This window comes from Eriocheir sinensis, chromosome 12, assembly GCF_024679095.1.
Source record: "Eriocheir sinensis breed Jianghai 21 chromosome 12, ASM2467909v1, whole genome shotgun sequence".
NCBI classification, from domain to species: domain Eukaryota; kingdom Metazoa; phylum Arthropoda; class Malacostraca; order Decapoda; family Varunidae; genus Eriocheir; species Eriocheir sinensis.
The window spans coordinates 925,231-1,069,409 of record NC_066520.1 but is presented as its reverse complement, the minus strand read 5'-3'; the positions used below and the strand labels follow the sequence as shown (position 1 = coordinate 1,069,409).

Sequence of the window (144,179 nt, the reverse complement as noted above, 5' to 3'; positions counted from 1 at the left end):
TTTGGGAGCAGTGAGTAGCGGGCTTTTTTTATTATTGTTTTCTTTTTTGTGTGTGCTCTTGAGCTGTCTCCTTTGTTGAAAAAAAAAAAAAAAAAAATATATATATATATATATATATATATATATATATATATATATATATATATATATATATATATATATATATATATATATAAGAGAGAGAGAGAGAGAGAGAGAGAGAGAGAGAGAGAGAGAGATAGAGAGAGATGGGCAAGTGCGGTGCTAAGTGCGGTAGTGCCGCAACACAAAAAAGTACCGCACTACCGCAAAATTTCTGAAAATACCGCGCTACCTCGGACCGCACTAAAAAATCCTGCGGTACTTAATTGCGGTACTTTGAAAACTATGGAAGACGACATTTGCAGTGCGGCATGCTCACAGAAATGTTTTTTTTTTTTTTTTTACAGTGAATCGGACTCAATCAGTCAATAGGTATCAGTCATCAGAATCAGTGATTCAATCATTGTGACTTTTCAGTTATTGTTCAAAATTAAATACTAAATAGACAGACTAAACTACTACACTGCGAGTCTTCTTTACCCGCGCGGTGCCGGCCATTTCAACCCTGGACCCGTCTGTGGTGCCGGCTGATTTTTCACTATTTTTATGAGCTAAAAAAATCCTAAGCAATTGTAAGATAATGGAAAAACATGCAGAAAGTGGTTTAGCAAAGTGAATGTTTTTTTAAACCCACCTTATATATATGTTGGTGTTGCCTTTCGTTGGTGCATATTAAATGACGGTACTTTCACTCGGTTTTATATAGTTTTTATTAGTTACTGAATCATCATCACACATGTCTGATAAGTTGATAACATATCCTCAATACCAAACGAGAATAACTCAGAGTAGATATGTTCGTCACTCAACCCAAGGCGGCGCGCCATGACTGCCTCTGACGATGACTGTACAAGCACTAACATGATCGCCGCTCTTGTCCCGTACAAAGTTTTCTTTGATGCATAACATACTATATCTGTTATTTAACTTCATTGTATCTTCTCTATTTTTCTCTCTCTCTCTCTCTCTCTCTCTCTTCAATGTAGCCAAGATCAATATTGTTTGATTATAATAATAATAATAATAATAATAATAATAATAATAATAATAATAATAATAATAATTTATCATTATTATTATTATAATTATTTTTTTTTTTATCATCTCCTCGATTCAAATTTCCACGCGGTTGCTTCGCTGAGGCCTGAGATGCCAGTGCTTAGAGCTTTCCCACGGTCGATGTCTCGCTATTACCAGTTGATGTGTTCTGTCTTAATTTTTGGCTGTGGTAATTTTTTGGTGGGGGAAGGGGGTGCAAACCCCTCCCCCAACCAGCCCAGATCAGGGGCTGGGCTGACCCCTTACCATAGGGCAGGGACGCAGGACCCCTGGGAGGATTAATTCCCTGGTTACCCAAAGAAAGAGGCATGAACAGAAGAGAGAAAGAAAGAAGGGACAGATCGGGGAGGTTGAGAACGCTGCATTCCTCATTCATATAGACCTGCCCCTACTCATTTAGGATGTAGAGAGTTATTAAAATGCAAATGACCTTAGACCCTGTCTTCCGAGCTCTGTTGAATCAATCAATCAATGGGGACGTACATCGAGGGGTGCGTCGTCTCAACCACCCTACGACGTCAAGTTTGAAGGACCATCCAGGCCGTCTTCCCATCCTGAATACCTCCTGGCAGGATCTATGGACTTGCTCAAGACATGAACTCTGTGGGCGTCCCCTTAGCCTCCTCCACTCAGGATTGTCTCTTACAGAGACAACCCGATAAGCAGGATAAGCTGCTAGGTAACGTGCCACGTGCCCGTATAGCCGGAGTTGGCGTTGACGGACTATGCTGGTAATATATGTCGAATCAGTCTCACGGAGTAGTTGCTGGTTTAACACAAAGTCATTCCAGCGACATCCCATAATAAGACAGGGAGCACAAGGCACTTGAAGATCCGGATCTTTGTCCTTCTACACAGGTATTGACAAGCCATATGCTCGTGCTGAGCGAGTCCATAACACCGTGGGCCTGACCAACCCGCCGTAAGACTTCCTGGCCAGACTCACCGTTGTTATGAACTACGCTACCAAGATACGTGAAACTTTCTGAACTCTCAACTTCCTCGCCACACGCATGAACAGACTGTACTGTATCATCCTGCAAGCCTCCAAACACCTGTACCTTGGTCTTGGCCCAGGAGACCTGGAGTCCCAAGGGCTTCGCCTCCTCGTGCAGTGCCTCGAGAGCCATCACCAAAACCTCCAGCGACTCCGCTAGGATTATTGCATCATCAGCAATAACAAGGTCAGTGACCCTGGTATTGCCAATGGATGCTCCACAATGACTCTGGTCTACAACTCTGCCTAATACCCAGTCCGTACAAGTGTTTAAAAGCGATGGGGCAAGGACATACCCCTGCCTCACTCCCGCATTCACGGGAAAGAAGCTGGATCAGTCCCACGCACACTTCAAAGCACTCCTGTCCCAGAATACAGGCCAGTCAGCAAACCAATAGTCCTCGCAGGAATCCCACGGAGTAGCAGGAGATCCCACAGTGTCTCGTGATGTACTGAGTTAAACTCCTTGTAAAACTTCTTGAGATCGACGTAGGCTGAAAGCATCCCCTGTTGAAACTCACGTTGGCTCTCCACCAGTACGCATGAACCCAGACTGTTCAGGTCTCTGCAGCTTCAGCAGCTGGCTGCGAATTCGTATCAGAACTAGGTGGGCAACCACCTTGCCTGGCAGGAACCCCTAGTTCTCAACCTCCTGGATCTTTCAAAATTCAGGAGGAGAGAGCTATTTATGTTCCTGGTACCAGAACGATGGGGACCATTGTATAGCTCGTAACCAACCCTGTCAGTGCCAGTAGTAGCACTGAAGTCTCCCAAGACAATGAGTGTGTCCCGGGGATGGCACTAGTCTAATACAGAGTCGAGTTTGGCGTAGAACATCTCCTTCTCTTCAGTTTCACACATCTCAGTAGCAGAGTACACTGCAACAAGACATGAAGCCCAGTGTGAGCTTGAGCCTCACTCGCATTATATGTTCATCAACTGGAGTAACGTCAATAACAAATGTCAGCAGTTGGCCGGAGATACTCATAGCTAACCCCTATAGAAACTCCGGTCCAAATCCACATCTCAAACGAGTACTATCTGAAAGACTGATGGACTCGTAGTATCAGATGCGGATGGGTACCGGGCTCTTTGGGCCGAGTACTTTGGGCAGTTGTACAGGGCAGATCCCCCAAGCGAACATCTCCCTCTGACTGGGTTGCAGATGGCGGCTGCTGATTCGCCAATAAACGAATTTCCAGCCTCTCTTGCAAAGGTGAGAGAGTCTGTGATTAAATTGAAGGGTGGAAAGGCAGCTGGGATCTGTAATATCCGCACAGAGATGCTGAAAGCTGGGGTGAAGCCATGCAGTGCTGTCTGACGTTTAGCAGGCCAGTGCCATTCCTCTTGACCGGAAAAGGGGGTTGGATGTCCCTATCTGTGAAGGGGAAGATGGCCAACATAACTTACAATTACTGTGGTATTACACTGCTTATTGTAACGAGGAACGTGTTCGCTCATCTGCTGCTGATGCCACTTCGAATTCATCTGCTAAAGTTTCAGACACCTGACCAATCGAGGTTCACCCCCGGCAAGTCAATGATTGACAGGATCTTAGCACTTTGCGTCCTTGTGGAACGCCGACATGAGTTTCACAGGGGGCTACTCGCAGCCCATGTCGATCTCAAGGAGACTTTTGACTCAATGCATCGTGAGGCACTCTGGGTCATTATGCGGATCCATGGGATTCCAGCAAGGATTATTGACCTGATGACTGGTCTTTTCTTTGAGTCTGAGAGTGCTGTGAATTGTGGGGGAGGCGCTTCCGGCTTCTTCCCTGCATGTTAATTAAAAAAATGAGGCAGGGGTGCGTCCTTGCTCCATCACTTTTCAACACTTGCACGGACTGGCTCTTTGGCAAAGTTGTTAATCAAAGTCGTTGCGGATCACCTGGTGGAGACATCAATTTCAATGATCTTGTGTTTGCTGATGATGCTATACTTCCCGCAGAATCGCTAGAAGTCCTGGTGTTGGCTCCCGAAGTGCTGCACGAGGAGGCGAAGCCTCTGGGACTGAAGGCCTCCTGGGCCAAAACCAAGATCCAGTCGTTTGGAGTCTTGCTGGATAATACATTTCAGTCTGTTCATGCATGTGGTGAGGATGTCGAAGTCACCAAAAGTTTCACATATCTTGTTAACGTAGTGCATAACAGAGGTGGGTCTTAACACGAAGTCACTCCGCGGATTGGCCTGGCCCACAGTGGTAAGGACTAGCTCAACACGAGTATACGGTGTTGGCGACTTCTATGCAGGTGGACAAATATTAGAATCTTTGTCATTTGTGCTCCCTGTTTTTCTCTATGGCTGTGAAACATGAACACTGAATAGTGACTTGGAGAGGCGAGTCGATACTTTTGGTACTAAGTGTCTCCGCAGGTCACGGGGTATCACTTTCTGGCATGATTTCATGTCGAACCAGCGACTGCTCCGTAAAACTGAATCGAGGCCTGCTACCAGCTTAGTCTGTGAACGCCAACTCCGGCCATACGGGCACGTGGGACGCCTCCCGGACGTCGATCCTACTCATAGGGCTGTTTCTGAACGAGACAAACCTAAGTGAAGGAGACCAAGGGGACGCCAACGTAACTGTGGATGGTGCAAGTCGATTGATCCTGCCAGGAGGGACTTAGGATGCATAAGGTAGCTTCGTAGGAGTTTGCTCGGGGGAATCGCCGGGAGTGGAGGCGGTGAATGAGTAAAGCAACGATGCCGTGTCTGTATACTCCCTGTTGGTCAGTTAGCACTTTGTCAAATGATTTACTATAATCAATCAATCAATCAATATATATATATATATATATATATATATATATATATATATATATATATATATATATATATATATATATATATATATATATATATATATATATATATATATATATATATATATATATATATATATATATATATATATATATATATATATATATATATATATATATATATATATATATATATATATATATATATATATATATATATATATATATATATATATATATATATATATATATATATATATATATATATATATATATATATATATATATATATATATATATATATATATATATATATATATATATATATATATATATATATATATATATATATATATATATATTGATTATAGTAAATCACTTAACAAAGTGCTAACTGACCAACAGGGAGTATACGGGACTCAATCAGTCAATCGGTATCAGTCATCAGAATAAGAGATTCAATCCTTCTGACTTTTCAGTTATTGTTCAATATTAAATACTAAATGAATAACTCAGAGTAAATGTGTTCGTCACTCACCCCAGGGCGGCGCGCCATGACGGCCTCTGACGATAACTGTACATGGCAGTGTACAACAGTACAAGCAAGCACTAACATGATCGCCGCTCAATCTCATGTCCCGTACAATTTTTTCTTTGATGCATAACATAGACCATAGTACATATTATATCTGTTTTTTAACTTCATTGTAACTTCTTTATTTTATCATTCTCTCTCTCTCTCTCTCTCTCTCTCTCTCTCTCTCTCTCTCTCTCTCTCTCTCTCTCTCTCTCTCAGCCACGTCCTTCCATCCCGCCCGTGTAAATAGACACCTCACACCGCAACAGACTCGTAACATTGAACCCTCCAGTACCTCTATTACCAAGCTTCAAGATAACCTAAGAGTCCTTAGTTTCAATGCGCGTAGCCTAAGAAACAAATTTGATGAACTGCGATGTCTTGCTCTGACAGAAAACTTTGACGTAATTGCTATAACCGAAACATTTATCGACACCACTAATATTGATTTAAGTTCCGAATACAACATAGATGGCTACAGATTCTTCAACAATGATCGTGTAAACCGTAGAGGGGGTGGTGTCGCCCTTTTTGTCAAAAGCTACTTGCAACCTACTGACAAAACACCAAGAAACAGTAACGTTGAACATTTGTGCGTGCGAGTAAACATTGCAAAAGTCAATTTAAATATATCTGTCACTTACAGGCCTCCGGGGCAATCACTTGATGGCGATCTTGAAATGTACAGCGTCTTAAGGCAGTCACTTAGTAACAGCGACTCACTGATACTAGGAGACTTTAACCTCCCCCATATCGACTGGGCGACACTGTCGGGTACAGAAGGTGAGTCCCATAGAATGATCGAATTTCTAGAGGAAAATTATCTAAGCCAAATGGTTTCTGAACCAACTCGACAAAATAACATACTTGACCTTGTTATAGCGACCCAAGATAACCTAGTCAGTAATGTCACGGTAGGAGAACACCTCGGTTCCTGCGATCATAAACTAGTGCGCGTTGACATTAGAGCTCAAACATCGGTGACTGAAAATAAAGTTAAGGTGCCTAATTTCAAAAGAGCCAACTTCGTAGAAATCCGACGAAAACTAATAGATATGCAACTATCAGATGACGGCAATGCAGAGGACGCCTGGCTAAACTTTAAAAATCACTTACTCAATCAGCAGGACACATTTGTCCCCTTGTGCGAGAAGCGAATTAACACTAATAAAACTCCACCTTGGTTTAATAGCGAAATTAAACACTCAGTCAAGGAGAGAAAATTGTCTTACAGGTTAAAGAAAGACCAAAGCACGCCCGAAAACATTAGACTTTACAATGATGCAAGGCGACGAGTAAAAAGATTAATGCATCAGGCAAAGCGTAGATATGAAGAAAATATTGCAGCCAACTGTAAAAATAATCCGAAATCCTTCTTCAGTTACATAAACAACAGAAAGGCGATCAGAAGTGGAATTGGACCTTTAACAAACAGCGACGGTGCACTAGTGACTGACAGCCAACACGTTGCAAACCTATTAAATAATTACTTTTCCTCGGTGTTTAATAATAACAGTCCTCCCACCACCACCACCAACACCAGTACTAATGTAAATCGAGCATGCATTGTCTAACTTTGAAATAAAACCCGAGGAAGTCCTTAAAGCCCTCAAATCACTTAAAACAAATAAAAGTCCTGGACCTGATAAAGTATATCCAACTCTGCTGAAAGAAACAAAGAGCGAAATACTCTCCTCCTCACAACCGTATTCAATATGTCCTTGCGACAAGGCATTGTCCCTTCAGATTGGAAAAAGGCTAACGTGACACCGATTTTTAAGAAAGGAGACAAAAAAGTACCAGGTAATTACAGGCCCATTAGTCTAGCTTCGGTTGTAGGTAAGCTACTTGAGGGCATAATTAGAGACAAAATTGTGAGTTACCTTGAAAGCCACTCATTAATTGGGGACTCACAACATGGCTTCCGAAACAAAAGATCCTGCCTATCAAATCTATTAACCTTTATAACGACCTCTTCACTGTTTATGACGTAACCAAATCACTGGACGTAGTCTATCTTGATTTCCAGAAAGCGTTTGATAAAGTCCCGCATCATAAATTACTTTACAAATTAAAGCAAATAGGTATTGACGGTCAGGTAAACCAATGGATCGCGAACTGGTTGAGCAACAGACAACAAAGAGTAGTGATTGACGGATTTAACTCAGAGTGGGCGCCTGTCACTAGTGGCGTCCCTCAGGGCTCGGTTCTTGGCCCAGTGCTCTTCATTATTTACATCAACGACGTGGATGTTGGACTCAATAACCGCATTAGTAAATTTGCAGACGACACAAAGATTGGTAACTCGGTTCTCACTGACGAAGACAGGCAAAGCCTCCAAGAGGATTTGCACAAAATTTCAACTTGGTCGGATAGATGGAGATGCCCTTTAACGTAGACAAGTGCCAGGTCCTTCAAGTTGGAACGAGGAATAAAAGTTTGATTACGAAATGCGCGGCGTTAAACTCAAAAGCGTTCAATGCGTCAAGGACTTGGGGTCAAAATCGCGTCAAACATCAAATTCTAACAGCAATGCATAGATGATGCAAATAAATCATACAGAATGTTGGGCTTCATTAGAAGAAACTTTCTATTGTAGAATATAGATGTATTACTCCCGCTCTACAACAGTTTAGTCAGAACCCACTTGGAATATGCGGTACAGTTTTGGTCTCACCACCATGCATAGGATATTGCTAAATTAGAAGGTGTTCAGCGTCGGGCAACTAAAATGATCCCTACCTTGCGCAACAAATCCTACGAAGAAAGGCTTTCTACCCTTAACATGTTCTCTCTTGAGAAACGTCGCCTCCGAGGAAAACTGATCGAATGTTTTAAAATACTTAATGGTTTCACGAATGTAGACAGATCAACATTGTTTATGATCGATGACACTTTGCGCACGAGGAACAATGGCGTAAAACTCAGATGTAGACAAGTAAATTCAGACTGCACCAAATTTTTCTTCACCAACGTTGTAGTGCGAGAATGGAATAAGCTCCCATCATCAGTGGTCCAGTGTAACACGATTGACTCCTTCAAAAATAAGCTCGACCGTCACTTCCTTCAACTTAATATCAACTAGAGTAGAAATGCAACGTTTTGGAGTCTTCTGATTAATGTAAAATCACTTAGGTTTAAGGACAGACCACCAAGTCTGGACCATGGGGTCTGTGTGGTCTGATTTTCTATGTATATCTATCTGTCTCTCTCTCTCTCTCTCTCTCTCTCTCTCTCTCTCTCTCTCTCTCTCTCTCTCTCTCTCTCTCTTCAACGTAGCCAAGATCAATATTGTTTGATTATAATAATAATAATAATAATAATAATAATAATAATAATAATAATAATAATAATAATTATAAAAATAATGATAATTTATTATTATTATAATTATTATTATTATTATTATTATTATTATTATTATTATTATTATTATTATTATCATCATCATCATCTCCTCGTTGAAATTTCCACGTGGTTTCTTCGCTGAGGAACACAAAGAAACACAAAGGAAGAACAAAAACAGCAGACCTGCTGGTCCTTACGAGGCTGTTTGTGACAAGCTACACTAACTATCTAATCAAAGGTGGAAGATGAAGGACAGCAAAGGCGAAGGCTCCTCCCCACCCCCCATCCCTCCATCCAAAGCTGGCAGGAAAGGAAAAAGAACCATGCAGCATGGAAAAACTGCATGGAAATTATGTAGGAAAGAGGAAAGAATACCATTACTGCTACCACTAACCGGACGACAAAAGCGGGCAAGGACACCAGTATTTGAAAGAACTCAACGTTATTACGACAATGAGTAATATCTTAGTTGCTGGTTGGATTTAAAATGCTTGTCTAATCTATTCTTGAAGGCCGTAACTGTTGTACTATCAACGACATCACAGGGTAGAGAGTTCCAAACATTAACAAGTCGATTGAAGAAGAAGTGTTTAGCTTGGTGCGACGAGAATCTTTTACCACTTATCTTCAAATTGTGATTTCTTCTTGTTCTATTTGAGCGATCAATTGTAGAGTAATCTTCCGCATTAATATCACTGAATCCTTTAAACATTTTAAACACTTCTATTAGATCGCCTCGCATTCTTCGTTTTGATAGGCTGAATAAATTTACTTCTTTAAGCCTTTGTTCATATGGTAAAATTTTCAACCTAGGAATCATCTTTGTTACTCTTCGTTGAACCCGTTCCAACTTTTCTATGTCTTTTCTGTAATAGGGAGACCAAAACTGTACACAGTACTCTAGACGGGGTCGAACCAACGAATTATACAGTTTTAATATTACTTTTCCGATTTATTATTAAAGACTCGTCCGATGAAGCCAACCAATTTGTTTGCAGTTTTAACTACCTCTGAACAATGCTGACCGGGCTTTAAATCGCTTGATATAGTGATTCCAAGATCCTTTACCTACTGCAGAAAGTTTTTTGCCATTCATTACGTACCGAACGCGATTGTTATTTTTTCCGATGTGCAACACTTTACATTTGTCAACGTTAAATTTCATTTGCCATTGATTGGCCCAACGTGCAAGTCGATCTAGATCCGATTGTAAAGCTTCTTCGTCGAGTGTCGCAGTTACTTTACTAGCAATTTTTGTGTCATCAGCAAATTTTGATACTTTGCAAGTGAGCCCATCATCGATATCATTAACATAAATTAAGAAGAGCGTGGGGTCAAGCACTGATCCTTGAGGTACGCCGCTTCTGACATCGAGCCAGTTAGATGTAACACCGTTTAGAACTACTCTCTGTTTCCGCTCAGACAGCCAGTCCGCAAGCCAATTGTGAATGTTACCCGAGATACCGTGCGCCAATAGTTTGCAGAGCAACCGTTGGTGGTCCCCTTATCAAATGCCTTTTGAAAATCCAGATATATGATATCTACTGATCTGCTTTCATCGAACACCTCAAAAATATAATGAAAAAAATCAAGTAAGTTAGTCAAAGACGAACGTTTACTACAGAAGCCATGTTGCGAATTATTTATTATATTATTTTCTTCGAAGAATTTCACCATATTGTCGCGAATGATAGTCTCCATTAACTTACAAACAATCGATGTCAGGCTAATTGGTCGATAGTTTCCTGGATGACACTTGTCCCCCTTTTTGAAAATTGGTGAGACATTGCAAGTTTCCAATCCGACGGAACTTTTCCAGCTGTTAAAGATTTATTGAATATGATGGAGAGCGGTTTACAAATTTGATGTTTGATTTCTTTTAAGACCCGAGGAGTAATTTTGTCTGGACCAGGAGCTTTGCTTACGCTTTTCAATTGTGCGTAAAATGTCACTTTCTACGATGAGCACGCCACTTAACATCTTTTCGGTCCTTCTAACCTCCGGCGGTTGAGGTGATAAACAGTCTTCGTCGGTAAATACGGATGCGAAAAAGTTATTTAGGATTGTAGCCATTTCATTTTCATCGTTCGTGTGGTTACCATTTTCATTAGCAAGCGGTCCGATACCACAAGTGAGTGACTTTTTATTATTTACATAGCTGAAAAATTCTTTAGGATTAGATTTACTTGTTTCCGCTATATATTCTTCAAGATTTTTCTTGCTTCGTTTTATTAATTTCTTGGTTTCGCGGCGAATTCTGTCCAACTCTAGTTTGTCAGCCTCACTCTGAGTTGATATATATCTACTGTATACGCATTTTTTAAGAGATAGGCTATTTTGAATTTCGTTATTCCACCATTTGGGTTTCTTCTCAAAAGCTGAACGTCTGTTACGATAGGGTACGCATATGCTTATGGCATTGTTCAATATTGTGGTGAAGGCCCCCCAAGATTTATCAATATCTGTTTCCGCCGAGATTTCAGTCCAGTCAGAATTATTTAGAATTGATCGAAGTCTTTCGAAATTCGCTCTCTGATAATCAGGCACCTTTTCTTTACTTTCTTTCATATTGATGCTGAATGTGATTGTTCGGTGATCGCTAGAACTAAAAATTGGACCAACATTTACTTCGTTAACTAGATCAGCTGTCGTTGAAAAGATAAGGTCAAGTATATTATTTTCCCGAATCGGTTCTTGAACGTGTTGATGCAAATCACTTTCTAGTAAATTTGTGTACAGGTCGATCCCTGTATGACAGTTCAACGGTTCACCCCATCTTTTCACTGGCAAGTTAAAGTCCGCAACAATTACTGCCTCGTAACTGCTATTTGTTTCTAATAATAATTCACTTAATGCGTGGTCGATATCAAGAGTCTGCCTTGGCGGTCTGCAGATAAGTCCAATTACTATTTTATGAGATTTATTTTTAATTTCAATGAAGACCGTGTCTACATTGGTTATAATATCTGTTTTCACGGATACTGGATGGAGAGAGTTGTGGATATAAAAGATAACGCCTCCACCCTGTCTGTTCTCTCTTTCATGACTAAAGATGGTATAACCCGGTAATCTATATTCTATATATATATATATATATATATATATATATATATATATATATATATATATATATATATATATATATATATATATATATGAAATCTCTATTTGAAGTGTCTATCCAAGATTCTGTGACTCCGATGATGTGATAATGATTTGTAGCTGCGAGGACTTCTAAGTCTTCAAATTTGTTACGAGCGTTTACATAGCAAGCTTTAATGTGATTCGAGTCGGGGGTTTTGCGGGTTGAGTGCTCCCTTACGGTGGAGCTGCTGGTGTTCTCGCCTCCGCGTTTTTTGGCTTTCGAAGAGCCACTTGGTCACAGAGCAGCCTCCCGAAACGGGCTGCTCCAACTGGGATTAAGTGGATGCCATCAGGAAAGAACAAGTCAGAATCGTAGTAAAAATTGTTCCACAAGTTAGCGAACTGGACGTTTTCTTGTGAGCAAAGGGACTGAAGTCTGTTGTTTGTGCTGAAGGCCTTACTGTAAAAGCTAGATTCGGCACCGACCCTCGGGAGGATTCCTGAGATTATGATGTTACTGGCATCCGTTTTACGTTTATACTGCTTGATCATGCGGCGGTATTTCTCAAGCAGTTCCTCAGAACGGGTTGTCTTTACGTCATTCGTCCCCGCGTGAATGACAAAGAGGGTGTTTCGGTCGACATTTCTCGTGACATCATCGCACGCTGCGGTGATGTCATCCAGTCTGGCACCTGGATAGAAGTAACGTTTTCTGCGGCCGTTTGATGAACGACCACAGAACACAACCAGCTGGCCACGCACCATGGAGTCCCCAACTAGGCGAGTCTCGAACTCATCCTCCATGGTGTCTGCCAGCACCTGGAACCTATTGAAGGTAGTGGGGGTCAGTAAATCCTTGGTTGCCTGCTTCGGTTTGGCTCCATTCCTTACAGGTTGGAACCCGACATCCTGTGAAGCAGGAAGAGAAGCGTTAAGTGGGGCAGGCTGGACGTTGTCCTGTGAGGCAGGCTGGGAGTTAGCCTGTGAAGCAGGCTGGGGGTTAGCCTGTGAGGCAGGCTGGGGGTCAGCCTGTGAGGCAGGCTGGCGGTTGTCCTGTGAGGCAGGCTGGGAGTTAGCCTGTGAGGCAGGCTGGGGGTTAGCCTGTGAGGCAGGCTGGGGGGTAGCCTGTGAGGCAGGCTGGGGGTTAGCCTGTGAGGCAGGGTGGGGGTTAGCCTGTGAGGCAGGCTGGGGGTTAGCCTGTGAGGCAGGCTGGGGGTTAGCCTGTGAGGCAGGCTGGGAGTCAACCTATGAGGCAGGTAACACGTCCTCCCGTGAAGCAGGAGGGTCGTCTGGAGAGGGCACAGTCTCGGTGGAGGGCCTCTCCACCATCAGTGGTGGAGTCACTGCCACATTACTTAAAACAAATTCCTGAAGGGCTACGAATTTCTTTTCAAGATCATTATGCTTGACTTTCCATTCAGTCACAGCCTTCTGAAGATGTAATCTTTGAACGCAGAGGCGGCAAGTTTTACTCAGCTGGAGAACTGAGCTGCAAATCGTCCGGGACAGACGTCACACTTAAGGTTCGAAGGCATTGTTAGAAATTTAAGCGAGTTAACAGTTTGGGCAAATATTAAAAGCGCTTTCGAAATAACTTAAATTGTGACCATAAATTGAATTTTATAAAAATTGTGCATGGAAATTAGATACTACTGTGTTAGATGCCTCCAACACTGGGAGTTCGCTCCCACAGGGTCTTGAAAACGCCTCAAAGACCAATCGCTTGTCCTGAGCCTCGGTCACGAGAGAGACTTTCACAACCCGGCGCTTTTCATCTATGGCATGAGACCAGGGCTTACACAGCTTTCCCACGGGAGTCGCTATTAACAGTTGCAGTTGATGTGTTTTGTCTTAATATGTTGGACAGTTTGAATAATGTTTCACTCTTCCTGTAATAACTTTCCTATATTAGTAATCTTTCGTTTTCGCTCAAACGCTGGAGAACATTCCTCCTCTTCCTCCCCTTCCCCTTCACTCACCCATATCCCTGCAGCTGCACCACCCTTCCTTCGTTCCTTCCTTCCTTCCTTCCTTCCTTCCCACCCCCCACTTCCTCCTCTCTCACATGACGCTGATCTCCTCCTCCCCCTTCCCTGTCCCCTCCCTCCCCCCTCGGAAAGTTGCATTCCCTTCCCTCCCCTTCCTACCCTACCCGTCCTCTACTCTCCGGCCTGTCCCCCACTTCCTCCTCCCTTACCTCCCTCTCTCCCTCCCCCAGTCCTCCTTTATTTTTTTTTGTATCTCAAGTTATTAGCTAGTCATTGGATAGCTAGGATAGGCACTGACGATTTTTTTATAATGACTAGTAACTACCGCTACCGCAGTACCGCACACCGCGTACCGCACACCGCGTACCCCACTGGGAAAGAAAAGAAAAAGGGACCGCACTACCGCAACCGCACTACTCCGGAAAAAGTACTGCACTACCGCAACCGCACTCCTGATTTTTCAGTACCACGCCCACCTCTGTGTGTGTGTGTGTGTGTATATATATATATATATATATATATATATATATATATATATATATATATATATATATATATATATATATATATATATATATATATATATATACAATATCCGTCTTTATCTGCAGCTTCATTTTTTTTTTTTTTTTTTTTTTTTTTTTTAATGACAGATTAGTGAGACAAAGTTTTCCCTTAATGAGCCCATGCTGGGAGCCATTGATCAGTTTATGCTTCCCTGGGTGGTCATTTATATTGTTAGCATAACAGATTCGAACACCATTTCTATTGCCAACGTGTAACTAATAGGGTGGTGAATAAATATTACTGATTTATTCACCTTCCTAAAAATCGACGCAACATTGACCTTTCTCCAGAGTGACGGTACCACCCCGTTGTAAAGAAACCTCCTAATCATGTTTGTTAGTGGGTTGGAAATGCTATCCCTATCTTCCTTTTGACCACGTGGGAAAACATCATCTGGTTCAGGCATGCTGTTAAGCTACTGTGGTGTCTTGCCATAAGATTTTGCGTTTGAGACCATAAGTTTGTGTATAAAAAACGTAAGACTTGACAGGTATGGCTCCGACGGACTCAAGCAGGGTGCACGAGGTACCTCCCCCCCCCCCCCCCACACACACACACACACACTAACCGTAACAGTAACCGTTACTCAGCACGCTCACATGAATTTAAATATGGCGCGTATGATATATTTGAAAATATTTAAAACAAACATATTAAAAAAAACATCGCAAGTGGAGAAAAAACGTAAAATTTTCAACTTACGCCGTAAGACTTGAAAATTACCGAAATTACGTAAGACTTACGCAGAAAACGTAAGACTTGAACCTTGAACACCTGATCAGCGATAGGTGTTGTCGCTGTGCTAGTGTCGTTGCTGTTGAGTGGATTACTATCCTTTGAGACAAAAGGGCCAGTACTATCCCTGGATCTCGTTGTGTAAGGTGTGGAAATAACCATCGTTTGTCACTTGCCTCTAATCTGATTTAATGATTTCCTTTTGTGTTTCTTATTTAACTTTTCATTTCCGATTCTAGCTGAGTATGTATGTTTCTGAGGTTAGTTTCTATTCTTTGCATCCTATTATACGTTACTCTTTTTAACCCGATTTTGTTTAGTTTTGATTTAGTCATCATCTTGGGTATATGCATATGCAGATCTCGCTAGCCTAGCAGGAATAAATTGATTTTCAGCCAATCTATTCCCTCTGATGAAGAAACTGTTCATGGCTTCAACTTCGTCATAAGGAGCAAGTCCTCTGACCCCTGACCTAACTGGTGACCTGACACTCCCAACTCAGTTTCTCCCTCCACGATGCTGACTTCTCATCAAAGGCTGCCAACCCCTCTGGGCTCGAACTAGCTTGACCTCTCCATAAATTTCACCCAGTTAATATTTGTCAAATGTTATCTTAGTCTTGATAATTGCCAATCAGAAAGCTTAGATTAAATCCTATTTTCTTATATCATGGTCATTGTTACCCAATTCCCTTTTGTGGTATTATTATTACATATCACCGAGTCTAAAATATTGTTATATTACCTCGCTTTAGCTTATTCACCATTTGTTTCACAAAGTTATCTTACACTATCTCAATGAAACGTTTTTATTGTAGGTCGCCCACACCCATGTCTGTCTTTCTTCCTTGTACAATCCTATGGCACAAGAACCTGTAAGAATATGCTTCCCATTTTATTACTGCCTAGCCTATTTCTTTTCAGCCTAATAATTTTCATAGTTAAAGTCTGAAACAATGAACCAACCATTCTTCATATGACTTTGACAAACAATGATGGCATCAAAACACCACAAAAATATTTTTTCTACTGTTATGTATTCCTACTTGTCAAATTTCCCCCCGTTTGTTAACACATGTATTGGCCATTTTTTCACCTTTTCGTTATTGTTTCTGTTGTGACTACATTTGCCATAGAAAGTGTAGTGTGTTACATTCATAGTATATGTTGTCCCCAGATGCGAAAGAGTTTTTCACGTGCTGTGTTGGTGATCCGGGATCCTTACCTAGCCATCCAGGCGGAATTTAATCGGCAGAGTGGCGGCCACATTGGCCACGCCCAGCCAGACAAGTACATGCGGGATGGAGGACGTTGTGAGTAAGACCGAATCAGCACAGTGCACTCAATTTTTTTTTTTAATTTTAAAATGTTTGGAAATATGAATTTCATATTTTAACGGCTATGTTACTATTCAGATTTTTGTTTTAGTATTGCAGGTGCTCATGAATATGGGATTTTAATCATTAGTGCTAGAATACAAAGTCATCATGGTGGAAGGTTTTTGGGTGATTTGCAAGAATTTGGTGGAGGCTTCTGTGGTTTATAAGTGAGGATATCTTTCTGTCTGCTCTAAGCAGACACGAGACGGAGGATTTGTGCTCTTGTTCTCGCGCATTTAAGTCAGGGCGGTGTGCAGGCTGGCTGTTTTGGTGTATACTGTGGTTGGCTATTTCATCATTAAATGTATCTCAACCTACGATGGCGTTTTAATTACCTCAGCAAGCGACCAACAAGTGGTAACAGCTGTGGCTCTCATTATTCTCCGAAGAGATTGTTCCTTGCCATCAACTAGCAATCCCTGCTAAATCTTCGCCACCTAATAGACATGCTGCCTGCACCACGCCATTAGCCACTTCTTGACCCGTCGCCGAATACTATCTCACTCCTACAGCCACTCCAATAAATACACTGCACTATGCTTCCTTCTACTTTCTTTGCGACCAACACCCAAGCCAGCTCAAGGGCAGCACCTATGCGGCCTCAGCTCAGTGCCACCGACGCTACCACGGCCTTTCCTCCCGTGATATCGCCTTGCTTCTTTTCAGTTTCTCCTGCTGCTTTGGCTCCATTGCAAGCCACCTGCTTTTGATCACCAGCCTGTCCGCTCAATCTCGAATGGCCAATAGTGATAAGAATATCGTCATAAGCTGATCAACAACATTACACATCAATATATCCAGTAAAGTCAACAACAGCATACAACAATATATTCACCATGCACACCAGCCACCCAGAAACATTGGCATTATGGGCAAATATCGGCAAAGCATGGACTTACTGCAAAAAAGCTTTTATGTGCGGTGGTATGGTGGTACACTGGGCCACAAAGGGAAAAGCTACATCGGACCGATGCAGTATACATGTGATTTGTCTCTGTCAAGGTTTGAGTTCCTGGCTGCTGATGCTGTTTCAGTGTTGACATATTTACACTGAAGCGATGAATAGTGATCGGTTCATGATTATTACATATTGTGGATTGCAGATGTTTGTTTAATTATGATTTTTACTGGGAACACAGTAAGAATAAGGAAAACTTATAAAACTGAGGCTACGATGGCCTAGTGGGTAGAAAACTGGTCACGTTCGATGTCACCCCCAAGGTTGATGGGATTGTTTGTGCTCCTCGATAATCCTAACAAGCACTGGACTTTTTAACAATAACAATTGCCATGAGGGATTGCCCCAGCATACACAAAAACAGACAAGAAAACAGCATAATTAAAATATTCGTATATATTAAACTGCATTGCGTCGATGCTGATTCAATAGTAGGAAAGGGAGAATCGAAAAAACAACAACAGGTGGATATACGCGTCACTACAACCCATCCACATAAAACTTAAGCCCCGTTCACACTGTGCCGACTCTGGGCCACGACAACCCACGACTCTAGGCTACACGAGGTCTTGGATGTTGATGTGAAAGGGTCGGGCATATCTTGAAAGAGGTCTTGAGACGGTTGCCGAATGCTGCGCCGACGTTGTGACGGGAGTCTGGAGTCATGAGGGTTAGGGCAAAAAAGTATTCCATGCGAAACTTTCACGACAAGAGTCGGCAAGAGTCTGGACCAACCGTCACCTCCGGTTGAGGTCTGAGGGAGGTCGGGGGCAGTCGTCAAGACTGCCGTCAACAGTCTTGGCTGTCTTGAGACAGTCGTGACGACTGTCGGGACCATTTTTCAAACGTTTACTGTTTCCTGTCGGCACAGTCGTCTGTGCCGACTACTTAAGAATGATGAGGGACTGTCGTGACGACAGTCTTCGCCTAAAGCCCGAGTCACACATTCACGACAATGACTCCCGGCGCTCTCCCGACTCAGACCACGCCTCCCACCGTCGGGCCGCACACCGACAGTTTTGGACATTTTCAAAACAATCGGGGCCCTCCCCGATATCTGTCACCCGTCGCGAATAAGCTACGGTCGTCGGATGTCCATCTCAACGACGTCGTAACAACGTCGTTTCGACATCGGCTATGATCGGCACTCAAGGGGATGGACTTACGATGGTCGTTACGTAAGTCTGGCAGCGCGACATTCCAAAACTGTCAGAGTGTGTTCTGATGTCGGGAGGGCGCCGGGAGTCATTGTCGTGAATGTGTGACTGGGGCTTAATGAAGGACGTTCGTGACGACTGTCGGCTCAGAAATATTGGCTAACACTGCCGCCATCAAGAAATTTATATTTTTATTTTGCAATCACAAGCACAATAACAACTTCTGGGCATGGTTACGTTTCGCTGGCACACACTTGGAAGCCGCACAGTACCTACGCACGCACTCCTTTTGCCTCGATCTCTCGTGTGTTGAAAGACACAACTAGGGTTGCCACCCTGAGGTCAGAAAAATGTGGAATGCAACATCTCACTCTCCAATACGGACTGGATCCATATTTAAAGGAACGGGTGGCAACCCTAAAATTTCTCGAGCATGCAATGAGTGACAGCCGCAGCACTCTGCTGGTGGAGGAAAAGGGAGGGGGGAGGGACGTTACGTCGCGTATTTTACACGTATTTTAGGATGAACCTTTGACAAATTTTATGGGCGGGTTTTGTGATTAACCGAAAAATGCGCTCACTACAATTTTATGATACTGAATTTTATCTGCTTGACCATTCAGATAACAAAATACCGTACAGAACAAATGACGTTCAGTATTGGTTCAAAACGGAACGGTACATTTCATTCTCGAATACAGAGCGATTCCGTATTTTAAGGAACGGCAAGGCTGCCGCCAAGACAGTCGCCAAGACAGTCGTGAAGACGGTCAGGAAGACCGTCGGCCAACTCCTTGGCAACTGTCGGCCAGCTAGTCGGCCAACCAGTTGACATACAAACTGGAAGACTGTCGTCAAGACCGTCTGCGACTCTCGGCCAATCGGTCGGCAGATTCGTGGTTGTCGTAGACATGGCGCCATTTCAAAAATTGACTGTTGAGACTCGTCTTGAGACTAGTTGGCAGCATGTCGCAGACATGCTGCCAACTAGTTGGCCAAATGTCCCAGACAGTCTACTTTGATCTGCTCCGAGGGGGCGCCGGGTAGTCTGTTATTTAATGAGTAGGCTAGTAGAAACTATCGTCGAGGCAGTCAGTGGGATGACTCGGTGTCAGATTATCGTACTCAGAGCCTCGTATTTACCGGTTTCTGAGCCATAGCTATTGCCAAAAAACACCAATATAATTAACCATTTTAACGGTAACTATATATGAAGACAGTTATTGGGGTCGAGGAGGCAGTTTTTGGGTCGGAAATCAGCATAAATAGGAGGCTGAGTACGACAATCTGGCAACGCTGGGTTTGAGAGGGAGGATGACTCATCGCCGTGGCGGGGCGTGAGGCTGGCTCGTGATTGGCTGGCTCACCTCAAGAAGCGACTGTGATTCACTGGCGACTCTGATGACGTCACGTTTCAGCTCCCCGAGTCGTCCACCAATCAGATGCGGCCTGCAGGGCTGCGATGTCCTTTGTGAATTACCATCGCTACGTCATCGTAAGGGCCATGTAAGCTACTTCAACGTAACCTTCGAGAATATCGCGCCCGGAGTCGGCACATTGTGAACGGGGCTTTAGAGGAGACGTGGCGGTTGAGTGATTAGCACGGGGAAGTGGTAAATCTGGCTCCACGGATCGAATTCTGCCATACCAGCTGACAATTTTCAGTCGTCGCCGAGAGGCTGAAGACACATCACATGCTGCATAGATGACAACCAATCAACCGAACTTCAGTGATTAATTTTGTGTCGAGGGATTTAATATCGGAATTTAATTTGGACTAACTTCTTTAGTGAGTCCAGCCAGGTACGGGCTTGGTTATGATTGCCTATCATTGGCCTGATAAGAAAACAATATTGGGCCGATACTACAAACTGATGGCTAAAATAAATCTGACCTATACCAACAATCAGATTTAAAGATGCAGCCTTATAAAATAAAAAAATCTAATCATGGCCAGCGTTGATCTGCATATCAATTTTTGCTGGGCCAATTTGAACAAAACTAGTTGAGTACACCGCCCTCATCCCTCGCGACTGCGCAAAGCAGACTGAAAGGTATCCTCATTAGTGAAGGCATGGAGGTTTGCTAGACTGAATAGGTGATCTGTATAACATTATTGATAATTATATGTAATAATGATGGCACTACTACTACCACTAGTACTACTACTACTGCTATTACTACTGCTACTACTGCTATTACTACTACTTCTACTACTACTACTACTACTACTACTACACATAATAATAATAATAATAATGATACTACTACTACTAATAATAATAATAATAATAATAATAATAATAATAATAATAATAATAATAATAATAATAATAAATAAAATAATAATAATTATACTACTACTAATACTACTACTACTACTACTACTACTACTACTACTACTACTATTATTATAATACTACTGCTACAAACACTACTACTACCTCTATTATTACTACTACTACTACTACTACTAATAATAATAATAATAATAATAATAATAATAATAATAATAATAATAATAACAACAACAACAACAACAATAAGGGAGGTATCAGGAAACACTGGTGTAATGAGGTGAGTTTATCCCTGACTAGTTTTGATGAGTTTTTTTTCAGGGGAACTGAGGAAGCTCCGCTGTCAACACGCCTTTTAGCCCAGTCACAGGGGCAACTCAGCTCGATGAAAGGAGGAAACGGGTGTGGAGGTCGTCATATAGGGTCATTCAACTGGACGCGTACGCCTTAGTTCTCATTCTGTTTATATCTGCTACGCATACCTACGTTACAGTCTCGGCCAGCACCAGATTTCCAATCCTTTTGTTTATGTTTTAGTTCGTGGCCATATACAATGCTTCCCTGGCGTTCCTTTCTTTCATGCTGAGGGACCTGTGAGTGCCTCCGTGATTAGCAGGCCTAGCGACGAATCCGCCGGCTCGGGTTGGAACCACGGCCCAGGCAATCGGCACACAGCCTACCTATAGAGTCCCTTGATAGAGAGATTTGGACGCCATTATTGGCCCTGTTTTCGCCGCGCTTTTCAAAAGCTAGCACACGCTCTCATATGTATTTCTGTTTCACAGCCATACGGGTCTTCCAATGAAACTGAGCACACTTGTGTCAGACCTGCACACCTTCCTCTAACAGCCAGCAGGGAGCCAGTAGCCAACGAGCTCTGGGAAAGTAAATAAGAGACAGTTTGTGTCTACATCAACAGGTATCGCCAGCCCACCATTACGCCCTTATATTTTACCATAAATTGGTCACCAGCCGTTGTAATGTGCCGTAAGAAGGTGACAGGAGATTATTATTAGCCTTACGATCGGGACTAAAGAAAGGTAGGAAAGACGAAAAGGTGAAACTGTTAGAGATATTTTTGGCTAAGTTCAAAAAGTCTCTGGAGGAATAAGATAAACCAAGGTTTTGACACTTTCAGTTGATGAAAGAGTTTTTTGGTAAGTTAGAGAAATAGATTTGGTGTGATTTCAAGAAGTGTAACGAGCATTATTTTTATTATTATTGTTATTTTTTTAGGTGTTGCCTATAACGTCGGTAGGTTTTCTTTAGGGTTCTCTTGGGCGACCCCAATCCGTTAGTGGCGGAGGCGAACTTTATTTATAGTGGCTGCCGGGATGTATGGCTATTGCTGGGCCCATGCCCCCAGGTGCTCCACCTGAACGAATTCGCTGAAGTTAGGTTTGACTGAAGATGTGGTCAGCATGCAGGTAATCTTTTGCCACCCAGCAATGATTGAAATTTGTTAGCGTGTGTCGGTGGACTGAAACCTAGGTCCTTGGGCTCACCGCGCCCGCATGCTGACCACTCAGGCACCGCTTCATCAGAAGTACGAAGACTATTAGGTAGCTTTTCTGAGCTGCCTATCTCTTTTTCGTAGCACAAGAACAAGCGTAATTGAACTAGGGCTTTTTAGTTTTAGTTCACCCGACTCTGAAGTGTGAATTATCGCGCAACGGCAACCTGCAGCTAGAGTCCCTTGATAGAGAGAGTCCCGACAACCTTAGATTTGGACGCCATTATTGGCCCTATTTCCGCCGCGCTTTTCAAACGCTAGCACACGCTCTCTTTTGTATTTCTGTTTCACAGCCATACGGGTCGTCCAATGAAACTGAGCACACTTGTGTCAGACCTGCACACCTTCCTCTAACAGCCAGCAGAGAGCCAGTAGCCAACGAGCTCTGGGAAAGTAAATAAGAGACAGTTTGTGTCTACATCAACAGGTATCGCCAGCCCACCATTACGCCCTTATACTTTACCATAATTTGGTCACCAGCCGTTATAATGTGCCGTAAGAAGGTGACAGGAGATTATTATTAGCCTTACGATCAGCCACTGTCTCAGTTTAGGCACTCAGTAACCCACGTAGCCTGTGATATAGGCGCGTCACGGCGGGCTGCTGACGATCATGAAGGGCTGCAGCGCTCAGAGAGTACGGAGAGACTTCACACAAGTCTGGGTGCTTCTCTTTGAGTGTTGTTGCCGTGATGGATGGATTTAACAATACTTATCGCTGTAAAACATGATCGGCAGCAGTTGGGGAAGTCTTTCTATTACCTACATATCCCTTCATCGCCTGACCCTTGCCTGCAGGGAGGGACGCTGCCTCCTGAACGTCATGAGCCTTGATATACTTGTCATGGGCCACGTGGCTGACACACTACCCAAGCTCCATCAATGCAAAGACACTTTGCTTCCTTTCCATTACCTGCTTGCAGTAAACTTTAGCATATGGAGAGAAAATTAGTGTAAACTAATTATCTGGGGGTGGAGGGGCCCTGATTCCATTACTCGCCGTGCTGCTCTCTTTATTGTGTTAACACACACACACACACACACACACACACACACACACACACACACACACACTATTGCTGCAATAAATGTTCTGTGCGATTCCAAGGTATTGTGAAGATAAGTCATCAATGATTATATATAGTTCAATAATATTTAGTTTAATTTAAATAATTAATGTTGATTAAAAAAATAATACAGTAAAATACTAAGGCCATGTAAACATGTTTTATTTTGCTTGAGGGTCAAAACAGCTAGGTTTAGAGAATACTGTAGGAAAATGCACATGTCTTCAACACATTATAATGACATCGGCGTTTTACGAAAGCGCGGATTGACATATCAAAAGCGCGGCAAACGTTGCTGATATATTGCTATCAAAAGCGCGGCAGAATATTAAGTGAAAAGCGCGTTTTATCACTCACCTCCAAGTCCGATTGTTCATACGTTCATTAACGATCGCTCACCTCTTCCGTTAGCCAGATGATATCATCTGTTGCCCCCTGCTTACCACGGGGAGGTGAAAGTAGGATTTTTAAGCAGGATTTTTTTTTTTTTTTAAGTATGTAAGTATATTCTTCTTGCACCTCATTGGTACCCATGAAAATGAAGACTGTGCAACCTTATATATTAGGCTATTAAATAAGGATGCACTCATAACCCAACCTAGAGGAGTTTCTAGCTGAAGAGCCGGCCTTCACATGAGCAAATAGTAATCTAACCTATCACCGCTGAAAGAGTGATATTTCCCCGCACATTAAAATCTCTCTAGAGTTTTACCAAGACAGGTACGGCTCACCAAAAGTTAGCTTCTGTTCATCTAAACTCTTGTAACACGTCCAGTCTATTAGACTGTGGCCTTGATGAGACTGTGAAATATCCATCGTGAGTCTGTAATAACAGCAAGAGCCCTGTGGGAGAGATCACACCCAATAATTTTGGCCATAAGGGCCACAGCTTCCCTCATCAGCTTCGATGTCCTGACCTGATGTGAACGATTGTTTCAATCCTTGTAGCTGTGCCTCTCTCATAATGATTTCCATAGACAGTACAAAGGGAGGGCGGTTATGACAGCAAGACACACACAATGGCAGTGTGTGTGTCTTGCTGTCATAACCGATGGTTTCCTCCCAAGACGACTGACTGTTAGCACGCCTCTGTCTTCTCAGCTGCCTTGTGGTTAAATTATACACTTTGTATCCCCTCTGTGGCATGTTGCTACAGCTGAAGGCTAGGCAGCAAGGCATTGTTACATTAAAAAGCAGCCGAATCCGCTTCCAAAATAGGTAAAATTATGTTTTTATTACCTCAGTTCAAAGTCAGCGCGGTGCTCGAAGGGCCAACAATGGCGCCCAGCAGCCTTATACACAGAGCCGGGGCTTAAAGCCCCGTTCACACTGTGCCGACTCTGGGCCACGACTACCCACGACTCTAGGGTACACGAGGTCTTGGGTGTTGATGTGAAAGGGTCGGGCATGTCTTGAAAGAGGTCTTGAGACTGTTGCCGAATGCTGCGCCGACGTCGTGACGGGAGTCTGGAGTCGTGAAGGTTAGCACGACATGCTGGCAACTAGTTGGCCGAATGTCCCAGACTGACGGCAAGACACCAAGACCCCAATAAAACCTCCCCCCCCCCCCCTTCTTGGAGCGTGGGAACCAACTTGTCAAATGGAAAAGTCGCTGGGTTGTCGTGGCCCAGAGTCGGAACAGTGTGAACGGGGCTTAAGCCTACCCAGCTATTCATCCCCCTTTTGGTTTCGTCGATAAATGGCTATCCGGAGAAACTTGTGATCATTCGGGTGTCTCCCTTTCACTTTGTTTTTACCCAAATAATAAATTAAGGGCCAATGAGAAGATGAGCATCATAGCCATGCGCAACTATAATGTATGTGCCCCCAACTCTACATTAACCCTGTGACTGGGCTCAAACAGCACGGAAGCTTCCTCCCCCCCAACGAAGAAGCATCGGCGAATACAGACTCACCCCTATACCCGGGTCTTCTTTCATCTCCACCAACTTGTCGATATTTCTCAACAATAATGTTAATAATATTATTGTCCATTATTAACAAACTATATTGCAATGTTAATGATTAGTAGTAGTTATTATTATTATTGTTATATTATTATTGTTATTATCGTTGTTATTATTATTATTATTATTATTATTATTATTATTATTATTATTATTATTATTATTAACATTATTATTATTATTATTATTATTATTATTATCATTATTATTATTATTATTATTATTATTATTATTATTATTATTATTATTAACATTATTATTATCATGGCGCTACTATAAAAACTTGCCTGCACCTCAACGGACTGGGGACCGGCATTACGCCCTTCCAAGAAAGCCAACCGGAGCCATAGGCGAAAACGTAAAAATAATAATAATAATAATAATAATAATAAAATAAAATAAAATATATTATAAAATACAGAGAGTATATAAAAAAATATATATATATATATATATATATATATATATATATATATATATATATATATATATATATATATATATATATATATATATATATCATCATTATTATTATTATGCCATTGATATTATCATCATAATTATTGCCAATCTATTCATAACATATATATGTGTATGTTATTATAGATATGGATATGAAGGTTGGGTTAAGATTCGTTTTAGGTCCGTGCCAGTATCTCATAATCTACTTTATGAAACATCATTATCTCTTCATATATCTTTTCTACAAACCTTCAACAGTCATGGAAATGCTGTGAAAATCCAATTCAAGGATTTTTTTTTCACTCTTGAAAATAGGGGATAATGTTTACGAAAGCGCGTCGCCTCCTCTGGCGGCGGCCGCGGCGACGCTGCAGTCGTTGTTGCGAGAAATACCTCGTCGCTGAAATAAGTCACACATACATGTGTGTGTGTGGGGGGGGGTTCCAGGGAGGGGCGTAGCCCCCCTTGGTTAGAAGGGGGTGTCGAGGGGGGCGTAGCCCCCCGTTAGTAGGTCGTAAAGTTCGGTTGGAGTAGTTTAAATATGCTCCCCGACCCTAAACCCTCTGCGAGCTATTTTACGGCTGCGGCGGCTGCAGCATCGAAGCGGCCGTCGCCAGAGGAGGCGACGCGCTTCCCCTATTTTCAAGAGTATAAAGGCCTTGAATTGGATTTTCAAAGCGTTTCCATTACTGTTGAAGGTTTGTAGAAAAGATATATGAAGAGATAATGATGTTTCATAAAGTAGATTATGAGATACTGACACGGACCTAAAACGAATCTTTACCGAAGGTTGTACTAGAAGTAACAGTTGGTATATTTTGTTATCATTATTATTATGATCATTTTTTATTATAGTTATTACTATAATTATCTTCATAATTAGTATCATTATTATTATAATTATTATTATTACTATTATTGTTATTACTCCTACTATTTTGTGGTTATGAAAAATAATAAGAACAGCAATAAGCATCAAGACACCTGCCACACCTGACGCAAGCAGCTCTCGGCGAGGTATATACGAAGATGAAGGTGTTCCGAGACCCATCTTCTCTCCCTAACCACAACGCAGGTTTCTGAGGTTACTGACAATAAATTATCTTCATTTTTTTTTTTTTTACAACAAAGGAGGTAGCTCAAGGGCACACAAAAAAAGAAAACAATAATAAAAAAAAAAAAAGCCCGCTACTCGCTGCTCCTAAAAAAAAAAAAAAAAAAAGAGGTGGCCGAAAGGAAGATCAAATACGGGAGGAGAGGTGTCCTGATACCCTCCTCTTGAAAGAGTTCAAGTCGTAGGCAGGAGGAAATACAGATGAAGGAAGATTGTTCCAGAGTTTACCAGCGTGAGGGATGAAAGAGTGAAGATGCTGGTTAACTCTTGCATAAGGGGTTTGGACAGTATAGGGATGAGCATGAGTAGAAAGTCGAGTGCAGCGGGGCCGCGGGAGGGGTAAGGCATGCAGTTAGCAAGTTCAGAAGAGAAGTCAGCGTGGAAATATCGATAGAAGATAGAAAAAGAGGCAACATTGCGGCGGAATTTAAGAGGTAGAAGACTATCAGTATGAGGAGGAGAGCTGATGAGACGAAGAGCCTTAGCCTCCACTCTGTCCAGAAGAGCTGTGGTGGAGCCCCCACATGAGATGCATACTTCATACGAGGGCGGACAAGGCCCTGTATGGACAGCAACTGTGCAGGGGAGAAGAACTGGCGGAGACGGTACAGAACGCCCAGCCTCGAGGAAGCTGATTTAGTAAGAGATGAGATATGAAGTTTCCAGTTGAGATTTTGAGTTAAGGATAGACCGAGGATGTTTAGTGTTGAGGAAGGTGATAGCTGGGTGTTGTCAAAGAATAGGGGATAGTTGTTTGGAAGATTGTGTCGAGTGGATAGGTGGAGAAACTGTGTTTTTGAAGCGTTGAAGGACACCAGGTTCTTCTTGCCCCAATCGGAAATAATAGTAAGGTCTGAGGCTAAGCGTTCTGCAACCTCCAGCCTTGAGTCGTTAAGTTCCTGAAGGGTGGGTCTTCTACATAGCTGGGCACGATAACAGAAAACCTTATTCCCGATAACCGATAACTGATAATGAAAAACCTTAACGGCGATAACCGATATTCGTTAACTAGAGACACAAATATAGGCGATAACCGATAACCGATACCCGATATAAATCCACAATTCTGATACTAGCTAGCGATAAGTCCAATAGGCGAAAACGATACTATATTGATATTTCAGATAGAACAACATTGATGAATTCAAATTTTCATAATCTGTATTTTAGGAAACTTACAAAACCTTAAAACCACACGTTGACACGTACATATGGACGTTAATACTAGAAATGCTTGAACCGGTGTTGTGTTATTTGGCGTCCCCACCGTCAAAAATTGTTTACAAACACTGGTCTCTCGTGAACGGTGCATGCTCAGACCAGCAAGCGTAGACCTGTACAGTCTCACAAAGCTTTTAAACCACAATTAAGAGTTGCTGGAAGGCTGAATCAAACATATAGTACAACTATCACCATCCTCGCTGTTTCTAGAACGACACTCTGTACGAGTTGTATTTATATGTACAGAGTGTACGTCGTTCTAGAAACAGCAAGGATGGTGGTACTGTATGTTTGATTCAGCTTTCCAGCAACTCTTAATGTGTTAAAAAAAACATTGTGAGACTGTACAGGTCTACACTTAATGGTCTGAGCATGCGCAGTTCACGAGAGACCAGTGTTTGTAAACAAAAGGGCCAGCTTTTGACGATGGGACACCAAATAACACAACACCGGGAGCCTTCAATACCATGACATGCTCACCAACGAATATGGAATATCAAATTTGAGGCAGTGAATAATCCTTTTTGGGGCAAAGTTAAATGATTTTTCTCTATGATATATTGATTTTTGAGTAGCATAAAAAAAATAACCTTGTGTATTAATTTTCATGACCTAAGTATGAAATCTCATCACCGAAGATATTTCATACCCCGAAGTTTTTTCATACAACACCGGGCCACGCATGCGCAGTAGGGAGACAACATTTTTTTTCTGAGAGGCGGAAAAAAAGTAGCGATTATCGCTAGTTTGGTTACAAAAGTAACGAAGATACCGATATATATTTAAATAAGTAGCGGATGGTCGATAATCCGATTTTGTTATCAGCGATAAAGTATCGCGATAACTTATCGCGATAACGCCCAGCTATGGTCTTCTATTAAAAGAAGTTGAGTAATGCAGAGTGGAATCATCGGCGTAGGAATGGATAGGACAGTTCGTTTTCGAAAGAAGATCATCAATGAACAACAGAAAAAGAGTGGGAGATAGGACAGAACCCTGTGGGACACCACTGTTAATAGATTTAGGGGAAGAACAGTGACCGTCTACCACGGCAGAAATAGAACGGTCAGAAAGGAAACTGGAGATAAAGGTACAGAGAGAAGGATAGAAACCGTAGGAAGGTAGTTTAGAAAGCAAAGATTTGTGCCAGACCCTATCAAAAGCTTTTGATATGTCCAGCGCAATAGCAAAAGTTTCACCGAAACGGCTAAGAGATGATGACCAAGAGTCAGTTAAGAAGGCTAGGAGATCACCAGTAGAACGCCCCTTGCGGAACCCATACTGGCGATCAGATAGAAGGTCAGAAGTGGAAAGGTGCTTTTGAATCTTCCGGTTAAGGATTGATTCAAAAGCTTTAGATGAACAAGAAAGTAAAGCTATAGGACGGTAGTTTGAGGGATTGGAGCGGTCACCCTTCTTAGGTACAGGCTGTATGAAGGCATACTTCCAGCAAGAAGGAAAGGTAGATGTTGACAGGCAGAGGCGAAAGAGTTTGACCAGGCAGGGTGAGAGCACGGAGCCACAGTTTTTAAGGACAATAGGAGGCACTCCATCAGGTCCATAAGCCTTCTGAGGATTGAGGCCAGAGAGGGCATAGAAAACATCATTTTGAAGAATCTTTATAACAGGCATAAAGTAGTAAGAGGGGATGAGTGGAGGAATATGCCCAGAATCGTCCAGAGTGGAGTTTTTAGAAAAGTTTGAGAGAAGAGTTCAGCCTTAGAGATAGATGAGACGGCAGTATTGCCGTCAGGACTGAGAGTGGAGGGAAAGATGAAGAAGTGAAGTTGGAGGAGATGTTTTGGCTAGATGCCAGAAGTCACGGGAAGAGTTAGAGAAAGCAAGGTTTTGACATTTTCTATTAATGAAAGAATTTTTGGTTAGTCGGAGAATAGATTTGGCACGATTTCGGGCAGAAATGTAAAGTTCATAATTAGCATTAGTTTGAAGGCTCTGGTACCTTTTGTGAGCTACCTCTCTATCATTGACAGCACGAGAACAAGCGTGATTAAACCAAGGCTTTTAGCGTGAGGAGTAGAAAGAACGAGGAATGTATGCCTCCATTCCAGAGACAATCACCTCTGTGATGCGCTGAGCACACACAGAGGGGTCTCTATCCTGGAAGCAATAATCATTCCACGGGAAATCGAAAAAGTACATCCTCAGGTCGTCCCACCGAGCTGAAGCAAAATGCCAAACATCGCCTCTTCGGTGGGTCCAGAGGGTGTACAGGAGCGATAGGGCAGGATGCAGAAATAAGATTGTGATCGGAGGAGCCCAACGGAGAGAACAGTTTGACAGAATAAGCAGAAGGGTTTGAGGTAAGGAAGAGGTCTAGAATGTTGGGCCGATCTCCAAGACGGTCGGGAATACGTGTAGGGTGCTGGACCAACTGCTCTAGGTCGTTGAGGATAGCAAAGTTGTAGGCTTGTTCACCAGGATGGTCAGTGAAAGAGGATGAAAGCCAAGGCTGGTGGTGAACATTGAAATCTCCTAGGATGGAGATTTCAGCGAAGGGAGAGTGGGTCAAGATGTGCTCCACTTTAGAATTCAAATAGTCAAAGAATTTTACATAGTTGGTAGAGTTAGGTGAGAGATAAACAGCACAAATGTATTTAGTAATAGAATGACAATGAAGTCTTAGCCAGATGGTGGAAAATTCAGAAGAGTCAAGGTCGTGGGCACGAGAGCAAGTGATGTCGTTGCGCACGTAGGCGCAACATCCAGCTTTGGATTGAAATTTAGGATAGAGATAGTAGGAGGGAACAGAGTAGAGATTGCTGTCAGTAGTCTCAGAAACCTGTGTTTCGGTAAGGAAGAGAAGGTGAGGTTTAGAGGAGGAGAGATGATGTTCCACAGATTGAAAATTAGAGCGAAGACCGCGAATGTTGCAGAAATTGAGAAGAAAGAGGTTCGAGGAGTTATCAAGACACCTCTCGGGTCGGCAGCCAGAAGGGGAGTCCTCCCTGGGGGAATTTGTGGTCCCCCCCCCAGGCGGGGACTCCGAGGCTTGGTGTATGTGCGCCATTTTGAAATTTTAATTTTGGGAAAAGGTGTATATGTTGTGTGAATGTAGTGTGGTGTGGATAAAGAGAGGATCTGTCTTTAGAGAGCATGCCTAGCTACTCTCCGGTGTTGGTGAGACAATAGGGAAACGGTTAGTGACGACATGGGAAGGGTCTTTGGAGGGCTTCAGCTCCCTTCTCACCTCCCATATATACCTCACCGGGAGTGGCTTGCGCCCGTTCGGTAGGTGTCTTCCTACCTACTCCTGCTAATATACCGTAAATTTGAGTCCAAAACCGGATGCTGCGTCTGTATATACAATATTAATATTGTTATCGTCCCAACGACCTTAACTACTCATTATTTTTCACCGTCTGACCAAGACATGTCATTATATTAATAAATAAGTCAGTGCTGTTCATCTTTCACCTAATCTGACCAACCATGTAAACTTCTTTGACTATTTAAACTTCAATGTTAGGCACATCTTGACTCACTCTTCCTTCGCTGAAATTTTCATCTTCGATTTCAATGTTCACCACCAGCTTTGGCTTTTATCGTCTTTAATTAACTGACCAGCCTGGTGAACAATCGGTTAACTTGGCTCTCCTAAGCATCCTACACGCATTTCTGACCGCCCTGGAGACATTCCCAAAACTAATATCAATGTCTTCATCACACGCATGAAGAGATTCTACTTTTTCATTCAATAGACTCCAAACTCTTGGACCTTGATACCAAAGGCGTTGCCTCCTCTTGCACAGTGCCTTGAGAGCCATCGCCAGAAGCTCAAGTGATAGGACAAGGATTACTGCATAATCGACCAATAACAAAGTCGGCGAACATGATATTGGCAAAAGATGCTCCACATAACTTTGGTTCATAACTCTGCCTAATACCAAGTACATAATAATTATACAAGTGTTGAAAAGTGATGAGATAAAGACGCAGCCCGTATTCATAGGAAAGAAGGTCGATACCCCTCAACACACACTTCACAGCGCTCCCAGTCCCAGAGTACAGGTCAGTCAATAGAACAACAACACTTGCAGAATTATTGCAAGATAACTCATAATGCCTCAAAATGCACTGATTCAAGCGACTTCTTGAGATCGACGTGGGCTTCAAGCCTGCAAGCATCCCACCCCCACACAAACACTCAAAACACGTCGGCGGTCCATTAGTAGGATGATCGCTGGAACACGGTCATTTGTAATTGATTTAGAAGGCGTGAACCCAGGTGTCTGTAACTTCAACATCTGCAGAATGCGAATCCGCTGAGCAATAAATTGGCAAGTAAATTTTCTGGCACGCAGACCAATGTAATACCGTGGTAGTTGTTGCAGTCCTGACGGTCCCCATTCCCTTTAAAGATAGCAACGACCAGCTTCTTCCAGACTGTGCTTTCTAAACTACCCTCCTGCGGTTCCTATACCTCTTTCTGTTCTTTTATCAGTTGACCCTGCCCCAGCTTGAGTTGACCCTGCCCCAGCCTCAGTTGACCCTGCCCCAGCCTCGGGGGTACACGTGTGTCACCTTGCTCCTCAGTGTTTCGACGCTTTGGCTCCTTATCTGCTACCCAGCGGTTCCTGAGGCTGTTCTGTTGCTGTAGTGTGCTGCAGTGACTGAACAACAACTACTACTACCCAACACTCTGCTCTGCTAAGTGTTATTTCTGATTCATTACATTCCATCACCCTCACCCTAACACACCTGCTTTCCCTCGCTGTACTAACCCCATACATCTCACAACTTCACAGTGGTGCACGCAGGCTCCTTCTAAACGTTCTACACGTATTTTTTTCCTACTAATTTTCCAGGAAGTGTTTATATTAGGTGCTGTTTCAGGCTGTAATTTTCCTTGCTAAACGGAAATTTCCAGGCCACCAGACGACACCCCGCTCGTCGGCCGTATTCCCCTGGGACCCTTTGTTTCACCCGGGACCCTCTGTTTCACTACGCTCCGCGGAAGCGCAGCCAATATGCCCTCAAATTTGAAACGTTATTCTAACTGTGGCCTTCGCCAAGCTCCGCAGTATTTTAGGACAAGTAGCGGGACAAGTATGACTTGCCGTTTTTGCGTCAAGGCAGAGCAAGATGAAAGAAAAATCAAGCACCTGAAATCCACGATCCACTCTTTAACACGGGACATGAAATATTTGGCGGAGCGAGTCACAGCGTGTCGCAGTTGTTCTACTCGCGGGGGTACCTCACCCCCCTTCCTTCCACCCCTGCTTCTCCCCATACAGCAGCCTCCCTTCTCCCGCCTGCCTCCCCCTCCTCGATAGTGCCTTCTCCCTTCACTTCCCCCTCCTCCTGCATCTCCCTCTTCCCCTCCACTCCTCCAGCCGCTTCTCTCCTCTCCTCCCCTCTCCCCTCTCCTCACCCGCCATCTCCCCTCTCCACACCCACCATACTTCCCTTCCCTTCTGCCGCCGCTGACTCTCATTCATCACCCCCCTCTCCCCTTTCCTCCACCTCTTCCCTCCCTTCCGTCTCTTCCTGCTCTTCCTCGCATTCTCTCTCCTTGTCCTCCACCACATCACCTCCCCCCTCCTCTGCTACCGCTACCTCCCCCGCCTCCTCCTCCTCCCCCGCCTCCCTCCCTCTCCCCTCCTCCTCCCCCGCCTCCCCCACCACCTCCGCCACCACCTCAGCCACCTCCTCCTCCCCCCTCCCCCTTCGACGTCATCCCCTTCCTCTCTCTCTTTCTCCCACTCATCGTCCTCCTCCTCCTCCTCCTTCTCCTCCTCCTCCTCCTCCTCCTCCCCTGTTGCCGCCCCTCCCTCTCCTCCTGAAGCGGCTTCCCTTCCGTCTACTGACAAAAGTTAATAAGAGGAAAGTACTGGTGGTTGGGGACCCTCAAGTCAGGTTCATTGACAGGTACTTTTGTTCAAGGGATAAGAAAAATAGGTTTCGAGTGTGCTTTCCCGGGGCAGGCATCCAGCACGTATCTGACAGAATGGAGGAAATTTTAGCGGGGGAGGGGACACAGCCAATCGTCTTCTGCAGTTTCGGTGGTAATGACATCAGTAAGGTGGGTAGCGAAGAGATATTTCGGCGCTTCAGGGAATCGTTCGCTAAAGTGAGGGACTTCGGGGGAGGGGCGCTTGTGGTGTTCTGCCGAGGTGGGAGAGGGATGGCTTTCCAGAGCCTTAGCAGTAAACAGCAGGCTGGCGGCCCACTGTAAGCGAAATGGTTGTCTTTTCCTAGATAATGGGACCTCTTCTACGATAAAGGCACCTTGTATGCCAAGGATGGCGTGCACCTGTCACTCCAGGGGGTGGAGGTTCTCGCAGACTCCCTCGAGCGATCACTTAGAACCCTACAGGATTTTTTAGAGTAGGTGAAGGGGGAGGGCCTGTCATCAGTGGCTATGCATCGCAGGCTGGGACTAGGGGGCTCAGGAAAAATCGAAAGGATATAAGAAAGGATGGGCTAACGGCTTATTACACCAACAGTAGGAGTCTCAAAAACAAGATAGATCTACTGAGGGGGAAAGCATGTGTCGAGAAATTCGACATTATAGCTATCACGGAAACATGGGTGGATACTGCAAACAAAAACTTCATGTCTGAGTATGAAATAGATGGTTATCAGATGTTTCACAAAGATAGAAAGGGAAGAAGGGGAGGGGGGGGTGGCACTTTATGTTAAAGACACACTTAAATGTTCCGCTAACAACTCTATTCAAACAAATGGCGACTCAGAATCAGTTTGGGTGGACGTCCACAAAGGGAAAGACAAACTAATTCTAGGGGTTCTTTACAGGCCACCCAACCTTAGCAGGCAGGACACTGATATATTACTGCAAGAGGTAGGCAGGGCGAGCAGGAGCAAAAATGTCTGCATAATGGGTGATTTTAACTATAGGAATATAGATTGGGAAGGCGTGGTGGGTGATCTAGAGTCTGAGGATTTTCTGAAAGTAATACAAGATAATTTTCTCAAACAGACAGTAACTGAGCCCACCAGGGGTAACAACATTCTGGACTTGGTCTTAACTAACACCGAGAATATGATCAGCGAGCTAGATGTTGGGGGAGAATTAGGTGGCAGTGATCACAAGGAAATTAGGTTTAAATTAGACTGGGCGGTGACCCATGAACTCAACCCTGTGTTGGTGCCTGACTTTAGAAGAGCTGATTATGAGGGGCTCAGAAGACACCTTGAGGAGGTAAATTGGGAAACCTTAGGGCTGGATGAGGGCCAGATCTCAGGGCTGGAACCGGAAAGACAGGGGAACCATGTAGAAATGACCTACAATAATTTAGTTGGAGAAATTGCAGAGGGTCAGAGACAGCATATCCCTTACCAAGCACGTAGGAAGGAAAATAACGACCCCAAATGGATGACCCGCAGACTCAAGCATGAAATAGGCTTGAAGAGAGGAATTTATAGGAAAATAAAGAACGGAGAGATCCACCTCAGGGGTAGGTATGTTGAGCTAGCCAGGTCGGTGAAGAAGAACACCCGCCTAGCAAAAAGAAATTATGAGATTAGGGTAGCCAACGAGGCCAAGAGCGATCCCAAGGGCTTCTTCAAATTGTACAGGACGAAAACAAGGGACAGAATTGGACCGTTGAAAACAAACACGGGCGAGCTCGTTGAGAATGGAGAAGATGTGAGTCAAATGATGAATAACTATTTCCTCTCAGTTTTCACGCAGGAAAATCTAACAACCATTCCGGAGAGAGTTCAGATATATGAGGGTGACGAGAACGACAAGTTGAGGGATGTGATCATCACTAGGCAAGTAGTCCAGGATGAGATTGGTAGGTTGAAGAAAAACAAATCGTGGGGCCCAGACGAAGTATTCCCAAGGGTTCTGAAGGAGTGCAAGGAAGTCCTTAGTGGCCCTCTTGCCGATATCTTTAAGATGTCGGTAAATTCTGGGTATGTGCCCAATCAATGGAAAGTAGCTAATGTGACGCCGATTTTCAAAAAGGGAGACAAGTCAGCCACCTCAAACTATCGCCCAATTAGCTTAACATCAGTTGTAGGAAAAATGCTGGAGTCAATTATAGCCCGGAGCATTCGGGACCATCTAGAAAAGCATAATTTTATTCATGATTCACAGCATGGGTTCACAAAGGGTAGGTCTTGCCTTACTAACCTGTTGTCCTTCTACACTAAAGTAATTGAGGCGGTTGACAGAGATGAAAACTATGACATATTATATCTAGATTTCAGTAAAGCGTTCGACAAAGTCCCTCATCACCGGCTATTACTAAAATTACAGGCTCACGGCGTAGATGGGAAAGTTTTGAACTGGATCAGGGCGTGGCTTAGTGGTAGGAAGCAGAGTGCAAATCAATGGTAGGAAATCTGAATGGGGCAGTGTTACGAGTGGAGTCCCACAGGGGTCGGTGCTAGGTCCTCTGCTTTTTATTATTTACATCAATGACTTGGACACAGTAATTAGTAGTGATGTCAGTAACTTTGCAGATGATACCAAGATCGGTAGAGTAATCCAATCAGACAGCGACTCTACCGTTCTCCAGGATGAGCTTGACAGACTATATGATTGGGCGGGGAAGTGGCAGATGGAATTCAATGTCGGGAAGTGTGGCATTTTGAGTAGGTAGGAATAACCCCTTACACAATTACTCCTTAAATGACACTCCTCTAAGCAGATCTGGGCGTGAGAGAGACTTAGGAGTCCTAGTGAGCGCTGACCTCCGTCCTAGGGCTCAATGCATTCAGGCTAAAAATCGGGCAAACAAAGTACTAGGTTTCATCTCAAGGAGCGTGAGCAATAGGAGCGCTGAAGTCATCCTCAAACTTTACTTAGCACTAGTTAGACCTCATCTCGATTTTGCAGTTCAGTTCTGGTCCCCCTATTATAGAATGGATATCAAGATGTTAGAATCTGTACAGAGGAGGATGACAAAGATGATTCAGGGGGTGAGAAACTTGCCTTATGAAGACAGGCTGAAGCAGTTAAATCTACACTCTCTAGAAATGCGAAGGTTGCGAGGAGACTTGATCGAAGTCTATAAATGGATGAAGGGATTTAATAAAGGGGATGTCAATAAAATTTTGAGAGTGAAAGAGCCAGGTAGGACGCGTGGCAATGGTTTTAAGTTAGACAAATTCAGATTCAACAAAGACATAGGCAAGAATTGGTTCACCAATAGAGTGGTGGACGAATGGAACAGGCTTGGGAGCCATGTTGTGGGTGCCAATACCATAGATACATTCAAGAAGAGGTTAGATAAAGCCATGGATGGTGAGGTAAGGTGGGGTTGAGTGTACAGGAGCTGCCCTGTATAGGCCAACCGGCCTCTTGCAGACTCCTTACGTTCTTATGTTCTTATGTTCTTATGTTTCCTTTTAGGTCGTTCTATTTCTGCTGTGGTTGAGGGCCACTGTTCTTCCCTCAAACCTATCAGCAGTGGTGTTCCGCAGGGCTCCTATCTCTTACTCTCTTTCTATTGTTCATGAATGATCTTCTTTCCATAAAAAACTGTTATATCCACTCTTACGCCGATGGCTCTACTCTGCATTATTCAACTTTTTTTTAAAAGAAGACCCTGTCAACAGGAATTACAGAACCCAAGTTGGACGTTACAAAAAGCTTGCTATCCTTTCTGACTGGGGTAGGGGGAACATGGTGTCCTTCAGTGCCTCAAAAACTCAACTCTTCCACCTGTCAATTCGAAGTAATATTCCTAACACCTATCCCCTGTTCTTCGGCAACACTCAGGTTTCCCCTTCTCCTACACTAAACATTCTCGATCTATCCATAGCATGACCAGACAATGTATATCCTATATTACTTAAAGAAAAAGAGAGCGAAATACTCTCCTCTCTCACCACTGTATTCAATATGTCCTTGCGGACCATCTGAACCATAGGGTCTGTGTGGTCTGAATACCTATGTAATTTTATGTGAATCAAAAGCTTAGTTGGAAGCTTTGTATCTCCTCTCTCGCTAAATCAGCTTCTTCCAGGTTGGGCGTTCTGTATCGTCTTCACCAGTTCTTTTCCCCCTCCCAGATGCTGTTCATGTACAAGGGCTTTGTCTGCCCTCATAATTTATAGCGTATGCATCTCATGTGTGAGGGTGGGGGGGGGGGGAGCCACACACACAGTCCTCTTGGAAAGAGGGGAGTCAAATAATTTTCGTCTCATCAGCTCCCCTACTTTTACTGACAGTCTTTCATCTTTTCAGTTCCGCCGCCATGTTGATTTTATTTTTATGTTTTATTGATATTTTCATGCTGACTGCCCTTCTGAACCTGCTAATTGAGTGCCTACCCCCCTCCCGCGGCCCCGATGCACCCAATTTTCTACTCTTGCTCATCCCTCTACTTTCCAAATCCCTTATGCTGGGATCACACATCCGTGATTTCGCTCTGCGACGGTTGGCGATTTTGAAAATTTCCGAAATCGGCAAATACACTCGACATCGTAGCAACGTCCTTGTGATTAGTCGCAATAGTCGCGCGATAAAGTTCGCGCGACTTGCGGGTGCCGGCCCGTCGCGCGAAATGTTAAAAAAAGTTCGCACAAAGTCTGCGATATTGGCCAAATCGCACGATCATTCGCACGGTTAAGCGAGAGACCATCGCAGTATGCGCTCGTATACCCTCGTCAAACGCAAGGGGTCGCAGTGTTTGCGCGCGTATAAATTATGCGAGCGACTTTGTACATCGTGCGTATGGCAGCGACGCAGCTTCGGAAAGCGAGATGGCAGCGAGCGAGCGGGAGGGTGTAAAATACCGTTGCGAGCGACCACTCGCTCGCACTCACACTGTCCTGCACACGCCGCTACCCTGCCCGTCTGCAAAATAATAGCCTAGTGTTCATGAATTTATAATAATAGCATATTATTCCCAACTGCTAAATAATAGCCTAGTATTCATGAATACAAAATAATAGAATAGTATTCCTAAATGCAAAATAATTGCCTGGTTTAACAAAATGAAAAATTATAAGCTAGTGTACACAGTAAAATTATTAGCTAGAGTACACAGTAAAATTATAGTGTATTTCTCTTGACTACGTCATTAGCTTGTTAGCAAGTTACTACAGATTGTAAAACTCTTTCCACTTACAATTTATTACAGAAGTTGTAGATACGGTATAACATGCAGAAAACCTTACACCATACGAATAAAATCCAATATTCCTCAAAACAACTTACTTTGCTCCCAGGAGATCACGACCCCCAGGTTAAGAACTGCTGAATTAGAAGCAAGAAACAATAAAGCAATATCAGCGACAGCAAAGGAGGGCAGCACTGGGTGGTCGTTACTAACCGACTATCAAAGTTGAGTCGACACAAGTAACTGGCGTTGCCAGATGGAGATTATTTTACCATATTGGAAACCTATAAGGTTGATCAACCGAAATAATAACCTTAGCGTTAGAGCGTCGGGCTATGCAGGGTGCCAAGATTATTTTTTTGTTAGTCAGTTAGTTAGTGTGTGTGTGTGTGTGTGTGTGTGTGTGTGTGTGCCAGTGGTGGGCGCGGTACCAAAAGTTTGGGGTTGCGTTACGCGGTACTGCGGTACCTCAGCATGCCCAGTGCGTTCCGCGGTACTCCGATTCTTTTCCCGCCCCCCCTGGTGCGTCCCGCGGTACGGCGGTATTGCGGTACCTGATTTCTAAAGCAGCACTTAAAAAGAGAAAAAAAATAGCTCTGCGACACCAATTACCAAAAACACTACAACATTATGATTATAATCATAAATTTGTTTTTATTTACTAGGTAATACACATGTAGTGTACATGAGATTAGGTGGAAACTATCCAGTAGGAAAGATGTGCCCGGAATAAGTAACATAATAATGTTGTAGATAACAGTAATATATACAGGTAATTATTTAATAGATTATTTCAAAGGAGCACGATTTTTACCGACCTGCCAGTAGTGAAGTTGAGCCCGGACGTAGAGTTAGAACGTATCTTCATTATCATATCCCTTCCGCTGGTAACTCCGGAATAGTCTTCCTCCGTCTGTATTTCCTCCTGCCTATGACTTAAACTCTTTCAAGAGGAAAGTGCCGAGGCACCTCTCCACCCGAAATTGACCTCTCTTCTGGCCTCCCTGTTTTTGTTTTTTGCCCTTGAGGGAGGGTTGTAAAATGGGCCAATCCCATGTTAAAATGTGTATGCTGTAGTTGTTTCTCCTTCCTTATTTTATGACCAATTTCTTTCATTCAAAAATCATTTTAATCAGGAAGGATAGGAGAATAAAGGCTACTATGTTATGTTTGTATGAAATAGTAGAATTGTTTTTTATCGATCGATGAAAAAAAAATTCAGCATATAAATATTTATCAAAATCAATTTCAAATGAAATGTACTAGAGCAGGAATTCTTCATTTTGCATAGTTTTATAAAGCTGACGTAGAAAAATTAGTGTAATAAGAAGTGTAAAGGAGGAGAAAAAAAATAACATCTCGAGAAATCAAGCGATGAAAGTTGTCTTGTCGGTGTACTTCACGTATTACACCTAGAGACTTGAATTTTACAGGTTACATTCTACATGATATGGAAAATAAGTAAACACAGTTTCCCTTACTCATTATTACTGGTTCATGTAGTTTTTTTATTAAGCATATTTCAGAGTAAAACCAGTGTTTCATTGCGCCAGATCAATGGCATTCTATATGAAAAAGGCATTTGTTATGTAGTTATTTATTTTTTTCGTATTTACAAAGAAATTATCGAATGTCATATGTCCACGTATAAAAATTAAATAAAATATTGGATTGTGCTGATTAGCTCCGTTTTCTTTACAGTTAGTGAGAGAGAACGTGGAAGTTTCATGGGAGACACAGAAAAAATATATAATACTAACAATACAGTTCGTTGAGGAAATAAATATATTTCAGCGCAAAATGTCGCGGAGGGGCGTCATCTTGCATAATAAATACACCAACTTAAAAAATGTTTCCTTACCTTTTCACTTATAGATATAAAAAAAGAGGAAAAATCACAGAAATATATACAAAAAAATAAATAAATAAAATAAGGTCGACCAATTACAACTCCACCTCAATTGAGCTGCCTCACTTCCTGAAAAAAAAAGCTTCATATCTCAAATTCTGATGGCCGAAGCCAGCGCTCTCACGCAAACACTGGAACGAGGAAAACCACATTTTTTCAAGTAGACACCACCCACACGGTGGAATCTTTCTACCAGGTAGTGTATTATAGACCTAGATAATTAGAGCTTCCTATTGAGCTCAAAATTAGATCAAAATTCTTATGACGTTCCAGAATGTCACCCGGTCTTTGTGCCTTTCTAAGGGTTAAGTATAAGAATAACATCTGAATCAATGTAGGCTACTTACTTACTTGCCGTTATAATCATGATCATCATGTAATCATCATCACTCACGTGCCGTGGCTTTGATATTAAACGACAAGCGTATAATAGTCATTCAACTACAGTTTTTAACATCAGATCTATTATTTCAGGACTTTCTAGGATTTTTTTAGAGAATAATGCGGGGGTGTAAATATTCTGATCTTACTTAAATAAATTAATACTGAGATCCCAGTAGTTTAGACCATCCAACTCCGACATCACATGGAGGTATACTGCTTGAGATGCAAGTTGAGGATTGTACCAAAAGTTGCCAGTTACGCCTCCTTCCAAGACAATTTAGCTAGCAGACCATAAAGGCTCCATCAAGAAACCCTGCTGGCGCCATAGACGAAACGTGAAAAAAATGAAAAAGTTTCTCACCATTCGGATCGAATCACTTTGTAGAACCACGGTTTCGAATGCTGACGCCCATCCCGTTTTTTTTTTTTTTTTTTTCACCTTTCCTTGTCATAACACCGAAAGAGTCATCCATGTTCTGATAAACATCTCTATCTCCTTTTACAACTCTGAATCAGGGAGTGATCTGGAGCAAAGTATGCATCTCACGTGTGGGGGGGCTCCACTCACACATCTCTCTTGGACAAAGTATAGTCTAAGGCTCTTCGTCTCATCAGCTCTCCTCCTCTTACTGACAGTCTTCTACCTCTTTTCCGCCGCCATTCTGCCTCTCTTTCTATCTTCTATCGATATTTTCACGCTGACTGCTCTTCCGAACTTACTAACTGCATGCCTCCCCCCCTCCCGCGGCCTCGCCGCACACGACTTTCTACTCAAGCTCATTTCTTTACTGTCCAAATCCCTTACGCACGAGTTAACCAGCATTTTCACTCTTTCATCCCTCACGCTGGTAAACTCTGGAACAATCTTCCTTCATCTGTATTTCCTCCTGCCTACGACTTGAACTCTTTCAAGAGGAGGGTATCAGGACATTTCTCCTCCCGAAATTGACCTCTCTTTCGGCCACTCCTCTTGACTCTTTTGTAGGAGCAGTGAGTAGCGGGCTTTTTTTTTTCCATTATTGTTTCCTCTTTTTTTTATGCCCTTGAACTGTTTCCTCTACTGTAAAAAAATAAAAAAGGAAGGTTCCAAAGAGGAAACGTTACACTACGATGCTTATTATCTCTCAATCCTTTCATTCCCTTCGCTTACATGATCATTGTTGGAGTTACAATCAACATTTTCTGTCAAAAGCTTCCATTTAAACTCCTTGTTCATATACTCGTAAATGTAAGGCATAAGTGACAGTGAACAGTGCCTACCTAGCTCAGATGAGAATAGCATTTTCATTCCACGCTCGTCTGCTTCACGTCCTGTTGATGGCTATTGGTTTACAAATATGACTCGACATTAAGGAACTGATTATAGCATAAGTATGAGAACACTGATCTAGGTACGTAATCATAACCGAGACATTTCCTGGAATCACACAATATAAGATTTGCTATAGCGCAAGTACAACAAACGTCCCCAACTTTTCCCTTTACCTCACATTGTGTGATGACAGGAAGTGTCTCAGTTATGACTTTTTTTTTTTTTTTTTACAGCGAGAGAGAGCTTAAGGCAGTGATTCCCAACCTTTTTTTCAGGCGACCCCAATCACGCACCTCTAGACATGACCGCGACCCCACTAGTTTAGGTGTATATGTGTTATTATAATATAATAACACCATGTTTGATATTTTGAAGTCTTGGCGACCCCACTTGGGGTTGCGACCCCAGAGTTGGGAAAAGGGGGCTTAAGGGCACGAAACAAAAAAAAGCAACAAAAAAGCACGCCAGGCGCTGCTCCAACATAAGCAACTAAAAGAAGAGGCCAAAAGAAGAGGTGTCTTGGCACTCCTCTCTTGAAGTCATAGACAGGAAGAAATACAGACAAAGGAAGGCTGTTCCAGAACTTACCAGCGGAAGGAATAAAAAAAAATAAGGTGTTGATTAACTCTTGCATAAGGGATTTGGACAGTATAGGGGTGAGTAAAAGTAAAAAGTCGAGTGCAGCAGGACCGCTGGAGGTGGGGAGGCATGGAGTTAGCAAGTTCAGAAGAGCAGTCAGCATGAAAATGTCGGTAGAAGACAGAGAGAGATGCAAGATGGCGGCGGAATATAAGAGGAAGGAGACTGTCAGTAAGAGGAGTGGAGCTGATGAGACGAAGAACATTAGACTCCACTCTGTCCAAAAGGGCTGTGTGTGTGGAGCCCCCAACATGTGAGATGTATACTCCATACGAGGGTGGACAAGCCCCTGTATGTAGACAGCATCTGTGAGGGGGAGAAGACCTGGCGGAGACGATACAGAACGCCCTACCTCGAGGAAGCTGATTTAGTAAGAGAGGAGATGTGAAGTATCCACTTAAGATTTTGAGTTAAGGATAGACCGAGGATTTTTTGTGTCGGAGAAGGTGACAACTGAGTGTTGTCGAAGAGTAGGGAATAGGTGTTTGCAAAAGATTGTGTCGAGTTGATAGGTGGAGAAATTGAGTTTTTGAGCTAGGCATTGAGGATACCATGTTCCTCCTACCCCAGTCAGAAATGATAGCAAGGTCTGAGGGTAAGCGTTCTGCAGCCTCCAATCTGGAATCTTGTAATACCCGCTGGGAAGGTCTTCTGTTGAAAGAAGTTGAATAATGAAGAGTAGAGTCATCAGCGTACGAGTGGATGATGAATATCAAGAAGAGAGTGGGTGATAGGACAGAGCCCTGTGGGACACCACTTTTGATAGGTTTTAGGGGAAGAACAGTGACCGTCTACCACAGCAGAGATAGAACGGCCGGAAAGGAAACTGGAAATAAAAGTACAGAGAGAGGGATAGAATCCGTAGGAGGGTAATTTAGAAAGCAAAGAGTTGTGCCAGACTATCGAAAGCTTTCGATATGTCTAGCGCAACTGAGAAAGTTTCACCGAAACGGCAAAGAGAGGATGACCAAGAGTCAATTAAGAGAGCAAGACGATCGCCAGTCGAACACTCCTTGTGGAACCCGTTATGGCGATCATATAGAAGGTCAGAAGTGGATAGATGTTTATGAATCTTCCGGTTAAGGATAAATTCAAAAGCTGTAAAGACAGGAAAGTAAAGCTATAAGGCGGTAGTTAGAGGGACTGGAACGGTCACTCTTCTTAGACACACGCTGTATGTAGGCGTATTTCCAGCAGGAAGGAAACATGGAAACATGGAAACATGGAAATGCAGGCAACAGAAAACCTATTGGCTCAATACGTGGTTGCCCGCTTTGGTGATTTAATCTGCTCGACAGCCACTTGGGGCCTGGGGAGCAGATGAAAGCACCTCGACATTGAGGAGCAGATGAAAAGCACCTCGATATTGAGGAACAGATACAAGAACATAGAAATACAGGGAGACTGGGAGAGGACGAGTGACCTACACAGGGCAGCCCCAGAATCCCCCCTAATACTCACGGTGGGTGAGGTGGTTTCAGGGGCACAGGTGGAGGCTTGATCCTCGTTTTACCGGGGGTACTAGGCACGGCACCAGTAACCTGTCACCTTACTGCACCCACACCTCACTCCACCTGTCATGCGGACATTAACTGTTGCTGTACTCTATTGTTGACTCACGCTACTTGCAATCTAGGTTGTGGGGGAGAATTATATGAATATAGGTTGAGGTCTTGCTGCAATCTGTCTGAAAACATATACCTCAATATTCATTTCACTCCTGACGCAGCGAAGTGACGGCCGATTCTATATTTGAAGGAGTTGATGGTGTTCGCATTTACTACTTCTGAAGGAAGATTGTTCCAGTGACGAATGACTCGGTTTGAAAAGAAACTCCTTCCGATGTCTGTGTTACATCGACTCGACTGAATGGGTAAGCCGTTATTTCTAGTTCTTGAGTTGGTTTGCAGTTCAAAGAATTTGGAGTAATCGACGTTATTGAAGTTTTTCAGATACTTGAAGACTTGAATCATATTCCCTCGCAGGCGCCTGTTCTCCAATGTAAAGAGACTGAGTCGCTTGAGTCGTTCCTCGTACGGTTGAGCCCTTAAGGTTGGAATCATCTTTGTGGCGCGTCGTTGAATCCTTTCCAATAAATCAATGTCCTTTCTGTAATTAGGAGACCAGAACTGTACTGCATACTCGAGGTGCGGTCTAACCATGGAAAGGTAGATGTTGAAAGGTAGAAACGAAAGAGTTTGACCAGGCAGGGTGTCAGAATAGCACAGTTTTAAGGACAATAGGACGCACTCCGTCAGGCCGAAAAGCCTTCTGAATATTGAAGCCAGAGAGAGCATAGAAAGCATCATTCTTAATTAAGGGATCTTAATAACAGGCATAGTTGAGTCAGAAGGGGGATGAGTAGAAGGAATATGCTCTGAATAGTCCAGAGTTTTTTAGATAATGTGTCCTCATTAGTATGTTATAATTAGTTCATTATTGTTGACTGATATTTGTAAACTAACTGCCATTCATCCACAATTTTGCCCAATTCCTACAACATATAGCTACATCTATATAACACTACACATATTTCCCATATCACTAATTATTCTTTTTCCATACTTTCAACATATCTGCTCCCTTTTTTCCGTAACTGTCCTTAGGGTTACTTTAAGAATCCGACCTCCCTCCCTTGTTCTCGAGAGCCTGAGTTCATGAGGTTTATTTAGTACGATCCACCCAATTACTTATTAGACAGGTAAAGTTGCTAAAATGTACAGCCTCTGGGTCGGTTATCCATCTAGTTTACAAATATCCACTCAAAAGTGTCTGATTATAATTATCATTATGGCCTCTCATGTGGCGAGGAATAAACTGCGCTAATATTTTTTCATCTCTTGTTGTGTTCCCAACGCATTTCACCCTGTCGCTCCCCCCCTTCCCCTCTAATGACTAAGGTGTTTCAGTGCTCGGCCTGAATTTGTCTTTACTTAACTTAATTAGTCGTTGTATTTCATAAATCATAAATTACGCTTACTAAAATAACCTTGAACGTCAATTATTAATCTTCCCACTCTCCCCAATACTCAATATAGGCTAAATAGCTTGTTATAACCCGTTGTAAATTTAATCCCTCGTGTCATTACCGCGTTTTTAACGTGTTTCTGCGGGAACGCGAACTCCGGGCTGCTCTAATGCCATTCCCGTCTCATCCGCTCAGCAGATCCCCAACACCATTAAATTTTCGTGTCTCTGTCCACCACCACTACATCCCCCCCCCCCCCCCCCCCACACACACACACACACACGCGCGCGCGCGTACACATCAGCCCCCCAACCCACCCCACCCCCTAACTTCTCAGAGTTAAAAATGTGATCACTCTTGCTTCCCCAGAACTTCCAACTGTGCCCTGCCTTGGTCTTAAAAGTATTTGTTTTTGTAAGCTTTTGCAGTCGTATTCGTACCAATCGTAAATCCTTTAACATAAATTGTTTCTTTTCAAGTAAACTTAAAGTTTTGTATTGAATTAATTTTACTTATTTCAATCTCCTTCTTCCCTAGGGGTGAAATGTAAAGTATTGGCCAGATGACGTGTGGAAAGCACGCCCCTCCTCCTCAGACCGTGGGGAGGGCAGCCTGGCAGTAGTTATTGCACTCCGCATTCGTTCTTGAGGGCCGTCCCTTTTTTCTTCATTTAACACAAAGAGTGAGGAACAAAAAATCAATCATTGCAATTAATCGACATGATCCTCGTCAATTTTATTTTCCTCTCGCCCACGCTTATCGTTAATTTAATTAATTTAGATCTATTTGAGTCAGATTCCTTTTCATTTCTTTCCAAGCCATTGAGCTGCCTTCCTTGCTGTAAGCTTTAACTCTTTCCACCTTTGCCCTTGTGTGTGTGTGTGTGTGTGTGTGTGTGTGTGTGTGTGTGTGTGTGTGTAATTCACCTCTTGGACTGCTGCGGGTCACTCTCGAGACAGCCAGCCGTTCCCCTACGGAAGGAGCTCAGAGCCTGGTGACCGATCTTTGGGGAGGACTAAGACCACTCACACACAACACACCGCGACAACGAGGTCACAACTCCTCGCCTTACGTCGCGTACCTACTCACTGCTAGGTGAACAGGGGCTACATGTGAAAGAAGATAAACCCAACTTATCTTCACCCGGCCGGGGAATCGAACCCCGGTCCTTCTGTTTGTGAGGCAAACGCTCTACCCACTGAGCTACCGTGTGTGTGTGTGTGTGTGTGTGTGTGTGTGTGTGTGTGTAGCAGGTGGGAGTGCACGAGGGCAATTGCCCCACAGACGACGAAAACAAGTAAATTTCGAATAAAATTATCCTCAAGTTCGAGCAAAAACAGAAGTAATAGTGACACTGAAAAAGATGGGTGATGAAAATGCTATTCTCATCTGAGTAGGTAGGCACTGTTCACTGTCACTCATGTCTTACATTTAGCATATTGGACAACACGATTACAAATTTCCTCAGACTGTCTGCGATCTCAACATACAGGGAAAACCCAGGCAAACACATGCTGAAACGGACGCAATCCATTCCTGGTGATATATATATATATATATATATATATATATATATATATATATATATATATATATATATATATATATATATATATATATATATATATATATGAGAAGCGAAGGGTCTGCAGACGTATCAAAGACCCTTCTATGTCTCAAATGTCTCATTTAGCACCAGAAAGTAGTTCAACATGCTCTCTAAGGACGTATTCTTACTTTCCACACCAAACAATATACAAACAACACACATCATTCCTTGAAAATTTCTCAAAACTTTTCATGGCACAATAATATAAAATCAGACTGAGTCCCTATCTGTGAAGAAGACCAGAGTTGTCTCCAGATCGGCCCCCACTTCTGGTGGCAACCCTGAGAGGTGACTCTTTCAACTTATTCTTCATTAATCTTTGTAAGATTTAAGGTCTTCACTCGAATTTCTCTTGTGTGGAACACAATCTCTCCTCTAAACTTGACCTAATCTTCTTAACCGAAACACATGTTTCGGAGGCTCCTGTCAGTGATCTTTGTGCCAACTTTGGCTTTCATCCTCTTTCACTGACTAGCTTGTTGAACAAGCCTACAATTTTGCTTTCCTCAATGATCTAGAGCAGTTGGTTCAGTATCCTACACGTACCTACCGCTTCGGAGACACTTCCAACACTTTAAATGTCTTCCTTACTTCTATTCCTTCAGTTCATTCTGCAAACTATACTCTCCGACTGCTCCAATCACAAAATTATTGTATCCCTTTTTTTTTTTTTTACAACAAAGGAGGCAGCTCAAGGGCACACAAAAAAAGAAAACAATAATAAAAAAAAAAGCCCGCTACTCGCTGCTCCTAATAAAGAAACAAAAGAGGTGGCCGAAACAAGATCAAATACGGGAGGAGAGATGTCCTGATACCCTCCTCTTGAAAGAGTTCAAGTCGTAGGCAGGAGGAAATACAGATGAAGGAAGATTGTTCCAGAGTTTACCAGCGTGAGGGATGAAAGAGTGAAGATGCTGGTTAACTCTTGCATAAGGGGTTTGGACAGTATAGGGATAAGCATGAGTAGAAAGTCGAGTGCAGCGGGGCCGCGGGAAGGGGGGAGGCATGCAGTTAGCAAGTTCAGAAGAGCAGTCAGCGTGGAAATATCGATAGAAGATAGAAAGAGAGGCAACATTGCGGCGGAATTTAAGAGGTAGAAGACTATCAGTATGAGGAGGAGAGCTGATGAGACGAAGAGCCTTAGCCTCCACTTTGTCCAGAAGAGCTGTGTGAGTGGAGCCCCCCCACACATGAGATGCATACTCCATACGAGGGCGGACAAGGCCCCTGTATATGGACAGCAACTGTGCAGGGGAGAAGAACTGGCGGAGACGGTACAGAACGCCCAGCCTCGAGGAAGCTGATTTAGTAAGAGATGAGATATGAAGTTTCCAGTTGAGATTTTGAGTTAAGGATAGACCGAGGATGTTTAGTGTTGAGGAAGGTGATAGCTGGGTGTTGTCAAAGAATAGGGGATAGTTGTTTGGAAGATTGTGTCTGTTAGTCACTGTTAATAGATTTAGGGGAAGAACAGTGACCGTCTACCACGGCAGAAATAGAACGGTCAGAAAGGAAACTGGAGATAAAGGTACAGAGAGAAGGATAGAAACCGTAGGAGGGTAGTTTGGAAAGCAAAGATTTGTGCCAGACCCTATCAAAAGCTTTTGATATGTCCAGCGCAATAGCAAAAGTTTCACCGAAACGGCTAAGAGAGGATGACCAAGAGGCAGTTAGGAAGGCTAGGAGATCACCAGTAGAACGCCCCTTGCGGAACCCATACTGCGATCAGATAGAAGGTCAGAAGTGGAAAGGTGCTTTTGAATCTTCTGGTTAAGGATTGATTTAAAAGCTTTAGATAGACAAGAAAGTAAAGCTATAGGACGGTAATTTGAGGGATTGGAGCGGTCACCCTTCTTAGGCACAGGCTGTATGAAGGCATACTTCCAGCAAGAAGGAAAGGTAGATGTTGACAGGCAGAGGCGAAAGAGTTTGACCAGGCAGGGTGACAGCACGGAGGCACAGTTTTTAAGGACAATAGGAGGCACTCCATCAGGTCCATAAGCCTTCTGAGGATTGAGGCCAGAGAGGGCATAGAAAACATCATTTTGAAGAATCTTTATAACAGGCATAAAGGAGTCAGAGGGGGGATGAGTAGGAGGAATATGCCCAGAATCGTCCAGAGTGGAGTTTTTAGAAAAAGTTTGAGAGATTTCAGCCTTAGAGATAGATGAGACGGCAGTATTGCCGTCAGGACTGAGGAGTGGAGGGAAAGATGAAGAAGTGAAGTTGGAGTTGATGTTTTTGGCTAGATGCCAGAAGTCACGGGAAGAGTTTTTTGGCATTTTCTATTAATGAAAGAATTTTTGGTTAGTCGGAGAATAGATTTGGCACGATTTCGGGCAGAAATGTAAAGTTCATAATTAGCATTAGTTTGAAGGCTCTGGTACCTTTTGTGAGCTACCTCTCTATCATTGACAGCACGAGAACAAGCGTGATTAAACCAAGGCTTTTTAGCGTGAGAAGTAGAGAAAGAACGAGGAATGTATGCCTCCATTCCAGAGACAATCACCTCTGTGATGCGCTGAGCACACACAGAGGGGTCTCTATCCTGGAAGCAATAATCATTCCACGGGAAATCGGAAAAGTACATCCTCAGGTCGTCCCACCGAGCTGAAGCAAAATGCCAGAAGCATCGCCTCTTCGGTGGGTCCAGAGGGTGTACAGGAGCGATAGGACAGGATGCAGAAATAAGATTGTGATCGGAGAGCCCAACGGAGAGAACAGTTTGACAGAATAAGCAGAAGGGTTTGAGGTAAGGAGGAGGTCTAGAATGTTGGGCCGGTCTCCAAGACGGTCAGGAATACGTGTAGGGAGCTGGACCAACTGCTCTAGGTCGTTGAGGATAGCAAAGTTGTAGGCTTGTTCACCAGGATGGTCAGTGAAAGAGGATGAAAGCCATAGCTGGTGGTGAACATTGAAATCTCCTAGGATGGAGATTTCAGCGAAGGGAGAGTGGGTCAAGATGTGCTCCACTTTAGAATTCAAATAGTCAAAGAATTTTACATAGTTGGTAGAGTTAGGTGAGAGATAAACAGCACAGATATATTTAGTAATAGAATGACAATGAAGTCTAAGCCTGATGGTGGAAAATTCAGAAGAGTCAAGGTCGTGGGCACGAGAGCAAGTGATGTCGTTGCGCACGTAGGCCCAACATCCAGCTTTGGATTGAAATTTAGGATAGAGATAGTAAGAGGAAAAGAGTAGAGATTGCTGTCAGTAGCCTCAGAAACCTGTGTTTCGGTAAGGAAGAGAAGGTGAGGTTTAGAGGAGGAGAGATGATGTTCCACAGAATGAAAATTAGAGCGAAGACCGCGAATGTTGCAGAAATTGAGAAGAAAGAGGTTCGAGGAGTTATCAAGACACCTCTCGGGTCGGCAGCCAGAAGGGGAGTCCTCCCTGGGGTAATTTGTGGTCCCCCCCCAGGCGGGGACTCCGAGGCTTGGTGTAGGTGCGCCATTTTGAAATTTTAATTTTGGGAAAAGGTGTATATGTTGTGGCTTCAGCTCCCTTCTCACCTCCCATATATACCTCACCGGGAGTGGCTTGCGCCCGTTCGGTAGGTGTCTTCCTACCTACTCCAGCCTTGTACGGCATCTAATTCCACAAAAGTAGTGGTGTTTCTGGCATTATGGTTGATTTTGGTAGGATGACCTGAGGTTGTACTTTTTCGATTCCTTAAGGAATGATTACTGCTTCCAGGTCAGAGACCCTTTGTGTGTGCAAAGTGCATAACGTAAGTGACTGTCTCTGGGATGGAGGCACACATTCCATGCACGTTTGCTACTCTTCAAGCTAAAAAAAAAAAAAAAAAAAAAAACTGGCTCAATCACTCTTGTACTCATTCTATTAAGGATAGAGAGGTAACCCACAAAAGTTACATAAATCTTCGAATTACTGCTAATCATGATCTCAACATTTCTGTCCGGAATCTTGCTTAGATTTGCACTTCGACAGACCGAAAACTTTTTCAGCAAATGAAAATGATAAAATATTGCTAACACTAATTCTTCCAGAGACTTCTGGCATCTAGCAAAAAATATCTCCAATAATTTTACTTTTTCATCTTTTCCACCTCTACTTAGTCCTGTTAGCAGGCTATCTTTCCCATCTGTCTCTAAGGCTGAACTCTTCGCTTAAACTTTGTTTCGTAAAATTCCACTCTGGACGATTCAGGGCATATTCCTCTTGCTTATCTTCCCTCCGATTTTATTATACCTGGTATTAAAATAAGAAAAAAGCATTTTCTTTTCCCTTTTTTGCCTAAATCCTCAAAAAGCTTACGAAGACAATGGAGAATCTCCAATTGTCCTTAAAATCTGTGCTTTCGTGCTGACACTGCCTGGTCAAAGTTTTTCATCTCTGCATTTCAACATTTTTCTTCCTGTCTAAGAAGGGTGAAATGCTCTATCCCTATAAAATACAGTCCTATAGTTTTGCTTTCTTGTCTATTGCAGCTTTTTAACTAGTACTTAACAAGAAAATTCTTAAGAAACCTGGGAAAGGTAAACAGTGACAACCCAGATGTTTCACTGGCCCTGTGTCCTTGGATATTGGGTTCTCTTCCACCAAAAAAAGGCTCAAAAAGACACCGGGACGGAGATCAGCACCGCCGCCACGCTTACCTACACCTTATTTTCTAAACTTCACCCTCATGTATATACTTTTAACCTCCTTTCTAGTCACCAGTACGAATTCTGGTCGGGGTGTTCTGTTGATGATATTGTAGCCTACCTAAATGACTCATGGTCATGTTCTCTTAGTTATTTCGATGTAACAATTGCTTCTTCTTTTTTTTTTTTTTTTACGTTAGGTCTTGAGAATACTTTGACATTCCTGGGGGATGGGGGGAGAGCATCCCCACCACACCAATCACACCCACCCTCTTTTCCGGGGAATCGCCAGGGTGGTGCATACGAGACACGAGCTCGTCGAGCCCTGGAGCATCCTGAGCCACTCAGAGGATCATCGACTACCTCACCTGTCAGAGGAACTCAGGAGGCTGGGAGTGGACACAGTGGGGCTCTCCAAGACGAGAAGACCTAGCAATGGAGAGATCAGTAATGGGGGTTATACCTACTACTGGTCAGGCCAGAGCGATGTTGCTTATCTAGGGAGTATCTGTAGCCATTTCCAGCCGACTGCAGTCCTCTGTTGTTGAAGTTACTCCGATTGATTTTTTATTTATTGATTGATTTTTTTTTTTTTTTTTTTTTGTGCTGCCTATAGTGCCAGTAACCTGTCTTGGGGGCTTCTTGGGCGACCCCAGCCCATTAGTGGCACAGGCGAATCTTATTTATAGTGGCTGCCGTTATGTATGACTCTTGCTTTGCTCATGCTGCCCCCGGTGCTCTTCTTGGACGAAGTTACTGGAGTTAGGTGAGGGCATAGCTGGGCATGATAACAGAAAACCTTATTCCCGATACCCGATAACTGATAATGGAAAACCTTATCGGTGATAACCGATATTCGTTAACTGGAGACATTAAATCCACAATTCCGATACTAGCTAGCGATAAGTCCGACAGGCGAAAACGATACCATATTGATATTTCAAATGGAAAAATATAGATGAATTCAAATTTTCATTATCTGTATTTTAGAAAACTTACAAAACCTGAAAACCACACGTTGACACATACATATGGACGGTAACACTAGAAACGCCGGAACCGGTGTTGTGTTATTTGGTGTCCCAACCGTCAAAAGATGGCGCTTTTGTTTACAAACACTGGTCTCTCGTGAACTGGCCCATTACTACTTACTCAGTTATTCTTACTTATCACCATTAACACTTTCACAGTCACTTCAGTAAAGAAGCACTGAAGCACTGGGAACCGGAACACTGGCACTCACTCCGTCACTCGAGACGCAGCTGAAAGGCCACGCGCCACGCCGCCACGTGATAACAAAAGCCGCTGGTCTCTGTTTGCACTCTTTACAACGGGATCACAAATTTCAGACAGTGAATAATCATTTTAGCAAAGTTAATTGATTTTCTCTTTGATATAGTGATTTTTAATCTAACATAAATAAATAATCAAGTGTGTTAATGTTGATGATCTAAGAAATCTCTTCACCGAAGCGGCCACACGTGCAGAATGGAGAAGTTTTTTTTCTGAAATGCGTAAAAAAGTAACGATTATCGCTTGTTTGGTTACAAAAGTAACGAAGATACAGATGGATGCGATAACCCGATTTTGTTATCAGCGATAAAGTATCGCGATAACTTATCGCGATACTTTATCGTTAATAACAAAATCGGTTTATCGGCCATCCGCTACTTATTTAAATATGTATCGGTATCTTCGTTACTTTTGTAACCAAACTAGCGATAATCGCTACTTTTTTCCGCCTCTCAGAAAAAAAACGTTGTCTCCTCCCTACTGTGCATGCGTGGCCCGGGCGCCCGGTGCTGTATGAAAAAAACTTCGGGGTATGAAATATCTTCGGTGAAGAGATTTCATACTAAGATCATCAACATTAAAACACTAGGTTATTTTTTGTGTGAGCCTCAAAAATCAATATATCAAAGAGAAAAATCATTTAACTTTGCCCCAAAAATGATTAGTCACTGCCTCAAATTTGATATTCCATATTCGATTGTGAGCATACCATGGCATTGAAGGCACCCGGTGTTGTGTTATTTGGTGTCCCATCGTCAAAAGCTGGCGCTTTTGTTTACAAACACTGGTCACTCGTGAACTGTGCATGTTCAGACCATTAAGCGTAGCCCTGTACAGTCTCACAAAGCTTTTTAACACATTAAGAGTAGCTGCTGGAAGGCTGAATCCGACATACAGTACCACCATCCTCGCTGTTTCTAGAACGACACTCTGTAAATATAAATACAACTCGTACAGAGTGTCGTTCTAGAAACAGCGGGGATGGTGGTAGTGGTACTATACGTATGTCTGATTCAGCCTTCCAGCAACTCTTAATTACGGTTAAAAAGCTTTGTGAGACTGTACAGGTCTACGCTTGCTGGTCTGAGCATGCACAGTTCACGAGAGACCAGTGTTTGTAAACAAAAGCGCCAGCTTTTGATGGTGGGGACGCCAAATAACACAACACCAGTTCAGGCGTTTTTAGTATTACCGTCCATAGGTACGTGTCAACGTGTGGTTTTCAGGTTTTGTAAGTTTTCTAAAATACAGATAATGAAAATTTGAATTCATCTATGTTTTTTATTTGAAATATCAATATATAGTATCGTTTTCGCCTAGCGGACTTATCGATAGCTAGTATCGGAAGTGTGGATTTATATCGGGTATCGGTTATCGGTTATCGCCTATATTTGTGTCTCCAGTTAACGAATATCGGTTATCACCGATAAGGTTTTAAATTATCAGTTATCGGTTATCGGGAGTAAGGTTTTCTGTTATCGTGCCCAGCTATGCTGAATAGAGACTTGGAGATCCGTGTCGATATCTTTGGTACCAACTGCCTTCGCAGGATAATGGGATATTCGTGGCAAACCAGAGACTACTTCGTGAAGCAGAATCTAAGGGTGTTACTACCTTAATCCATGAATGCCAACCCCGGCTTTATGGGCACGTGGCACGCTTCTCGGATGTTTATCATGCTCAAAGGGTTGCTTCTCCACGAGACAAAGGAGAGTGGAGACGACGAAGGGGACGCCCACGTAATTCATGGATGGGGCAAGTCAGTTATTCCTCAAGGGGCTTATAATGGAAAGTGCAGCTGCGTGGAGGCCTCCTTGGGTTGACCGTCTTTGGTCGGAGTCGGCGGGTGAGTTAACCCACGCGCCTCCTGGCGAATGTTCTTCTTTAGTAGTTAAGCACCGGTAGACTTTCTTGATGTGGCCTATTTTTTTTTCTACGTCGCGGCCTATTGCACCGTTAGGCTTTTTCCCCGGTGGGGCCTAATGGTCGGCCCAGCCCGTTCTGGTGCAGGCGAGTGTTCATAGTGGCGCCATCTTATTTTTTGGCTCATGCTGCCCTCCCCCCGGAGCTTATCTTTGAGCCTCTCTTTGGAGAGGTAATCTAGAGTCCGGGTTGATCGATGGTCTTCAGGACAGCATGTGGGTAGTCTTAGGGTACTCGGCGGTGACTGAAAAATCCCAGCTGTGCGGCGGCCAGAATTCGAACCCGTGTCCCTACTGGAGCTCCTGGACGCGGCGCAGGCACGCTAACCACTCAGCCACCGCTTCCCCGCTAATGGTTGGCCCCAGTCCGTAATGGCACAAAAAAGCTCTTTATAGTGGCGCTTTCTTGCATGGCTCATGCTGCTCCCCGATCTCATATTTGATACCTTCAGAGCTTATCTAGAGTCCAGTTTAATAGACGGTCTTCTGGACAGCAGGCCATTTGGTGATGACTGCTGACTTCTTTATGACCAACCACAGACTTGTTGCAAAACTGAGGATACGTATCAGTTCCAAGAAAATATGAGGATGAAACCCTCCAGGGTTCCATCTTGAAAAACAGAGGGACCGGGCGTGTGCAGAGGAGTTATGCATGAACTCGCTCGAGTATATGGCGTGTTCCATATCTATGCAGGCGCACAAATATTCGAATTTTCAAGTCGCTTGTGCTCTCTTTCTTACTGTATGGCTGTGAGATACTGACACTGACACTTGGAGAGACGTGTCGATGCCTCTTGTACCAAGTGCTTTCGCAGGATCATGGGGTATTGCTGAATGATTTTGTGCTGAAATAGCGACTATTTAATTAATGAACCTGAGTTGAGGATCATTACTCGCATAGTTATATAGGCACGTGTCACACTTCCCGGATGTCGATCGTCCTTATAGGGTTATTTCTGTACGAGTCAGCCGTGAGTGGAAGAGACCAAGGCGACACTCACGCAACTCATGGTTGGGGCAAATTGATCGATCCTTAGAGGGACTTTGAATGGGAGGAGGCTTGCTCGGGAGAACCGTCGGTGGTGAGGCGCGCGAGCGACTGAAGCGATGCACCCCCTGGCATAATTATGATTGCCGTTAGTTACTCAGGTAGACAGTCACTGTTTTACCTCTAAACTTATTAACAGTGGTGTTCTGCATGGCTCTGTTTATCTTCCACTCCTTTTCTTTTTAAATGATCTTTCCAAACCAAACTTTTCTAACCACTTATGCCAGTAACTCTACTCTGCATTTCTCAACATCTTTTTACATAAGATCCTCCAAACAGGTACTATTACAGGACTCAACTCTGAAGGCTATAAAACACCTCTGACCTTGTTGTAACTTCTAAATGGGGCAGAAGAACCCTCGTGTATTGCAATGCCTCAAAAACTTAATTTCTCCACCTCATAACTCGACACAACCTTCCAAACATCTATTCATTGTTTCTCGACAACACTCAGCCGTCCCCTCCAACAGTAAACATTCTTGGTCTATCCTAAACTCAAAATCTCATCTGGAAATTTCATAATCTTATCTCTTACTAAATCAGCTTTCTCAAGGTTGGGCTTTCTTTATCATCTCCACCAGTTATTTCCTTCTCCATATACTATTCATATACAAGCACCTTGCCTGCCTTTGAATGGCGTTATGCATCTTATGTGTGTGTGGGGTGGGTGGGGGTGGGGGTCAACACATTCACCCCTTTAAGACAGAGTAGAGTAATAGGCTAATCCGTCTCATCACCTCTCCTCTGACAGCCTTCTACCTTTTATATTCCTCCAGAATGTCGCCTCTCTTTCTCTCTTTTTTCTCCATTTTAACGTTAACTGCTCTCCTGAACCTGCGAACACATCTCCACCCCTCTAGTAGTCACGGTACACGCGTCTTTCTACTTCAGCTTCAAATTTCCATTGAAAGAGTTAATCAGCATCTTCGCTCTTTCATCCCTTGTCGCTGGAAAACAGACTTTCTTCATAAGTATTTCCTCCTGCCTATGATTTAAACGCCTTTAAGAGGGAAGTATCAAAGCATTTTTTCAATCGATTTTGAATGTTATATTTGGATGTTCTTTCACTTTTATGTTTGGAGGAATGGCCATATAGCGGGCAATCTTTTTGTATCTTTGTTTTTCCCTTGATCTGCCTTCTTTGTTGTAAAAAAAAAGAAAGTTTGTAAACATCTATGAAGTTTTAACCTTCTATCTGATCACCAGTATGTATTCTGCAAAAGTGAGTCCTACTGGTAGTCGTTTTGCCTTCCTGATTCCTTAGCCGATGTTATCGATATTATTATAAGCCCGTATTGCGCGGATAGGCTACTTTTTCCGGCATCTTTTGGAATTTTCATACTATATGATGCCGATACGAGTATCTCTTGGTAGTAAATGGGGAGTCGCGCATGACCGTACTCCTGCCGCCAAACCAATCAGCTCACAGCAGCTCAAGGTTACGCGACTCTCCCAGCCAATCAGCGGGCACAGCGGGCCTCACTCCCTCCCCCACAACTGCAAGACAAGGTTTACTCTCCCTCAAATATTCTCTCTCTACATTCAAATTGTTCTCTTGTACTCCTTTTTTGCTCTTATTTTTTTTTTTTAATTCATTTGGTTCATGGCGGAGAGACTTTCGAGCGATAATGAAGGTGTTGCCTCACCCTCTGCAAGAATAGTGTTCGCAGGAAGGCTGGAAAGGAGAGGATGTGGAAGAAAAAGTTGGCTAAAGAGAAGCGTAATCTGTGGAAGAATACGTGTCTGCATATCATATATGGAAAACCATGGCAAAAAATGCGTGAAACGGCAATGATCACCCAAATTATATGCTTGTTTTCTTCTGCATGCCGCTTGCCTCGCTTCCGCTCGGATTTGACTCGCGGCAAAGATGAGCAATACTCACCCAACTTCAGTCACAGTTTTTCGTTTTCTTGTGCGTGTTGCTTGCCTCACTTCAACAAGGAGCACCACAATTTATTCCTTCTGAAAGGGTTAAAAATCATCACATTTGTCAAAATTTTGTTAGATATCAGGGAGTGTGGACACATTTCCTCCCTTTGCTACGCATGCTCTGTTGCGGGTTTAATGACGAAGAAAAAAGATAACCCATGTATGGGTGCTCAACACCAACACCAAAAAACCAGTTTCGGGCCTTGAGTCATTTGTTTCACGATATCCTAAATAATCAGGACAATATGTACAGTTTCTTCAAAATAACGACTGAAATGTTGATCAAACTGATTGACGTAACAGGAATGCCTAGGAAGAAAATATACAGTAAGCTAAAAAAAGAATAGTCAAAATTATAAATGATTGCTTTGTTTCGGTATATTAGGTGGAGTAAACATGTGTTCGCAGTGTCCGGCTTTGGAACATGTACGGATAGCAATGTGCAATTTTCAACTCTCCACTATAGCGCGGTCCAGGGTAGACCAACCGGTCTGTTGCAGCATCTCGTTCTCAGAGAATTCCTGCTTCATCATTCCAACTTTGTTTCTTTTAAGGAATGTCCCTCTCTCAATTCTTTCCAAATTTTGCATTTCAATGAATATATATTCAGTATTATTATTTTACAGCACCAAACTAAAAAGAATTGAAGTAACACCTTGATCTAGCAAAAAAATGTATTTAGTATAATTTATTTGGTACATATCTTGTGTTAAATCAACATCGTATCGTATTATAATGCAATTAGATACCAATATTTTCGTCGTCATTAATGACTTTTCTTGCAGAGGAAGCCAGAAATGACAATATGACTTTTCAGCAGATTTTCTGGTTTCAAACAGATTGGTGGGGTCCCCAGTCCCATATTCCTGCAACGTAATAATATTTTCCTTTCAGTCGCTTCCTTTGACAAAGGAAAATACACTAGAATCCCCATGTCTCAGCCAATTACACATTGTAATTTACTTTTCAGATTGGGAGAAGTTTGTGACCACCAAGTCGCTGGCCTGGATGAACACTACACTAGACTGGCTGAAGTTTGAAGGTCCACTGCATTTAGTTTTCTACGAAGACCTTCTGGATAATTTGCCTGAAGAGATGCGGAGAATTTTAGAATTTCTGGATTTGGATGTCAGTGAAAGTAATTTCGGCTGTATGATGAGACATCTGGATGGAATATACAAACGGAGAAAAAGACCCTTGAACTTCGATCCATTCACACCAAAACTGCGTGCCCTTGTGGACCGTTGCAAACATCTTGTTGAGCGTGCAGTGAGGGAGGTGCTGGCTGGAGGGGATGTCAACCTAGTTTTAAACAACATGAATTCTTCAAATTTTAGCACTGGGAATCATAATCCTATTGTCAGATGATGGATTCCAGACATGTTTAAAGGAGTAGTTCAAAAGAAATTCCCTAAACTTTGAAAGGTAGTGTACTGGTGCATTGATAACTGCAACTAATAAACACAAAAAGCAAATAGAGAAATAAATAGAAAATTAGATAAAACAAACACCAATTCCTAATCACTAATAATTAAATCATCCTTTTCACTATTGCCTCTAGTAAGAATGCACATACACGAATACAGCAGGCTATTTTATGTGTTAATGTCCTACTGCAGGTCAAGCATTTATTATTATATTCTGTATAGAAATTTGGGTGCTGAAAAGAAGAAAATCACCACAGCTCTCAAACTAGAGTCCGCCCAAACCAACCCACACATTTCTAACAATCATGAAAGCTAGAGAGTTCGCTGTGCTTCAAGAAGTAATAGTCTCAAAACTCATGTAATTAATATACAATTTATTAGAAATGCACTGCAAGGTATTGGTATACTTTTAAATAATGAATTAGATAGGACCATATAAAGTAGATAAACCATATTAACAACTATCCTTTATAAAGCATTGGTTGTCTTTCATTTATGAACTCTACTAAGTACCTACATGCGAGGTCATAATTATTGATAATTTTATAAAAGAGCTATTTTGCTCTTTCTGTACATCAATTCTTTTGATAAATAAAATTAGCACTGAATCAATCGAGATAGCATCAAGTGAATAAGCCACCATAGAAAATCAAGGTTTTAGATGAAGATGACATATTTAATACACAATAGCAGATTGTATCATAAAAAATAATTGCCAAGTGCCATCACTCGAATACATGATTCATAGGGAAAAAAAAAAGCACATTTCAGGTTGTTAGACGAAGGAAACCCAGGTAATATTGCTGAATGGAAAGCAAGTGTCCACATATAGAACAAACAAGAAGAATAGTGAAAAAGAGACGCTACGTTTGTAAAGGCAGCGCTCACTGCATAATAAATGTTCTTTACGACCAATCATTGACTTGTTTTTGTTACACTCAAGATTAATGTCAGGATAAGAAGAAACTCAAGATGAATAACCAAACTGTTTCAGCTTGAGAAACTGCATCACAACTGGCCAAACCTGTGGGTGGTGAATACATATGAAAATTGAGCCGGTGTTCCTGTTCAGTTTCTTTATCTGAAAGGTACGAAAAAATAAAATCGGTAAAAACCTGTTTCCGTGAAGTACTTCTCTAGTTGTGACTTGAAACTGTCTACACTTCTTGAACAAATTATTGAGGGAAGGAGTCTTTTCCATAGGAAATTGAGGGAATCTGTAAATTTTTGTATAAATGGTCTCAATCCTCAGAAGGCTTTTGGGCCTCATGGAGTGCCTCCTATTGTACTTAAAAAAACTGTGCTTCCGTGCTGACACCCTGCCTAGTCAAACTCTTTCGCCTCTGCCTTTCAAAACCTATCTTCCCTTCCTGCTGCAAGTTCGCCTACATACAGACTGTGCCTAAGAAGGGTGACCGCTCCAATCCTTCAAACTACCGTCCAATAGTTTTACTTTCCTGTCTGTCTTGAATTTATCCTTAACCAGAAGATTCATAAGCATCTATCCACTTCTGACCTTCTAACTGATCGCCAGTATGTGTTCCGCAAGGGGCGTTCTAATAGTGATCTTCTTGCTTTCTTAACTGACTTATGGTCATCCTCTCTTAGCCGTTTCGGTGAAACTTTATCCGTTGCTCTAGACATATCGAAAGCTTTCAATAGAATCTGGTACAACTCTTTCCTTTCTAAATTACCCTCCTACGGAATCTATCCCTCTCTCTGTATCTTTATCTCCAGTTGCCTTTCCGGCCATTCTATCTCTGCTGTGGTAGACGGTCACTGTTCTTCCCCTAATCATATCAACAGTGGTGTCCCACAGGGCTTTGTCCTATCTCCCATTCTCTTCCTATTATTCATCTATGATCTTCTTTCCACAACAAACTGTCATATCCACTCGTACCCCGATGACTCCACTGTGCATTATTCAGCTTCTTTCAACAGAAGACCCTCCCCACAGGAATTACATTACTCCAGACTGGAGGCTGCAGAACGCTTAACTTCAGACCTTGCTATCATTTCTGATTGGGGCAGGTGGAACCTGGTGTCCTTCAACGCCTCAAAACTCAATTTCTCCACCTATCAACTCGACACAATCTTCCAAACTCCTATCCCCTATTCTTCGATTACACTCAGCTGTCACCTTCTTCTACACTAAACATCCTTAGTCTATCCTTAACACTACCACCACCATCATCACCACCACCACCACCATCACCACCTACCACTTACGTCCACTTTGAAGTTGCGGGCTGGGGCACGGGCGGATTCTGAGAAGGGCCGTAAGTTAAGGCCCGCGCGCTGCCTTAACTTCACTAAGGCGCCGTTGGCTACGGCCGCGCTACGGCGCCGTATCTCTGCATTCTTTTCCCATACTCAAAACTTTTTAAGGCCGCCGTAACGGGGCCTTAGGGCGCGCGCCGCTCCAAGGCGGCCGCGTCTCAGTGGCCAATCAGGGGCAAGTTCTAGTCGGCAAATAGGAAGCGTCGACCAATCGCGGGATATAAACACTAATCAGCTGTTGTGCGAACGTGACCCGCCGCACCCAACCTCAGTCTCTCTCACGAGTCACGGGTCACGGACGATAATGGAACCTCTCTCCTCACCCCCTACCAAGAAAAGGAGGCCGAACTTTTCGGAAGAGGAGCTCTTAATGCTGTTAGCAGAGGTCTCCAAAAGGAAGGCACTGTTACTTGGGCCCCTTACAAACAGTGTGACGTTAAGATCAAAGGACCGAGCGTGGGAGACCGTTGCAGTAGCAGTAGGTGGCGTGGGGAGGGTTAAGAGAGAGAAGGGTGAGGTGAGAAAGAAGTTCAAGGACTTCAGGTCTGAGGTGAAGAAGAAGGCAGCCAAGATCAACAAGGAGAGGAAAAAACAGGTAAGACACCTAATTGTGATATCTTTACAGCAGTAGCAATGGTTTTATTTACAAAGCATGGCAAACTAACATGTGTAGGCTCGATGCATTACTCTGCTGTAATTAGCATGCTTAAACTGTTAAGGGAACATGCATTTTGTGGGGTGGAGTGGAGAGTGGGGGTACTTGGATGGGCAGAGGAAAAATGGAGGGCACCATATTTACCTTACTGCTATTTGTTAATTGGTATTATTATCACAGAGGTCAGAATGATTTTGGAGTAGAAACTACTTTTTTCTGATAGATTTCAATGTGCTTATTATAAATTGGCATTTTTTCCATTGCCAAAAAAAAATCCCCCCCCCCAATGCTTTAGGTTACCTAGTTAAAGTGGGGTGCATATGCAGTGGCTGTGCGTGGCTGTGGCGCTCATGTCTGTCCCATTAGCCCTTTGAGCCTGTGGTGGGTAAGAACTCGCTACCCCGGGACACAGGGCTGGAATGGCATCCGGGATTTCCAGTTTATCTTCCCCCGGTTTCCCCAGCTACCCATTTATCAACCAACCCGATAGGGATGGATGAACAGGTGGGTGGGTCAGCCTGCAAATTTGTAGCCAGGCGTGCTGACCACTGCACCACAGAGGGTTAGGTTAGGTTATTTTAGTTTTGGTTAGGTTAGGGGAGTCGGGATCATTTTCTTCATCGAAAAAATAAAAATAAACTTTGCCTTCTCCCGTAATTAAGGTTGTTAGGTTAGGTTTGGTTAGATAGGGAGTGGGGGCAAAGATATAAAACATTGTGATGGAAAAAATGTCAAATTTATAATAAGCACATTAAAATTTATCAGGAAAAAATATTCAACCCCAAAATCCTATTCTGACCACTGCGATAAATTTACCTCCCCTCCCCCTACCCCCCCCTCCCCTTTATTGCTTACAGTATCTCACCCCATACTAGTCACTTCTGCTCTTCCTCCCATACTCTAATTTACCTCTTCAAAATTATTCTTCAACACCTCCCTTATCTCTTCATTTTAACTATATTTCACAAAAGCTAACTGATATATGAGTAAATATTTACCTAGAAAAGAGAAAGCTTAATTTATTGTTTACCGTTGATGAGTTTTCAGGCCCCGGCAATATTAGCTTGAACTCTTTAATTTACCTGCCACTGATAGTCTGTATTGGAGGAGTTGTTTAAAGTGCAATGGCACATGTGATAAATTCTTCCAATGTTTAATAAAGCTATTTCATCCTTGAAGGTGGTGGCTCACTGGATGTTAATGACCAGTTGAAAGCCAGCGAAGAGGCGATGTGGTCTCTCCTTGAGCTTGAGGCCATCGATGGACTCGCTAATATTGAGGATAGCGAAGAATTGTCATCAATGGGTAAGTGTGAACAAACTATACAGATATTTTACTTTCTTCCTTCAGTTAAAAAAGGCATACACAATAAACCCTATCAGTGGCTTTTCTCAGCTACTTCCCCTATTTGGGGATTAATTGAATTGCAACACCAATTTGTTGTGCCAGACAACTAAGGTCATATGGTACTATGGTCAAGGGGAATTAATATGATCAGTTAATTAGGGTGGTTTGGTGGGGGATAGGCATCGGCTGAGGGTGTGAATGCTAAAGTAGGTGGAGGGTGTTTGTCTTTTGTAATCGTGCAACAAAGGTCTCCCAGCATCTGTTTTTTATGGTAGGGGTTAAACCAGGGGGATACTGATGATTTGACTGTTTGAAGTTTATTGGTGGTAAGGCTTGTCTAGAAGGACTGCCACTTATTCAATAAAAAGGAATTAGTCTGTAGCTTGGACATGAGAGTAACGGGTACGGATGGGGACAGTGTAGCTGCACATGCCAGAGAGTCGGCTTGTTCATTGCCAGGGATGCCGACATGGCTTGGTACCCAGCAGAAGTAGACTGATTTCTATCAGGTTGCTAGGCGGAAAAGCCAGTCTAGGATTTCGCGAACTATGGAGTGTGTGCAAGTGGTTGATTGTAGGAGGAAAAGGGAGTTCGTTATATCGAGCTCGCACTGAGTGTGTGTCTGCGTGTATATATATATATATATATATATATATATACATATATATATATATATATATATATATATATATATATATATATATATATATATATATATATATTGTATATTTTTTTTGTACATTTTTTCTTATTTTTTGTTTTTTTTTGTTACAGCTTCAGCAACCATTGAGAATGAAGAGCCAGCACCTCCCAGAACAACTAGTGTGGCAGCATGTAAACCTCCGACGCCTCATCCCCTCGCAGGAACCTCCCCCAAGAGGGTGGCCATGGCTGAGTTGTATCTAGTATCTAGGGATGCAAACATATTCCTGGAGCCTGCTACTGGTCCTTCAGCCATCCGAGAAGTGACAGTTACATCTGTGTCCCAAGACACAAACCATGTTCCTAATGAACATGATTACCACAGGGAGGAGCCGAACTCTTCAAACAGCACTCCGAGACGAGGCCAGTCCGGTAGCCGTGGATCAACCCGTGGCCATGAGGAGACAGCAAGCCTCCAAAGAGTTATTAATGTTCAAAATAATACACAAGAGATGCTAGATAGACACCTTACAAGAATAGGTGACAACCTTACCAGAATAGGTGACCTACTAGAAAAAATAGTTCAAGGCTTGACAGGCTAGAAACTGCTATCCTGGGGCACAGATATTACCTTTATTACCTTTCTTATTAAAGTCAGTAGCTATTTTAGATCCTAAAAGTGCAATATATAGTCACACAATGCTGTGATAAGGCAGTGACAGCGTGGATGCAGGACTTATCTCCGTCCCACTGCACCACAGAGGCGCTGCTCTACTGTGATAAGAGTAAATATATTTATGATACAAATAAATGTGATATATATAAAAGCTTCTAGTTCAAATGCTATAGTTGAAAGTTTATTTTTTTGTTACTCTACGGGTAATTATTTTGAGGGAAGAGAGAAATAAATATTTAAAAAAATCTGTATATTTAGCATTAAAATGTAAGTAACAAAATATCAAAAGTGTTCAGGATCTGTTATTAAATGAGATCATATTTATGTCACCTGCTATGTAACATAAAAGTACAAATAGAATTACCTCTTCAAATGAGATATTTATTTCAACTACTATATGCACCATAATATCACTTAGTCACTGAACTGTCTACATTTAGGTGAAAAAGCCCTCAACTATTTCCCTCCTCACATCTTGCCCTGTGGGGTTGTGATCACCATGTATGATGTCATTGTCATTATTCATACCATCATCATTCCCAACTGGTGCGATCATTGGAATTCTTCTTCTTATGCACCTATTGTGGAGCCACATGCACGTAGCAGCTATTTTAGCACACTTCTTGGGGTCGTACTGCAGCGATCCACCTGAACGGTGAAGGCAGCGAAAGCGAGACTTCAGGACACCAAAGGTTTGTTCAATGATGACCCTTGTAGTTTTGTGGCTCCTGTTGTACTGCCGCTCACCTTCAGTCATGGGGTCATGGAAGGGTGTCAGCAGGTATGGTTCAAGAGGATATCCACAGTCTCCTAACAGATGAAAATCTCTGAAGGTCCCAGCCTCAAATCTGTCTCTTAAAGGGCAATTTCTCCAAATGAAGGCATCATTTGTGGCACCAGGATACTTGACACTGAAGCTGGTAATCAGCATCTCAGCATTGCAAATGACTTGCACATTCAGAGAATGGAAACTCTTTCTATTTACATAAATATGTTCATTTTCAATAGGTGCCTTAATAGGTATGTGCGTGCAATCTATGGCACCAATTACTCTGGGGAAACCACCTATAAAACTAAATGCGGCTGCTGTTCTGTTCACATCATAGATATTGGTTGGCATTTTAATTTCCATTTTAGCCTTCTCATATAGGATGTTGGTCACACTAGAAATTATTCGACTCACACTTGGTTGAGTGAGTCCTGTGGTATCAGCGATAACATTTTGAAAAGTGCCACTTGCAAGAAAATGCAGAGTTACAAGCACCTGCGTGTGAGTGGGTATAGCATGAGCCCGTTTTGTTGCCCGTGATAACAGTGGAGACAGCTCGTCGCAGAGTCTGAGAATCTCATGCCGAGGCATCCTATAGTGCCTCAGAAGGTGCTCGTCGCTCACTTGAAGAGGGTCAAGTGGATCTCTGTATCTCCTCTCACGCCTCAGATTTCGTTCAAAGAGATGTGCTGCCAGAAGTTCCATGGCTGTGGGGTAGACACATAATCAGTCACCGGTCAGCGCACCACTGGAAAGGTGAAATAAAACCACCTGATAATGGATAACATAAACACGTGCATTTCTTTCGACAGGAGTAACAATTACAGATATATTTTATTAAACGACTAATTAGGGGGGGGTTGAGGGGCGCGCAGCCCTCCGATAGGTTGGGGGATCGAGGTGTGGCAAAGCCCCCCCTGACAGGTTGCTGTCACTCATATGGCTTTCCCCCCCCCCCCCAAAAAAAAAAAATTTCCCCCCCAAACTTGTAGGCTTTAGGAAGGGAAATATGAGGAAAATGGTGTGGTGCGCATAAACTGCATATTTACCCAATCTTCAATTGTGATGGTGTCCATAAAGTATTAGTGCATAGGAACATGGCAACATACCTATCTACTAGTTCCTTACAACTCCACAAAAAAAATGGCATTATTGCAAGAGGCAGTGGGAAGCCCCCTTACAAGTTTTCACCAAACTTCCTAGTTACTGTATTACTAAACATCTTACTGGTAGTTCATTCACTTCTTACAACTGTATAACTAGTATAACTACGTAAAACATCGTTTATATGCATTTCATACCTGTATGAAGGCTGTATGTTCCACTTGTAGCAGCGAAGGCGTGCAGGGAGAGGCGGCCGTAACTCACTTAGGGCTGCCCACACCCGCCTTAACCTGCGGCGCCGTAACTCTCCTCAAAATGGCCGCGCCAGTGTTTTGAGTATACCAGCGGAAACGCTACGGCCGGACTTACGGCGCCTTAAGCAGATACGGCGCCGTAACTTCGTTTCAGAATCCGCCCTGGGCTCCCAAAGATGGCGGCCGAGGTACTTCCGGTTGCCGCACCCGAGTGTCTGGCTCGCGCGCTCTAGGGTATACTCTGTGGCCGAACTCACTCTCACCACGACTTACCAACACCTATAGCTGTAGATATAGGACACTGGGGAGAAAGAAACAGTGGAACACCTAATTGTAGAATGTAGCAACTACGAGAGGCAGAGAGGGGAGTTAGTACCAGAAGAAGTGATGTTGATGAGCCGATGAAAAGCGATACAGGTCAAAAGAAGAAGGTTTGTTTTGGTTTGGAATGCCAAGTCATATAACTCTATCTCCAAGGTATAAATACATAATGAGCAAGTAAAGTCCGTGTTCGTGATTTATTAATTGCTTTAGTGTATCAAGTGCCTAAAATTGATAGTACAGAAGTTTCTGTAGACCAAAAAACAACGAACAACAGGTCGTAGATTCAGGGAGGATCAAAGGACAGTGGGTCAACCGGCGCGCAGAAAATGACGTCAGCATGTGGAGCGAGGAGAGATGAAAAAGAAAAAGAAAGTATTCACGTATGGTGTGCTAACACCTACCAGTGCACACACACCCTGTGTCAGGCTTGGAGCGGCTGTGTCAGGAGGGGCTGGGGGTCAGATGGCGGCGTGAGAGGAGGGACGTGGCTGGCTGTCCATGTTTTTCGTGGATATTTCTTGTTATAAGCACCCTCCAGTGCTGTGACGACCTCAATCGAAGCTAGGCGACTCAAAGTCTCTGCAGATAAACTTCTGAAACCCTTGCCACTCCTTCCTCGTAACCTGCGGGCGGGGACACATACTGCTGGTGACTGTGTGTCCTTGGACTGCCCATGAGACTGTTCATGCCGCTTCCCTTATGTGTGTGTGTATCACCTTTGGCCTCTACCTGTGACCTGGACCACCTGCTGTACCCCTGCTGACCTGGCTTTTCCTACCTCGTCGCCATGGCTCGGGGTCAGCTGGCTCCTGGACGCGGTGCTGGTACAGGTGGGAGCCCCACTCGTAAGCACAACACCCAGCGTGATTCTAATGTCAGTGTGAATAGTTCAATTAATAGCAACCTTAGTTCTTGTACTGATGGCCACTGCGGAACGTGTGGAGGTGTGACTAATGATGATTCTATTGGCTGTGATAGATGCCCTTTGTGGTTTCATGACTCAACAATCTGTATGGGCCTACCCCAGACTGCTATCCAGGCACTTAAGGATGTTGGTGGTGAAGGGATACTGTTTGTCTGTACAGGTTGTAGGGTAAATAGTGATAGTACCCCTAGGGGCTCTGCTGGTGGAAATGGTGACCACGGTGCCATGATGCAACTACACGAGACAGTCAGAGCTCTGTGCGCCTCTGTAAGATCTCTTACTGAGCAAGTCACCAACATGACCAGTGTTCAGGGTACCACTACACAGGCTGCTGCTGGCGCCAGGACTTCCCCTAACCAGCAGTGCAAATTCCTACAGAGACTAACCTCAACTCAGTTTCTGTTAGCCTTATGATCAGGAAGGAGACCACTGAGATGGAGGAGAGGAGAAAAAGGAAGGACTCCTTCATTGTTCGGGGCATCAAGGCCACCAACGACACTGAGACCTTGGCAAAGACAGATCAGACTGCTGCTTTAGCTGTGGGTTCCGTTGTCCCATTGTCTGATATATACTGCATCAATCGTGAGCGAGGTATTTATAGAGTTAAATGTGTAAATCTGGACAAAAGACAGGAATTGCTTCAGAAAGCCAGTTCGCTGAGGACCAACGAACAGTGTCAGCATATCTATTTCAACAGAGATTTAACATATATGCAAAGGCAAGAGCTGTATGCTAGGCGCCAGCGTTCTGTGGACACTGTGGGTGTTGCCAGCAGCCAGCTGGGGGCTGGGGCTGGCTCTGCTGACTCTGCCTCTCGTGACGCTGGTGGCGGTGCCCAGCATGGCCAGCCGTCCGATGGTGCTGTGTCCCGATCTGTCCCTTTACCACAGTAAATTTATCTCAGATCAATGTAAATAGTATTAGTAATAAGTTAACTTTAGTTTCATACTTTCTGTCTCAAAATAAGATTGATATCTTAGCTGTTACTGAAACGTGGCTTCTTCCTTCTGTTTCTGATTCTTTCGTTGCCATTCCCAACTATAACATAATGCGTAAAGACACATCAGAAACCACTGCCAAACATGGTACCTGCCTTTATATACGCAACACTTGCATATTTAGCGCTGGACCTACCAGTCAGAAACTTAGTAGGAGTTCACCTGCCTTCCTATGGTGTATATATTCTAGCAGCTTATCGCCTTCCCTCAAACTCCCAACTACATGATGTTGAACTTAAATCATTCCTGGAGGACTTTGCTACTGGTAAGGAATTAATCCTTGTGGGAGATTTCAATCTACCAGGTATTACCTGGTGTGGTGACGTGCCCACTGTCTCTACTGCCCATGACACCTCCTTCCTTGACTGCTTTATGTCTCTTGGTCTTCATCAGTGGGTGACAGAGCCTACTAACACAAGAGCGGACAACACTCTTGACTTGGTATTTACCACGGAACATGACAGGGTCGCTCAGGTACAACTCCATCCTCCCTTGTCCAACTGTGATCACCTCCCTATATCCTTTATCTATAACTTTCATGGTCTCACTCCAGCTCAGACTCCTAAGACAATTATACTATGGCACATGGGTAATTATCGAGCCATGAATAATGCACTCTTGGAATTCGACTTTGACTACGAGTTCTCAAACATGTCTGTGGAAGCTGCTTACAATAGACTTCTTGAAATACTGCAAGCAATGTTTTTACTGTGTGTTCCTAGCAGAGTGGCCCGTGACCGCCCTATAGTCCCTTGAAAATCTAAACCACCGGCTGAACTGGTCAGGAGGCGTCACATTGCATGGGTTCATTATAAAGCAATGCGACAGTCATGGGGTAGGAACTCAGATGTCGCCCAGATAGCCTTGTCCTCCTTTCTAGATGTTAACTATGAGTATAGAAGCTACTCCTATCAGTCACAGAAAGCCTATGAATCCCACCTGATCTCTAACCTAAAGACTAAGCCTAAGTTGTTTCATGCTTACATCCGTAACAAGAAAGTGGGACGACCCACTATAAGACCCCTTAAACAACCCTCTGGTGAAATTTGTTCTTCTGCCCCAGAAATGGCAGATTTGTTTACTAAGGCTTTCTCTTCTGTATATTCTACCAGTACCCCTGACAATCCAGTAGAGCACCAGCACTTTGAAGGTAACTTGGTTATAAATCTGTCTGATGTCGCCAATACTCTGCGTGATCTAAATCCTTCCAGCAGTATGGGGCCTGATGGTATCCACCCTTGTTTGCTCAAACACTACTTCTCATCCCTTTCATACCCGCTTCTCTGGCTCTTCCATCAGTCAGTCCAAACTGGTGAACTCCCATCAGTCTGGAAGTCTTCCCAAGTAGTCCCCATCTTTAAGAAAGGTGTGCGTTCTTCCCCTCTTAATTACAGACCAATAAGTCTCACTTCAGTATCCTGCAAGTGTCTCGAGTGTATTATTGTGAACAATCTGACATCTTTTCTCGTGAATAATAACTTATTAGATTCTAATCAGTTTGGCTTCCGTAAGGCTCACTCAGTTGATGATCAGCTCATTCTGACATATGATGACGACACCTGCTGGCTTGATCAGGGGCATATGGTCGACCTTATACTATTTGACTTTAGTAAAGCGTTTGACCTTGTTAATCATAACATTATGATCAGTAAGCTCTCCCACATCGGTATAGGGGATCCCTTACTCTCTTGGACACACGGATTTCTGAACGGTAGAGTGATGAGGGTTGTGGTTGGGGGTTCTGAGAGTGATTCTACGCATGTAACTAGTGGAGTTCCCCAAGGGTCTGTCTTTGGACCAACCCTTTTTCTCATTTATATTAACTTTGTGGTTCACGGTCTGACCTGTACATACAACATTTTTGCTGATGATCTGAAAATATACCAAAAGATAAATAAGACTACGCCTTCTCTTACATTGTTAGATACTGCTTCTGTGCAGAGACATGTAAACCTACTGGTGTCACGTGCGGAATCGTGGGGGCTCAGGCTCAACTCGGACAAGACCCGTGTTCTTAGGTTCTGCCGAGGATCTGCTCCAAATCTTGGCCCATACTCTGACTATTATATTAGAGGAAATCCTTTACAGTTTATGAAGTCTGCATCAGATTTAGGGGTTCAAGTGGATACTTCGTTGAAGTTTCATCTCCACATACGCTCTCTTGCAAATAAAGCTGCAGGAATTTCGTCGAATTTACTTAAGAGCACAGTTAACCGTGAGCCTGAGTTTATGAAATCTCTTCTCACCTCTCATATCCGTCCTGTGCTGGAATTTTGCTCAGTTGTATGGCACACAGGGTATGTAGGTGATACTGACATGCTTGAGAGAGTCCAACGACGATGGACCAAGGAGATTGTTGGACTTTCGCATCTTGACTATGCCTCCCGACTGGATGCCTTGGGTCTCTGTGCATGACAGACTGCTTAGAGCTGACATAGTCAAGGTCTGGAAGATTCTCAATGGCCTCTCTCCTGTGCAACCCTCTGAGTTATTTTCCCTCCAGACATCATCTAGAACCCGTGGAAATTCACACAGAATATTTCTACCCCACAGCAACACAGAAATACGTAGGCGATACTTCTCAGTCCGAGTGATTGCTTTGTGGAATAGCCTGCCAGACACAGTTATCCTGTCAACATCCTTAACTGCATTTAAGAGAAAACTAGCAGAGTACCTTGGTCAAAGATTATACGAATATTAACATTTTAACGTATGACGTGTACCCATAAAGTACATTATTGTCAACAGCTACATCTCCCAAAAAACATTGCACTGATTTGAATAGGCTGTGCGCGGTATTATTTGTAAATTCAACATGTTGAGCGTCATCGAGAGGAGTAGTATTGTCTGGCTTAGGTAAGCGTACAGAGGTGTGCAACACCAATTTCCCCAAATCAATAAAACTGCCAAGTGTTCCAGGAATGAGAAATTATATATATCTATCGGATAATTTCATATTGAATCCAAGGTTAGTGGGTAAAACATCAGCATCATAACGGGAGGCAATCGTTGTTTCCAATAATCTCATTTTCTTGGGGCAGGGAAACAATTCACTGACACCGGCGGCATATTGCCCCAGGGGAGAACGCGGGTTCCCGACACCAACCGCGCTGGTGATGCTCGCCATACTTCTCTTAGTTCAACAATGATTACAACTCGGTAAAGATGTCCTTTTTATAACACCTTTTCCTCCCGACTCGCTTGACTTTCTTTTTCCCGCTTCCTCTAGTCAATTTCATTGCAGCTTCCTTTAAGGAATTAATTCCATGCTTTTTTATAGAGCTTTTCAAGTTGCTTCCCCGTGAATATCATCTAGAACATTGTTTCCAGATGTTCGAGCTGAAGGCACAATGACATTTTTCACTAGGAAAGGGAAAGCTCTTTTAGCGAGTCCTGCTAAAACCGAGAATAAACCCCCGCCTCTGTGATTGCTTGATTCATAAGAAAGTGTGACTATATCATCAATACCACTCCCTCGGGATGATATCTGTTTGCCATTCGAAAACGGTATGATATTCTGCTACGGAAGGAGGGATGAATGTAACCCGCATGGTGGCGGCGAGGAGACTGTCTTTTCAAATGGACAACATTCCTATTAATACGGCAAAATGTGTAGTGCGGCGACGGCCTGATGAACGAGCCTCCCATAACCCACTTAGCCAGTGGGGTACCTCTTTGGCCGACTCGGTAAGGAGTGGCTCTCCCGTCACGCTGGTCGCGGGCTCAATCCCAGGCAGCCGGGGAATACCCTCACTCTTGATTAATTTCTCGTGTTATTTCGATACACGCAGAGGCCGTGTTGAGAAATAGGAAGGATGGAAAGTAAGCTCGTCGGGGCATTACAAATGTACTCAAAGATTCAACGCGATCGGATATGAAGTAAATATGTAACAGGGTATCCTTCTTCGAAATGCATAGGACGACCTTTTTGATCTGTGAGTTTAATAGAAATCGAATCAATTACTTTGGATTTAAGGGACTTATATTATATAGTTGGATGCACGCCTTTTGTTAGACCTCCGGAGAGCGAAAAGGCATCAAGAATATTTACATTTTTCCCTGCATACCTAGAGGGATTGACAAGGTCAGTGTAAATGAGAACACACTGTACGTCCCCATTTCTCAACAGAGGGGCATGACCATGTCGCGGAACAAGAACGTTTTTTTTTCTTTTGTTCTTCATGTGTACCCAAGGAAGAAAACACAGCATAACCTAAGTTGGGGACAAAACCGAGAACCTGGGCCAGTCGCGTATCAAAGGAAACCTTAATAAATACAACTAGTGGATGATAACCATTGTAGCAGAACAAAGTTAAATGATCATTTGTTGAGCTAAATGCAAGAACCTCTCTAGGATACGCTAGTAAATGGTAGTTGTATCCATCGACATTCTCCTTTATCAATGTCGTTATTATACCGTTAACACACATCAGCAAATACCCAGTGTCATTATACAAGATATTAGCATTAATAGCCTCTGACAGTGTGCGTCTTTCAATAGCTTCTGAATCTGGCGTTGGTCTTATACCACATTCAAGATGTATACTACACTCTGGTTCACCCGGTTTAACAATATAATACCGACGGGGAAGAAACACGTTCAGTAGACCGACTTCATATTTCACGTCCTTGTCTAATGTTAGAGTTTGTATATTATTAGTAAAGCTAGTGCTGGAATTGGGGTAAATTTCCCCATCCGCAATGCTGGTAACATATATATGATGTGACTCCATTTAGAGCAAGCAAGACACTAGCAAAATATTATAATTATTTCATTATATAGAGGTAGACATAACGAGATGCCAATTACATATTGAAGGTAAATCATACTAAACATCATTACATTGTTATTTATTGACATATTTTACATTTAGTGATGGACATAATTATTGGGAAATTATCTGGAGCTATAGTTATTTAGGATCCACGTCGACTACAGCACCGTCCCGTTTTCTTTTCCATTCGTCAGCCACAGCGTCGTCCTCTGTATCCACCAGTTTTCTCTTCCTGTTTCGCTCGGGAGACATAGATAGAGTTAATTTTGTTTCAGGCTCATCGCAGGTCCATCACCTGTCCAGGATGACGCACGATATATTATGCAGTTGGAGTTCAGCCGCAGCCTCTTGGAGATGTGGTTGGTAGTCAGCTTTCCACAACACGTAAAGAATTCTAGCGCTTGCAATATTGTAGGGGAAGACGACACTAGTAATGTTGCTTTTAATCACCCATTCTACCAGTTTTGTGATGGACTCTTTAAACCAGCGGAGACGGTTATCATAACTGTCTTCCTTTACACCACGAATGAAATTTTGAACTCTTGACGTTTGAAGATATCCTTGGTTTATAAGGTTATTTTCCAGTTCGCGGCCAGGAGCATATTGGGTTAGGATACACGCCACATAAGGAAGATTTTCACTCGGAGGATAGCGAATATGCAGACTACCGGGAATACCACGATCTTCCCAGCGACACCCGTTCAGTTGATAGATCGGGCTTCTTTCGCGGTAGAGATTACTGTGCGGGTATAATCCATGTAGGCGTCCAGTAAACCCCCTCTTTTCGTAGCAGGAACTGCAGTTGAGGGAAGAAACGATGATGGTCTTGTTGTTGCGGTAGATGTCATCGCCAGGAGAACCGTCTTTGTAGTTGAACACGTAGGCGTCCGACATGGTGTCCTCTGGTATACTGGTGAGTGATGAATAGTACCGCTTCAGCTGATGGCGAGGGACGAGTAGCGAACCATTGTTGTTGTTGTGTGGGATTTACCCCCTAAAAAGGGGGAACGGGCCTTTGTCAATTGACGGCCCGTCGCTGGCGTGCGGCGGGTGTGGGGAAGCCTCCGCCGCCGCCACAGCCACGGGTAGAAGCCGGCGAGCAGCGACGGAGGCACGGGCCCTCCGAGCAGGCGCTCAGGAGCAGCCCGTAGCTGAGCCGAGCGAGCAACTCAGCAGTCTATAGGTGGCCCAGAGGCCGGGAGAGTTGCTCGCTCGACGAGTGCTGGCGGTCCACTGTCCCGGGAAGTTTTCTAGGTTTTACCCCCTAAAAAGGGGGAACGGGCCTTTGTCCGTGGACGGCCCGTCGCAGAGGGGAACCCGCCGCGGGCGTGCGGCGGGTGGGGGAACCCTTCCGTCGCCGCCACAGCCACGGGTATAAGCCGGCGGGCAGCGACGGAGGAACGGGCCCTCCGAGCTCTGGCTCAGGAGCAGCCCGCTCGTGTGGGCGAGCAATGCAAGCTCGTTGCGGGACGCCTCCGCCGCCGCCACAGCCACGGGTAACAGCCGGCGAGCAGCGACGGAGGCACGGGCTCTCTGGGCAGGCGCCCAGCAGACACCCGTAGCGGTGCACGGGCGAGCAGCCGACCGGTCGACTTGACTGCCGCGGTGGGGCCCTAAGCGAGGATAACCAGGCGGGTCAACCACGCCGCCGCAGAAGGACCCCCCAGCTGCTCGCCCGAGGAGTGCTGGCGTTCCACTGTCCCGGGAAGGACGCTCCCAGGATTATATACTCGCCGGCGGCGAGAGCGGAGTTTCGTAAGAGCGGGAAAAGGGGGAGCCAAGTAGCTGATTATGATCTATTAAGGTTTAATTTAAAAGGAAGGGAAAATTAGGATAGTTTACATATGGGTCATGGTTTCCTAACTTGCAAGGTGACGAAATTTACCTTTGAAGCAGCGAAAAAATCTATGTAAGGTGGATGACCTTATCAGATAGGACATTTACAAGCAAGGTGGCTGGCAACTGCTTCGGATGCGTGCGCGGGTAGGGGGGAGAGGAGGAAGGGGAGGGACGGTAGACGCAGAATTCTGGCGGGACAATCTTGGCGTGGGGTATTGCATCATATTGTGTAATTGTAGTCTGGGGAGGGGGATTTGTTGTGTTATACATTATAGAGCCAACCCAAGCCTTCCGATACTTAGTGTTATAGGTTGTGATTAATGATAGTTTCCTATAATTACTTACATACCTATGATGGCCTTATAATGACTTATAATCACTTATAACTACTTATGATCACTTATAACTACTTGTAATCACTTATAATCATTTATAGTTACTTATAATCACTTATAATGACTAAACCTATGTTTTTTTTTCTTTATATTTCTAAGTTTTTCCTCCTCCCTACACATCCCGGCATTACACGAGACCTTCCCCCGGTGAATAGATTTTTTCGCGGCTCTCCGGCACCTTGCCTCCTCCATACAGGTTCCAACAAACAAACGAACGAAACCAAGGAACGGTGTGTGAGAGGGAAGAACCTACTACCTAGAGGGCTTCCCTTCCCCGACTGCGCTGACATATCCCTCTGAACCACCCTCATGGTACCTGTCGGTCCACTTGCACCTACGTACCCCTGGAGGTCGTTTCTCTGACTGAACTGGGCAAAGTATGGGAATGGACATGAATATCCCAGCCAACCTCACACCGGGGCCACAAGTTGGGGAACAGACTAGTCCGCCCGTAGCATTCTCGCTGTCGAGCTATCCCCTGGAAATAGACGCACAATCATCCTACCTGTCTTTCGATCACAAACATTCACCCAGACACGCAACCTTGCACTGCTCACCCATTCCTCAGCCACTGAGGAGCGCCCGACAGGTCCTGAAATACTGACTTTGACCCCGAATGGTGTTGGCTGTCAAGTTAGACTTTCTCACCAAACTCCCGAATTAAAATACCCTGTCCACTTCCATACTAATCCCTGACCGCTCTGATAAGACACCTGAAAGAAAACTATATGGGGGGAAGTAACCCGGACTCAATTCTCCCGGCTCACACACGCAGGTCCTTTACCCACGCTTAAACCCATACATCCTAAGGCATTCAGCATTAACACTCCTCTATTAACCTCCGGGGGGGTCTGCGCACTCGCCGTGTCCGGGCCCGGAAATTCGGGGCACTAAATGATGTTAAAAGAAAATTCAACTAATGGGGAATCTGGGGATAAATCAAAGGGGACTCACCCTGGGGGTAAAGTTGCTGCCACCACCCAGAGATCTACCGATGAACTATGTCACCGGTAGCTCACTGGGAACCTTAAAATATGTGTATACAACAAAAGACTAAGGACTTAACTAGGGGTTAAAGTGACCCAGAGCGAGACTCTGACCCCTTGGGCAGGGGGTAACGTTGGGGACCGGGGAAAACTCGAGGCGGTAAAAGGTTACCTTAACTACACAGCCGGCCGGACGGAACTCACGACGGGGAGAAGAGAAAAATAAAGAACCTATAAACAAGGCTTGGCACATTTATTCATGTTGTACTTGGTTTAGGAGGTATACATAGTCATGCCTGATGACACGATTCACAGTTAATAACGAAATAAAGGCACGATTTCCCGAACTGACAGAAGTGGGCGAATGGACACTCGACAGAATCTAGTTTCTCCTCTCACAATGATAGTCAGAACATGGTTGGGATTTCTCTACGAAAACCTTACCCTCGCGCGGGTGTACATCTATAGCAAACCAGGTACATATGACATAGGAATACCTCAGGGAGGGGAAAGGCGGGGCCCGAGGGCGGGAGACGGCTGGAAGTCGACTCCCTTCTCCAGCCCGTCCGCGCTTCCCGCCCGCGCCGCGTCCCTGGACCTGAGACAGGCACTCAAGCGGTGGCCTGACTGGCCACAGTCCTTACAGCGCGGCTGGAGGGCGTCGGGGCTCAGCCGGTCGAGGGAACGCGTCCTTCGCTCCCCCAGGCACCGACTGCACCTATGCCCCCTCTTGCCACAGCCCCCGCACGAGCCACGGAGACCCTCCGGGCTCGCCTTCATCGACGCTGCCTTCATCTTCACCTTCGCCATCCGGCCCCGGAGGTCATGGCAGGGCGGGGCGGCCGCCGCTAGGCCGCTGGTCATCGTCAAGGCCCCGAACTCCAAGGCCCTCGTCAGCGCGTCGTCGGTCCACGGCAGGGGGTGAGAGTCCTCGCCAGTCTCATCCCTCAGCACCCGGCAGTCCGCACAGAAGCGCTGCGTGCCGTCCTTCTTCATATCCAGGACGACTGCTGAGGGCCACGGACTGTCTGTCCGCTCCATCACCCCCTGCGCCGCCAGCTCGTTGACGGCGCGCTGCAGTTCCTCCCGCCTGACCGGCACGACACGTCGGGGCGGGCTCCTGGTGGGCACACTATTTCCCGTGTTGATGCCATGCTTCACCAACCCCGTGCGGCCCAGATCCAAGTCACCCCTGCTGAACACGTCCGCGTACTGGGCCAGGGTGTGGCGTAATTTCTCCGTCTGCGCCTCCGTCAGGTTAGCGGCGCTCCGGTGCGCCAAATCCTCCAGGAAGTCGGGCAGCGGCCTCACAGCGGCCGACTCCGCGCTCCCCGACGTCTCCTCTGATCGTTCCACCTCCTCACAGGTGCCCAGCTTGGCACCAGCGGGTTCCGAGCCTCGTCGTAGGAGTTAGCCACCAGCGCCGTGACTAACTCCTCCCCCGCTCCTTCGAGACTCCGTCCGGCTGCCACACTATCAGGCAGCTGCAGGCCCTCCGTGGACTCCACTGCGCCTTCCGCTGGCATCGCGTCCGACCGGCAACACAGGACCTTCCTGGCCTCCGTCCCCAGGGCAAGGTGCAGTCGCTCCGCCGCGACTACCTCTGCACAGCCGACCTTCGGAAGCAAAGGCGCCTGTCCGCGCAGCCTCTCCAGCTCCCGTCCAAGGTCGGCACAGGCCTCGCCCTGCGTCAGGTAGTCGAGGCCCAGTACGCACGGCTCGTCTCGATCGACGACGTCCGTCGGCCGGCGCTCCACAGCGATGCCTACGCCGATACGAGCCTCCACTGGGCCCTCAGACTGCACGCAGTGCCCCGTGACGCCACACAGCCTCTGTGGCGCGTCCTGGAGTCGTGTAGCGGCCGGCATGTCAGGCCGCCCCAAGGTCCTCTCGGCGCTCCCCACCAAGCGGCCGGGCCCGTCCACTGAGCCCCGTAGCGCTGTTGTCAGCTGCAGCGCCTTCTCATCCTCGCCCCAGCCCTGGGCAGCAGCTGGCATCTTGAACTGGGCCTCCCATGCCAACTTCCCGTCGTGCCCCGCTGGCTTAAGCCTCCCTGAGCGCCGGGAGGCTGGGGGGCTGCAGAGGGGAGCGGGCGGACCACGTGGGCTCAGAGGTGGCAACGTGGTGCGGGGAGGAACAAGAAGCGTCACGTGTGCTGGAGGCGGGTGCACGGGTGGCGGACTGGCGGGGCTCCGCGTGGGGCCCCTGGCAAGGGCCCCTGAAGCCTGGTGGCATCGTGGCGGAGCCGGTGGAGGCTGCAGGAGGCTGGGGAGCCGTCGAAGCCGCTCCCTTGGGTCCAGCTGGTGCTGGAGTCGGACCCATTAACCCTGCCTCGTTGCCTCTCTCACCGCCTCCCTCTTCGCCATGCCGGCCGGCTTGCAGCTGAGGCTCTCGCTGCTGCCATGGGAGAGAGAGCGGACTACGTGACCTGCGAGCCGGCTGGCATGGAGAGGGAGGGGGTGAGGGAGGCACCGAGGCGGGGGCTCCCCGACCTCCTGCGGCAGCTGCTGGCTCTGACACAACGCTGCGAGGCCCCAGGGGTTCTTGCCAGGGGCCCCACGAGGACCCCAGCAAGTCCGTCACCCTGGTGCTTGCCGCCAGCACACGTGACGCTTCTTGTTCCTCCCCGCGTGACGTTGCCAACTCTCGCCGCTGCCTCTCCGCCTCCACCTCCTCCCTCAGGCCCTGGACCTCGCCTTTCAGAGTCTGCACCTCTCCCAGCAGTTCACTCTTAACGCTGTCGCAGGCCTTCTCGATGTACTGCTGGGTTTCCACCTTCAGGGACGAGAGACTGCTCTGGAGGACCTCGGCAAGATGGCGTGCCCTCTCGTCTGCCCTCTTTTCCATCTCGGCCAGGCAGCATGGCAGCGAACAAATCCATCTGGCCCGGCTTCACCTCACCCGGGTCAGCCTCGGCTTTGCCCGTCTCCTCACCTCACCCTCACGGCGACCATTGGGGGACGCCATGACACTCGGCGCGCTTCACTGTTCACTTATCCCCACTCCTTTTGACACCAAGTGTTACGCCACCCCCCCTACCACACACCATACACGGGCAGGCAGGTGGCGTGATCCTCAGAACAGCCACACGGGCACCATGTCACTCACAGCGGCCCACACAGAACACCGAGGGGAGGAGGGAACGAGGCAGGGCACAAAGGATACACGTTCAACACTAAGTTCTAGTTTAATGACAGGTTCCTCAATATATATATGTATATATATATATATATATATATATATATATATATATATATATATATATATATATATATATATATATATATATATATATATATATATATATATATATATATATATATATATATATATATATATATATATATATATATATATATATATAGTCTTTTTATATACATGTACTTTAAGGTTCCCAGTGAGTTACCGGTGACACATAGTTCATCGGTAGATCTCAGGGTGGTGGCAGCAACTCTACCCCCAGGGTGAGTCCCCCTTGATTTATCCCCAGATTCCCCATTAGTTGAATTTTCTTTTAACATCAATTAATGTGCCCCGAATTTCCGGGCACGACACAAGAATTAGTGCATTGCCACCAATGGCCTGGAAAAATGACAAGCAGGAGCAGCAGAAAAGTCGACGGTACAGGAGAAAACAAAAGCCTGAAAGAGAAAATTGGTATCAGAGAGACTGGGGGAGTAATTTAAGCTAAGCTGCTGTTCAAGGCAAGGAACTCTAGAAGTAAAGGGGAGAAGTAGAGACGGACAGGACCAAAACTGCAGCTTGTGTTTAGGGGAAAAGGAAACAATAATAGAGCACCTTGATAGTGACCTGTGACAAGTATGAAGAGGAGAGGCAAAGGCTATTGACATCTGTGGTGGAAATTATTGGGGAAGAGGAGTGGCATATAATAGATTGGAGGAGGAAGATGGAGAAATATAAGTACCGTACGTGTTAGGACTATATATATGGCAGTAAGGAGAAAACAGTGAAATTAATACCTCACACAAAAATTTTCTTGACATGTTGCTGGGAAAAAAAATCTGAGCAGTGAAAGTGGAGTGAAAAGTGTAATAGTGGAAAATAGCAAAGCACACAGGCAAGTAAATCAGGGAAAGAATAGGACAGAAAACCTAAGATCAGGATGAAGTGCTTAAGAAAGTGATGTAATACCGAAAAGAAAAGTGTATATAAGTGAAAAAGAAGAAAAGAGGAACGAATGGAGGAGGACTTAAGGCGGCTTTACACCTGGCAATTCTTAGTCGGCAATTCAGCCGCGACGATCTAGCGGCTAGACCAGCTGGGTGCTCTCGGGAGCAAGTACGTTCTCACGTGGGAGAAGCCGCCGGGATTATCAAGACGTAAACTGCTAGTAAATGCAAGGGCATGAATTCATCCCAGACACCCAAAAAGGCTACTACCATATCTTAAAACCACAATGATCGAGTTTGGTCCATATAGCCTAATTTTGTAGAAATACTTTAAGTAAACGAGTTTTATCAGTATTGATTGATTGTTCATTGTTGCATTTAACAACAAAGGAGAAGGGAGGAACATGCCATCGCAACCCCCAGGCATTGCATAGTGTGATTATATAATACACGAAAATAATCGTTCATTACCTCCTTCGATCGATTGATATCTCGCAAAGAGATAAACATTTATCGTAATATATATGTTGCTGCCACTCTCTCAAAAGTTGTTTTGCGTAGACTCAGCTTCTCATACAGCTTATCTTGTGGGTCCCACAAGTATCTATGCTGCCTCACTTCTTCTAGCAATGCCACCTCGGCCTCCTGGCTCCAAATCTTGTTGTCTGTATCTGTCATTTCTTGTTTTATTGACGCCGACATGTTGTACTCAGCCGCCAGTCGGCAATACAAGACGGACGCGTTCAGCTGCAGAAAACTTGCCGCGAGAAGGGCTTCCAGACCCAGACCCAGACCAAAAATGCAGCCGAGCACGTATTGCCGACTAGGAATTGTAAAGCCGCCTTTAGAAGCGATACACAGCGTCACAGGTCAAAAGAAGAAGAAGAAGGCAAGCCTGTGGTCAGCTGCTGATATTGGGACGTCTAGCTCCCGCCAGGCGCCAGCTCCAAAATGTCGTGTCGGCCGCGGAAACAGTACACCCTCGTCCTCATCAGGGAAACAAACAAACTCCTGCTCGGATACAAGAAAAGAGGTTTCGGTGAAGGAAGATGGAATGGATTTGGTGGAAAAGTAGAGGCCGGAGAAACTATCACAGAAGGCGCTGTAAGGTGAGGTTTAGATATAAAACCCAAAAGGTTCCTATTGATTGATAGTTTATTGTTGCTGGTAAACAACAAGGGAGAAGGGAGGAACATGCCATCCCAACCCCCAGGCATGGCAGAATGTGGTTACCGTTTACCGTTGATGAGGTTTCAGGCCCCGGTCCGCCGCCGTAGCAGCGCTCCACAGGGCCGCTAACATTATAACAGTAATATTAGCACCTAAAGTTGTCCTCAATCCTCATATTTGTCAAGTCGTAGGATTTAGTGAATAAGTGAGTCCAGCGCTTTCTTGAAGATTGCCAGACTGTCACTGTTCTTACATCCCCGGGTAACTCATTATAGAGCCGCGGGGCACTCTTCTCAAATGCTCTGAAACCCAGGTCCAGGTTGACCCTGGGCTCATAAAGTCTATACCGTTCTGTACTGTGTCTCACTGACATGGTGGTGTCCAAATAAAAATCTTGTAGTATATTTCTCAAATATCCAGGTTTACCAAGTCGCGTTGCTTGATAAGACACATATTTTGTAGACTATTCGTGCCTTAATGGGTAGCCAATGCAAGTCTATAAGTGCAGGTGTTATTCTCTCACGGGGGGCGGGGGCAGACCCTTAATTAGCCTCGCAGCTCTGTTCATAACAAGTTGTAGTTTCTTCAGCAGATATTTAGGAAGGCCATAATAAAGTGAGTTACAATAATCCAGCTTATTAGTTACATGATTATATATAAGCATCTTCATAGTCTTATCATCCAGGTATTTCTTGACAAATGCAATATTTCTCAGATGGTAGCCTGCCGTTCTCACCACCTGATTGATCTGTTCTTTGAATGGTAGAATGCAGTCAAGTATCACACCTAGATCTTTGACTGACTTTTTTACGGTCATAGTGTTATCTTTTATCCGAAGAGTGGAAATATCTAGCCTCCTGAGATCCTTGTTCTTCCCCACAATCAAGCATTCAGTTTTATCTTCATTCAGCTTCAGTTGCTTAGAATTCATCCACTTCCCAACATCATCCATAATTCTGCTCAGCTTATCTTCAATGTTTTCCACACCACTCAGCGACAAATAGAACTGTGTATCATCAGCATACAGTTTAAAGTCAACTTCATGCCTTAGCAAATGTGAAAGACTGATAGTATAAACTATTACCTATACAATTAATAATACATGTGTAGGTAGCACCATGAAACTAAAAAGATACAATGGTAGGAATGAATGCACAACAAGGGAGGGGGGCGGTACCTGCCGGGCTCCCCCTAGACAACAAGAAAACAAAATGTGGGGACGGAGAAATACATTGCCCAAGCACTAGATGGGAATGCATACAGAGCTAGAGTAAATAGGCCTTAAAGTAGAATACTGCAAAAATCACAGCCTTGTATATATAGCATGGCAGTATTTCAGGCTGCCACACACTGCAGCACCACCTTGGTGCAAACTGAGGGTGTTCTTTGAGGATAGCAGGGATGACATCATGGTTCAGGAGCCAACAAATTGTTTGGGACAGGTCAGGGCAGTCCCGTGGTTTAAACTTAGCAATGAAAGGGCATTCCATGACATAGTGTTGCAGTGTGTGGCCCCTCGGCCTGGCACATAGCGTGCAGCAGACACCAGGGGAGTTACTAACCTCCCAGTAGTACCTATAGCCTTGCCGAAGGCGCATTGCTACCACATCCTGAGGGGCACTGTGTCGCCCATAGGGGTAAACACAGTGCTGGGAGACACTAACAGAGTGGAGGCTGCTGGTGCTGCCAGTGTCACAGCAATGTCTGAGTTGGGTAGGAATGCTATCATGGTAATAATGCCTACATAAGAACGTAGGGAAACTGCAAGAGGCCGAGTGGCCTACACAGGGCAGCTCCAGAATCCCCCCCACTACTCACGATGGGTGAGGTGTAGTTTCAGGGGTTACAGGTAGAGGCTTGATCCTTGTATACCTTCAGTACAGGCGTACGCTCCAGTACCCTGTCTCCTTACTGCACCCACACCTCACTGCCACCTGTCATCCTCGTCCATGTAGCTGTCCAGTCTACTCTTAAAACAAGCTATCGTCCCTGCACTAACTATGTGATTGCTGAGTCTATTACATTTCCCCACCACCCTATTACTAAACCAATGCTTGCCTATATCTCTCCTAAATCTATACTTTTCTAATTTAAATCCATTACTGCATGTTCTCTCCTGCTGGCTAATTCTCAGTACTTTACTTATATCGCCTTTGTTGTAACCCTTGACCCATTTGAATACTTCTATCAAATCTCCCTGCACTCTTTGTCTTTGTAGTGAATGTAAGTTTAGATGTTTTGATATGGGAGGTTCCTCAGCCCCTGAATCATCTTGGTCATCCTCCTCTGAACTGATTCTAGCAAGTTGATGTCCATTCTGTAGTGTGGGCACCAAAACTGGACAGCATAATCTAATTGTGGCCTAACTAACACTAAATAGAGTCTGAGGATGACCTCTGCACTCCTGTTGGTTACCGTCCTGTTAATAAAGCCTAATACCATGTTAGCCCTATTCCTCGCACTAATACATTGCTTCCTTTGTTTTAGGCCAGAGTTCACTAACACTCCCAAATCCCTTTCACACTCTGATCTGCCTATCGCTGCAGAGTATAAGCTATACCCGTGTAATGGGTTGCGTGTTCCTACACTAAGTATGCTACACTTGGTGATGTTAAAATTCATCTGCCTTTTCTCTGACTAAGCTGACAGTTTGTTGAGATCCTCCTGCAGTGCTCTAGCATCCTCCCTTGTCCTAATAGTGCATCCTATTTTGGTGTCATCTGCAAATTTACTTATTTCACTAGTTATCCCATTGTCTATGTCATTGATGTAGATAATGAATAAAAGCAGGCCTAAAACTGAACCTTGAGGAACCTCACTGGTAACATTACCCCATTCAGATTTTTTACCGCTAATGGTAACCCTTTGTTTCCTGTCGCTAGTCCACGCCTTAATCCAATCAAATACCTTCCCTCTTATCCTATGAGCCCTGACTTTATTAAACAGTCTCTGGTGAGGTACCTTATCGAAGGCCTTACTAAAATCAAAATAAACTACATCATGGCTCTCATCATTGTCAGCTGCCCCGTATACTCAATTGTAAAAGGATAAAAGATTAGTGAGGCACGACTTTCCTTTGATAAACCCATGCTGTGAGTTGTGAATTAAATTATGTCTGTCAATATGGTCCCTAATACTATCAGCTATTATTGACTCAAGCATTTTACCTATAACTGATGTCAAACTTATCGGCCTATAGTTTTCCATAGAAGATTTGTAACCCTTCTTAAATACTGGAATAATGTGTGCCTGTCTCCATGAAACAGGCACCACCCCTGTGTCTAGTGACTTCCTAAATACTTCTGTTAACTGCCCACTGATTTCAGTTTCACATTCCTTTATTACCCTGGGAAAAAGTTCATCTGGCCCTGGCGCCTTAGTGACTTTAAGTCTATCTATCTGTCTAATCACGAGCTCCCTACTTATGTTGATGTCGGTTAATCCTTCTACCTCTTCACTGTAGATCTGTTCTCCCTGAGGTATATCATCTAATCTTTCTTTGGTAAATACAGTTAAGAAAGATCTATTTAACGCCTCTCTCATTTCCTCATCTCTATCAATCAGTGATTCTCCTGACTTAAGCAGCCCTATCTTATCCCTAATCTTGGTCTTATAAAGCTGAAAGAAGCCCTTTGGATTGGTCTTTGCTTCCCTGGCAATTCTGATCTCATAATTACGTTTTGCCATACGCGTGTTCTTCTTTACTGTTCTAGCTAAATAGTTGTAACTATCCCTTAGGTGAGTTTCCCCCCTTTTGATTCTAACATATAGTCCTTTTTTCCTTCCTATTTCAGTTTTTAGCCTGTCTGTCATCCATCGCAGGTAATTACCTATTGACCTGACTTCCCTGTGAGGTATAAACTGTTTCTGCCCTAGTTTAATCTCCCTGACCAGACTATTGTATTCACCCTCCAAGTTACTGACCTGATTAGTGACCTCACCAGAGATTAATGCCCCTCCCTACTCTGGGTCCTGACCTACTTCTGACCTTACTCCCCTAAGCCTTTGCAGCTGCTTTCTTAACCCCTCATAGTCTGCCTTCCTGAAGTCAGGTATTAATGTGTTGTTACTGCTGACTCTGTCCTCCCATTTAATATTAAATCTAATTTCCTTATGGTCACTGCTACCTAATGAATCCCCAACCTCAATGTTGCTTATTATATCCTCTCTATTAGTTAACAACAAATCCAAAATATTTTCTTCCCTCATTGGTGTTCTAATTAACTGGTTAAGGAAACTATCCTGTATCACATCGAACAAATCCTGTACCTCTTGGTCTCCGGATAAAATATCCCACTCTATGTTCCTATAATTGAAATCCCCAATTACACACACATTTCTATATCTTGACGCCCTACTAATTTCCTGTAAAAGGGGTTGGCTACTATCCCTGTTAAGGTTGGGCGGTCTGTAAAGTACTCCTATGACAAGCTTCTCCTTCCTACCTATTGTTTCTACCCAGAGGGATTCTGTATTGCTATCTACCTTGATTGATTTGTTAATGACACACTTAAGATTGTCCCTGACGAAGAGTGTGACCCCACCCCCCTTCCTGCCTATCCGATCTTGGTGGAATAACTTGTACACTTAAGATTGTCCCTGACGAAGAGTGCGACCCCACCCCCCTTCCTGCCTATTCGATCTTGGTGGAATAAGTTGTACCCTTCAGTCTCTAATTCTGGGAGAAAGTGTCTGTCTGCAGTGTTTATCCATGACTCTGTGATCACTGTCATATCAAATCTCTCTACGCACGCCTTTCCCCTCAATAAATCTATCTTATTCCTAATACTTCTACTGTTTGTATAGTACACATTTAGACCTACCCCTTGCTTTACCCTGCAGCTGCTATTATTATTACTACATTTAGTGCTCCCACTTGGTATTGCCAGCTTAGGCCCCTTCTTACTTACCCTAAAAAACCCTGCAGGGCCCCCAATCCATGTTCAAGGGCATCAGACAAGATCTGTACCCCCTCCTGTGAAAGGTGAACCCTGTCCCTCTGGTATAGGTGGTTCCTGCCAAAGAAACGGTCCCAGGCGTCGACAAATGTCCATCCATTGGCTTTGCAATAATTTGCCAACCTGCAGTTTAATGCAATAGCCCTGGACAGCCAAATGCTACCAACCTGCCACCTTGCCAGAACCCCACACACCACAGGAACCCCGCCCTTGGACGTAACTCCACAAAGAGCCTCCCTGTAGCGACGCAGAAGCTGCTCGCTACCTAACCTGCCTATGTCGTTCCCTCCCACGCTCAGACAGACGATTGGTTTGACTCCCTCGCCTGACATGCATGACTCTACCCTATCGCTGACATCCCTAATCCCCGCCCCTGGAAAACACACCCTGGTCCTTCGCTTCCTATCTTTAGCACAGAAGGTCCTATCTAAAAACCTGACCTGGCTATCCCCAACAACCCAATTGTTACCTCTGGGCAGGGATTTGTCAACTGCCCTTCTCTCCTTCACCTCCTGCTCCTCCCTCGGCTCAGAGACAGCCTGGAAGGAGTTACGGCACTCCACAGCCACAGGATTGGTCCTCTTCAGCCATACGCAGTTGCCATGGCTCTGGACTACCTGCCAGCCCCCATCTTGTGGCGGTGTACTATGCACATCACCTGTCTGAGGACCTGATGAACGAAGAACTCAATTTTCCTTCCTCATGGCCTCCACAGTCCTCTCCAACTCTTCTATTCTCTCCAAGAGAGAATTCACCAACTCAACTGTACCCCCACCGGCCCCGCCTCCTCCCTTCACTGCACCACTGTCACTCATGCCACCAGACATGGTCAACCCAAGAGAGAGCTAGCCAGAGCACGTCCTATCACCTTGAAGACCTGAGGTGAACCTAATTCTCTTCTTAACATAGCTAAGCGTATAGTCAGTGCCAGGGTCCACTGTGGCATCCTGAAGGGCTTTAAACCCAGACCCGGCTTGGCTCCCTGCAACGTGCCTTGCAGGGGTTACATGGACATCTGCTGCACCAGCCTGATCCCCCGCCACATAGTGGCGGAGGGTCCTCAAGATAGACAATTCTTACCTCTCCAAGTGTAACCTTCTCATTCTGATCTGCTCCCATATATGACCATATATACGGTAGATTTAAGAATTACCACCACTCCAGCCCCCCTATCACCTCAAAGCAAACCTGGGAACCAGTGGGAAACTTATTTTTGGGGGGAAAGGCAAAATCACTGAAAAATGGGCTTCCAAAATTTCCCTAAAATAGGGAAAATTCCCTAGTCCTGAAAGTATGAAAAGTCCCTAACATATACCGTACTCTTGTAATCAATTACAATATAAACTAGCAGCTGCTGCACCCAGTCTGTTGACGAGTGTTGGGCATGTCATTGGATGGTCAGCGTAGGGGAACCCTCCACCCCCCCACCGCCGCTGCCCCAATCCATCCCGTGCTGCATAATTTTTGACTGCCTACACCGCATGTTGAATATATTCAAACTACCTTGATCAAACTTTACATAACCTAATCTCGGTTAATCTAGGTAACTACTGCTTCTGATACACCGAAAAAATAGCATGCAGAGTTCATAGGATTTTTCATGTGCTTCACATTTGTTAAGGTTTTAGTGCAGTGCAGCAACTTGCCTGATGGGCGAGCATCCCATAACTCCCTCTGCAAGGGGGGTACCTCTTAACCCTAGATTACTATCGTTGTTGGACTAACGTGGTTACTATCGATGTCCGGAATTCCGGACAAACTTTGCGGGCTTGAAAACCCATATAGGAATGGTACAAAGTTTAATAACAAAATTTTTACTCAAACTAGAATACATTCTTAATTCTATGACCTATAAACTTAACATATTACCCAAAAGTAACATTACGAGAAAAAAAAAATGCGTGAAACTTTCAAAAAACGCTACATTTCCCTAATGAAGGCACCTCTGCCAGGCACTGTGTTGGCTGATTGTGTTGAGTTGTGCCACACGTGGAGTTCACTTGTCCCTCGAAATGTTCCAGCCTCGGAAGCCCTTATGCCATTTCGGTTGCTTGGAATTTGAGTGAGGGCCACGGCAGCCGACTGCGAACGTTCTTCTTGTCTACATCTATAAATTTTGGCTATATGATTGTTCTGATAGTGAGGATAATTTGTAACTTACTGAATACTAAAATGTGCTGAGAGAGAGAGACAGGATAGAAATCCTCCCAAAAACCAACCCAACCGCCACCATGAGATTTTCCCCCTCGGAAAAGAAATTCAATCTAGGAACTCTGCGCTCGTTTGGCCAGATCATGAACCGCGTCATAGATGGTTTTACCCGCGTGATCTGAAAATACGGTTCTGAAACCATACCGCGTCATAGGGTAAAACCATCTATGACTTGGTTCGTGGTCTGGCCAAACGAGCGCAGAGTTCCTAGGTTGGATTTTTTTTCCGAGAGGGAAAATCTCATGGTGGCGGTTGGGTTCGTTTTTGGGAGGATTTTATCCCGTCTCTCTCTCTCTCTCTCTCTCTCTCTCTCTCTCTCTCCGCACATTTTTGTATTCAGTAAGTTACAAATTATCCTCACTATCAGAACAATCATATAGCCAAAATTTATAGATGTAGACAAGAAGAACGTTCGCAGTCGGCTGCCGTGGCCCTCACTCAAATTCCAAGCAACCGAAATGGCATAAGGGCTTCCGAGGCTGGAACATTTCGAGGGACAAGTGAACTCCATGTGTGGCACAACTCAACACAATCAGCCAACACAGTGCCTGGCAGAGGTGCCTTCATTAGGGAAATGTAGCATTTTTTGAAAGTTTCACACTTTTTTTCTTTCTCTATGTTACTTTTGGGTAATATGTTAAGTTTATAGGTCATAGAATTAAGAATGTATTCTAGTTTAAGTAAAAATTTTGTTATTAAACTTTGTACCATTCCTATGTGGGTTTTCAAGGGTAGTAATCCCGGCGTCCACAAGAAGTCCCGGATGGAGAGACCCATGGGCCACTGGCAAGGTGGTGACGCGACGGTGAGACAGTGTTGTGACGTCAGAGATGGAAGGGCCCCAGGTGCCACAAGCAGGGTGGAGAAGCAGCAGCGAGGTGGGGCCGTGACGTGGACAGAGGAGAGCGATGACGGGGGCAGCAGACTGGCGGGCTCGGGTCAGCAGCAACCCATATGGCAGTGAGAGCTGAATGGGAGGCCGGGTACAGGTGTTGGCACCCGGCTAAGTCCCAGTGTAGTCTGCTCACACCTCCACGCCAGTCCTCCTCATTGTGTTCCTTTGAATCCTTGGAGGAGATGGAGCAGGATTCGAAGCACGTTCCCTCAACCCTTGGAGAGGTGGAGGAGGGGTCGAGGTACTGCTTCCTGAGGTGAAGACTAAACCCCGACCAGAAAAACCCAAACCCAATAGAACGACTCAGGTCAGGTCATGTCCTGACTTATCACACACACACACACACACACACACACACACTCACACACACAGAAGGGGAATGAAAATGGTGTGGGGAGGGAGGGGCAGAAAGGAGAGTCAGATCAGGGCTTTGTTCAGAATATGACCAGACTCAGGTCAAGGCATGACCTGACTCTGCCTTCTGCCCCTCCCTCCCCCACCCTTCTCATTTCCCTTTCTGTGTGTGTGTATGTGTCATGATATGACCTGACTCTCTTCTGCTCCTCCCCCCCACACCCTTCTAATTTCCCCTTATGTGTGTGATGCACACCCGGAAAAGTTGCCGGTTGCCCAAGCTGCCGCCAACGCGGTGGGAAGAAAAAGGCCCAGTGTGACACCAGCTTATGGACAACCGACAACTCGCCCCTGGATGGGCGTACGGGCATTGCCAGTAGCCACAACGGTTAGAGGAAAACGGCCAGTGTGACACTGCTTTAAGGCAGTGAGGCCGCTGATTGGGTTAGTGCCGGCGATGACGTCATCGGACTCCCAGCGAATCACAAGCGTGTTTTCAGAGCTCAACCAATCGTAAGGCTTCATCTGTGGCTTTAGAACGACCCGTTCTCTCTTCCTGTTTTCTTCCCTTTTCCAAGATATGTATTTTGCGATAACAAGGGAGTAAAGGAGGAAAAAAAGTGAGCTTCGGGGGGCAGCATGAGCCAATTATAATGGAGCCACCATAAACAGTTGCCTGCGCCATGATGGGCTCGGGGCCGACCATCAGGCCCAGATGGATAGTCTACTGGCGCCATAGCCCACATGTAAAAAAAATAAATAAATAAATAAAAATCTCCACGGGTCGGAACAAATAAGCTCTTTTTCAGTGTTTTCAATACCTCGAGTTTCACGATTCTCGAGTTTAGCGCTATACCTTCGGAACGAAGCGAGCGCGAAACTTGAGAAGGTACCGTATATATATATATATATATATATATATATATATATATATATATATATATATATATATATATATATATATATATATATATATATATACATACAGTACCCTCTCGAGTTTCACGCTTTCTTCATTCCAAAGGCATGGCGCTAAACTCGAGGATCGCAAAACTCGAGGTACTGAAATCCATGTAAAAGCGCTTATTGGTTCCAACCCATGGAAAATAATGACTTTGTCCGACTATACTCCCTTAATTGTCATCTCAATTTTTTCGACTTTACTCCCTTGCTATCTCAAAATATGTACCTTGTTAATAGACAGAAAATGGGAAGTAAGAATAGATCGTTTTGAAGCCCCAGTTGAAGGCAGCTGCCTCACAACTGGCTGGCAGTTCTGAATACACGCTTGTGATCCACGTGGTGTCGTCTGCTAAAGTAAGGGCGGACGCTTGCGGTCACCGGCCGTCGGACAGTTGGACAAACCTATATTTTTCTGGTAGTTTTCTGTGTGTTATGAAATAATCTGCTAACTCTTTCTGTTAAAAATCATGAAATCACTAATATCATGATTGACTTTTCAATGCCTATTGAATGTAAACCGCTGCTGCTGCCGCAAAATAGCTCGAAGAGAGGCTCAACTTGGTTACCTACCTGAAATGAATCACACTTATTCTATGTACCAGGCTTGTGCATTTAGCAAGTGTACACCGTGATACATAAAACATACATAAATTGCGATTAAAAGTGAAGAAAGTGAAGAAAATAGTGAGGCCTGAGAGGCTGTGGTGCCCTTCCAGCTGAATGAAAATGTTCCCATTCTCTTGTCTCCATGGCAGCGCTGGTGACAACATTGGCAGCGGGAAGCAGATTTGATCTGGAGATGCCTTCGTGTACACAAGAGGAAAAGTTTTTTTGAAGGTTGTGACATTTTTGCGATTTCACTCGTCTGGACCAATAATTTTTTGATCGCATATTTGTGCAAATACTGGTGAAAGGATTAAGGTGCAGAAGGACAAAGATCTGGCTCATCAAATCGCTTGTGGTCCCTGTCTTACTCTATGGCTGTAAGTCATGGACACTAATTAGTGACGAAGAGGTGGATTGATGCCTTTGCTAATGAGTGTCTATGCAGAATCATGAGATATTGCTAGAATGACTTTGTGTCAAACCAGCAATTACTCCATGAGACTAGATCGAGCCTTGTTACCTGCATAGTGTGTGAACACCAACTCCGGCTGTATGGGCATGTGGCATGCTACCCAGAAGGTGACCCTGCTCATCAGGTTGTTTCTGTGAGACAATCTCAAGTGAAGGAGGCCTAAGGGACACCCACAGAGTTCATGGTGCCGGCATGGAGACTTCCTTGCCCAGAAAGATTCCCGGGTTTGGCGTTGTACGGTGGCGAGGTGATGCAACCCCCCACCCGGAAATTTAAAGTTCTATGAGAGTTTGTTGAACATTTCCTGGGGGCGCGCAAACCTATGGTCGTGAACCTGAAATGAGCTCTGAAAATAACAATTTTTGTAAACAAAAAATCGCTCATGGAATGTTTTACGAACGTTCGTGAATGCTTCCAACAAACCTGAAACACACCTTTCCGAATGCTTCAAATGAACCTGAAACATACCTTTCCGAATGCTTCAAACAAACCTGAAACCATATATATACTGGGTATTGAGAGCAAATGATCACAGAACGCTGTAGTATATGGCGGGGATCAGGTGGCAGGACAGGGTGTCCAATGTGGATGTAACTAACAGAAGTGAAGTAGATCAAGGATCTGGAAGCTGTGAGCTAGATGGATGAGCAGTCTCCTTTAACACTCTTTCGCAGCCTGTGTTCACCTAACAGTACAACAGTGACCTGGTATCAGTGAGCCGTTATGGACAAATGCCGCCTTGTATGCACGCATCTATGCAATATTCCGTACATCTATGTTGAATGATACTTGTATTTAAACATATAATTTATTAATCATGATACATTTATGAAAATAATCCTTTCATTGTACAGTAATAAATACCTAAATAAAATGGGCAAAAAACAATGTTATATTTTTGTTTCTTTATTTTACATGTAAAGGAGACAGGCCAAGGACAAACACATGAGGGGAGGAATATCTCACTAGGGGCTGCTCCAATAAAAAAATACAAAATTTTTCCAAGTGCAATTAAAAAATTAAATAGTGTGTGTGTGTGTGTGTGTGTGAGAGAGAGAGAGAGAGAGAGAGAGAGAGAGAGAGAGAGAGAGAGCAACCTATTTCCTCTATAAGGAAGGAAGAAAGAACAGAGACAGCGGGATGGATGTGAGGGGGAGGCAGGGAGGGAGGGGAGGCCGCAGCTCCCGTGTCCCAGAGCAGAGGTGGTGGTGAGACAATGCACTCACTAGCTAGCCACTTGGCAACTCGAGAAGAGGAACTCCTCATATACACATAAATTATTCTTTATCATTATTTTTGTTATTTTCTGTTAGAATTGATTGTTACTGTCAAGTACAAATGAGCGCAAGACACACTTACGTTGTTACACAATAATAACATTGAAAGTCAAATAGGATACCATATCATATCCAACCTACATCATAAAAACAATCGTACAATATCTGGAAAGAAATAACTCATGTATCTGAGTCATCAGATATTTCTAGTAGATCCTGTAGAGACTGATTTTTCACTGCTACTGCCGGCCTCTCTTCCCTCTGAATGATCAATTGCCAGTTGTGCTCTTCCATTCTCAACATTGGTATGTAACTGTAGGTTCTGGCGCCCACCTACCCCAAACTTTTGTCTGTGTTGTTTAGCTGATGCTCTGGTGCTGGTGTTTTTCAAGTAGATTGACAGAGCAGTTGTTGCTTTTTTTGGATCTATTGATAGGGTCTTACAAGCAGTTAGAAGAATAATGTCCATGACTTGAGGAATCTTACTGCTCATGGACATCTTTTCCCCGATCTTCCTGTGGCACAAATGTATTGCCAAAGCCAATCACCAGCAAGTCTCTGCATGGACACTTGAATTATGTCTAATGCAGAGATCTTGCTGCCATGTTTTGGCTTTGGTGCCAACTCCATCAGGATCTTCAGCAAGGTGGCACGGTTCTTCTCCTCATCTTGGTGTTCCTCTGAGAACTGCTGTTCCCACTCAAGTAGCTGTTGATAGAGCAAATATTTATGATTATTTTTTAAATATTGTCTCCTGTATTTATAATTAAATTACAAGCAAAACTGAGGATATGCCTTGAAGGAACTCTAGGTGCTGCTATCATCCTTAAACAATCTGATGGTTAAGGTAGAGTTTGAATGTGGCAGTGTTGTATTTTACTTAAACAAATGCTCTTCTGGGGGTAATTCTTGGCAACTACAGTACAGCGCAATTCCTGCAAGTTCAATCTGCTCATCCATTTAATTATCTATAATAGAGAGCAGCTAAATCTTGCAACACATTAGGAGTAAGAACACACCAGAAAGTTATATAAAATACACTAACATAAGTCATGCAAACACAAACAACACAAACATGTACATGCATATGAAAGAGGTGATCCACGGACATACAGTACATGAATAACGTCTTTCACCCACCCTGCACATAATAACATCCTACTCCAGAAATTAGCGGGAAGTACTCTATTTTTCCACTGCTGTCATTGCAGAGGCCACTTATTCCATAGGAAGCCAAGTTTTCAAAATAAAATTATTATCATTTTTAATATACCATGCACATTTTCTCCTTATTGGAGGGTAGACAAGACAAGGCATCACACACACACACACACACACACACACACATAAATACAAGGTTAACCATTATACATGATGGTTGCATTTTACATATCATGTGTCACCAATTCACACACAGAAAGCATGTGCTGAAAGAGCATATTATGTACGTACTAATGGAAGAAAACAAACATACTATACACAGCTGTAGCTGAAATCAAAGCACCCATGCACAGGGAATGAATGAGGTGATGTGAGGGAAATAAATATTTGTAGCATTGGACAGTTATTTCTTGGATCATCAAAGTGAGAAATTTTTCATATAATAAAGTAGTGAGATATGTAATACATATATCCCTTACCATAAAGTATTGAGATTCACTATTGTTTATGCAAATAAGGTGAAAATAATTCAGATGAAGATGCCTGGATAGAATGGAATCATTGTCTGATGAGGGAAAAAATCTATCTAATTCAAGAAGACCTGTAAAAGGGGTAATGTTTACTCAAGAAGTCTAGTTTGACTGTCCAGAGGAGTTTTTGTCAGGTCATCTATTAGCAGGGGTAGAATATAGCATTGAAAATTGTAATAATGTTGTGGAAGGTGAGGACAGTCACCAAAATGTGCAAAAAAGCACGAATTACTAATACTTCTGAAAACTATGTGATATGATGGTAATAAGAAACTTGAGGAACCATTTCATGATTCCTGAATGTAAATGTGACCATATCTCATTTTCATTTATTCATCCTCTGCACCTAGAATTGGCTTAGTGCAAGTTCGCCATGTATAGTAATGTGAGCAAAGCATCTTTCTCTAAATAAATTACGTCAACCCTCAATTTAACAATTTAATGAATTTCATTTTAATGGATACCATGCAGCTGTCTTTTTGGGCTTGGATATTATATATATATATATATATATATATATATATATATATACACATATATACATATACATATATATATATATATATATATATATATATATATATATATATATATATATATATATATATATATATATATATATATATATAAACATATATACATATATACTTACTCGGTTTACTACCACATAACCATTTCAGAATACTGCTCCCAAAGAAAAAGAACCAAAGAAAAGCTACAGATGCCTCTAGTGGCTGTACAAGATGCAGAGGGACCTTTTAGGATATTTCATCCTATGGAAGGGTTTTCACTTGCATTAAATTGAGGGTCGACTGTATGTACTAAAGCAGTTACTCGTACACTACTGCCACCAGTAGCATTTTCAAATGAGACAATGCATTACTTATCCAATTTCTTGCTGCGTACAAGATGACATTCAGCATTCTGCCAGGATAAAATTAGAATGTTATGTCCTTGCATACATAATGGAAAAAAATCCAACTTGTATTAATTATTGTGCAAAAAGTTATTACAGAATAATCAAGAAAAGCTTAAGTAACCTTATCTATTAGGGGGAGATCCCCACCTGTAATTTATTCTTCACAACTAGGCAACTAATGACCATATAACATTGGATCCTGTCCCAGCAATTGTTCAAACCCATGCACCTGAAAGACACACTAGAGAAATAAATGTGACCCAACTACGTCTAGAACGAAAAACAAATGTGACCCCACTACATCTAGAACTTATAAAGGACATTATGCAGACTCACTTACTTCTTCCAGTGAATTAGCTCTAAAGCCAAATGACCGAAGAATCTCAAAGGAGATTTCCACAGTGGTTTCCACAGTCAAGTTTGCACCACATTTTGGGTTCATGTCTATCCAGTTCTTGATAAGGCGAACATCCTCCTTGAGTTTTCGGACATCCTCCTTGATTTCTCGGACATCCTCCTCGATTTTTTGAAGTAGTAGTAGCATTGTCTCTTGAATATCCTGCAGCAATAAAAATATTCCTAGTATACTATTTGATATTAGCAGGAAAAAATGTATAAAGGAAAAAATATTGTACCAGGCCTTGGGCTGCATCCCCCCAGCATGGAATAGGAAAAGGTTTAGAACTTTGTTTTAGGGATCAATAGCAGGATGTTAATTGAAGTTTGGTATTCATCCATTCTCCCCTGTCCTTGCTGTCCAGTGCAAGAAGTGTTGCCACATTCAGGTAATCTCCAGCACTACCTGATAAGAGACTTCTGCTACAGATAGGACTTACTATAGTACAAAAAATATTAATAAATACAGTATTTTTCTCACCTTTTTTTTCCCACTAACTTGGTCCTCCTTCCTCTTGTCTCCTTGGGTCTCCTTGTGAGCTGATTGGAACACCTGTACTTTGTCAAAGAGCTTCACTGCTTCACTGCTGGCTACCTGGGAGTAACAGGACCTGGAATCAGTTTAATGAAATAAATTACAAAGAAAGGAAAGTAAAAGAACATAAGCTTGGAATTACCATGCAATGCTCTTAATTCCAAGTGTAAACAGATTTATTTTGAAGCAGTTGTACAAAGAATATAAGGTAGTGCTATGATCGCTACAAATACCATTTTCCATGTTAATGAATATAAATTAATAAATGAAAATATATAAATTGAAATAAGTACTGTGCACACATTACTGTATGATGCATACCAGGTCTGCTGTATGAAGTACTGGGCCTGGGGTTATGTCCTGTCTGGGACATTGAAGTGGGAGTCCGGGGTACATTTGGAGTAGGGGATCTGCTGGTCATGTCAGTGATGTCACTCACTGCTCTGGGGCTGGGCCTACTATATTTTTCATTTATTTTCAATGTTTTTTCTTTCACTGCTAAAGCAGCCTTTTTTCAAGAATGTCTAATTGCTCTTGTTCAGTATCAGTACAAGTAGAACTGGTACTGAATGTACCAAGTTTCTCAGTGATGTATGCATCACCTTCTCTGTGGCTCTTGAAAAAGACTTTAAATACTCCTTCTAATAAATCCCAGTTGTCGACGTCTGGATCTGAACATAATTAATTGCTCTCCTAACACTTGATTCTTCATCTGATCCCATTTTAGGCCAAAAACATTTAGTTTTTATTCTTGTTCCACCTGTTTTAATATATAAGTTTTTAACTGCCCTGACCCAGCTCGCAGGAACTGTTAGCAGGCTATGGTCTGCTGCGAAGTCGAACACTGCCCACTGTTTCTGTGCACAACATACAGACTAAGTATTACCTAATATAGCCTATTCAGTACACTTATTATATATGCACTACGTCAATCAATCATGCCAATGTTATTTTTAGCGTTATGACAGCAGATTAATATCTTAACAATTTTTAAGTGAATTTGGGTTGTCATTTTTTTTTTAATTCAAGAGTGAATTACAAATGTACTTGTACAGTACACTGGCATAATACTGTACAGCATAGTATATGCACACTGCCTGTCCACTAGAACTTCATACATGCACATATTAAACATTCTGCACAACTACAACACATCCATGAAGAAAATAATTCCACTGCTACTTACTTGGGCTTTTTCTGACTGCCTTAAAGAAGCACGATTATTAGTGGAAGACTTTGAGGAACAAATCTTCTTTGGTTGAGGAGGTTCAATCTCCGAACCAGAAGATTCTCGTCCAGACATTTTATAGCTACCGAAAAACAATGCTATTAATAATTATTAAAAAAAAAAAAATGTAACATAGCTATTTATAATACCAGACCACTACTGTTTAAATAAATTACATGTTTAGTAAATGTTTGAAAGTTGTCTCATATTGCATAAAAAGGTTAAGTAAGAGTATTGAGATTAAACTTACATGTCTCTTTTCTCATGTAAAATCAACATAAAAGTAATCCCACGCAATATATAAATGAGGTTTTAAAGCTTTCAGATTTCAATAACTTATGTAGAGTATATGAAAAGTCCTCACTTTCTTATTTCTATGCCTTGCTCTATACAGTATATAGAAGTACGTAGCCTTCCTAAATTACTATACAATTCTTTTTCTGTCTTTCCTGCTTACACATTACATGAGTTTATGACAATAGTTCTGTTAAATGTCCAAATAAGTATTTAATAGTATAAATTTTCATTTTAGTTAGAACTGTAATGCACAGTACAGATACTATAAAAAAAAATAGTATCTGTACTGTACACTTAGAATAAACAGTTGTCTTAGTCATGAAGTAATGCCATAAATATGGAAATGTTTTGATATTCTGGCAAATTCATGTTTTCTAACTTATCAATGTCTATCTTCATTCCTCTCCTGCACTTCATGATGTAAGCTGCATTCACTGTGATACACCGGTACTCTTCTCTTCGTACCTGGTAACAACCAATCTTTCTAGAGTCAAAAGGTTTTTCATAAAATGGGTCAGATACAACATACTCCATGCATCTCACTGTTTCATCAGTGACAGCAGTTACTTGTAAGCATTTGTCTTTTTCAGTATCAACATGTATGTTGTTCGGGGATTTAGTACTGATGCTGTGAGTAATGTCTTTCAATTTCATTGCACTTTCAGCTGCTAGCATTCTCTGAACACCTTTGACCAAAGAGATAATCGGCCGATGGCTAGACATCACCATTTTTTTCAGTCGCCCTAGGTAACTTTCAAATGCATAAGCACTGACATTATCAATGCTACCATGCCTTTCAGCCACTAAAGGAAAGTGAAGATGACTGTGAACATTATACACCAAAAAACAATTTCCATATATTTCCTGACAATTAACAATAAATCTCTTCATTAGCAACTGGCAATACTCAGAGTAGGGTTGCGCAGTCCTTTCATCCACAAGCAACGCACATACACTGTTATATGTGACAAGATTTTGATAGATTTCATCTGTGGCCATCAGATTCTTGAACACAATCTTTGCTGTGTATAGTTGTAACTGGCGTATTTCAGTTGCCTTAAAGTAAGCAAAGTCTTTGAATGACCGTGGCTTACGGCTGAAGCAGTTGGGAATGAAATCCCTCAACTGTATCATCCTTTTGTTGAGTGTCTACATTTCTACTAGACATACGACATTTGGACTGACCAGTTCCTGCTGACTTTGGGCCGAAAACACTCCACTTCAATAACTTCTTCATGCACCCTCACCCCTGGTGCATAAAATCAGGGGGAAAGGAGCTGATCATGTCTATATTCAGTCTCAGGAATGGGCTGTCCTTTCCATCTGCCTTGTGGTGGCTTGGTTGTGATTTAGCTCTAAAACTAGCATCAGTCCTAAGCGGTAGCTTCCAAGTGCGAGGCCAAGTCATTCGGTATCCGTCATGGAACCCTATACTCTCACACTGGTCACACCCAAATGTTGAAGAGAACTGTCTGATATGCTTTACATGAGCCCGAGCTGGGGGATCGCATATGATGGCTGTTATAGCTAATAATAACTTCTGGTTATGAAACTCAAACCCATTTTCCATCAAGTGCCTGGCTTCTTTGATGAAATCCTCCAAATATTCCAAGTCACAAGGCTTCCCTGATCCAGCAGTCAAAACAATTGGAAATGCCTTCCTTGGTCTTAAATTAGCAATCTTAACTAGTATAGGCCAAGAATTCATGCGGTTACTTTTGAATAAGGGTAAGCCATCAGTGTTAACTGTGATGGACAAGATATTCAGTTTCTTAACATCATTTTCAGGATAAAGCTCTAAGTAAAATTTCAACTGGGCCTCTAACCCAAAATAGTAGTAATCATGCCCTGACTTGCTTTTGAGGTCTTGAGTTACAGGAGGGTAAGTGACTTTACAAAGTGATTTATATGATTTAGGGAGGATGCCAAACAGGTTCCTGTGTTTGTGTAGAGCAGTAAGAACAGCATCCACCTGCACTGTTGTCATGCATGTTTTGACGGCTGCAAATCTTAAATCATCCAAGATGGTACCAGGAGCCTCAGCCTCAGCATGTAAATTATGATGACCTAACACCTCCGCATCACCTTCACTCACTTCTGAACTATACCCATCACAACAGTTAGTCTGGGTTACTGCCTCCTCATCTGAAAGGTTGACACACTTGTCATCTGAAAAATTAGCACAGGTGTACCCTGGATTACACTCTGTAGTATCAGTGGTATTAGGTACCTGTAAAGGATCACTTCTTAAAAATGTAAGCTTTTCCAACCCACTATTACACAAAACTCTTCTAGCAAGACCCTGTGCTCGTGTTTCTTCTCGTTCCCTTTTCTTTTTTGCTCGCCTGTCTGACACTTTCTTTCTGACATAAAGTTGCCTCAATCTATGTTTCCTTATTCTTTCCTTAATGTAATAATTATTCATGAAATCCTTATCACCACAACTTCCACTCATTGTCAAAGTATCATACAAGGCATACAAAATAAGTGGGGTATTGTCATACTATGTATAGAGTAGATTATGAGTCACAAAATGGCAAATTTTACATTAAACCAGTAGGTACGGGTATATAGTGGGGATAACTTTAGTTACTTGATGGGCTGATTTTGATACCTCGATCCAAACTTTAGTACCAGGAATAACGGTACGTGGAAATATGAAGAATGAAGGCATTAGCCACATTTCTTCACTTTATGGATGGCGGGTTCTGAGGAAGTCCAGTGGAGTGGAAAATGTATAGGTTGTTATGTTTTGCCAGGTTGGTAGATTTGGTTTTGGTATGGTTTTCTTGCTTCAGAGCCCTCCTTTCATAAAGTGAAATAATCCCTGAAAGAGATAAACTAATGCCATACAGATTGCATAACTTACTGGTACCAGTAATAATCTAAATTAGAATAGGTGAGTTGTGGTTAGTTTGGTAAATGTTTGCAAGTCTGCAAAATCCCCCAGGTTTGTGCCATACGAAATCGCTGCACTGTTTTTCTTATATTTACGGCCAATGGTCACATTTACCTACATAATATCTTGAAATTTAGGTCAAGATTTACCCTGGTAACGTCCTCCTATTTTCGGAGAAAAACAATTTGAAAAATCCTGAAATGTGGCCTGTTTCATATTGTTATAGTAGGATATCAATGTATTATTATTATTTAATATCACCACGAATTAGGCATACAATTGTCAATGGAAAAACCCACGACAGATAGATCACGCCACCTTATAGGAATGTCGTCCGTCAGTGTTTACCGTCTTTCTTTGGAACCAGAAACAAGGGTGAATTCCACGGGGAATTCGATTCTTTGATGACACCTTGTTCTAACATTTCAGAGATAAGTTGTTGCACCACCTCCCTCTGACTGTGGGGGAGCTTGTACGCATTGATATATACAGGATTTGTATTGGGTTTTAACTTAATGTGGTGTTCAGCACACTGCGTAACTCCAAGCGGCTCGCCTGGTAGAGCAAGCGCCCCCCGATAATGTTCCAGAAGCTGGACTAAGGTTGGCTTAATTTCGGAATAGTGTGCAACTTTTAGGAATGCCTCTAAATTAGCTGTGTCTTGTTCGGGAGAAGCCTGACACGCCGAGGTTATGCCTGAGACTTGGGCTGAAGGGTATTCAGCTGGCTCTGGGGCGACATTTCTCCCATACACTCGCCACTCCTTCATGAGAGTCCGACTGTCGTTGTGTGTCAGTCGGACTCTCGTGAAGGAGTGGCGAGTTACAGGTTGGAAAATAATTGTTACAATTGGTCACGTATGTCAAGGTGACCTCCACGCTTTCATCGGAGTGAAGTATACAAAACTGAGACGGTAAACACTGACGGACGACATTCCTATAAGGTGGCGTGATCTATCTGTCGTGGGTTTTTCCATTGACAATTGTATGCCTAATTCGTGGTGATATTAAATAATAATAATACATTGATATCCTACTATAACACTATTAACCCTTAGAGTACGGGTAGCGATATATTTCTCTGGATGTTGTGCACGGGGAAAATTTAGACATTTAAAAAGAGGTGGAAATGGTGTCTTTCTTCTTTGCAATAATTGTATATTCATGTAGTATATATGGTGGCGTAATAAAACTTCTCTCCTAATAATAATAAAAAGTTATTACAACCAAAAATATTGCGCATTTTCTCATGGCCGTGACACGTCACGTGGAAGCACCCCACCCTCTCTCTCTCTCTCTCTCTCTCTCTCTCTCTCTCTCTCTCTCTCTCTCTCTCTCTCTCTCTCTCTCTCTCTCTCTCTCTCTCTCTCTCTCTCTCTCTCTCTCTCTCTCTCTCTCTCTACCTATATGCCCCTCCCTCCTCTGTCAATGTCACTACCATAACAGTCATCAGAGTCACTGTCACTTTGATTCGCTCGCGGTCTACTTCCGCCCAGAGCAGAGGAACTGCTTGACGCATCACGAGACATGCCAGATGTATTCCGAACAAAAGTGTAAAATGATCTGTGGCCTTCGGTAGGCTGCGCGCTGAGACGAATGAGTGTGTGTACGGGTGCCAGATGCCTCCACCATTCTTCTGAGTCAAGAACTGGCGGTATATTTGAAACGTAGGGAGCGTAGAGCGTGATGATTATATATATGATCCCCGTACGGGTGGGGCGTGTGGCAGTGCACTTATATAAACGATCGCCGTAATGTAAGGGTTAAAGATAGTTTGGTAATTTTTTACAAGTGCACAGGGATGTCATTTTTGGTGAAACTAATTAATTCTGATAGTTTTCATGTGTTTTGAACAAATCTGACCTTTATTTCTGCCGCAAATCAGTATATTTGAGGATATACCTGACCCCCCTTCAACCCACAATAATGGAGGAGATGGGGGGGTAAATCTTAAGAATAGCGGCTCCTAGCGGGTGCGCATTTAGGGCACGGTGTGGTGGTAATTATAGCATTTCTACGACGGGGTTATGACAAGCGGACAGGCGTGTTTATGTCACAAGGGGTGTATTTTTCCACGCGGGCCCTTCCCTTTCTTCACCCCATAGCTCGCAGTCTCATCACCCATCGACTTAGAAGAAAACGCGAGGCCAGCATGGAAAAATACATCCCTTGTGACATAAACACGCCTGTCCGCTTGTCAAAACTCCATCGTACGTGCTAGAAATGTTGTCATTACCACCACACCATGCCCTAAATGCGCACCCGCCTGGAACCACTATTCTTAAGATTTATCGGTGGGGGAACCCACACAATGTATTGATTTGCGACTGAAATCATGAACCTAGATTAACTTAATGTAACCTAACCTAACCACAAAAGATTAGGCACGCGCCGTGACGGGTCTCACGTATTGCCAGACTGACACAAGTAATTTTTTGGAAATTTTTCAATGTAAATTTTCACATTAATAATAATTTGCGGAAGGTGTTTATGGGGTTTACAATTTCGCAATGGTGAGACCTAGACATTTGTAATAGTAAAATAATGATTCCAAATCCCTGTGCACCTGTAAAATAATATGCAACATGTCTAATACACCACGCTTGAGCTGATCTGCCAACAATAAATTCGTCTATGTAAATGCATTAATACATTCATTCCATTTTGCTGATGTTTTCCAATATTAATTTGATTATGAAAATGCATTTAGTTTTTTTTTTTTCCAGAATCTGTGTTTTATGGCAACCGATCTAGGTTTTATCTTTAGTGAATGACAACACTCACTGCGACGGGTCTCATGTATCGCCAGTCAAGAGTAATTTTTCGGAAAATTTTCAAAAATCATTTGTCGCATTAATATTCATTTGCGGAAGGTGTTTCTGGGGTTCAAAATGTTTCCAAAGGTGAGATCTAGGTTACTGTAATCATAAAATAGAGATTCCCAATCCTTGTGCACTAGTAAAAAAGTTAATAAGTAGAATATTTCACTTGCATAACACCCTGTTCACGCACCAACTGTTTGCGCCTCCCCGCTGCCACAGATCAAATAAATTTGAAACCAAGGTAATTAAACTAAACCTAACCTAGCCTACCTAACGGGGGGGTGCGCCCCCTCGACCACACCTAAGGGGGGGGGGGGGGCTTTGCTTGCGAAAAATCTGAAATAAGCCTGTAGCTAATTAACGAAGGATTTGACCAAAAAATTATTATCACCACTGAAATCAGCACATTAATCTGAGATCATAGGAGTGTTCTTAATCAATTTCTCTATATAGAACACTGCTCAGGGTAAATCTTGACCGAAATTTACACCGAGGCCCCCATTCTCTCTAAGTTACACAGTAAAACCTTTATAACTCGGCATGATAGGGGCTCCCAGCTTTGCCGGGTTATTCAATATTCCAAGTTATACAAATCCGTCATTCCCCTTCCCCCCTATTGCATATAGTCAATTTTTTTAAAACACTACAGTACACAGCAGCAGTAAAAGCTTAAATTAATACATACAAATGAAAGGGATGCTGTAGTCATGTAGTCCAAGCAGACAACACGTGGGTGTTTGAGGAACGACCAGGGAGAGTGAGAGTACATGTCTTTAATACAGGTAACTCGATTTACGCGAGTATTACTTCCTTGAAGAGGTCGCGTAAATCAAAAACAATGTAAATCAAACAAGAGGTAGGTTGCTGTCGAAAAATAAATATCGTATCTTTCGGCATATAGCGCGCACCTTGTTCACATATATAGTGCCTAAAAGTTTAGCCCTGCGCGTTATACGCTGAATGTACAAATTTTTTATAATTTTTTTTTTTTTCTTTGGGGTGTTTTTAAGGGTCTGTTTTTCGTCTTATCCAACAACAACGGCAAACTTACCTTTATTATTGTTTATATTCCTTCATAGTCCATAGCTGTCTTATAATATGTTACCATAGAATACAGGGCGATCAAATAACTACTATACAAAAATTCAATCGGTGGAGGATCGCCCATGCCCTGCTGTTATCCCGTTTTTCTGTCGGGCGCCATTTGTATGATCTTGATGTCACAGGTGGGTTAAGATTGTATGACTAAGGAGCAGTACAAGCTACATAAAAAATCATATTGGAAAAAAATATCCAAGTGTTCATTATTAATTATTAATATTAGTGAGAATAATGGGGTAAATATGATATCAGAAACTGTACATCATGAGTCTTGTACGAGGAGTTATTTCGTGCAGTATCAGCCTGGCCGCCATTTGCATTGTTTACAAACCACACAACCACACCCATACAACAAACAGCTGCATGGCGCGTGTCACCAGAACCGTGTGAATTGTGTCTTGCTAAGTTGTCTGTCATAACCCACAAGTGATTGTGGGAATAATATGCTTATTCACTTCATTCAATGGAGAGAGAGAGAGAGAGAGAGAGAGAGAGAATATCCATATCACCGAGATATCCACTCAAGCACTCAGTTTCAGCCTCACTCGTGTGAGGAAGAAATGAGGGACACCATGAGCGGCTGGCTAGTATTGGTACCGGTACCGTACCGTATAGCTGGTACCGTTAGTACCGGTACTGGTACCAGTACCTGCCCACCCCTATTGTTGAGTAGCGTGGCAGTGCGGGTACTGTACTTTTGTTCAAGTGCTGCGCTGGAAGAACTGAGGTCAGCTGTGTGGCCGTGGCGGCGTGTGAGTCCAGTTGCATGAGACATCTGGTGGCCACTCCATAAAGTATCGCGTATAAGTGAAAAAAACATGTAAATTAAACATTTAATTGGATTTTGGACCCCGCGCTATTTCAAAAACGCGTAAACCAAACTCGCGTAAATCGAGAGTTACCTGTACGAGAATAGCACCGGGAAGCCTTGATGAGTGTAAACCACGAGATATGGAGATAATTCGGCAGCATACCGAGATAAATCAGAGAGTGAGATCAGGTGGATACACTTTCTAAGAAAATGTGGGTGAGGCATGTGGTTAAAACTCGGCAATATGCCGAAATGCATGATTTATTCCTTTTTTTTTTCGTTATTTGTTTGAATTGAGAATTTAATTCTTTAATGATTATTTTGATGCATTGCCTAGTTATATCAAATTCCGAGTTATACAGTGCCGAGTTATAAAGGTTTCACAGTATATAGACCAGTGGTACCTACATATCTATATGTACACTAGCGTATTTAACATACAATATACCAAGGCTGGGTTAATAAAATGTTCAAACCGACTCATGGCCACCCTTGCACTATAGTTTTCAAGATAACCATGAGAGCACCAGTATAATTTCATAGTTTAGAAGACCACAATGAACATATAGTTCATGCATTTAACCCTTTCATTGCTAAACGCTTGCAGCGGGCGTTAGGCATATTTGCTGGTGGCACTAAACGCTCGTTGCGAGCTCCAGCCACACTCAAATCTCCCGCGTATAAGAGTATTCCAACACTAATTCTCACAACATAAGATTGTCAATTGAGTGGGTTCTTCACTAAATTTGGTGGAAAATCATGTCAGCCCAGCGCGGAAAATCTACGGACAAGCAACTGGTGGATTTTTTTTTTTTTTTTTTTTTTTTTTTACAACAAAGGAGGCAGCTCAAGGGCACACAAAAAAAACAATAAAAAAAGCCCGCTAATCGCTGCTCCCATAAAAGAATCAGAAGAGGCGGCCAAAAGCAAGGTCAAACTCGGGAGGAGAGGTGTCCTGATACCCTCCTCTTGAAAGAGTTAAAGTCGTAGGCAGGAAGAAATACAGATGAAGGAAGATTGTTCCAGAGTTTACCAGCGTGAGGGATGAAAGAGTGAAGATGCTGGTTAACTCTTGCCTAAGGGGTTTGGACAGCATAGGGATGAGCATGAGTAGAAAGTCGTGTGCAGCGGGGCCGCGGGAGGGGGGGAGGCATGCAGTTAACAAGTTCAGAAGAGCAGTCAGCGTGGAAATATCGATAGAAGATAGAAAGAGAGGCAACATCGCGGCGAAATTTAAGAGGTAGAAGATTATCAGTAGGAGGAGGAGAGCTGATGAGACGAAGAGCTAATGTTAATTGTTGACCAATATAGCGACATTTTTGCATAACTTCACCTATCACATGATGATATTTTGACCAAATAGTTGTAAATTTTGCAGTTGGCAATACTGCCCTGCCAGCACCCCATCATCAAGAGATCTACAGTAGTTGCCTTACGGCTGACCGTCGCGCATGTATAAATGTACGTCTTCACAGGCAACACCCCCTGAACGTGCCTGTACTTTCGCAGGAGAGGCTTACATTACTGAATCGTATAGATCAGTGTTTCTTAAAGTGTGGTCCGCGGACCCCCAGGGGTCCGTGGAATGTTCCAAGGGGTCCGCAGGATAATTTTTAATATCGATTTCAGTCAAATTTTCGGCCAAAACGTCATAAATTCCTATTTTTGTAGCACCAAATCCTGATGGCTTTTTACAGTGGCTAAGTCACATTGGGATGGAAGTAATTTAATATAATAAAATTATAATAATAAAGGGTCCGCTACATGAGTAATTTTAATAAAAGGGGTCCGCTGCACAAAAAAGTTTAAGAAACACTGGCATAGATCTTGGCCTCCTCTTTCCAATGGTAGTTTTGTTTTTTAGCTGTGATGAATAGTTTTTGAGATACAGAGGCTAAAAGAGCGAGCACTAGCATCACTTGCTGGTGGTGCTAAAAGCTCGCTGCAAGCATCAGTCGCACTCACAGCAAAAAGCACCCCCTGAACATGCCTGTATGTTCGCAGGAGAGGTTTACATAACTGAATCTTATATATCTTGGCCTCCTCTTTCCAATGGTGTTTTCGTTTTGTAGCTGTGATGAATATTTTTAGAGATACAATGGTTAAAAGAGATCCCCTACCCCCACCGGGGTGCTCAAGCGCGCCTGAGGGGATAGTCTCGTTGGGAGCGCTTAACAAGGAAAGGGTTAATGCTACAGATCAAATAACTTACCTTTGATGGCTAAAATGAAGTATCTGCCAGTGACCAGCCTGCAGTCCACCGTGTATCTGGCTCTGCCCTCTGATATCTAACCAACCATGTACACGAGCCGGGGACCAATACAAAATATTCCAATGCACTTTATTATTCTGTAATATGGTAATAATACAATCATACAGGCATATTTATTAAAGAGTGTGGCTATGCATTCCACTTGTAACCTAAACATACATCCACAAACATTTTTTACATAATATGACTTGAGATACTACTTTCTTGTGCGGATGTATATATGCGTACTGTGATCCTTAAGCCCGCCAAGTTTGAAGTGGGATTTTCCAACGATTGCATACTTTACCCACATTATGATGGCATTTTTCATAAGTTTCCTAATATTATATATTAAATAATGTGTGTATTGTAATTATATATGCTTATTTTGGTTATTTGGACGCAAACGTTCAAAGAACATGAAACGAACTGTTCTCTGCTATACACAAGACACAAACTCAAAAAACAACTATTGCGCACCCTAAACAAACAGCTCATTTAGGGTTTGCGAGAGTTTGCTTTTGGGTGGGCCCCCACCCCCCCACCCCCCGGTGTACGCCCCCATTAATTAATCATTTAATAAGCATTATGATGATTCTGTATTTTTTTCTGCAACACTTACTTATTCACACCCTTGTTTTGCTTTCTGAAGTTATGTTTTTGAGGAGTTATTTTGCAATGAGTAACACCTTTGTTACTTTCAGAGAACTGAAGGAGGAATCTGGAATAAATGTGACAGAAGAGAGCGTGCACAAAGTGGCTGATCTGGAGTTTACCTTTGATGGACAAGACATTCTCATGCATGTTCACGTCTTTCTCGTCCAGTCTTTTACTGGAACTCCTGTGGAGACTGAAGGTACGGTGGTATCATTGTTTTGACGTTATTAGATCAGGGAGATCAACTCACTGGGTTCATTAATTATGTAATTACTTACTCTTAAACAACATGATTGTTTTCATAGTGTTCTTGAAACAACATTAAAAGCAGCTGTTATTTTTTTGTTTGTTTGCAAAGTTTTGCACAGTGGCAGTATCATAACCAATAAGGTTGATAAGGTTGTAGACGTCACTGTGCAGGGCTAAGTCAGTGGATCATTGGGAACTAGCAGCATCTCGCTGGACTACCACAGACACAGCCAAGCCCTGCCCCGCCTTCACCAGGTGACCTCGTTAGTACACCACATTATTTATTTTAGTATTGTTTTAGTGTGTTTTAATTTTGTTTTGGGGGGCCTGTAGCGCCGGTTGGCTTTCTTCAGGGGCCAGGTGTTCAGCCCAAGCCCGTCGTGGCGCAGGCAATTTTTATAGTGGCGCCAGTTATGCTTGGCTCATGCTACCCCTCGGAACTCATTCTTGATTCACTTGGACAGTTTCTTCTAGGGTCCGGGCTGGTGGGTGGTCTTCGGGACAGCATGTCGGTAGTCGTAGGCCACTCGGCGGTGACTGAAAAATCCCAGGTGGTAGCGTGGGGATTCGAACCAACGTTGTCCATGGCGTGGTGAATGTTAGTCCATACGCTAACCACGCAGTCACTGCCTACCCATACCAAAAGTACCCATTTGATACCTTTGGTACTTTGTTTTTACCAGACTTTTTTTTCATCTTTTTCATCCTTTTATCTTCTTATCTTTTCGTGTAGAATGCTGTTAGTTCCGGACAGTCTGGTGCCCTGTGTCCCTCTGGGAATCCAGTGGCCCCCCTGGGGGTGCACGTAAAGTGGCTATGGGCAGAGGGGGGTCTCCATCTGTCCCAGGGGAAGAAGAGGAGGAGCTCCTCAGGGTGGCTTGTGTGAATGTGATGAGATAATAAACGAATTCCAGAAAGGAAAGGTTGATGTTTTAGATGTGAGACACACTGGAAAGGGTGTAGTGTGTGGGGGTGATAGCAGGGAGAGGCTGTGGGAGGTGTGGAGGGGGGAGTAGCATGGCAGGGGTGGAAGGGAGAAGGGACAGACAGGGATGTGTGTTATTGGCCTCCCCTGGAGTGAGGGCAGGAGTGGATGGGCGTGGGTGGTGTGGTGCGAGGATAGTGTGAATGACAGGGAAGATAGGGATTGTGAAGTATGCACGGGTGTGTGTATATATGCCAAGTAATATGAGGAGATTCTTGGAGGATTTAGGACAGTGTTTGACCCCTAAAGGACGGGTGACGCACTGGAACATCATGAACACGGTGGGTTTGGTGTCCAGCGATGTACTGGTATGTCATAGAGATTTTGGTGTGATTTTGAGCTCTTGGGCAATCTCTGATTGTCTAGGGCCCGTATGCTTGTCTCCTAACATCATCCTAGAAGGAAAATTTAGCAATTCCAAGGTACCTCCAGACCTCCCTTGAACCTTTCTCTTGGGACATAATTAGGGATTATATTGGCATTTATGCATAACGAAGTGCAAGTATATTCTCCTTGACCCGAATATGAGGAAAAAATTAAAGATTCAAAAACGTTTATAAGACTTTAGTGTTGACGTGAAAAAAAAAGGGTGATATTATCCTGCAGGGTGTCACTTTTATTGACAACGTAAAGTATGTTCTATAAAGTGAAACGTATGAGTGAGAATTATGTTATCAGAATAAGAAATACATTTTGTTTATTCATCAGTGGAAGTAGAAGAACTGTGAAATATTCAATTGCTCAAGCTATACGCTTTTCACATGGAGGAAGCGGCAACAGCACGTGTTCCAACAATCGTCAGCTGAACCGTGGTCAGGTTGTCGTACTCTGCCTCTTATGTTTGCCGATTTCAACCCAAAACTGCTTTCATCACCGAAATAACTGCCTTCATATATGGTTATCGTTTAATTGGTTAATTACTGGTGATTCTTGGCAACAGTTATGGGCCAGAAACCGTAAAAACGCTCCTCATGAGTGCGATAATCCGCAGCGGTGACCATGGATCATAACCTCGTTAATTGATTGTTTTTCATCCGTATTTTACATGAGGTAAGTACTACATCGATAATCATCTGTGCTGGGCAGAAAGGTTTATATATATATATATATATATATATATATATATATATATATATATATATATATATATATATATATATATATATATATATATATATATACCCTTCAGTGGAGGATCTATATATAGACGTTTCGAAATTGGGACTTTTTGTCGGCACATCTATATATAGACGTTTGCTCTCATTTGCCCACACTAGATTGTAGCATGGTCTATATATAGACAATTCCTTACTATTAACAAAATTAACAAAATAAATTGTTATTTGGCATCTCAAACCCCCTGACACTTACCGACATTGCCTCTCTAGGACAGTCACCGCTTGTGCTTTGTCGGTGGCGGATGTGCTATGCACATCAGCTAACACTGGGAATTTATGCATTTTTTTCCTATTCTATTTTATTATTAGTCTATCATGTCAAGGAGAAGGAGACCTCTTAAGCTGGAAGAAATTACTTCTTTAGTAGCTGAGGATATAGATGCTGATTTTTTGGATGATTTTGATGATTCTGACTCATCTACTGTCAGTGATTACACTGATACAGAATCTAAACCTTCTTATAAATATATCAATATACATATAACCAATCAAACTTAAATAACATCTATATATAGATTCAAATGTTTGTTCAGTTTTGCGGCAGAGTATATATATAAACGTCAATCTGGAATGCCTACTTGCGGGGAATCTTTATATACATGTATGGATGAAAGTCGACAGCGTCTATACAGAGACAATTTTTGGGGGGGTAGTACAGACATCTGCCCTGCCACCGGGAAGGGTGTGTGTGTATATATATATATATATATATATATATATATATATATATATATATATATATATATATATATATATATATATATATATATATATATATATATATATATATATATATATATATATATATATATATATATATATATATATATATATATATATATATATATATATATATATATATATATATATATATATATATATATATATATATATATATATATATATATATATATATATATATATATATATATATATATATATATATATATATATATATATATATATATATATATATATATATATATAATCTTTTTTTTTACAGCACAAAGAGCAACTCAAGGGCAACAAAAAAGATGTAAAAAAAACAAATGCCCGGTAACTGTTGCTCTCATATAGCGATAAGTAGGAGTGGCCAAAAGAGAGCCCGATTTCGGGTGGAGAGGTGTCTTGATACACTCTTCTTGAAAGAGGTCAAGTCATAGGCATGAGGAAATACAGATGAAGGAAGACTGTTCCAGAATTTACCAGTGAAGGGGAAGAAAGAGTGTTCAGGAGCGATAGGACAGGATACAGAAATAAGGTTGTGATCGGAGGAGCCCAACGGAGAGAACAGTTTGACAGAGTAAGCAGAAGGGTTTGCGGTAAGGAAGAGGTCTAGTATGTTGGGCCTGTCTCCAAGACGGTCGGGAATACGTGTAGGGTGCTGAACCAACTGCTCTAGATCGCTGAGGAGAGCAAAGTTGTAGACTTGTTCACCAGGCTGGTCAGTGAAAGAGGATGAAAGCCAAAGCTGGTGGTGAACATTGAAATCTCCCAAAATGGAGATTTCAGCGAAGGGAGAGTGGATTAAGATGTGCTCCACTTTAGAGTTCAAGTAGTCAAAAAAATTTACATAGTTAGTAGAGTTAGGTGAGAGACAAACAACTCAGATGTATTTAGTAATATAATGACAATGAAGTCTTAGCCAGATGGTGGAAAATTCAGAAGAATCAAGGTCGTGGGCACGAGAGCAAGAGATGTCGTTGCATACGTAGACGCAACATCCAGCTTTGGATTGAAATTTAGGATAGAGATAGTAGGAGGGAACAGAGTAGAGATTGCTGTCAGTAGCCTCGGAAACCTGTGTGAGGAAGAGAAGGTGAGGTTTAGAGGAGGAGAGATGGTGTTCACAGAATGAAAATTAGAGCGAAGACCACGAGCGTTGAAGAAATTGATAAGGAGGACGTTCAAGGAGTTATCAAGACAACTCTCAAGTTAGCAGCCAGAAGGGGAGTCCTCCTGGGGAATTTGTGTTCCCCCCCAGGTGGGGACTCTGAGGCTATGTTAAAGAAGGCTATTTTGAATTTTGGGAAAAGGTGTGTATGTTGTGTGAATGTAGTGTGCTGTGGAAAGAGAGTGGATCTGTCTTTAGAGAGCATGCTGAACTACTCTGGTGTTGATGAGACAATAGGGAAACAGAAAGTGAGGACATGGGAAGGGTCTTTGGAGGGCTTGAGCACCCTCCTTGCCTCCAATATATACCTCACTGGGAGTGGCTTGCGCCCGTTTCAGTAGGTGTCTTCCTAACTACTCCTACTATATAAGAAAGTTACTCATATTTCTTGTGCACAGGATGTTTACGACATATGTCATGGGTGAGCTTTTTAAGTTGCCAACCCACTAGTATATTTCGCAAGCTTTTAGCCTATTATTAAGGATTTTAGGCACAAACACTTACATACAGGGTGCAAAAACCTATTCCTAGGCAGCTACTGTTCTTGTTATATTTTGTACGTACAAGCAGCTAGGGCCATATACGATTATGCAGACAGCATTGAAGTCAACGAATGTGACATCATGTAGCCCAGTTATTTTAAGAATTATGGAATGATCAGGCTGCTTTGCTGAAAATAACATAGTCTGACAAAAATACATGGCTTGTATTTTGATTAACAACATTAACCAAAAGCTCTTGATTGCAGTGTTACCAGATCAGAGTGTTTCACAGGAGGTTTCGATCTGGCATCTCTGTTAGGAAGGAAAACATCGCTAGATGGAAATCTTGCTGTAGATCTATAGTATGTACAGTCGCGCTACGAAGTGTTGACACAGTTTTCATAATCTTTCGGACATGGAGCGTAGGCTGGCGACATCTGGCATCCAGTGATGCCAACCTCTACAGACTCTTAGCCCTACACAGACACTGAAATTACCCTACGACTCAGGATGAACAACTATACTAGCTGGCTTGGTAGCTTTTATTTATATAATGGTATGTGGTAGATGACTTTTATACATTTTTGAATGCACACATTGATACATTAGCCTATATAGATCGTAGTGTTTAGGTTTAATTGTTTTTTTTCAACAATTTTCTTCCTTTGCTGCCATACTTGATTTTGTTACAAGAATAGCATACCCTCCGAGTGACGACTGACTCGTATTATTAATAGACCTGTCCTGTTCCTGTACTCCATGCAGTAACTCCATCTGTTTTCTTTCACTTCGGATCTTTCAACATTTACGGCCTGCTGCCAGTGACTGCCAATTTCACGAGAAACTTTTCTATTAATTAAGACGGCTGAATTTATTATTTATCGTTGAAGCAGTTTTTCTTTAGACATTGTAAATGATAGAAATTTTTTAAAGTGAGTCCCTTTTTTAGCATAATTTCATTTTTTTTTTTTTTTTTTTTTTTTTTTTTTTTTTTTTAAATCTGTTGCTGCAAATGACTATCACGCATTTTAAATTTCAGAATTACCCTAAGTTTTGCTTAGATTCTGTAAAATTACCCTACCGCCATGCTGACCAGGATTTGAGGCTAAATTACCCTACAGTTGGCATCACTGCTGGCAACTACCCTCAGGGAAACATTCTCTACTGACTTTTATAAAACTACTTAATTTTAAAGTCTAGTTTTGCACACACCTAATAAATATCAGTGATTCCCTTAAATGCATTGAAAACTTAACAGTGTACTCTATGTGAATGTGGTGAAGAGAAACGTATTGGAATGATAGGCTGTGTAGCCACATTCATTTGCAGAATCGCCAGGGTGGAGTAGGAGTCACTTCACATTCATTTACAGAATCGCCGGGGCGGAGTAGGAGTCACTTCACATTCATTTACAGAATCGCCAGGGCAGAGTAGGAGTCACTTCACATTCATTTACAGAATCGCCGGGGCGGAGTGGGAGTCACTTCACATTCATTTACAGAATCGCCGGGGCGGAGTAGGAGTCACTTCACATTCATTTACAGAATCGCCAGGGCTGAGTTGGAGTCACTTCACATTCATTTACAGAATCGCCGGGCGGAGGGAATCACTTCACATTCATTTACAGAATCTTGGGCGGAGGGGAGTCACTTTACCTTCATTTACAGAATCGCCGGGGCGGAGTAGGAGTCACTTCACATTCATTTACAGAATCGCTGGGGCGGAGTAGGAGTCACTTCACATTCATTTACAGAATCGCCGGGGCGGAGTGGGAGTCACTTCATATTCATTTACAGAATTGTCGGGGCGGAGAGGGAGTCACTTCACACTCATTTACAGAATCGCCGGGGCGGAGTGGGAGTCACTTCATATTCATTTACATAATCGCCATGGAGGGAGTCACTTCATATTCATTTACAGAATCGCCGGGGCGGAGTGGGAGTCACTTCACATTCATTTACAGAATCGCCGGGGCGGAGTAGGAGTCACTTCATATTCATTTACAGAATCGCCGGGGCGGAGTGGGAGTCACTTCACACTCATTTACAGAATCGCCGGGGCGGAGTGGGAGTCACTTCATATTCATTTACAAAATCGCCGGGGCGGAGTGGGAGTCACTTCATATTCATTTACAGAATCGCCGGGGCGGAGTAGGAGTCACTTCACATTCATTTACAGAATCTTGGTGAGTAGGAGTCACTTCATATTCATTTACAGAATCGCCGGGGCGGAGTTGGAGTCACTTCACATTCATTTACAGAATCGCATGGAGTAGGAGTCACTTCACATTCATTTACAGAATCGCCGGGGAGTAGAGTCACTTCACATTCATTTACAGAATCGTGGAGTCGGAGTCACTTCATATTCATTTACAGAATCGCCGGGGCGGAGTCGGAGTCACTTCAAATTCATTTACAGAATCGCCGGGGCGGAGTAGGAGTCACTTCACATTCATTTACAGAATCGCCGGGGCGGAGTGGGAGTCACTTCATATTCATTTACAGAATCGCTTGGTGAGTAGGAGTCACTTCACATTCATTTACAGAATCGTGGCGGAGTAGGAGTCACTTCACATTCATTTACAGAATCGCCTGGGCGGAGTAGGAGTCACTTCAAATTCATTTACAGAATCGGTAGTGGAGTAGGAGTCACTTCACATTCATTTACAGAATCGCCAGGGTGGAGTAGAGTCACTTCACATTCATTTACAGATTTACAGAACGCCAGATCGCGATTTGGTCCTTGACCCTTCTTCAGTGGCAGGCGGGGAGCGGTGTCCGTCTTGAGGTCTCAGTGAGAATGACTTCACCACGTCCGCGCTGGCCTTTTATACAGGCTAGGTGGGCGCTGATTGGCTGAGCGCCTCAGCGGCGGATTTTCTTTTCATGCTCGGAAGTGCTTGTAAGTCTAGGTGCTGGATGTTCAAGCTTGGCTCCATTTCCTTGATGTACAGAGCTTCGAGGATGGGAAGGCGTCTCATATCGGTGCAGGTCGTGATGATTTCAGTGTTCTTTTCTAGTATTTCTCTTGTGAGGGTCTTGTTGTGTTCTTTTCTCATGTGGGACTTCGGTGCTCCTGATGCTAGGTGGTAGGTAGGGCGTCTACTTAGCTTCACTGTCGTCATGCCAATATAGGATGTGTTAAGGGCTGCACAGTTCCCTTGGTTGCAGGAGAACCTATATACAACATGTGACTGTTGAGCTTTGTCTTGTTCCTTGTCAGGGCTGTTCCGCAACAGGATATGGCTTGTTTTCTTCCTCTTGTTGTAGATTATGAGGTTTATTCTTTTTTCTTTGTTTGTTGGGGTCACATTTTTCTTGATGATTTGTTTCATAATCCTTTCCTCTTCTTTGTAGCAGGTGGAGAAGTGTGCCTTGTAGTAGAGGTTGATGTCTTCGTTCTTGGTAGTGGCTTCTTTTGTGGTGTACCATCAGTTTATTATGCGGTTTGCTTGTTTGTCTATATCCGCTGTAGTAAATCCATTGCTGAGAAGTACTTTAGTTGATCTTTGTATCTCGTCGTCGACATGCTTCCAGGTGCTGCAGTGGGAGATTGCTCTTCGTATGTAGGCAGCGATGGTCGAATCCTTGTAGCGCTGGGGGCATTCATTTTTGCCGTTGAGACAGTTGCCTGAATTTGTAGGCTTGATGTAGACTTGCGTGGTGAATCTGTCTTCGTTCTGCTTCACTAAGACGTCTAGGAAGGGCATCTCTCCGTCGCTGCTTCTTTCTACGGTGAATCTAAGTCCGGAGGTATCCTGTAGGCAGCTACGTAGTTGTTCAATTTCCTCTTTGTTTCTTGTTAGGATGAAGATGTCGTCTATATAGCGGCAGTATATGGTTGGATTCGTAACTTTTTTGAAGACTTCCTCTACACAGCCCATGAAAAAATTAGCGAGAAGGACTCCAAGGGGGGAGCCCATGGCGACGCCATCCACTTGTTGGTATTTCTGGCCGCGGGGGCAGGTAAAGGGGGCTTCTATAGTGCAGCAATGAAGGAGGTCGCGCAGGTTGTCTTCTGGGATGTCGAGAGCTGGGGTGCTGTCGTTATGGTAGACGCGTTCAATGATGTAGTTGATGGTGCGGTCTATGGGAACATTGGTGAATAGCGATTCGACGTCTAGTGATGCGATGGTACCTTGCACATTGTTGGTCTTGAGGATGTCAAGGAAATCAGTCGCCGAGCTCACCACATGAGAAAAGAACACAACAAGACCCTCACAAGAGAAATACTAGAAAAGAACACTGAAATCATCACGACCTGCACCGATATGAGATGCCTTCCCATCCTCGAAGCTCTGTACATCAAGGAAATGGAGCCAAGCTTGAACATCCAGCACCTAGACTTACAAGCACTTCCGAGCATGAAAAGAAAATCTGCCGCTGAGGCGCTCAGCCAATCAGCGCCCGCCTACCCTGTATAAAAGGCCAGCGCGGATGTGGTGAAGTCATTCTCACTCGAGACCTCAAGACGGACACAGCTCCACTCCTGCCACTGAAGAAGGGTCAAGGACCAATGATCTGGCGACAACGATGACACCATATGGAGATGTCATCTCAGTCTTATCAAAAGAGAACAAGACACTCTTAAGAAACAAAGAGAACTTACTCAAGAAGATATATAACGCTGAGTTAGCTATCACCTTCAACCAAACATGTATAAGAGAAAACCTCCTGCCCATATATACCCTATATATATATATATATATATATATATATATATATATATATATATATATATATATATATATATATATATATATATATATATATATATATATATATATATATATATATATATATATATATATATATATATATATATATATATATATATATATATATATATATATATATATATATATATATATTTTTTATTTAGTTAGTTTTTTTTTTTTTACATGTGGCCTATTACGCCAGTAGGCTAATTCATATGGGTTTGATGGTTGGCCCGAGCCCGTCATGGCGCAGGTAATTGTTTATAGTGGCGCCATTATTACTGGCTCATGCAGCCCCCCGGAGCTCATTCTTGATTTCACTGGCGCTGTACAGTTTCTTCTGGAGCCAGGTTTGATGGGTGGTCTTCAGGACAGCATGTGGGTAGTCTCAGGCCTATGCATTAACTGTATTAATTGTGCTTGTAAAGCATATATATATATATATATATATATATATATATATATATATATATATATATATATATAAATATCTATATATATATATATATATATATATATATATATATATATATATATATATATATATATATATATATATATATATATATATATATATATATATATATATATATATATATATATATATATATATATATATATATATATATATATATATATATATATATATATATATATATATATATATATATATATATATATATATATATATATATATATACACATAGCTCTCGATTTACGCGAGTGTTGCGTTCTTGAAGAGATCGCGTAATTCAAAAACAATGTAAATCAAACAAGAGGCAGGTTTCTGTCGAAAAATAAATACCGTAATTTTCGGCGTGTAGCGAGCATTTTTTCACATAAAAAAATGCCTGAAAGTTTAGCCATTTGCGTTATACGCTGAATGTACAAATTTTTAATGACTTTTTTCTTCTTTGGGATGTTTTTAAGGGTCTGTTTTTCGTCTTATCCAATAACAACAGCAAACTTACCTTTATTATTGTTTAAAATCCTTCATAGTCCGTAGCTGTCCTATAATATGTTACCATAGAATACAGGGCGATCTAATAACTACTATACAAAGACTAAATCGGTGGAAGATCGTCCATGCCTTGCTGTTATCCCGTTTTTCCGTCGGGCTCCATTTGTAGGATCTTGATCTTGATGTCACAGGTGGCTTAAGATTGTATGACTAAGGAGCAGTACAAGCTACATAAAAAATCATATTAGAAAAAAATGTCCATTTGTTCATTATTAAGTATTAATATTAGTGAGAATAATGGGGTGAATATGATATCAGAAACTGTACATCATGAATCTTGTACGAGGAGTTATTTCACGCAATCCCAGCCCTGCCGCCATTTGCATTGTTTACAAACCACATAACCACACCCACGCAACAAACAGCTGCATGCCGCGTGTCACCAGAACCGAGATATCCACTCGGGCACTCATTCTCAGCCTCTCTCGTGTGAGGAAGAAATGAGGGACACCATGAGGGGCTGGCTAGTATTGGTACCAATACCGAGCAGCCTGGTACCAGTACCGTACCGTATTGCTGGTACCGTTAGTACCGGTACTGGTACCGGTACCTGCCCACCCTTATTGTTGAGTAGCGTAGCAGCGTAGGTACTGTATTGTTGTTCAAGTGGCGCGTGGGAAGAACTGAGCCCAGCTGTGTGGCCGTGTGAGTCCAGTTGCGTGAGACATCTGGTGGCCACTCCATAAAATATCGCGTATAAGTGAAAAAAAACGCTTAAATTAAACATTTATTTGGATTTTGGACCCCGCGTTATTTAAAAACGCGTAAACCAAACTCGCGTAAATCGAGTTACCTATATATATATATATATATATATATATATATATATATATATATATATATATATATATATATATATATATATATATATATATATATATATATATATATATATATATATATATATATATATATATATATATATATATATATATATATATATATATATATATATATATATATATATATCGTGCAGTTCCTCAATGGAAACTAATTTACAGTGAGTCATCCCTTTGCTAAAAGCCTAAAATGTTAATAAAATTCTCATATGTTTAATATTACAATGTTTGAAGTCTTATAAAATTAATATCATATAACACTAAAATAATGATATTGTTACGCCACCCCCCACCACACACCATCCACGGGCAGGCAGGCGTGATCCCCAGAACAACCACACGGGCACCAGTCACTGACAATGGCCCACACAGAACACCGAGGGGAGGAGGGAACGAGGCAGGGCACAAAGGATACACGTTCAACACTAATTTCTAGTTTAATGACAGGTTCCTCACACGGTACAGCAACTCTCAAGGGCACAGAACAGTTAATCGGGCACACAGAGGCACGACAGACTCGCACACAGCTCATGAACGGGGCATTCAGCTGAACCCCCGCCAGCCCAGACACGCATCTTGCTCACACTCGCTTCGCTCACGACTCCCTGCCCAGGCTTCCCTCTTTCTCTCTCATCCCAACACATAGAGTTGCACCATGCTGAGCTAACACTGCATCATGCTACAATTTCATCACATTACACATACAATCATACACATACAGCACATTCGTAACAATATATTACCCTGAATACCTGAAATTCCATGATCCACATTCAAAGTTTAAAATATAATGACCAATACTGAAAAAAAAAAATAACCATTGGGTTTATTTAAAAACAAACAAACAAAAAAAACATGGTTTAAACCAATCCACCCTGCACATAACTGATCCAAGGTACTTAAACTCATTGACCTCCTGCATTTCTTCACCATTCAAAATTATTTTGCATTGTTTTTCACATTCAATTCCCACTCTATATGGGCATACAAAATCTACAATCTCACCTCTACTTCACTCACAAACCATCACTTTACTTTTGTTGACATTTACTTTCAGCTTTCTCCTTTTATAGACACTATCAAAAACACTGACCAAATTTTGTGTCACTTTCATTTTCTGCAATGAGCACTGTGTCATTAGCAAATAGGATTGAATTCAGCACCCACTTCCTTCCCTCAGCATACATTTTTACTCCAACTTCCCCAACTTTGCCCTTCATTTCTTTCATAACACCATCCATATAGATAATGAACAACTATGGTGACATGACACACCCCTGCCTCAAGCCCATTTTTATCTCAAAATGTTCACTTGTTTCTCCAGTAATTTTGACACATGCAGATGCATCCTCATAGAAAGACTTTATTGCACTAAGCAGTTTTCCTCCCACACCAAATATTTTTAAAACATCCCACAATGCAATCCAATCGACGCTGTCATAAGCTTTTTCCAAATCCATGAAGGCAGCGTATAGTTTCTTTCCTTTTGCTATTATTTTTTCTACTACCATCCTGAAGACAAATATCTGATCCACACATCCCCTTCCCTTCCTGAAGCCTCCTTGTTCTTCACTGATTTTCTTTATTATGACTTTTCCATGTACCTTTCCGGGTATACTCAGGAGACTTATACTTCTACAGCTCCCACATTCCCCTCTCCTGCCTTTCCCCTTGTAAATTGGGACAATGATGGCTTTCGTCCAGTCTGCTGCCCCCCCCTCCCATGCTACTTCATATATCTTGACCATCCATTTCACGACTTCATCTCCTCCACACTTCAACATTTCTGCTGTGATTCCATCAATTCCTGCTGCCTTTCCATTTTTTAATCTTTTTATTGCCTGATTTACTTCTTCATATGTTATACTTCTTTCTTTATATACTCCTCCTCTACCTCCACTCAAAACTGCTGCTGTTACAGCTGCTGGACGTCCATCCTCAAAATTCATTAAGTTTTTGAAATAATCTCTCCATCTCTCCTTCACAGCTTCCCCGTCTTTCAACATCTTTCCATTCTCATTCATAACTTCATTTATTTTACTTGGGGAGATATTTTCTGCATTTCTTTCGTTTTTTACTTCTTTCCAATATGATTTTCTGTTCCCTTTATATTTTTCACTTAGTCTTTTTCCAAAGTCTTCATCAACTCTCTTCTTACTTTCTTTTATTGCTTGTTTTAATTTAATTTTTCATTCTCTATATTTCTTTTTCCTTCCCTTTTTACTTGCTCAGCCACATTTCTTTCTTGAGTTTTCTTAAAAAGTTCCCTTTTCTCTTTTACTATCCTCCTTATCTCTTCTGTCCACCATGAATTTCCTTTACTTTTTCCATCCCTCACCACTTTCATCCCTAACACTTTTTTGTTGTAGTTAACTTTACTGTAGCGCTGGGGTAATACGGGACAAATTTCTGAAATCGCTTTAAACTTCTTAAGCGGCTAAGGTTCATCGATTTTTCCAAATCTAAAATATAGGTAGTAAATTTCAACCTTTTTATTATATATATGTCTACCCTCCAAAAGTGAAAATGATTCTTTTGAACACTCAAATTATTATTTTTTTTTTTTATACCATATTTTCAAAGTTGGTCCTGCTAAGGTCTGTGGAGAAAAAACTATTCAGCCGATCATTACATATTATACAGTATTGAATGTAGAATTTATCTGACAACATCCCATTGTAAGAATAAAAATATTGCTTCATAGAAAACAAAATGGTGGCCATGTCTGCAACCCGGGGTAATTCAGGACAACACCTCGGGGTAACACGAGACAGTTGGCAAAAGTTACCAAACAATGTACTATAGTAAATTTATATGTTTTGTGTTGATTATAATGTGCAAATAAGTGTCATGTCACCAAAATAATTGACTGAATGATGGAAACAAGATAACCAAAGATCCTAAAGACATGACTGAGCTACTAAACAAAAGGTTTCAACAAGTTTTTACAAAAGAATCACAATTTAATGAACCACAATATGACAAGATAAATATTCAAATGGATGAAGTAATCGTAACTAAAGAAGAGATATACAAAATAATGGAGGAGCTGGAAGAAAGGAAAGCAATAGGACCGGATGGAGTTTCAGGTTTTATTTTGAAAGAATGCAGACATCAGCTGGATGGACCGGTATATGATATCATAAAATGATCAGCATCAACTGGTAAAGTACCAAAGGAATGGCGTAGAGCTGAGGTGGTCCCTATATATAAAAGTGGAAACAAGGAGGAACCTCTGATCTATAGACCAGTATAGTTTGTAAAATACGTGAAAAAGTGATAAAGAAACAATGGATAAAATTTCTGGAAGAACACAATATAATTACAGATTAACAGTATGGCTTTAGACAAGGACGTTCATGTGCAACAAACTTATTGAGCTTCTACTTGAGAGTGGCTGACATAACACAGGAGAGGGATGGATGGGTAGACTGTGTATTTGGACTTGAAAAAGGCTTTTGACAAAGTTCCACATACAAGACTACTATGGAAGCCGGAAAATAGAGGACTGAAAGGGAAAATGATAAACTGGATGGAAAGTTACTTAAAGGGAAGAGAAATGAGAACAGTGGTAAAAAACATGAAATTGGAATGGAGAAATGTAGATAGTGGGGTGCCTCAAGGATCAGTACTGACACCAATACTTTTCCTAGTATATATCAATGTAAACAATTTATTGTTATTCATCATCAACAACATGTGAGTACCATTAAATTATTCTGTAGCATGTTTTTATTTATTTATTTATTTTTTTGTAAGTGTCCCGAATAGCCCCAGATGTCGGGGCAACTCAGGACAACTCTTATTTTTTTTTTTTTTTTTTGTTTTTTTTTTTAAAAAATACTGGGTAGCCACTGAATTTTTTTCATGCACACCAAGAGATAGCCCTTACAAAGACCTACAAAATGAGCCTAAACATGATCCCAAAATGCTCGAAGGTAAGAAGTTATTAACAAAAAAATCACAAAATCGTCCCGAATACCCCTGCGCTACGGTACTTCTTTAAATGTTCCAAAACCTTTTTCAATATCTGTACTATCTTTTACACTTTCCCATTTGTCCCTTAAGGAGGGCCCCAGGGGGGGTCCCTCCTGGGTGAATGTGTAGGGGAGACTCAACAGAGCATAAAGTCTGCTTTTTGTTTCAGACTTTAATTTTTGGTTAATTGCTTTGAAAAAAATACCATAGAAACTTTGTGTATATCTACATTTCTCCTTTTGAAAATTTTAGATTTTTTGTTTTGGCTTCGAAAAAAAAAAATTACAAATAATTTTCTCCACTTTTTCTCCCGTTTTCTTTTTACATTTTTTAAAATGTACAGAATGAGCAAAATTGACATTTAGTTGTAGTTTATATCGATACCTTACAAAAGACTGTCAGACGTTTTGTCGATTTTGTGAATTTTTTTGAAGTGTGAATTTTTTTTTTTTCCATTTCATGTGTCTTGCCATTTGTATTCAGTTGCTTGGCATGAAATCTTCACATATGATTGTTTATACCTTGTTCACTTACTGGAGAAGAATAAGGCATCTGGTCCCCCTTTATAATAAAAAGTATTATCACTCAAAGGTGGTGGTGGCGGTGAGGTTGGTGTGAAGACAGAGTCGTGACTCTTGCTTCTAGCGTTGCTTTTTTGCATGTTTCCTGGGTCTCTATTTTGTTCCAGAAGCCTTCTTCATGTTAATAAATCTGCTCATGGTTGCTTTGCGCTTGTACGTCATTGTAAAGATGTTTTTAGGGTTGTAGCGCAGCGAAAAATTTCAACGTCCTTCCCTGTCAACGTCAGGGTGAGAACTGAGCGAGCAGCAGAGCGCGCATTTCACATTCGCCAGCTGTCACGAGTGGATACAGGTATGACGGATGACAAAAATAAGAAGGGAAAAATACTCTATCTAATGTGAATATTACGTGCGTACAAGCCCGGAGAAATACCACGTGTGCTGGCGCGCTATGATGTAACAGCGCGGGGCATAAAAATCTCTTAAAGGGACCATTTTTCAATATTCTACAAAATTATGCTTCATTACCTGGTAGTACATGGCATCCCCGACGTACTGAGCGAGAAAAACTAATTTAGTCAGTTTAAAAAATATTCGTCAAAAAATACCCCCCTGGCATTTCTCGTTATACTCATCTTTCCTTTAACTCTTCTATTTCCAATATTTCTTTTTTTTTTTCACCTTTCTTTTCAAACACCCACTTTTCCTTCAGCCTTAATTTTGCCAGCATTGCAAGATGGTCAGAGCCATCGAAAATTCCTCTTACTACCTTCGCATCACAAATATCCTTTCTACGTCTTCCATCTCCTGCCACATAATCAATCAATCCTTTTTGCTCTTAATCTTCTCCCCTCCTCCATGTGTATCGGTGGATATTCTTGTGCTGAAAGGTGTTCGCTAGGAACATTCCCCTCTCAGCACAGACATCCACCAGGCACTTTCCATTTTCATTCTTCCCAGGTATCCCCCATTTTCTCACCACATCCATCACACATTCATCACCCACTTTAGCATTCATATCTCCCATCATAATAAGTTTCCTTTCTTTCTCAAAACTCTTCAAACATGCATTCACTTCCTCCCAAAAAGCTTCCCTTTCTCTCAGTCCTTTTTTACTATTCACATTTACTGGTGCATAAATACACACCCATGCATACTTTACTAAACCTACTTTTCCTTTCACCCACACAATTCTTGATCCCTTCCAACCATCATCAGTCACACCATTCTACACTCTTTCAGAAATCACAATAGCACATCCTTCCTTTCTCCTGCTTCTATACTTGTCATCTATCCCCGTCCATACAACCAACCCAGGCACACTCTCCCACATACCCTCTCTACCATCACTCTTACCGGTTCCTCGAATATGCGCCTCACTCACTCCCAACACCATTCACAAAGTTTTCAATCATCACTCTCCTCTTTTCCTCATCTAAAACCATTCACATTTATAGACACAAGTCTCAAGCATTCCCTACTCTCCTGCCGCCCTCTGGCCATCGCTCCTGCCTCTAAAACTCGATAAAAGTATTAGAGGCCATCAATGGATGGCCAGTCCAATGTAGTATTATGGAGACTTGCTCCTCGTCTGGGCTAAAAGGATTAAAACAAACTGCTTTTTTTTTTTTTTTTTTTTTTTACAACAAAGGAGACAGTTCAAGGGCACAAAAAAAAGGAAACAATAATAAAAAAAAAAGCCCGCTACTTGCTGCTCTTAAAAAAGAATCAAAAGAGGTGGCCGAAAGAGAGGTCAATTTCGGGAGGAGAGGTGTCCTGATACCCTTCTCTTGAAAGAATTCAAGTCGTAGGCAGTAGGAAATACAGATGAAGGAAGATTGTTCCAGAGTTTACCAGCATGAGGGATGAAAGAGTGAAGATGCTGGTTAACTCTTTCATAAGGGGTTTGGACAGTATAGGGATGAGCATGAGTAGAAAGTCGTGTGCAGTGGGGCCGCGGGAGGGGGGGAGGCATGCAGTTAGCAAGTTCAGAAGAGCAGTCAGCGTGGAAATATCGATAGAAGATAGAAAGAGAGGCAACATTGCGATGGAATTTAAGAGGTAGAAGACTCAGTAGGAGGAGAGCTGATGAAACAAAGAGCCTTAGACTCCACTCTGTCCAGAAGAGCTGTGTGAGTGGAGCCCCCCCCACACGTGAGATGCATACTCCATATAAGGGAGGACAAGGCCCCTGAATATGGATAGCAACTGCGCGGGGGAGAAGAACTAGCAGAGACGATACAGAACGCCCAACCTCGAGAAAGCTGATTTAGCGAGAGAGGAGATGTGAAGTTTCCAATTGAGATTTTGAGTTAAGGATAGACCGAGGATGTTTAGTGTTGAAGATGGTGATAGCTGAGTGTTGTCAAAGAATAGGGGATAGGTGTTTGGAAGATTGTGTCGAGTTGATAGGTGGAGAAACTGAGTTTTTGAGGCATTGAAGGACACAAGGTTCCTTCCACTTTGAGCAGGCAAGGAGGGAGTGTCTGGATAGAGAAAGATGGAAACTGTTCTGCCGTGGCCATCCCCTGGTGGGAGCTCCTAGGAGCAGGCATCGATGAAATGATGATGATGATTGGATGAACCAATACTATTTCTCATTTTGTCACTCATCAAGGACAACAAGTGGTAATTTAGTCACAGTTACAGGATCTACAGTTCATTAGGAGTATTTCATTAGCTACTTAGCATCACGGCATGGAACAGAATTTCTTAAAACACTTTTCTCTACAAAATATTGACAAATGGCATTGTTTCACTTTCTTGTTTCTAATAATGACGATGTTTTCATACCAAGAAGTTTACTAATTGTATAGTGATGCTTTAAAATGGTCTGTGGTGCAGCAGTAACAACTGTAACCTTGTTAAGTCTATATCCACCCCCACCTGGCAGGGTTACCCATAGGAGCTCAGGAAATGGTCATCGCCACAAGCCTACAGAGGTTTGGCCAACAAGACAGTGGCTGTACCCAGCCTGCGCTCATGCTTATGGGACCCCGATTCTTGCAAAGAATTGGGGGACTTCTTGAAAATCAGACAAGCCAGAACAAGAAATGCAAGAATTTTGCAAGATTTGGGGTTAATTCTGGCTTGGTTTAATGTAATTCTTGACCAGCAGGTGACGGCTTTTGTCTCAGTCTGCTTTGTAAACTCGTAGAAATAGCATCCGTGCGCTTGTGTCGTGTTTTCAGCACTGCAGTGTGAGTTCTTTGTGCTTTAACAATATCCCTCAGAATGATGGTTAAAAGGGATGGTGCTGCAAAGAAGAAAACATGAACGGTGGATACTCTGCTCGCAACAGGAACAGGGGGCGAGCCTCGGCAGCTTGTATGCCCTCCTGGACGTGACTGACTCCTGTTCACCCTCCATCTCAGACGATACGTCGAGTTAGCTTCACATTAGTGGTCAAAGGTAGTTCCGGTGCCCCAAGAATAGGGAAACTGCGGCTAAACCCCGGGGTGAAGCCTAACCCTCGAGTGTAGCTAGTGGTTGCGGGAGTCTCCGTAACAACCGTAACAGATTGATTTGTCTTTCATAAAATTTATCATCACTATTTGTAGTAAAATAACTTTAATTCTTTAAAAAATAACATATATAATGATTTTTATACAGTAAACCCTTTGGTATCTGGGTTAATAGAGCCACGGGGGCACCCGGATGTGGTGTAGGTTAAGTCTATGGACCTGAAAACCCAACTTTGGATCATGGCCTGCCATAAAGGCAACGACAGAGTACTGCATAGGTGCTTCTGTCCATACTTATCCTATAGTATGCTCCATGGCTTTGTAGCAGTCAGTCTGCACCAGGGAGTGAAATGCGCGTGATTGACGTGCTCTGGGCACTGAGAAAAGGGTTCGAGCAGCGTCGTCATGGTTAGCACTCACGGCAATCTCTCCCTGGCTTATCACAGTCCTGCTGCACCTTGGGGCGATCTGTTACTTGGGATTCAGCAATTAGGCATGCCATCCTCAGCCGCTAACCCATTGCTGGGGTGCCTAGCCCCATGTTCACAGGCAGCAGCTAATGTTCCCCTGCCTGGCCAATCACAGCAGCGGGACCTGGACCCAACCCAGAAAAGCCCAGGTATTTGTGGCAACTTAGTCACCCAAGTCTGCACCATAGTGTTTACCATGTAGGCTTTCTAGCAGACCCAGCACTGCCACAAGAAACTTTTTACGGGTCCTGTTTTACAAAACTGGAAGGCCGACGCTCTGTGCTGTTCTTAGGTGCACGCCTGCAGCTTTAATTATCACTGTGTAGCTGTGTTAGCAACCTCATGGCTACGAGCACCGTGGACTTTACCACCCAGGTCAACCAGAAGGCATACCAGAGCAATACCCGAAGCGGTCCGGGCTGGCAACGAGCATCAAGTGCTCTAAGCAGGCTTCTATACGGATGCCTGGGCAGGCACCCCAGGTCGCTACCCTTTCAAGCCCGGCAATGAGCCTGAAGGCCCACAGACGCCGGGCAAGTACGCCAGGCCGCCCCACTCTGAGTGTGAGTGGGGGGGATAACCAAGGAGTCAATGACAACCTGGCGCATCTTCTTGCGCGGTGATCTGTTGCTGTTTAGTTACACTGTGTTGCCCTTGCGAGCCAGGGGGGCGGCGGGTACCCCCTACACAGTGCATCCAGCAGGACCACGGGGAGGCCAGCCACAAGAAGTAACCACGATTTACGGCCAACCTGCACCTCAAGATCGGGCTGGCCCATGGGACTCCCGAACCCCTGTGGGCCCCTTTACTCGCCTTACCGTAAGCATGGTGAAATCCTTCTTCCACATGTCGGACCGAGGGTGGTACTTATCCACATTTCTTATTCCGGCCTCACTCCCGCAGGAGTGCTAGCAGACCCGCACGCCTTCTCCACGGGGACGGAGCCCTGCTCACATAGTCCAGTCTGGACTTAGGCAGTCATCAAGGCTTAAGCTTGGGTTCGCACTGTGTGTTTCATTTAAACAGTCCTTCGACACTCCCGCCATTTAAACCTGCACTGCATTGACTCTCGTCACTTCGATATGGTCTGCAGCGCTCGGCAAGGACATTTACATGCCAGTTGTACTAAGAAGCACACAGCTTTCCTGCGAACCTTCGCACCAGGACGTCAATATCATTGCTATGTGCAAGCTGGGGTGCGCCTTACGGGTGCAGTACGCCACCCGGACAGAGCATAGAGGCATTGCGTGGGCAATTTGAACAACTTTTGGCGGCGCGCGACAATTTTTTAATATTTTTTGGAAAAAATCGAATATTTTTTTTAAACTCCCGGATACGGGCGAGGTTGGATATGGTGCACCCAGATAACTGAGGGTTTACTGTATAAATATTTTTTTGAGATATGGGACGTATTAATGGGATTTACATTAATTTCAAAGGGGAAATTCATTTTGGTTTATGAGTGTTTTGGTGTGCGAGCAAAATTCCGGAACAAATTAAACTTGTAAATCGAGGTTTGACTGTTCATGGGCAAGGGGAGACATGAGGAGTGTAATAGATTATATAGCTGTAGATATGAGGTTGAGGCAGGATGTACAGATGCCCCCTGCCATTCACGGCCTCACCGTTCACGGATTCGCTTATATGCGGGTAGGGTAATTGCAACACCCCCCACCGAACATGGATGAAAACTCGCGTATACGCGGTCTGTAGCGCCCAGCTCGAACGTTGTGCATTTAGTGTTTACCTTCGAAGCTGGAAGAGAGAAGTCAACTGAAAGAAAAGGTTATATAGTCAATCGGGGTAAGAAAAAAACAGACAGAATATTTGTTGAAACTTACCAAACAGGAAGTGATAGAAGAAAGAAGTAAACAACCTAAAAGCGATACAAAGTGGAACAGGTTACAAGAAGAAAAAGACAGTTTGTTTACCACGTGCGAGTGAGGGCGGCAGTGCTCTACAGTGGAGTTTATACAGCCTTTTTTAGTTTATCATAGCCTCCAAGCATTCCTCAATGTCTTCAGATGTGTGAAACTATGTAAAAATGCTTAGAAATGCCTTAAAAATCCATTTTTTTATTCGATCGAGATGGTAGAAGGAAACCTTTTTTTCCCTATTTGATTATAGTCCTGTCGATCGCGGATTCACAGATCATGGGAATCTCGTGGAACCAAATACCCGTGAACGGCAGGGGGCTTCTGTAGTGGATGCAAAGGTTGTTAGAGGAATGTTTAGTAGATCTGATCACTTCATTGTAGTAACCGAAATTAGGATGAAAGAGGAATGGGAATTCAGAGGGAATGGGAAGAAGGAAAAGGGTAGGAAGGAACTAGCAAGTGAGAAAGTGTGTGGCAATGGCCACGGAAATGCATTGGAGGAAAATCGACGAAATACTTGAAAGAGCAAGAGCAGGGATAGAACACAGTGAAGGAGTGAAGGAGGTTTATGAGGTTTTTAAGAGTTCATTGGTCAGGGCAAATGAGGGAGTAATCAGGTATAGGTCATAGGGGAAAGGAAAGAAAGGGAGTGTGTGGTGGACGGATGAGATAAAAGAGACAGTGGAGGAGAAAAGAAGGAACTACAAGAAAATGTTACTGGGAAATGTGATGGAGGAGGCGAGACGGAGGTGGAAGAGAAAGTACAGGGAGAGTAAGATGTTGGTGAAGAGGCTGGTTAGGGAAAGTAAAGGGAGAGTGGATGAGGATTTTGGCAGGAAAATATCAGCAAAATACCAGAACAATAAACTTTTCTGGAGAGAAGTTAAAAGAGAAATGGGGGAGAAAAGAATGACATTTGTGGCATGATAAGGAGAGATGGGGTGCTTGTGAGAGGGAATGAGGAGGTAAGGGAGGTGTGGAAGCAGCACTTTGAGACTGTAATGAATGGGAGTGTGGGAGGGAGAGCAGAAGTGACTATGTAGTGTGGGAATAAAGATCAATGTAGGGCGGCCAGATCCACAGGGGTGGGTGGAGAGAGGTGAGATAGAGGAGGCAATGAAGAAGTTAAAAGAAGGAAAGGCCCCTGGAGCTGATGGCTTAACAGCAAAAATGTTGAAGTGTGGAGGAGGTGTAGTTGTGGAATGAATGTTATGGATATGTAACCTAGCACAGGAACAGGGTGAGGTGCCAGAAGACTGGAGAAAGGCTATTGTTGTGCCGCTGTACAAAGGGAGAAGAAACACTCGTAAACTAAGGCACTCGTAAACCAAGGTATTACTGCATTACAATATGGTGCTGGTCCAGTCCAAGTCTTGGTCTTGGTCATCTGGTGTAGGCTGCTTTGCCAAGTGATGAAAAGTCTTGTAAAGTCGAATTTCATATCAGTCTAAATGATGTAAATCAGGGGCTGACTGTAATAATGATATTTGAAATAATATTACTACTATTGGTAATAATGATATTGAAGTACACTATCCCACTTGGCAGAGATGAGGCCTCAGTGGTTCCCTGTCGACAAGCTGCCGTACTCACTCATGTGGCCCGACGACTCGCTGTGGGTTCCGGTGGTGCTGCGTGGTGGCAAGGTCCGTGGCACCGTCCATTTTCAAGATCATGACAACATCCATTCTCATCACATTGAGGAAGTGGACACCCTTGCCTGAGTGTTCATGGAGCACGTTTGGGTAATTAAATGAAGGTGTAATGTACAACAGCAACACTACTAATGTGAAACTATGAGTGGAAATAGAAATTTTTGAATGAATAGCATACTGGGCTTCATTAACTGGAACTTCTCAATAAAACAATAACATGTTATACTAATACCACACAGTAGTTTACTCAACCTTCACTTGGAGTGCATGATACATCTCTATTTTCCCTGTCATACAAAGGACATTGCTAATTTAAAAATTATTCAGCTCAGGACAACTGAGATGTCTTCCTTGCACAACAAACACTATGACCAAAGGCTCCTCCTCAGTATGTCTTTTCCTGAGAAACTCTTTCCCCTCCATGAGAAACCAATTATGTTCAAAGGCTTTATGTGTGTATAGAAATTTAAGTCATTTATGATCAGTAAGACAGCAAATGAAAACTATTTGCAATAAACTTGTATAAACAAAAAATTCAGATCACCAAATTCATTTTTCGCCAATGTTGTTCTATGAGAATCAATCTCTCTCTCTCTCTCTCTCTCTCTCTCTCTCTCTCTCTCTCTCTCTCTCTCTCTCTCTCTCTCTCTCTCTCTCTCTCTCTCTCTCTCTCTCTCTCTCTCTCTCTCTCTCTCTCTCTCTCTCTCTCTCTCTCTCTCTCTCTCTCTCTCTCTCTCTCTCTCTCTCTCTCTCTCTCTCTCTCTCTCTCTCCCCACAAACTTCCATGACATGAGGTCACATCTCGGTTCCTGCTGTGTCCAGCAAACTCACCTCTTACTACACTCCACTTGGATTAATATACTCTGTCCAGTGCGTATTCCGAACATGTCAGCTGTTGCAAATTGTTACTTGCCTGCTGTGTGCTGTGCTATGTCAGTGTGCTGTGATATATGACCCTGAGTGGTTTGTGCTGCCTTAATTTTGCTTTAATTTTACTACTTCTGCTCTTGTATTTACCTCTTTGATGTAGTCCTCTGTAAACAAATACACATACACACAACATCAGTGTTAAAATTCATCATCAACACCCGGTGGAATGCACTGGGGAGCTCCGCCTGCCCTGTCCACCTCACTTTTTCTCTCTATCTCAGTTTACTTTGTTGCCATAGAAACAGCCGAGTGTCCCGGGCATCCGTACCTCACCTCAAAGTCCCTGCTTGCCTCACCCTACCAATGGGCCTGCCTCAGTACACTTGTAGTGCGGCAACTAGGCCTGATGGACGAGCGGGGTACCTCTTTGGCCGACTGGTAAAGTAGTGGCTCTCCCATCACGCTGGTCGCAGGTTCAATCCTGGGCAGCCGGTAAAACCCTCTCCTTGTCTTGATTAATTTCTCGTGTGTTTCGATACACGCAGAGAACATGTGGGACCGGGAGAAGTAGAAAAGAGAAAAATCTCGGCATTTCACACTTGACTGCTAGAAAAACTCATCTCTCTTCCCTCATCCCCTGGCCCCACCCTTAGAACTGGGGCAGCATTATTAAAGGGTCCTAGGAGTGAAATTCAACTTTCAAAGTGAGTTTCCTCCTAACTTTGCTGCTAGGTTCTAGAAGTCGCGAGTTTACTGCTAGGAGTCGCGACTTTACTGCTAGCACTCGCCGAAAATATAAAAGTCCTCGTGGAGGACTTTTAACGCCTTAAAAGCTAAATTTTGGGATGTATCATTCAATATAATAACGATAATTGCAGGTGAGTGACGGCCCCCGCGCACTAATTATCGTGTCAGACGTGTTGTGCCAATAAAATTACTGACTCCGAGCCGTTGAAAAGGGTTACACGAGACATTAACGCCGCGATATAAGAGAGATAAGTGGTGAAGGGGCCGCGGGCGTCGTTGTCGGAGAGGCAGGCCCAAAGAGGCAGGGGCCCTTGGGCCTGTCAGTGATGCTACAAACACAATTACTATGCAAAGTAAGATGACAACTGGCAAGCTGAGTAACCTCCAGTGAATCAAGCTCAAGACCAAGACGAACAGCTGTTCAGGGGCCATATTCAGAAAGCAGGTTGTAAGCCCGAGGACGTAACTCCTTACAACCTGGAGACTTACACCCTCCGGACAACCTGAGCTGCACCCGCATTCAGAAAGGAGGTTGCGGGGAGGGTGTAACTCAGAGAGGCAGCTGATTGGGCGACGCATTCATGACGTCATCACACTCGTCCTAGCGAATCACAAGCAAGTCAGAGTCGATGAAGAAAGTGTGCCAGCCAATCACTGACAGACGCCACTGCGTTAAGGTTGCCAGACGTCATATATTATGAATTTAGCGTCACTGAAATAACTGAGATCAGACAGTCACAACTTGAACAGTTACATGCACCTCTCTAGTGGCACATTCAAGTCATCAGTGACGCTAATATTCATAATATATGACGTCTGGCGACTTTAGCGCAGTGGCGACTTAAGTGTTACTGACGGCAGAAAGGTAGAGATTGGAAAAGCTAAACATGGGATTGGCTTGCGAGACGTGCCGTGGCCAGGGCAGAGGCAGGCGACATGGTGTACACCCCACGGCGGACTTAATTATTATAGTGTTGTTGCACCACATTCTACACATTAATAGCTAAACCATTAAAAATTACACCATGTACAATAGTTTCTTCTGATGTTTTTTTATGTTTTTTTTATGTTTTGACCTTCATTGGCATCGGTGAATACATCGTTTCCCCTTTTTCCTTAGCCGAAGGGGGGAAGGGGAAACCGAAGCATTTCTGGTGAAAGCGAAGGTTAGAATCGTTCAAAACAAAAAAAGCCTGGAATAAACCTTGTCTATATAGTGAAATGCATACTGGTCCTAAACTTCAGTATTATCGAATGTATTTTTGTCCCTTAGCCAATAAAATCACAGGTGCTGGCAGTGGTCTGACTGAGGATGTAAACAAACGCAACCCCTGTACCATCTCGCTTTTATGGAAGAAATTTGCCATATTGACTCTTATATTTTCATTTTTTTGTCAAGAAACACTAATTAGGACATATTTCATGTCAATATAAAGAAGGTTGTAAGATTTACACCACCTCTGTCGAGGTTGTAACTTACATCCTCCTTACACCTCCTTTACAACCTCCCAGATGCTTCCTGAATTCAGGTGTAAGGGTCGGAGGTTGTACCTCGGCCTTACAACGTTGTAAGTGTTTTCTGAATATGGCCCCAGGGGCTCGGGGGAGGCGCACAGCTACACAGCCCGGCCCAGACACATCAACAGGTACGTACAGTACATAATATAAATACGTGTTAGTGTAGGTTAAAAAATGGTTTAGAGGCACCTCGCCCTCAGCTCCTCCAACTTCAGTTGTCAGGGAAAAGTAAAGACTGCATTTACAGAGTGAGTGAAGCTCACCTACACCACTGACCTAATTTAACCCACCTAAGGTCAAGGATGGTAACCTATCACAGTTAAATTAGTAACTCCACAGCATAACTTGAATTAGGAAACTAACCTTCTGCTGCCTATTCCATTCAGAATCCTAGGAATTCCATATATTTACTGTTGTTATCCAGAGATAAGTAGGCAGCACACTGTGCTATGCAATAAATTTAAATTAATAATCAATGACTCAGTAAAGGACTGCTCAGTTTATTTAAATAATAGCATCTTAGTAGCCACTCACCCCACAAATCTTGTGGCTTAACCTAATTTTACAATTGCCTGGGACCGCCAAGCTGGCGTTTGTATTATATCCAGACTATAAGAAGTATATCAAATGTTTATGAGTAATGCTGAAAAAATTGTCCACCTGTTCATTTCTTGTCACCTACTTAAACAACAGCTCTCTGTTGTCATATATGTCTTATTAACCTTCAAGTGTGAAAATAGCCATGTGATTGTGTGGGAACCCTCACAGCCGAGGGCAGCGGTGTAACCCATTCCGATGAAATGTGGAGACACAGGGAGGTCAAGGGGGGTGAAGCCCCTCCATGAGGAGGTTAATGTGTATTGATCTGTCTTTCAGTTACCCTAAGAAGGGTTGGGGGGAATGAAGCCCCCTATTGGATTTTAGCTGTGGTGAACCACAGGTTTTGGCTGCCACTGGACGTTGCGAGCTAGTCAGCCGCCTGCGGCTGCTTGAATTCCCACACACATTTCATGGCTATTCTAATATTTAGAGAATAAAATAATACATAACACTAGACACTGCTTTAGTTTAACCCCTAAAGGGCCGGCCTGGGTGGTCATCTACAACATCCACAGGACCGGCACCTCAGCACCAAACACCGAAAATAGCCTATATTCACACACTTGATTCTGCTGAACTACAATGCAATAACAAATTACTTTGTCGTCATAGTCATCATCAACTCTTCTTCTTTTTAATTATTGCATGAAAACGTTTCTATGTGCTGTGGTTTTGGAGAAATATTGAGTTGAAGAGGAGAGACTTTTGGAGTTAGCGAGGCTCTTGCCCGCTCTGCGTTCGTTTCGCTTGTGTGGCCTTGACTAGTGTGTAATGAAAACGGATGCCCCCATGCTCTAATTCTTATATATAGTCAATACTCTAAGCTTTCTCTATGTAACACAGTCTTGTGATGTGTGGTTTGGGAGTCATTGTAGCATACTCTTCTCATTCTCGTGTTGCTCTGCTGGGCTCGGCAGGGTCTGGCAGGAAATCGGACGCGTCAGAATCCGTGTCAGTACGCCTGTCCATCGTGAGAGCGGGCAAGATTCTGAAGCAGTAGCCTAAACATATCTCTGGCAGTGTTGCCAACGAATGGTCATCGAAAATTACCGAAAAGTAAATAAATTTAGCGCGAAAAAAGCAAAGCGGCTATAACCGCCCCCGGCCCTTCCGTGGAAAAGCGGCTATAGCCGCCTCCGGCCCTTTAGGGGTTAAAGTAGGTACTTGTGTGCTTTTGTTTTTATATTAGGGCATTCATCTCAATCTCTTAAATCCGAGGCCACACGCAGCTATAGCGTATGCTGCAAAATTGCTTCTGAACTCTAAGAAATTAAAATGACCTTTGCTGAATTACTTTTTGTTCTTGTGCTATAGTTGAAGCCTTGAGGGTACCTTGTTAACATTCAACACTTCTTAAGCATCTAAGTATAACATCAATAATTAATTTTGATTACTGATTTTCCTACAGGATCAACATAGGATGAACATAGGATCAACATAGGATCAACATGATGTTGATGATGGTGTTGGTGGTGATGATGCAGATGCAGGTTATGGAGGTGGGAGAGTCCACAGTGCTGTGCCTCCAGCATTCCCTGTCAAATACAAGGAGGTGAAGGAGAGAGAGAGAGACAGGAGCACGTCCTGCACAGCTTCGTGAAGGAAGCTGCTAACCAATACCCACCCAGTTACCCTGCCATGGGGGAGTAGGACTGCACGGATTCCTCCAACAGACAAGATGAGAACATCTGCTCAACGTCAAGCAGGGGAGTAAGCAGGTGCCAGGATTATTACTCAGTTACTCTAGATTGGCTGAGGTAAAGCAAGCCAAACTGACAAATTTTGTGGGGCTAAAGTGAATTTGTTACTAATTTAATGGGGCAAGGTTACAAATGTATTTACAGGTTAATTAATATCATAGATAGGTTACATTAGGTTGGTCAGTTAACCCATAAAGCACGGGTGTCAGCAATAGTTGACAGCTGGTGCCTGGGCTCAACCCGCAGGTGTGGACAATAGTCAACAAGGCATCTTTTGACTTAGCGCGCCGTCAAATTTAATTTGTTTGTGGTGAAATAGGGTAAGCATGTTGTTTTCTTTCAAACAATACCCAGCCATGCTCCCTTGACTAATTATTGGTCAGTGTATGCCTTGTGTTATCTCTGAGAAGATGTCCGCTAGACATCCCACCTATTCTCACCTTCCAGTGAATTTCATCCTAAGATGGGGGCCCTTTGACCTCTACACCCATCAAGGGCATCAGGAAGGCCTGGAAGTTATTTTTTTAGGGGTGCATTTCACATAAACTGTATATAAGTTATGCTTTTTATTACTAAATCATAGTAGGGAAGTCCACTAGGGGTGGTAAACTGTCTATAATAATGTGTTTTCAGTGATCCTACTTCAATATTCCGTACTCGCTCTAGCAATGGTTATATAGTCTTCAAATTAGCGTCAAAGGACAGTTAACCCTTTCCTTGCGCGCGGTGCGGACCCGACTATCCCCTCAGGCGCAGTCGGGGAACCCAATGGGGGGTCTATTTTAACCTCTGTATCTCAAACACTATTCATCACAGCTAAAAACCAAAAACACCATTGGAAAGAGGAGGTCCAGATCTATAAGAGTCGGATATGTATGCCTCTCTTGCGAAAGTAATTGCACGTTCAGGGAGTGTTGAATGTAACACTTACGTCGGTGCATGTAGGAGGATCAGCCATATTGAGGGAACTGTGGACATCTTTCCTTCAGATTCTGGCAAGGGAGCATTGCCAACTGCAATATTTACAACTATTTGGTCAAAGAATCAGTCAGGTGATAGGTGAAGCTATGCAAAAATGCCGCTATATTGGGCAAGAACATCCACCAGTTACTCGTCCGTAGATTTGCCGCGCTGGGCTGATATGATTTTCCACCAAATTTAGTGAAGAATCCACTCAATTGGCAATCCTGTGTTGTGAGAATTAGTGTTGGAACACTCATACGCGGGAGATTTGAGTGCGGGTGGAGCTACATAGCGGCGTTAGCACCACCAGCAAATACGCCTAACGCTCGCTGCGAGGGTTTAGCAATGAAAGGGTTAAGGGTATGTACTTTACAATGACAGTACTTCATGCAGTCACGTGAGGTAAGTAAAAGTGAAGGTATGAAAGGTTGAAGTGAGGTTTGTTTTTGCCTAAATATGCCCGTGTGGGAGGACAGGCACGGCAAAACAAGCCCGCGGTTTAAAGGTTAATAAGTATTTAATTGATAGTCACTATGTTTACTCCCTGGGGGAAAAAAGGATATCAATATACTATTAAATGATTTACTGTGGTGTTTGTCATTTCTTCTGATATCTTTTGATAAGTTATTCATCAGTTTGTACCATCACTGAGTAGAAATTGTTAGGCAAATATTTTAGGGTCAATAATAAAGTTCTTTGCAATTTAATTTAGTATTCACCAAAATAAATAGTTGCACCCATTAAAACATCCATTTTCTTCTGATCACAATCAGTTACTATAATCTTCCATTGTTTGTTTATTCCATTCCATTGTCTTTCATCATATTTCAATCACAGGAAACAAAACAGTTTTACTAATACCAGCACTACAACTTCCATCTGTCAAAAGCCAAGTAGAATAGTTAGGTAGTTTTCTTGTTTTGCCACAGGCCAATTTATACATGTAAAAGATCCGCACCTGTCAGTCAAGTATACAAACTATAGTTCCATCACAGAATGGACTATATTTTTGCTCTTCTCACAGGAAAGGAAGTCTATGTTTACTAAAGTCTATCCATCACATGCTGATGCAGCTTATGAACTGCCAGACTATAATACAACTATAATAGTTATAATACAACTTTTGCACCAGCACTGTGAAGTAGAGGAAGTCTAGTTCCCACCACAGCATAAAGGTTATCCTATTAACTCATAGGTAAGTAGTAGAGAGAAGTCTCAGTTTGCTAACAAGTTAACACCGCGGTAAGCTTTATTAACCCTTTCATTGCTAAACGCTCGCAGCGAGCACTAGCGTAACTTGCCGGTCCTGCTAAATGCTCGCTGCGAGCTCCAGTCACACTCAAATTTCCTGCGTATGAGAGTGTTCCAACACTATTTCTCACCCCACAGCATTGCCCATTCAGTGGGTTTTCCGCTAAATTTGGTGGAAAATCATATCAGCCTAGCATGGAAAATCTACGAACGAGTAACTGGTGGATGTTGTTGATCAATATAGCGGCATTTTTGCATAGCTTTACCTATCACCTGGCTGATTCTTTGACCAAATAGTTGTAAATTTTGCAGTTGCCAATACTACCCTGCCAGCACCCCACCAAGAGATCTAATCAGTAGTTGCCTCAATATGGCTGACTGTCGCGCATGCATAAATGTACGTCTTCACAGGCAGTACCCCCTGAACGTGCCTGTATGTTCGCAGGAGAGGCTTACAAAACTGAATCTTATAGATCTTGCTTGGCCTCCTCTTTCCAATGGTGTTTTTGTTTTTTAGCTGTGATAAATAGTTTTTGAGATACAGAGGTTAAAAGAGCAAGCACTACCGTCACTTGCTGAACGTGCCTGTATGTTCACAGGAGAGGCTTACATAACCGAATCTTATAGATCTTGGCCTCCTCTTTCCAATGGTGTTTTTGTTTTTAGCTGTGATTAATAGTTTTTGAGATGCAGAGGTTAAAAGAGCGAGCACTACCATCACTTGCTGGTGGTGCTAAAAGCTCACTGTGAGTGCCAGTTGCACTCACAGGCAACACCCCCTGAACGTGCCTGTAAGTTCACAGGAGAGGCTTACATAACCGAATCTTATAGGTCTTGGCCTCCTCTTTCCAATGGTGTTTTTGATTTGTAGCTGTGATGAATAGTTTCTGAGATCAGTGGTTAAAAGAGATCCCCCTCCCCCCCTGCTGGGCTGCCCGAGCGTGCCTGGGGGGATAGTCTCGTTGTGAGCGATTAGCAATGAAAGAGTTAATAATGACACCCATTGGAAAAAATAATACTTCAAGCAGCTTTTCATTTCTCGTTACCACATTTTATTGTTATATTCACACTTGTTTTGCTTTCTACATTCTTTTCCATGGGTTTCCGAAAGTCTTGAGAGTTAGCAGAAGCCACATGACAACAGAACCAGTTGGTCGAGTAGGAAACGAGGGAAGAGTGCATAAAGTAAATCAACCGAGCGGCTTTCATAGTCGCAAAGATGATGCTGGGCTTCTGTGTTCCACCTAGGTGGCCAACACCATTACCTCTTCGTTGCCACAATGCGGCTTCCTCGTGAAGGCAGCTGGCGTGGCAGGGAGACAGGGGCTGACAGGGGCTGGGGACATTCTTCTTCTTATTGGGTGTTTTATGGGGCTAGTTAGACTGTGGGGCCACAGCCTCTAGAGCCCCGTCAGTGGTAGTTGGTATCAGGTGTTGTTTTTGTTTGCCGTTCTGTCACCAGAGTGGGAGTTAGATCCTGTCGAGTTGCCCCGACTTCTGCAGGAAGGTTTGTGTTTGCTCGTCGATGTGCGGCAGGTCTGCCGCCGGTAGACCGGCGGTCTGCCGCCGGTAGGCCGGCGGTCTACCGCCGACTGACCTGCTGCAGTCGCCGGTCGGAGAAATCGAAAATCGTATAAATTATGGTCGCCGGTCTACCGCCGGTTTACCGGCGGTAAGCCGCCGGTCTACCGCAGGCAGACCGGCGGTAAGCCCCCGTCAGGCCCCGATCGGCTTATCGGGAGTCATCGGGGACGGTCGCGAACGGGACCGGGAATGTGTGAGAGCCCCTTAAAATTTTCAAAGATATCGGCGATGCGCCCGGTCGACCGGCGGTGTGGAAAAATGTCGCCGGTCGACCGGCGGTCGACCGGCGGTCAGCCGCCGACACCCACGACAGACCGGCGGTAGACCGCCGGTAGACCGGTGCAAGACCGCGAGTGAACACCTGTGTCTGACCTGGGGATTAGCGAGGGAGGAAGGAGGAAAACGAAGAGGAACAGGTAGGAGCGAGGGATGAAGAGAGAGAGGGAGATGAGATAAAGGAGGAAGAGGAATGGGTGAAAGAGAGAGAAAAAATATATATATATATATATATATATATATAGATAGATATATATATAGATAGATATAGATATATATAGAT

General features: G+C 43.2%; 2 protein-coding genes and 1 long non-coding RNA gene across 4 annotated transcripts; 1 reads left to right on the top strand and 2 right to left on the bottom strand.

The window, feature by feature from the left end:
- Positions 1 to 65,507: 65,507 nt before the first annotated feature.
- On the bottom strand, positions 65,508 to 67,274 carry LOC126997727 (putative nuclease HARBI1). Its single transcript, XM_050858974.1, has one exon. The coding sequence runs from the start codon at positions 67,176 to 67,178 to the stop codon at positions 66,483 to 66,485; it is 696 nt and encodes a 231-aa protein (XP_050714931.1). The 5' UTR covers positions 67,179 to 67,274; the 3' UTR covers positions 65,508 to 66,482.
- Positions 67,275 to 83,357: 16,083 nt separating this feature from the next.
- Positions 83,358 to 135,449, top strand: LOC126997283 (oxidized purine nucleoside triphosphate hydrolase-like). Its single transcript, XM_050858281.1, has 3 exons — positions 83,358 to 83,654; positions 111,105 to 111,256; positions 134,281 to 135,449. The coding sequence occupies exons 1-3, from the start codon at positions 83,497 to 83,499 to the stop codon at positions 134,454 to 134,456; spliced, it is 486 nt and encodes a 161-aa protein (XP_050714238.1). The 5' UTR covers positions 83,358 to 83,496; the 3' UTR covers positions 134,457 to 135,449.
- LOC126997287 (uncharacterized) lies at positions 93,208 to 99,207 on the bottom strand. Of its 2 annotated transcripts, none has more exons than XR_007751988.1 (4): positions 98,939 to 99,207; positions 98,398 to 98,620; positions 98,026 to 98,066; positions 93,208 to 96,159 (listed from the first exon to the last, which is right to left on the bottom strand). It is a non-coding gene; the product is annotated as an uncharacterized LOC126997287 (long non-coding RNA). The 2 variants fall into 2 exon arrangements; XR_007751989.1 differs by having other exon boundaries at positions 98,402 to 98,620.
- Positions 135,450 to 144,179: the final 8,730 nt, after the last annotated feature.

What these genes read in the sequence shown, in the direction of transcription:
- LOC126997727 (XM_050858974.1), bottom strand. Translation starts at nt 67,178, where the DNA reads ATGGAAATTAAAATGCCAACCAATATCTATGATGTGAACAGAACAGCA.
- LOC126997283 (XM_050858281.1), top strand. Translation starts at nt 83,497, where the DNA reads ATGTCGTGTCGGCCGCGGAAACAGTACACCCTCGTCCTCATCAGGGAA. An exon ending in ATCACAGAAGGCGCTGTAAG is followed by an intron (nt 83,655 to 111,104) that starts GTGAGGTTTAGA and finishes TGTTACTTTCAG; the next exon opens with AGAACTGAAGGAGGAATCTG. An exon ending in AACTCCTGTGGAGACTGAAG is followed by an intron (nt 111,257 to 134,280) that starts GTACGGTGGTAT and finishes CCCACTTGGCAG; the next exon opens with AGATGAGGCCTCAGTGGTTC.